At 32.8% G+C, this 141,107-nt stretch overlaps 2 protein-coding genes across 2 annotated transcripts; one reads left to right on the top strand and one right to left on the bottom strand.

Annotated features, from left to right (window-relative positions):
• Positions 1 to 20,710: 20,710 nt before the first annotated feature.
• On the bottom strand, positions 20,711 to 94,326 carry LOC126878507 (N-alpha-acetyltransferase 35, NatC auxiliary subunit-like). Its single transcript, XM_050641257.1, has 11 exons — positions 94,209 to 94,326; positions 94,080 to 94,153; positions 87,683 to 87,831; positions 78,410 to 78,633; positions 70,922 to 71,247; positions 66,828 to 67,009; positions 62,851 to 63,021; positions 55,196 to 55,336; positions 52,044 to 52,222; positions 29,342 to 29,549; positions 20,711 to 21,333 (listed from the first exon to the last, which is right to left on the bottom strand). The coding sequence occupies exons 1-11, from the start codon at positions 94,220 to 94,222 to the stop codon at positions 20,929 to 20,931; spliced, it is 2,073 nt and encodes a 690-aa protein (XP_050497214.1). The 5' UTR covers positions 94,223 to 94,326; the 3' UTR covers positions 20,711 to 20,928.
• A 4,840-nt stretch (positions 94,327 to 99,166) lies between these two features.
• On the top strand, positions 99,167 to 135,730 carry LOC126878509 (transcription elongation factor SPT4-like). The gene is made up of 4 exons (XM_050641261.1): positions 99,167 to 99,363; positions 99,418 to 99,524; positions 127,169 to 127,224; positions 130,481 to 135,730. Exons 1-4 carry the CDS (start codon positions 99,295 to 99,297, stop codon positions 130,597 to 130,599), a joined length of 351 nt encoding a protein of 116 aa, XP_050497218.1. The 5' UTR covers positions 99,167 to 99,294; the 3' UTR covers positions 130,600 to 135,730.
• The last annotated feature ends 5,377 nt before the right edge of the window (positions 135,731 to 141,107 follow it).

The raw sequence follows: 141,107 nt of genomic DNA, 5'->3' as shown, positions 1-141,107 counted from the left end.
AACAAATAAGGGTCAAAAATGAGAGTTTTTTCATTTAAATCGCTACAGGCAAAAATAGGGTAATTAAATGTCTTATTTATAAAAATTTTCTTTTAGTAGATGAGCCAAGGTTTAAAATAGCGTTTTTTGAATTTTGGTCCGATTATTTGTTGCTTCAGATATTGCAAAATAAAACTAAAATTTCGAAAATAAAAAATTTGCTATAACTTTTGCGAAAATGAATTTAGGACTTTCATATTGCACGAAAAGTTGAGTCAAACAGTACATACAATGCACAAAAAAATTTTAAGCCGACGCGTCAATTAGTTTAAAGTTTATTCAATTTGTTTATACCAAAGAGCTTATTTTTCGCAATGTTATTGTTCAGAAAATCATAATGACACAGCAATTCTGTGAAAACAACATGAAAGAAGAATAGTCATGTTTTCAACGCATTTAAAAAAATCATTAAAAAGTCATTTTTATCACCCAGAAAACATTTTACAAAAATAGAGTCATTTTTGGCTTATAAACAATTTGAATAACTTTGTTAATATTGACTGTAGGCTAAAACTACAATGGAATTTAAAAAACTGGTATTTTTATACGAATTTTTAAAGAAAAACTTTTCGCTTAGGTTAATTACGGTCAAAGTTAGCCACTTTTTTATTTAATTGACGGCTACTTTGTTTATAACAATTAAGCAACCTAACTAGAGCCAATTTAAAGTTGAAGATATATAGGTTATGTGTAAAAGTTTAAGTAAACTTTGAACCTCAACAGAGTGGTTAATAAAGCTTTAATAATGGCGTCCGAACGCAATTAATTCGTGGTCGGTGGAGAGGAATTACTAAAATACGTGCACTCAAAAAATGAAACTGATTCTGCAAACATATGCTGCGAATAATATCTCTGGAACTTGTTGATGGAATTTGATCATAATTTTTTTAATTTGTATGTACTCGTAGTCTTATAGAGTACGCTGTACACACAACCCAACCTAACATTACAAAATTTTAGGGGAACTCCCCTTATCACTCAGGGATATGAAAAATAGATTACGACCGATTCTAAGACCTACCGAATATACATATATAATTTCACAAAAATCGGTCAAGCGGTCTCGGAGGAGTATGGAAACTAACACTGTGACAGGAGAATTTTATAGATGTAAATATACAGGGTGTAATAAAAATACAGGTCATAAATTTAATCACATATTCTGGGACCAAAAATAGTTCGATTGAACCTAACTTACCTTAGTACAAATATGCACATAAAAAAAGTTATAGCCCTTTGAAGTTACAAAATGAAAATCGATTTTTTCCAATATATCGAAAACTATTAGAGATATTTTATTGAAAATAGACATGTGGCATTCTTATGGTAGTAGTATCTTAAGAAAAAATTATAGTGAAATTTGGACACCCCATAAAAATTTTATGGGGGTTTTGTTCCTTTAAACCCCCCCCCCCCAAACTTTTGTGTACGTTCCAATTTAATTATTATTGTAGTTCCATTAGTTAAACACAATATTTCGAAAACTTTTTTGCCTCTTAGTACTTTTTCGAAAAGTCAGTTTTTATCGAGATATTTTGAATAATTTTTCAAATCCACCACATATTTGTATATGGTTAAGTACGATTATGGAGACTTGGTAATAATATGAAAATTTATTTATGATTTACATTTTTAGGTATATTTTGAACCATATTAAATAAGAAGTAATATCTCGATAAAAAGTGCCTTCTCGAAAAAATACAAAGAGGCAAAAAAGTTTTAAAAACACTGTGTTTAACTAATGGTACCGCACCGCAGTAAAAGTTTAATTGGAACATACACAAACATTTGGGGGGTATAAAGGAACAAAATCCCCATAAAATTTTTATGTAAACATATTAAAAAAGAAGCCGCAACTCGATAAAAACTGCCTTATCGAAAAAATACTAAGAGGCAAAAAAATTTTAAAAATATTAAATTTAACTAATGGTACCACAATAATAATTTAATTGGAACGTACACAAAAGTTTGGGGGGGTTTAAAGGAACAAAACCCCCATCAAATTTTTATGGGGTGCACCAATTTCACTATAATTATTTTTTAAAATGTTCCTGCCATAAGAATGCCACATGTCTATTTTCAATAAAAAATCTCTAATAGTTTTCGATATATTCGAAAAAATCGATTTTCATTTTGTAACTTCAAAGGGCTGTAACTTTTTTTATGTGCATATTTGTACTAAGGTAAATTAGGTTCATTCGAACTATTTTTGGTCTCAGAATATGTGATTTAATTTATGACCTGTATTTTCGTTACACCCTGTATAGATGGCTATTGACAAATAGGGGTTGGTGATAGAAGAGTTAAAATTAAGGGTTGTATGTATTTTTTAATTCTACATCATATAAAATTAAGGTAGATAATTTTGTCCAAAAAAAAATTTTAAAAAATGTCAGGGGGGCAACCCCCCTTATAACTTATGGGTATAAAAAATAGATTAAAACCTCTTCAACGTTCTACAGGATAAACGTGTAAAATTTTATAAAAATCGGCCAAGCCGTTTCGGAGTAGTACGGTAACTAACACTGTTACATGAGAATTTGATGTATATAGAAGTAACTGCGAATTTAATAATGAAAGTGGCTAACTTTGAACCTAATTAACCTAGGCAAAAAGTTTTTTTCTGAAAATTTGTATAAAAATAACAGCTTTTGAAATCCTAAAGTAGATTTACTCTATAGTCAATATTAACAAAGTTATTCAAATTGTTTAGAAGCCAAAAATGACTCTATTTTACTAAACTTTTTTCGGAGTGATAAAAACGACTTTTTAATGATTTTTTTAATACTTTCAAAACATAACTATTATTCTTGCATGTGGTTTCCACAGAATTGCTATGTCATTATTATTTTCTGAATAATAACATTGTGAAAAAAAGCTCTTTGCGATAAACAAATTGAATAAAATTTAAACTAATTGACGAATCGTCTTAAAATTTTTTATGCATTATATGGAATGTTTGACTTAACTTTTCGTGCAATATGAAAGTCTTAAGGCCATTTTCGCAAAAGTTATAGCACATTTTTTATTATTGAAATTTTAGTCTTATTTTGCACTTTCCGAAACAAAAAAAAATGTATGTGTACTTTGTACGCACGGCACGTAAGAAGTTATACTTCTTTTATATAATTTCAACGAAATAAATATACTTAACAGTTACAATAAAAAAAATTAACAATAATTTCCAAAAATTAACCAAAACCTAACAATGCCAAATATTAAAAAAAAAAGTATGAATCGTCCGGGATTTGAACCCGCAATCTCGCGATTTCTCGATCTCTGGTCCAATGCTCTACCAACCAGGCCATCAAGGCGCATGTTACTGATGTTTCAGATATACATAATTACACATCACGGTGACAAGTGAAATATAAAAATAGATGTTTTATTATTTTACGCCCAAGGAAGACAAATCCAAAGACACAAAATTATAATAAATAATACATTTACTAAAAAACACTAATATATTATTTTAATGGCTTATTTGCGCTGATACATAATTTGAAAGATTAGCAACTAAACGTCATACTGTCTGTGTGCGCATGTGCGCAGATTTATGAAAAATTTTACTCTCAATCGCGCCTAAAGAAGTAGCTATAACTTCAAAAAGGATCGAACCAAAATTCAAAAAGTGCCATTTCAAACCTTGGCTCATCTAAAAAAAGAAGAATATTATAAATAAGATATTTAATTACCCTATTTTTACCTGTAGCGATTTAAACGAAAAAACTGCCATTTTTTAACCTTATTTGTTAATAACTAAGTTTCTCGTCCGAACTGTGACGGGCATTTTTGTATTTATAATGTATTAGGTATATAGTACCCAAAAAATCCATTTGCAACCTGGCTGCTTAAGTGTCACGACAAAAACCTTATTTCTCTGGACTATAAATATAAATAATGCATATATAATAATTAAAAATGTAAAGACTGAAATAGTTTTTGTACACACTTATGACTACTGAAAGACAGGGAAAAGCGTAGGTACTTTTGAAGTGTGTAAAAGAGCCATCTTCAGAGCTATGGTCAATAATTTCAAAATACCACTATGAAGAGAGAGGGATCCCATGTAAGATTTAAAAAACTTCTACTTCTTATGAAGTTTTTTATTTGTAGGAAAAACTTTGTTTGACTTTTGAAAAAAAAATGTCTAATGGTGTTGTCGGTTTTGGTTTAAACATTGAAGACATCTAATACGGGCACAATGGACTCACATAAAAAATATACATTACAGATTACAGAAATTTGATCATATAAGGTCAAATCTCACACAAAAAATATACATTACAGATTACAGAAATTTGATCATGTAAGGTCAAAAAGGTTTTTGACCTTACTATGATCAAATTTCTGTAATCTGTAATGTATATTTTTTGTGTGAGAGTCCATTGTGCCCGTATTATAGATGTCTTCAATGTTTAAACCAAAACCGTCAACACCATTAGACAATTTTTTTCCAAAAGTCAGATAAAGTTTTTTCTACAAATAAAAAACTGCATAAGAAGTAGAAGTTTTTTAAATCTTACATGGGATAAAAGGAAAGGAAAGTAAATAATGTTGTAATACAAGGCTTGCCAATAGATACAATCGATAGAAATGCACTGAAACAAACTGTAGGAAACTTCATGGAAAAAGAAATGAATATCAATGTTCAAATCGAAGAAGTTATCAAACTGGGAGAGAAAACATGTTTGGTCAAACTACAGAACAAGTTTGAAAAAGAAAAGATCATGCAAAATAAAGCTAAACTAAAACACATAAAAGGCAATAAAGTATATATAAATAATGACATAACAAAAGAAAAACTACAAACACAGAAAAAAATAAGACAAGTCGCAAATGAAGAAATTAATAAGGGTAAAAGTGTTACAATAAAATATAATAAATTAATAATAGATGGAAAAACACACAAATGGAATCAATACAGCAACCAGCTAGAAGAAGACCAGGGAAATCCAAAAAACTAACAGAAGATGAAAATACACAAACAAAAGCACAAATCACGACAGACAAGGCACAGAAAAAGGAATTGAGCAAGGACGAAAATAGAAATAGAGCAAAAACGAAAGATAAACATGAAATAGAGAGAGAACATATTTATAGGTGCATGGAATGTAAGAACCCTACACGAAACCGGCAAATTGGAGCAGGTTAGCCAAGAGATTGATAAGTACAAATTAGACATTGTCGGACTAAGCGAAACAAGATGGAATGGTAGTGGATCAACCCGAGTAGGTGACCAACAGCTAATGATATATTCTGGGAACACGGATGTAAATGACAAACACGAAAAGGGAGTGGCAATACTGCTAGCCCAAAAGGGGAGAAAGGCTCTAGTAGAGTGGGAACCAGTGTCAGAAAGGATTATTTGGGCGAGACTGAAGGCAAGATATTATAACATAATAGTAATAAATGCATATGCTCCCACAAATAAAAACGACGAAAATGAGAAGGAAGAATTTTACGAGCAACTACAAACAACGTTTAATAAGATTAATAATAAATATAGAAGAGATATAAAAATAGTAATCGGAGACTTTAATGCAAAAATAGGAAATGATAATAAAGGACATGAACATGTGATGGGAAAGGAGGGAATCGGAGAGAGAAACGACAATAGAAACCGATTAATCGAATTTTGTGAGCAAAATGAACTTTTAATAGGCGGAAGCATCTTTAAACATAAGCGGATACATAAGGAAACATGGAAATCACCGGGAGGGAGATACAAGAATCAAATAGACCACATAATAATTGAATATAAATGGAGAAGCTGGCTGCAAGATGTCAGGAGCTTAAGAGGTGCTGATGTGGGATCAGACCACATGCTAATCAAAGCGAGACTAAAAATGAAATTAGCCAGAGATAAAAACCAAAAAATCAGCAGAAAAATTAAGTACAACGTTGATGCCCAAAAACAAGAATGTATAAGAAATAAATTCAGTGAGAAACTGGCAATTAACCGAACAGTATCACAACAAACTGGAGAGTCAGTCGAAGAAACATGGAAATATTTTAAAGAAGTGATGATGAATACAGCAAAAGAAACAATCGGATTAAAAAGAAGACAAAATAAAAAATGGATTACCAAAGACACTCTACTACTGATAGAAGAAAGAAAAAAAATCAAAGAAGAAATTCTACAAAAGGAAGGATCGGAAGAAGAGAGGGCACTTGAAAGGAAATATAAGGCAAAAAACGCAGAAGTAAAAAAACAAGCCAGAAAAGATAAAAGAAACTATATAAATGAGATGCTAAATATATCAGAAGAAGCAGTGAAAGAAAACGACTTACGAACACAATATACAATCATACGAAACTTAACAGGAAAAGCACAACGAAATATACGAGAAGTAAAGGATAAACAAGGAAATAGAATAACAAATGAGAAAGAAATAATACAAAGATGGAAGGAATACTTCGAAGAGATAGCATGAAATAACTCAAATTATAGAAGATGAAGTAGAATCACCAGAGCTAGAAGTGGATATTGGAGAAATTACAATGGAAGAAATTGGAAACACCCTAAAACTACTAAAAAATGGCAAAGCCGCAGGAATCGACAATATACCCATTGACATAATAAAAGCAGACACCGAGCAGTCAGTAGGGATCTACATACACTTTTGAATAAAATATGAACGGACGAAGAATTGCCAAAGGAGTGGAAAGAGGGATTGATTATAAAAATACCCAAAAAAGGAGACCTGAGCAAATGCAACAATTGGCGTGCAATAACACTACTAAGTGCCACATCCAAAGTGCTGACCAAAATCATTTTGGAAAGATTGAAGCCGGAACTAGATAAAAAACTGAGAAACAACCAAGCAGGCTTCCGTTCCAACCATTCCACTATTGATCACATTTGCACCCTCAGAATTATCTTGGAACAAACAAATGAATGGAATAAAGATATAGATGTGAGTTTTATCGACTTCGAAAAGGCCTTTGACCGTGTAAATAGGGCACAGATGTGGAAAATCCTTAGATTATATGGGATATCACAAAAAATCATAAACTTTATTAAACTCTTCTACGAAGGATACAAAGCCAAACTAGAACATTCAGGTGAAGTAACAGAAGAAATATCCATAGAAAGTGGAGTCAAACAGGGTTGTGTACTATCCCCTACCCTATTTCTTATTATGATAGATTGGGTAATGAGGAAAGTAATCGACGATCGAACAGGCATCAGGTGGAACCTTTTCAAACAGCTAGAAGATCTCGAATTTGCAGATGACATCTGCCTGATAACTGAACACCGAAATCATATGCAAGCAAAAATTGACAAATTGGCACAGTACTCCGACACAATCGGACTTCGAATAAACACAGAAAAAACTAAACTTCTAAAAAATAATAACCATCCAAATAATAAAATAATGATAAACGGTAAAGAAGTAGAAGAGGTAGACAAGTTCACATATCTGGGATCTGTCATGGAAAGGAGCGGGGGTGTAAAAAGGATATACAGACGAGAATAACAAAGGCGCAACACGCATTCAACGCTTTAAATAAAATTTGGCAAACAAACGAAATATCGGAAACAACAAAAATTAAAATCTTTAACAGTTGCATTAAAAGTATACTGCTCTATGGAGCAGAAACATGGAAACAGGACGAAAATACAACTAAAAAACTACAAACATTTGTAAACAAATCTCTAAGAAAAATCCTGAAAATATACTGGCCAAACAAAATAACTAATACAGAACTATGGGAAAGGACAAAGCAAACTAACGTATTTACTACAGTCAAGGAAAAAAAATGGAAATGGATCGGCCACACTTTAAGGAAAGACCAAAGCAGCATAGCAAGACAAGCACTTGAATACCAACCAGAGGGGAAAAGAAAGAGGGGCAGACCAGACAACAGCTGGAAAAGAACAACAACGAGAGAACACGAAAAAATTGGACTAAGATGGGGCGAAGTCAAAAAGAGAGCAAAAGATAGAAGAGAGTGGAGGGAATTAGTTCACAATTTATCCAGAGAATAAAAACAAAAGAAGATGCGCTGTCCCGGCCAGACAGCAATCTTACACTTTTGGCCAAGAAACGCATAAGCGCCCAATACTCCACAAGGAGGGATGGAAAGAGAGAGAGATGTCTTCAATGTTTAAACCAAAACCGTCAACACCATTAGACAATTTTTTTCCAAAAGTCAGACAAAGTTTTTTCTACAAATAAAAAACTGTATAAGAAGTAGAAGTTTTTTAAATCTTACATGGGATCCCTCTCTCTTCATAGTGGTATTTTGAAATTATTGACCATAGCTCTGAAGATGGCTTTATAATCCGAAAGCGCTCAGCTAATTAGGATTTATATATTTTACACACTTCAAAAGTACGCTTCTCCCTGTCTTTCAATATCTAATAATGTTTATTTACATTCAAAAATGATACAAAACTACAATACATATAGTTTCTTCATTCTTAAGAAATCTGATAAAAATTGAGGGGGCCAGACGTAAAAGGGTTTAAGTGCAGTTTTGATAGTTCTGAGATAATCAGCTTCAAAGTTGTTCGAGTTTTATAAATTTTAGGAGTCATTAAACTAAAATATGTCTAGTGTACAATGGTCTATAAAATGATAAAAATATAAGGGTATATTATTACTCTTACTTTATCGTTCTTTTTTTAATTATTAAAAAAATGTACTTGAATCGGTACATGGTGTTGATAAATGTTTCTGGTAAAACGGTTCAAGTGCAGATGTTAACTACATATTACTAATCATTTTTGTCCCAGCTGTTATCCACAGTGTAACTACAACTGGCACGTTGCATAATACTTAATTAGTCTTCAAAATTGGTCACAAATCTAATATTTATTTATATATAATGTTCTTGAACTCCTAAGTGGAGCATAGAGCTTCAGTGAAAACGCGCCATCGGGTTCTATTTTGCGCTAGGGCCTTCACCTCACTCCAAGACTTTCCTTGACTTCTTATCTCATCCATGATGGATCTTCTTTTTGGATTTTGGAGTTAAATCCCGAAACAGGTCGATTTTTATTTTTATATTACGATTTTTTGGCATATACACATCACTAGTGGCGTCATCCATCTGAGCATGATGACGTAGTCGATGAGTTTTTTTAATGAGAATAGGGGTCGTGTGATAGCTCGTTTGAAAGGTTATTTAATTCTCTATTCAGTAATATAAACATTAACAATTATTTATACAGGGTGTCAAAGAAAATTGTTTAATTAAAATAATTGATACAAAAAGAAAAATGAATGTAATTTATTTAATTCAAAATATATTTTACTGCTGTCAGAAAACAGAAAAAAAGTGGTTTTCCGCTTAAATCAAAGTTAAAGCTGCCACCCAGCTATCTCTTGACAGTTTGAACGTTTAATTTATGCGAAAAGCAATGTTTATTTTTCCAATAAACATTTCTTTCTATTTTCTAACAACAGTAAAATGTATTTTGAATTAAATAAATTACATACGTACGTTCTTCTTTTTATATCAATTAATTTAATTAAAAAAAATTTTTTTGGACATCCTGTATAAATAATTGTGTTAATGTTTATATTATTGAATAGAGAACTAAATAATCTTTCAAATGAACTATCACAATACCCCTATTCTTATTTAAAAAATTCATCGATTACGTCACCACGCTCAGATAGATGACGTCACGAGTGTGGTATATATGCTAAAAAAATCCTAATTTAAAAATAAAATCGACCTGTTTAAGGATTTATCTCTAAAATCAGCCATTCTCGAGAAAATAATAAATTTATTCCAACCTCAACGTCCTCACTGTATAGGTTTCGTATATCTCTGGCAAACAATTAAATATTTTGAGAACAAAGTATGTATAGATAATTATTATATTTTTCTACCAGGTTTTATCATAATTAATTCCAAACCCAAAGTCCCCAATTCTTCTTCAAGCTTTTTCATTATGTAGACGATGTCGTCTTTCTCTTCTGTTTAAATTACTTTATTATCGGCAAATAAAAGCCAAGCGTGAATCTAGAAATTCATAATAGGGGGGCTAGACTTCCCGAAAATATTATTATTATTATCCAGATTTATCCATACGGTTATGCTCCCTCTAAAGGCTCTGAGTACTGTGCGGACCCAGTATAGCTTGTAGTTGTCGTTTTCAAGCATTCTACCAGAGAAGTATTGATAACCTTGTTATCGTTTATTATGCTGTGATATTATGACAGAAGCTCGAAACAAATGACTGTGCATGAAAAGCGCTATACAATAATTAATTTAATATTCAAATAAAGTAAAAAAAATGTTTATAATATATTTATTACGTTGAAATTATATTATAGTTACTAAAAAATACCAATATTTATATCCAAGAGACTTCCAGTTTTAAATTTAATATTCTTCAATATTCCTTTTCCTTGTCCAAGGACCTGAGACTGAAGTAGCACAGGGCCTCATCTCCACGGGTTTCTGCTATTCTGATACAAAATCTAGTAGATAGAAGTTGTTGTTAAGATGATTGAAATTTTATTGGATGTACTGAATAACTTCAGAAGTTGTAACAGAAACGATAGGCTTATTATAAAAAATGCCTTAGACAATGTAAAAAGTATATGCTATGTCTATTAAAATTTATTTAAAAAAATTAATTATCTACTTCTTAAAGTGCTCTCTCCCCAATGGAGGTTGTCTCCATACTACAATTGGTCTCCTACTACAATTGCAAACTCTTCTCTGTCTTCAGCTGTTCAAAATTTAGCCCTGTCCATTGTCGGATGTTTCTGAGCCACGATAGGTAGTCTTTTCCTTCGTAGTTTTCTCTTTCCTTTCACTATAATTTGAGCTTGAGCATCTCGGTACTTATTATTTAATTCTCAGTATGTGGCCTTCTCAGTATAGATTGGAAAACGAGAAACCAAATAGACCATGTTCTCATTGAAAGAAAACACAACAGATCTGTGACTGATTGTAGAAGCTACAGAGGAGCAGACGCGGACAGTGATCATATAATTGACAATAGTCAAACTTAGGTAAGCAAGAAATTCCCAAACTACCAAGAAAATGAGCACAACGAAAAAATACCAATTAGAGCGGCTCCAAGATAAAGAGGTAGCAAAAAAACAGTGGAAGAGATAAACAAGAGATTGGAAAGAATGACGACGGGGAACATAGAAGCGGAATGGGAACTAATACAAACAGCTGTGATAGAAGCGGCAGACCTTAGCATTGGGAAAGCAGAAAAAGAAAAGAGAGAACAATGATTTGATGAAGACTGCAAAGAATTCTAGAGCAGAGAAACAACGCAAAAATGGAAAATATTAGAAACAACACAGAAAAAAGTAAAGAGTATTATAAAGACAAAAGAAGAGAAGCTAAACGATTATGCAGGCGAAAGAAGAGAAAATCACTGGAAAGGCAACTAGAAATAATAGAAGAAAACTATGTCCAAAAAGAAGTTAAAAATTTTTATCAATGAGAAAAAAAACACGAGGGACTCAAAGTAAATGCACAATGTTTTGCAGAAATAAAGATGGTATGTTGCTGGGAGACAAGACAGAAAAATTGAATAGATGGGCAGAATACTTCAGAGAATTATTAAACGATAAAGACCAAACAGAAACCGACATGCAACAGCGAGGGCAAGAAATCGAACAACAACAAATATAAGAAGCGGAACCACAACAAACACAATCACCGACAGAAATGGAGGTAATAACAGTAATAAAAGACCTAAAAAATAATAAAAGTGCCGGAGAAAGCGGAGTGCCAGCAGCGATATTAAAGGTAGGAGGAAATATACTGCAGCAAAAAATAGCTCGACTTATAACGAAAATATGGGAAAACGAAAAAATGCCGGAGCAATGGAACACACAGCACTCATCTCCCCAATTCACAAGAAAGGTAATAAATAAGACCATACGTGAAAATTACAGAGGAATCGCACTGTTAGAAGTGGTGTATAAGGTATTAGCAAAAATTATAAGAACTAGATTAAAAACTTATGAATCAGAGATAATAGGAGAATACCAGGCTGGTTTCAGACAGGGAAGAGGAACAACCGATCAAATTTTTTTGCTAAAATTATTACAAAACAATAGTTATGAACAAAATCTAGGCTTGCATAAATGCTGTTTATCGATTTTAAACAGGCTTACGACTCCATCTCACGAAACGGGCTATACGAAGCAATGAGAGCACTAGGAATATCAGAGAAACTGATACGATTAGTTAAAATGACGTTAACCAACAGTCAATAAAGTCATAATAGAAGACAGTTGTTCAAATCAGTTTAACTAGAAAATATAATTAGAGGAGCCAATATCCAGACAAGCGGCACGATTCTTAACAGAAGACAACAGTGTATAGGTTTTGCAGATGACCTGGTGTTTCTGACACGGTCAAGAGTAGAACTTCAAAAAATGTTCAAGCAATTTGAAGAAGAAGCAAAAAAATATGGCCTGACTATTATAAACCAAGGAAAAATAAAGTATATGGGAATGAGAGGAGAAAATGCTGAAGAAAATAAGTGGATTACTCTAAGGGCAAATGACAAAGATTATAAATTTGAGAAGGTAACTGAATGTGAGTACCTTGGAGTAACAGTTACAAATAGAGGAGACGAAGATTTTTTTCTGATTCGGATAAATTGAATAATTTAAGATCTAATGGAGATTGTCGGAGAACTTTCTGTATGAAGTGTACAGGCCTAAACAAGTCGTTCACAAAAGTCTTATTGGAACAAAAATTTTCCCATCTAAAATTTTTTTGTACACTATGTGATTCGCCTAGCTTAAGATATTTAGATGAAAAAATAAATAACCTATCAAGAAATCAAATACCTCTAGAAAACTTTGAGGCCTTAACACAAGTTACTAAAAAGCTTACTGATAATTTGCCAGTTTTTATGGAGACTTACGATTTGTTAACAAAAAATGACGACAAACTGGACTATATTATTAAAAAAATTGACGAGATCCATAGACTGAATAACCTGCTGAATTTTGAAAAGGTTTTAAAATCTGTAAGGCAGATGGAACATGATATTTTCAATTTATCGTCAGTTTTTTTCGGCGGTTCAGATGAGACTATAAAGGTTCGATCAAATCCAAGACTCAACGTCTACTGAAATGAAGGTGGGATTAGAAAGGCTTTCTTCAAATGTCAGTGAAATCTCAAATCAAATTAGCAATATTTCCAAAAATTTACCTACATTACCAACAAAAAAAGAGGTATTGAACAAAAAAACATTTTATGCCACCACAAGTACCCAAACTGAAGAGCCTCAATGTTGCGAAGTAAGTTCAGAGCAAAAGTCAAAAAACACAGAAGATAAATGCCAGTTTGTAATTTAGTAACTTAACCCCAATATACACCCCTATACAAGTGGTACACTACACTAAAGAGAAGCTAGGTATCAAAGAATATATTAGATGTTACGCCCTCGTTAAAAATGCCGACACATCAACTGGTTCTTCATTTAAAATAGGCATTAAATCTAGATCATCTATTAACTTACTATTTAATAAGGAAATTTGGCCACCTGGTGTAATCATTAAATGGTCCATTGAATCTTCATATTCCGAACCATCGGCATCGCCTTCATCCGAGTCACATAAGAATCCGAAGAATATCAGAAGCCCTGTTATCCCGGAAAATCCAGTTACCAGTTTATGCAACAACAAAGATGAAGTACAGAACACAAATATATGTTCAGACAAGCAGGCCATCGAAATTTGTAAATCTAAGAATCCTTTCCATTCGCAAATTAATTTCGTTAAGAAAGATACTTTAGGTTTAGAACCATCTATAAATCTGGATCCTTTGACTCCACCAAGAGTTAGGTTAACCAATAACTCTAATAGTCGGTATATTCTAGCCAGATTAAGGGAACCGGATATCTTAAAAGCCATTAAACTTCATCTTGCTTATCTACACGACCAACCTGCTTCTGTATTTTACGATGGATTTACCAACACAAGCGTCAAACTGTTTTTGGCTTCCGAAGGGCTTCCTACCAACACGGAAGATCTACGAAAAATTCTTCTAGAATTTAACGAAGTCTATGGAATTGGTCCAGATGAGGTGGAAGCTGATCTTGTTGCTTTTAGGTACTTTCTCGCTTCTGAAAGAATTATCCATTTACAAAAATCGAGGGAATGCACCGAAATTACTATTCCGCTGTCTCTCCTAAACGAAATTTTTAAACATCACGACGTGTTCTGAGGGACTAGAATCCTCAAATTATTTTAGTGATAACAACTTTAGCATGGTTCTGATTAATATTCGTTCTATAAGATATAAAACTGATGAATTATTTCTATTTCTAGAGGAATTAGGGTTTCCTCCGATAGTTGCGGTTACTGAGCACTGGCTTGAAGTCAACGAGCCTTTTTTTGTAGAAAAATATTCCACTATTGCTAGGTACGATCGTCAAAGTTCAGCGCATGGAGACACCCTGATTCTTTCTACAAATAATGATTTTTTTTGGTAACAAATTATGATTTTCTATTAAGCGAAGCATTCTTTGAGTTTTCCTTAGTTTACAGTAAGAACCTTAATCTTTATATTATTTGCCTTTATAGATCACCTGACTCTTCCGTGGAACTATTTTTTCAGAACCTGCTTAATTTGTTAGATGACCTGCCCCATAAAAGCAGAAAAATTTTATGCGGGGACTTTAACATTAATTATGCTGCTGCTTGTGCTACACAAATATCCCTTGTCAACATATTTGAATCGTATGGTCTAACAATGCACACTGATTCTCCTACAAGGATCACAAAAACTTCATCTACCATAATTGATTATATTGTCTCAGATTTCTCACCCCGTGATGTCTGCGCTACAACTGTTAATTCGGGACTATCTGATCATGAAGCGGTTTATACGAAGTTTAACATCTTTAGCAAGCCCTCTTCGAAAACTCGACGTTTAGGCAGGATTTTTTCCGCTCGGAATTTTCGTAAATTCCAAAATTTATGCTTAACCTCTGAGTGGCCCTTTCCTTCTATGAACGTCGATAATAATTTCAGTGACTTTTTGAATAAGCTTGTCTGTATCTTCAATAAAGCATTTCCTTTAATCACAATTAAGCCAAAGCATCACAAACCCTGGACTACCAAAGGTGTCCGCATATCAGCCAAAAATATGCGTTCACTACTATACATCAAGAAATTTACTACCAACGTCTCTGTTACTGAATATATGACCAAGTACAGGGCAATCTATTTAAAACTGAGAAGCTCTAAAAGTGTTGCAAAAGAAACTTGGTCCATAATAAACGATCTTCGTAATAAAACTCAAACTGCTCAAACATTTTCCCTTCCAGACCCAGAAAATCTAAATGAATACTTTGTTAATGTGAGTAAAAATATAACATCAACTATTGTGTCACAACAAGATCCCATTTCCTATTTCCCTAATTCAGGAAAGGTCGAATTCATTCTTTATAAGACCGGTTGATAAATCTGAACTGATTCAGACAATAAATAGTATCAAAAGCAAATCTTCCTGTAGTACCGATGGACTATCCATAAAAATTTTCTCAAATCTCCCAGACAGTGTATTGGGAGTCCTCATCTCTCTAATTAATGATTCTTTTGAGAAAGGTAAATTTCCAGAGTGCCTAAAGACGGCCATCATTATTCCTCTTCATAAGGGTGGTGAAAAATCAAATGCCTGCAATTATAGACCTATTGCATTACTACTGGTACTCTCCAAAATTATTGAGAGACTCATAAAAGCCCGACTTATATGTCCTTTCTCGTTGATAACAATATTTTATCACAAAATCAGTTCGGCTTTTTAAATAATAAATGTACCACAGATGCCATGTTTTCTGTACTACATGAGGTTTATCAAGCATTAAACAATAATCTGCACACTGCCACTGTTTTTTGTGATTATGCCAAAACTTTTGATTGTGCGAATCACGACATTTTGATAAAAAAACTAGATTTCTACGGAATTCGAGGTATTTCTTTGAACTGGTTTCAATCTTACTTGGATAATAGGAAACAACTGGTTAGAGCAAATGATACAGATTCTAGTCTCAAAAATGTTGTCTGTGGGGTACCACAAGGTTCAGTATTGGGTCTTCTACTTTTCCTTATCTTTATTAATGACATCACTAGCTTAAAAATCGATGGAAAAGTTTTTCTTTTTGCTGATGATACCAGTATCACTTGGAGCAACTCAAATATCGCAACTCTTCATGCTACTATAACTTCTGATCTACTTACAATAAAATCCTGGTCCGATTCAAATTTACTCTCTTTTAACGTAGATAAAACAGTAGCATTGTCCTATAAAGGAGCTCTTCAACCCTTATCTCTTCATAACAGCCAGATCAGTATCGTTGATTCTGTAAAGTTTCTTGGTATTTTTTTGGATAGCAATCTGAAATGGTCCCTTCATATTGATGTGTTAAGCAAGAAACTATCCTCAGCTTGCTTTGCAATAAGATCTGTTTCGAAGGAAATGAATTTAGCCTCTTCCAAAAAAACATATTTTTCTTTGTTCGAGTCACATCTTCGATATGGTCTCCCTTTTTGGGGTTCTGGTACTCCCAATCTAATGTTATTTTTAAATTACAAAAAAGAGCAATAAGATATGTTTGGCCGCAGAAGAACAACACATTGCAGAAGCTACTTCGAAGATCACAGGATTCTAACACTACCTTCTTTATACAGGGTGCTTCATCTTATTCGCCTCGGTCTCTGTACGGAAAACCACTGGATATTTAAAAAAATTTCTTCACAGAAATATACAGGGCCTTTAATACTACAATCTAAAAATAATGTGAATTATACAGGGTGTTCCAAAAAAGAGTGGTATATCAAAGTTATATTTTTTCTTACGGAATGCCCTATATCTGATGACATTATTAAATTGACCTTAAAAAATAAGCTATACTTTCATAAGGGTTCCCTATACCTAAATACAGGGTGTTTGGATTTATTTCGATATTTATAAAAATGTAAGGTTTTAGAAAAAAATAAATATCTACGAATCTAAGAAGCAGTAACAAATTCTTTATTGGATCTTAATAATAGACTATTTAGCATACTTAAACAGATGATGCTTATTGTAACAAAATTTCTTACAGGGTGGTCAAAATATGAGATTGTTCTATTAACAAATTCAAGCTGTAATAACTTACTTATTTTAAATGGAACACCCTATATCTTACTAGTCTGTCGCGTAGAAAATTTAATTAGCTTTCAATTTGTATTAGGGTTTCCTATACCTATCTTTTTACAGGGTGGTCAAAATATTAGATTGTTCTATTAACAAATTCAAGCTGTAATAACTTACTTATTTCAAATAGAACACCATATATCTTACTAGTCTATCGCGCAGAAAATATACTTAGATTTCAATTCTTATTAGGGTTTCCTATACCTAACTTTTTACAGTGTGGTCAAAATATTAGATTTTTCTATTAACAAATTCAAGCTGTAATAACTTACTTATTTTAAATGGAACACCCTGTATCATACTAGTCTATCGCGTAGAAAATTTACTTAGCTTTCAATTCTTATTAGGGTTTCCTATACCTATCTTTTTACAGGGTGGTCAAAATATCAGATTGTTCTATTAACAGATTGAAGCTGTAATAACTTACTTATTTTAAATGAAACACACTGTATCTTACTAGTCTATCGCGTAGAAAATTTACTTAGCTTTCAATTCTTATTAGGGTTTCCTATACTTATCTCCCTTCATTTTTTAAATATTTAAAGATTTCCTAATTTGTAAGCTTTAAAAATTAGAATTAAGTACCTATGTCGTGTTTATGTACAACACATCACCAACACCGGCCATATACTTAGACAAGATACTGTCATTAATAAAATTGTCATTGTTATCATGTAATCACACAGATTGTTGTATTATTTTAGTTGATTTTGGCCTACATGTGACATTGAATAATATGTTTATATTAAACTGCAAACCCTATATTAGATGCCGTATTCTGGAAGATATTTAAATTATATTTCATTCCGTATAAATATTTTCCATATCTTAACCCAACGGTTATTAAGTAAATTTAAGAACACCACTTTTTGTTTGAATCTTTGAATCGCAATTACAAACAATTAAATGCAATGGCTACTTTGACGAAAACGAGCCTATTGTACAAAAATATGTAAAAATGGGTATTTACAAAATAACATGGAATTTATATTTACAGAATAACATGTGTATTGAGAATATTGACATGGAATTGTAGAGATTTTAAATGTCTTCCATTATAAAGAATAGAATATCGAGTATGTCATTTAAAATAAGAACACTCTGTGTGATTAAATGATAATAATGTGAATTTTATTAATGAAACTATCTTGACTAAGATATTTAAGTATATTGGCGGTGTTGGTGATGTGTTGTACATAACCACGACATAGGTATTTAATTCTAATTTTTAAAGCTTACAAATTAGGAAATCTTTAAATATTTAAAAAATGAAGAGAGATAGGTATAGGAAACCCTAATAAGAATTGAAAGCTAAGTAAATTTTATACGCGATAGACTAGTAAGATACAGGGTGTTCCATTTAAAATAAGTAAGTTATTACAGCTTGAATTTGTTAATAGAACAATCTAATATTTTGACCACCCTGTAAAAAATAGGTATAGGAAACCCTAATACAAATTGAAAGCTAAGAAAATTTTCTACGCGATAGACTAGTAAGATACAGGGTGTTCCATTTAAAATAAGTAAGTTATTACAGCTTGAATTTGTTAATAGAACAATCTCATATTTTGACCACCCTGTAAGAAATTTTGTTGCAATAAGCATCTGTTTAAGTATGCTAAATAGTCTGTTATTAAGATCCAAGAAATAATTTGTTACTGCTTCTTAGATTCGTAAATATTTATTTTTTTCTAAAACCTTACATTTTTATAAAAATCGAAATAAATCAAAACACCCTGTATTTAGGTATAGGGAACCCTGACGAAAGTATAGCTTATTTTTTAAGGTTAATTCAATAATGTCATCAGATATAGGGCATTTCATAAGAAAAAATATAACTTTGATATACCACTCTTTCTTGGAGCACCCTGTATAATTCACATAATTTTTAGATTGTAGTATTAAAGGCCGTGTATATTTCTGTGAAGAAATTTTTTTAAAATATCAATTGGTTTTCCGTACAGAGACCGAGGCGGATAAGATGAACCACCCTGTATATTTTAGAAACTGTTTGCTTAATTCGTAAACATCTACATGTCTTTCCAGCAAGACCTAGACATGACTATTCCACCAGAAATTCTACCTTTGATATCTATTTACCGATCCCGTCCAGTGAGTTAGTAAAGAAATCGATATTATATTCTGTAAAAAAACTTTACAACCATCTCCCTCTACAACTTAAATCTGCAACATCTTTCCCCAAGTTCCGTAAAATGACTAAAGCCTATTTATCTGAAAGACAATATTATTCAACAGCAGAGTTTCTTAACCAATAACTAAGAAAGTACAGTATTCTTATTTATAAGTATAATCTTAATCTATATTTGAGTGTCATATGCAGCAGCCTAACTTAACTTATTAAATTTCTTAAGGTAGATTATGCAATTTGAATTTTTTTTTTAAATTTTGCAATAGATTGTTACTGTTTTTTTTTTGTTTCTCTTCATTATTTTTATTTATATAGACGATTGATATCATTTTAGTAAATTGTATTTGTTATTGTTCTTATTTATGATTCTTGTAAGCTTTGTCTATAAAATTGTTAATTTTTTCATGACAATAAAGCATATTTCTATTCTATTCTATAAGAGAGAGAGATAGATAAACGGTTGTTGAAAGGTAGCAAAGCAGTAGGTTCATTAAACGCACTGTTGAAGGCAAAAAACGTGTCCAGGGCAGCAAAGATCCGAGCGTATGAAACAATAGTGAGACCAACGTTGTTGTATGCATGTGAAACTTGGACAATGAACCAGAAAGAAGAAAAAAGCTAGAGATTTGGGAGAGAACAATTTTTGGTGGTATTAAGGAGGCTAACGGGGAATGACGCAGAAGAAAAACCAGGAGCTAATGGAGATGTATAAGACACCTAAAATAACTCGGAAAATCAAGGCACAGAGAGTTAGATGGTTGGGTCATGTTTTACGAATGCCACAAGAAAGAAACATCTTAAGAGTTTTATCAGCAGGAGAACAAGGGAAGAAAAGAAGAGGGAGACCATGAAGGAAGTGATTTGATGCCGTCCGGACTGACCTGAAGAAATGGGTACAAGAGACTGGAGTGGACAAGTACAGGACCGCAAAAAGTGGAAGAAATTAGTCAAGACTATTGAAGCCAAGGGCCTCTAAGGCCTGTAGTGCTGTTAATATATATGTGGCCTAGGTATGATTTTTTTCTAACTTTCACTATGTTGAAAAGTTCTCTTTCCTTGCCTATTCTATGCAGCACTTCGTTTGAGGTATGCGATGTCCATGAAATTTTGAGGATTCTCCGGTAGATCCACGTTTCAAATGCCTCCAATTTATTTACGGTTAATGTCTCAACTTCATGGAGAAGAGTCGACCAGACATAACATTTCGATAAACGTAGTCGAATTTCGAGTTATATTTATCAGTTTTTTTATTTTTTCGAAACATTTTCTGGCCTGTTCTATTCTCGATCTTATTACTAGCTAGATAATCGAATCCAAAATCAATTAAATCATAACAGGTAGCATTTTTTAAGAAATAAAAGAGCCTCATTTAATTTAAAACGTTTATTTTCATTACAACATTCATAAAAGAAAATACAAAAATATTGAATAATATCATTAATTTGAAAACTTAAACAATTGCTTCCACTGATCCAATACGTTCTATCCACATCAATTGAGATCATTTTATGGATTTGTACATTTTGGTTAACACAAATAAAACTTTGTATATTTCCATGGACTTAAAGTCAACCGCAAAAGGCAACTTAGACGATCTTCATGGTAGCAAAATATTTATTTTTGGTAAAGTCAAATTCGGGGGGTTTGGTGGAGTCCTTTTTGTGTCCACCCGCTAACAATTTTAAAACAATAAAATTTGTTTTACATATTGTCAGTAGATCTGTCAGTTCGCTGTCAGGAACTATGCTTTCAAGCAACTGCCGAGCTTGGTGGAAATGTTTACACCCTGCTATATATAGAAAAACACTGTCCACTGGTTGTTGCTGAAATCTCTCAAATGAAGTCATTTCTCTAAACTCAGAATACACCACAGGTGGTGGAGTTAGGAGGTTTTGAAATGGAGCAAATCTGTGCTCGTATCTTACTTGTTCGCTGTCAAAACGTGGGTTAGGGATGGTCAGCTTCCCTTCTAGTCGGAAACCCATCAAAGCCTGCAACAGAAATCAAAGACATTTACTTTAATCCACAAATAAGCATGTTTAAGATAAAGATAGATAAAAACAAATACAAAGGGGGAACAATGTAAAATGTGTAGGAAGAATAGTAAAAATTATATCAGCTCTTTATTTTTTCATTAACCCTTAATCACTAACATGCGATATGCCATACCCTGCCGAAAATATATTTTGTTGTAAAGCTTGTTTTATAAAATATTCCTAGAGGACCATATGTTGTGTACCTTCAAGTGGTGTGTAATGGTACCTGCTCCCAACTTCTGCAGTTTTAGTATGGTTCAGTCTTTGAGCTACGTTCACCAGTGGTGTACTGAGCATGGTTCCGCGGGTTCCGCGGAACTAGGGCACGGGCCCCGCAGTGGCCCGCTCTAACACGCTCTTTGCTTTTTTTTTCTAATTTGATGGGGACATTTTGCACTACACAAGTACACAATAGGAAATGTAACTTCTTAATAAATTTTTGTGTAGGTACTTATAAATAAAACGAAGAATACCTATTTATCAGAAAATTTGAAAACAAAATTTATTAATAGACACATTGAAAACTTTTGTAAGGTTCTGTACTTGTTTTACTAGCTATCTGCTAAAACCGAAGCCCTGGGTTCAACACATGTAAAGAATTACCGCCTGTAAAGAATTATCTAACTCAAAAACTTATATTTATATCAGCACGTTTCATGGATTAGTTGTAAACTAGAAAGTTGTAAAAATTTGAAAATTGACTGTTATAAAAATAAAAGACAATAAACTACTAACAGACAGAAATATGATACCCGACCACCAATTTGGCTTTAGGAAAGAGCATGGTACCGTCGAACAAGTTCACAGAGTGGTCAACGTTATAAATAAAACATTTGAAGAAAAAAGTTACTGTTCAGCAGCATTCCTCGATGTTAGCCAGGCTTTTGATAAAGTTTGGCATCAAGGACTGTTGTATAAACTGAACAAGAACTTACCAGAGGAACTATATACACTCCTTAAGTCGTATTTATCAGAAAGATACTTTCGAGTGAAGTTTGAGTCAGCCTATACAAAACTATATCCCATCAGATCAGGGGTATCGCAAGGAAGCGTTCTGGGACCACAGCTGTATCTGGTTTAGACAGCTGACTTACCCACAAATCGTGATACAACGACCACCACCTCTGCAGACGATACTGCAATCCTAGCAGTACACAAAAATCCCGTCGAAGCTGCTGCAAAACTCCAGAGAGTATTAAATCAAATAAATACATGGGCACAAAATTGGAGAATTAAATTAAATGAACAAAAATCAAACCATATTGTTTTTACAAAATGTCACAGTGAATCACCTACAGTAACAATAAATAATAAGGTAATTCCCTCAGTTACCTCTGTAAAATATCTGGGCATGCATTTGGACAGAGGATTAACCTGGAGAACCCATATATGGAACAAACGGAAACAACTGGGCATAAAATTTAGTAAGCATTATTGGCTTCTTGGGCGTAAGTCTAAGCTCACGACAAGAAATAAACTGCTAGTCTACAACACAATATTGAAATCAGTCTGGTCATATGGTCTGCAGATCTGGGGAACAGCATCCAAGTCGAATGTATCCATAATTGAGAGATTCCAGTCCAAGGTGTTACGTTCAATAATCGATGCTCCGTGGTTTGTTACTAACAGGGATATTTACAATGATCTGGAAACGAAAACCGTCAGTGAAGTGATAGTGGAGTTAATACATATATGTAATATAGTAATTTAATATTATCTCTATAGAGATGTGTGGCGCTGGCCACAATCTCTCCATGTCATTATTTCTCAGATAAAATGTGCCTATTGTTATATGTTATAACAGATTGCCTAATAAACATAAAAAAAGACAATAAACTCACGACCGACGTTATACGGTAACCACTTTGGATTTGAATACCTTGATAGTAAAACCAAAATTTATTTAAACTTTACTCTGATCATTGATATAATGTTCAATGTTTTAGACGTTTGCTTCCGGCCAGAGATAGTATTTATAGCATTCCACATTTTTTTGTGTTTGCACCAGCATCATTGATTTTATTGTGATATAAGTCGTTTTTGTTTTTTTATCAAACTATTAAGCTTATTTCTATAGTTTTTGTAAATAACATTAAGAGCGTAGGCGCAAGAAGGCGTAAATATTTTAGGAATATCCCTACTTTTTCTTTCTTTACACAGCAAGTTACGTGTAGTAAAATTCTCGCTGGTATGGAGACGTAAACATTGGTTGACAATAACATTGTCATGATTAATTTAGAGATGGCTTTTGAATGTTCTTGGATAACCGTTACTTGTATTACCGCTTAAATTATTAATTCAGTTAATTAATATCATAATTTTTTCACTAACTATGTATTCAGTGGTTACAATAATTTATATACTATACAATAAAAACTTATAATCGAGAAAAGAGTAAAAGTGATTTTTTTAATAATATATTGTTACTATGAAACCCTTAGATAAATTTTGAACATCTTTGACAACAAAATACTTGGATCACGAAATATATCCTGGTGTATTCTCTGATTAGATCTTCCATAAATAATAAACAATAAATAACTATTAATTTCACGTCTTAAATCAATTATGTATCAAATACACTATCAATATTGTTTAATAAACAACTCAAAATATTCCTAAAGCCGTATCAGTGTCAAATATTTAGTACCCTTGTTTGTCACTATCTTGTCACCACATTCTGTTCAACTGAGTGCGTTGTATGACAAAGATAGCGAATGTTCGATTTGGAAAATATCACCACAGACATGGTGTCCATTTATTTCGAATCCTGAAAAAACTAATAAATGTTTTTGAAAAATTTAAACGCAGAATGAAAGACTAAATTATTACCGAGGATCGAAAGTCCCTTAGAATAAATAAAAATTTTGTTTTGAATGAGATATTTGAAATTAAAAATCACACTAAATTTTCTCTTTTTTTCACCCCTGTAACTTATTAAAATAAACATTACAGAAGTTTTCTGGGCTTTCGGCCCTCGGTAATAACGTAATCTTTCATTCTGCGTTTAAATTTTTTTAAAATACTTATTAATTTTTTCAGAATTCGAAAAAAAAATGAATGTCTTTAAAATGCATTGGAGCCCAAATTTGCGCCTATCCAAAGTTTGAATCCAATCCAAGCCTATCCAAAGTATCCACCTTTGGTTAAAAAGGTTTTTTAAAAGGTTTTAACCTTTGTATTTTTGGGTGGCTCATCATATTCTTGTAAGTACATATAACCAAACTTTGCTTTTACCTTGGTCATCATTTTAACTTTAACATTTTGTCTTAATTAATACGGTTAAACTTATTTTAGGTAACACTGGTGATGCTCTTGTTACAGAGCGAAAACGTTTTGTTTTTATATTTGTAGCCCTTCTAGGGGCTTTTTAAATTAATATACCTTTTACCAAGACGAATTTTTCATTAAATTTACTTTATGCATATCATTGTAGTTACACCCGAAAAATAACTTAAAACCATAAAAATTTACAAAAATGTATCTCGCAAATTTCTTCAAATGGAATTTGCGATGCAATGACATAAATATGAGAAATGGCATAATTACACTCCTGGCCAAAAAAATGGGACACCTTAAAAATGGGTCACTTTTGATGTCTCGAATCTCCTAAACCTGTTGCCCGATTTTAGTTATTTTTTAATATGTTATAGCCTTATTCTCTAAGAATATGTATGTAGTAATAGTGTTGCTGAACATGTAAATGTCATTGTATACCGAGTATAACAATAATACTGTGTTTTTCCTGAAAGTTCATAACACCCTGTGGAATATTCTGGCATTTAAAAAATATTGAAATTAAAACTCAATTGTAGCCTTAGCCTTTCTTAACATTCTGCTTTTTGACTCATTCACTTATGTTGGATAATAAAAAAGTTAGGTACTTTGACAACTAGCAATGTTCTTCATAAATACAGGGTGTTTCTAAATAAGTGCAACAAACTTTAAGGGTTAATTCTGCATGAAAAAATAATGACAGTTTGCTTTATAAACATGTCCGCAAATGCTTCGTTTCCGAGATACGGGATATTGATTTTTTCTTGCAAACTGACGATTTATTTATTGCTTTAAAAAAAGTTGAGATATGCAAATGAAATTTGTCAGGTTTTAAGAGATAGTTATTGCAGATTATTTGACATAAAATTAGGAATTTTATTTAAACTATTTAGAATGGGAAATAAGCCACAATATTATTAAAAAATGATTTTTATTAACGTTTCGACGCCCAAATCGGGTGCCGTTGTCAAAATACAAAATACTATTAATATAAACAAAAATGTTGTTGCTTAGTAAAAAAATTCTTCTAATAATTTATTTAATTTGACTCATTTATATCGGCAATTCAGATACATATGATGATACATTTTAAAGTAGAAGACTTTAAAATGATATTGCCAATATTTATGAGTTGCGTTCCTGGGACGACTTTACTGAAAGATAGTTCATTCGATTACATGAAATCAACCCCAACTATATTATCAATCAATTATATTAAAAATAAAGAATTTGATAGATCTCAAATATGTCAACACGCATGGGATAACGAACATAGAGTTCAGTGGAGAGATTCAAGTATAGTCCTGAAAGAAACAGATAGTAAAAAGAGAAAAATCAAAGAAGCGGCTCTAATTATGCTAAACGAAACCAATTGTGTCGCAAATTCCTCGGTGGAATGCAGTAGGATGTGGATACCCATACTGAAAGAGGAAGTCAATAGAAAGAAAATACCACAATTAGTAAGTCAATAGTCGAGTTAGTACATATTTTATATTTTAGTATTACTTATATACCCATCTATTATTGATATTATTTATAATTTAAACAAAATTATAATAAAGTCAGAATTTGGTATTAATTTTGAGAGTAAATTAAATGTAAGACCAAATACTTACGATGTCGGGATAGTATCACGAGGTTTTTCCTGGTTTTCCCTCGTGATTTACTATGAGATCTCTAACGCGAGAATTTTAATGTCACCGTTGCATGTGGTTGTCTTTTTAAAGACAGATCACATGCTATGATTTTTTTGTGACGGATATTCTTGAGTTGGGGTTGATTTCATGTAATCGAATGAACTATCTTTCAGTAAAGTCGTCCCAGGAACGCAACTCATAAATATTGGCAATATCATTTTAAAGTCTTCTACTTTAAAATGTATCATCATATGTATCTGAATTGCCGATATAAATGAGTCAAATTAAATAAATTATTAGAAGAATTTTTTTACTAAGCAACAACATTTTTGTTTATATTAATAGTATTTTGTATTTTGACAACGGCACCCGATTTGGGCGTCGAAACGTTAATAAAAATCATTTTTTAATAATATTGTGGCTTATTTCCCATTCTAAATAGTTAAAGTTGTAAAAATGCCACAAGAAAATAGCTTCAGAACAACATTAGGAATTTTATATTCGCCATTGGCGTGCATACAGGTAATATGACCCATATGCACGCCAATGGTGAATATAAAATACATAATTGTACGTCAAAAAATGCGCAATGACTGCCTCTTAAAACCCACCAAATTTCATTTGCATATCTCAACCGGTTTTAGAGCAATAAATAAATCGTCGGTATGTAAGAAAAAATTTAACACCCGGTATCTCGGAAACGAAGCATTTGCAGACATATCGCACCCTCAGTGCAAGACTGCAGTAAGTCAAAATAAGTAAGTTTCGAGATAAAGACGATTTTGTTTATTTTCTTGCTAATATCGGTGAAATAAGACACAAGTTTTAAGAAATATTAACATTTAATTATGATTTTGCATGCTTTTCAGCCTATATTATATTAACCAAAAATAGAAATTTAAATAAAATAATATTAATGCAAAAAAATTTAGAAATTTCAAAGTTACAACACTTTTGCACGGAAAAAATTGTTAATCACTACACATTTAGTATTAGAATTTCAAAGTTACAACAGTTTTGCACGAGGAAAATTGTAAAAAGTAGACACATTTATTTTACAGTAAAACCTGAACATCGGCCACCTGTACTAACGGCCAGTTTAAAAATTCCCCAAACCAATTATGTATATCTAGACTACAAAAACTGGCAATACCGGCCACCTTTCTATATCAGCCAATAGTTCTTTCATTTTTAGTGGCCGTTGCTGACAGGTTTTACCGTAGTTGTTGTCCTCTTCTCGTACATCATCTTGTGCCAAAATATTTTTATAAAAACTATGGTGGGCTTCTGGTATCATACCCGAATGGCATAAGTATACCAAATCTTTCTTTTTGGCCATTTGAATTTTTGGCTGTTCTTTGGCAAATTTTCTGAGAATAGATATTTTTGACCTCTCAGTATTGTCAATACACAAGTTTTAAGATAACTGTTTTTCCCTTCATGAGAAAAAATACTTTTTGGTCGTAAATAATTAGTCTTAATTTATGTGGTTTTAATCCAATCTAACAAATAAATGGTCAAACGATATCTCACACATCTTATGGAAAATAAATATAATATCACACAAAGGACATAAAATTTACATGAATAGATTGGTCTCGAAAATCTTTGTTTATTGTCTCAGCCGTTAATGGATTACGTAGACAATATATTATTAATAAAATTAAATGCTGTATATTAAAATTAAACACCACAGATATAGATATTAAAATAACAAAAAATATCTTACTTTTTTCATTGCTTGTTATCGAATCCGTTGCAATGTTCCGTGCAAAACTGTTGTAACTCTGTTACATTAGAGTTACAACAGTTTTGCACGGAACTTATGTTCAAAAACGCAAAATAGTTAAACTGTTGTTGTTGTAATATTTAGCCCATTAAGCATTTGAAAGTTACTAAAGTTTTACAGGGGATAGATATGCATGTTTACAATCGAATTCCATGATTACTTCATTTTCATAAAATTTTGAGTTACTGCAGTCTTGCACTGAGCATATGTTTATAAATCAAACGGTCATTATTTTTTCATGCAGAATTACCCCTTAAAGTTTGTCGCACTTATTTAGAAACACCCTATATTGATGAAGAACATGGCTACTTGTCAAAGTACCTAACTTTTTCATTATCCAACATAAGTGAATGAGTCAAAAAGCAGAATGTTAAGAGAGGCTAAGGCTACAATTGAGTTTTAATTTCAATATTTTTTAAATGCTAGAATATTCCATAGGGTGTTATGAACTTTCAGGAAAAAACACAGTATTATTGTTACACCCGGTATACAATGACATTTACATGTTCAGCAACACTATTACTACATGCATATTCTTAGAGAATAAGGCTATAACATATTAAAAAATAACTAAAATCGGGCAACAGGTTTAGGAGATTCGAGACATCAAAAGTGACCCATTTTTAAGGTGTCCCAGTTTTTTTGGGAAGGAGTGTATTATGGTTTCAAGTTTATTTTTCGTGTCTAACTACAGTGATATTATGCAAAAAATTAAGTTGCCTCGCAGATTTAAAATGCGTTTATCTCAAAAACAGTTGAGTTTAGCGAGATGAATCTAGTATTACTTTTTTAAGTAAAAATATTAAGAGAATACAAATTTTGATTTAAAAAGTATGTAGACTGGGGGATAAAAAAACTGAACGTATTAAATGAGCGCAGAAAAACGTATGTGGCGCCCTCTGGGTAATACATCAAATTTCGTGTTGTTATCCCACGACTGTCAGGAAATATTCAAAAATAAATAAAATAAAAGTTTAACTTTGACACCCTGTATTTCGGTTATTATCAACTTTCGAACTAAGTTAAGTTAGCTTAAATCGACCTATTTTAAGCTCAGGAATCGGAGGTTAAGCTATGGCCCATTCTTTACCAAACACCCTGTATAAAGCATATAAACATAATATTTAACTTATAGATGCCACAAGAAGGACCTTTTTAAAAGGGGTTCAGGACCTTTTTAAAAGAAAAAATGTCTTACGAAGGGTTTTTCAAAAGAAAAAACTTGTGCGGGGCAGAAAAAAAATGCACATACTAAAATTACCTTATAATAACCCCCACACATATTCTGCAGAGCTTGAAGATATACAATATCTCTGTTATACTGCCTAGATTTTTTCTTATTCCTCGGCTTCTTTTTGGTAGCTCCTTTGCCTTTGTGAACATCATGAAGAATCTCATTTTCCAACAAAAAACTATCGGCTCTAGATAAAGCTGAGATTAGCCATCCATACAAAAATTCATACAAATACCTAGAAAAGTATACCTTAAATATACACTCACGGACAAAAATATTGCATATTTTGAAATTAACGTGTGAAATAAAACTTTTTGTGCTCACCCCAGTGTCATAGGAATATGATTTCTTTTCCGAATGTGATGTTTTGAAGTATCATATAATAGTATATTGTGCAACAAGTGCAGAAAGGTACTAATTTCTTATTTATTACCTTTCTGCACGTGTTACATTTTTCTATACTTTTTCTACAACCACAGTTTTTGCTAAAAATAAAAATCACAATTTCCAAACGAAGATTTGTTATAATAGAGGAAAGTCGCCAATTATGGAATACCATTTTGTTTTCGGGATATAAAATAATACCTTTATGGAAATGAAAACAATTTAATGTTATGACACATCAGTCATACATTTTTATGTAGTAATTAAAAGCCTTCTTTCTATTAAATATCGTAATTAACAAAAAAAAATCGAACAAAAAACAAAATCCCAAATGAGTAACCAAATATGGAATAGGTACCCATATATGGAATAGAGGCATAAACCAACATATCAATAACAAAAATAGACATAAACATCTGAGATCAAATAAATTTAAATAAGAAAATTGTGAAAAATGAAAGAAGTAGCTTAATTCACTTGCAGACATCACAGATCCATGTATGAAACTCTGGACCAGCACAATCATAATGAGCCCACTTACACTTAATCCACTATTCCATAATTAGGCACCAACGACTGTCCATATTTGGATTTGTCCATTAGTTCAAACTAGTATCAACATTTTTTCAAGTCGTAATGTTTTAATTACAGAAGTTCAAAAAATATCAAAATAAAGGTACTATTGATGTACGCAATAGCATAACAAGTCTGTATTCATGCTTAATAACCAATAATACTCGTTGAATATATTTACCTTTAAAATTTTCTACGAGACGATAAAACAAAACGCACCTGTCAGACACGTATCGTTCGCGCATCTGACACAGAGGTGTGAATACGATAATAAAGAGAGCGACTGAAATAGAGGATGGTCTTGTAGTGCGCTTCCAACTTATATTTTCGAAGAAATCAAGGAATTCCATATTAGGGCACTATTCCATATTTGGTTACTTTCCTCTAATAAATTATAAATTTTAAACTGTATTTAATTAATACTAATCAATTTAAATTTCTTATACCTAAACAAATTACACAGAAATCAGTTAAAAAATTAATGCAATGCCTAAATTTGTTTGAATTTAAACTATTTTAATTAAATAATTACAAAATAATGTCACATTTGATGTTATATTTATGCAGTCACGGATTTCCACCAGACCTACTTCATTCGACGTATCTTGCTGAGGTTGCTAAATCCTTATTGGTTAATTGATAATTATAAAATATTTATTAAGAATAAAATTGTAAAATAAAACAGTTGTAACATCCATAATTTAATTTCTATTCGATAATTAAATATAATAATTGTCTTACAGGTTGTATATTTGTCTCCATTTTAACCACAGATGTAAACAGAATATATGTATAACGTTACTCAGAATGAGGTATTTGTAAGTCATGAATTAGTCATTTGTAAAATACCAAATTTAAAGTTCAAAAATAATGTGTTAAAGTAGCGAGTTTTGTAGATTTCTCGGACATGAGTTAAATCGGTTCTTTTTTGAAAAGCACTATCAAATCTAATATCTTAAATAAAACCATTTCATCTAAAAATCTTATTATTATATTTATGATTTTATTGTGGAATGTAATGGTACTGTGCAGAAAAGAACTTTCCGGCACAGAAACGTCACTTTTCTGCACACTAATGTCATAAATCTTATACTGTGAGAAAATGTCAACTTTGTTACCATAAAACTGTGCAGAAAGTGCACTTTGAATAGTGGTTGTAGAAAAATGGTATTATCGGATTTAAATTTGATATGGGCTATATGGTGGCCAATATAATTTTTAGATTGAATCTCATCAAGATAATCACTATTCTACCGAGATGAAGACCTGCGTCATGGTGCATTAACACGAATTTGTTATCAGATATGGCTGGCAAATAGCAAAACATGATCTTCTACAATGTTTTTAATGTACATATCAGATGTCATTCACCCAATCACCTCCACAAGTTCGGTATCTACTTTCCAAAAAAATACCACTCCATAGCCCTATGCCGCCACTACCAAAATTAACACTCTGTATGAGGTTACATCTGGCATAGCGTTCATCATATGGAAGCAAGATTTACAAAACTTCGTCTACAGAAGAGTTGGCGAACAGTATGTCAGTTGTAATACAAAGCGTTACATACGCAGCGTTTACACACATTTAACATAACAATTTAACATGTAAAATAAGAAAATCTACGGTTTCGTTTTGATTTAAATCTGCCTCCCTCCATCCCCCGATAGTACTATTTCTAGGTCTACCTGTTGTCAAGGAGGCTCTGAGGAAGACAAATCGTTTCATACAGGTTCTCTGAACCGCAAATTGGAATATTTTCCTAACGGTGCCTTTTGGTATTGTCATACCTGGGTTAAACAGAGAACTTGAATCGAGTCGAAATTAATTTCACTTATTCCCCGCTAGAGGGCGTTCTAAATAGTTTTATAGTAAATAGTTTTATTTTTTATAGAGAAACTACGGTCGTGTTGGTGTAAATTTGTCTTCCTCAGAGCCTCCTTGACAACAGGTAGACCTAGAAATAGTATTATCGGGGGATGGAGGGAGACAGATTTAAATCAAAACGAAACCGTAGATTTTCTTATTTTACTAATGACATACTCTGTATTAGAGTACACAGACTCGTTTCATACAGGTTCTCTGAACCGCAAATTGGAATATTTTCCTAACGGTGCCTTTTGGTATTGTCATATCTGGGTTAAACAGAGAACTTGAATCGAGTCAAAATTCAGTTTAATTTAAAATGTAACATTTAAGAATATGATGTTTTGCCATTTGAAAGCCATATTGGAGATGGCATATTGGTGTTAATGCACGTCTTCAATTTAAAAATTATACTGGCCAGCATAAAGAGCAGATCAGATTTAAATCCGATTATAGCATTTACATAGGGTGAGGCAGATAAAGGGCCTATTAGAAATATCTCGAGAACTAAAGGCAACTGAATTATGAAAATTGGAATAAGAGGGTTTTGAAGATTGATCTATTTAATGAAAATATTTTCATCGATTTGGTACTTCCGGTTATACCGGAAGTTGCTTATAACTTCGTTTTTTAAATGGGACACCCTGTATATTTTTACATTTTTGGATTCTCGTCGATTTCTTATTTCTTAAAATATAAGGTTTTGTAACATTATACAGGATAGGTTAAAAGATAATTACGTTTTCTAATTAATTTCGTAGCAATCTTCACACCCTGTAGGATTGTAGTAGTTTGACATAATAAACTCTATTAATGTTCAAATAATTTTTAATATAGTCTACTATTGTTAAGAGTTATTGGTATAGTTAAATTTTTCATTTTAGTATACAGGGTTGGTCGAAACTCGGAATGAGTATTTTCTGAGTTTTCTTAAATGAAACACCCTATATTTTAGTATTGTAATGAAATGATATTTCATGGTACTTTTTTACTTCTTAAGCATTCCCTATACCTAACTGCTTTAATTTGTGCTTAATTGTTAATCGCAGCAACAATCTTAACTTCCATGGTATTTTGATACCTCAACCATTATTGGCAATTTTAAGTATCAGTCTAGATTAATATTTATTTATTTCCAAAAAAATATTTGTGATTGAATATTTTCACGGCCAACCTAATACAATTTCACCTATTTTGTGTTGCAATTAATGTTTGGCTTGAATCATCAATAACTCACAAATTAAAGCAGTTAGGTATAGGGAATGCTTAAGAAATTAAAAAGTACCATAAAATAACATTTCATTACAATACTAAAATACAGGGTGTTCCATTTAGGAAAACTCAGAAAATACTCATTCCGAGTTTCGACCAACCCTGTATACTAAAATGAAAAATTTAACTATACCAATAACTCTTAACAATAGTAGACTATATTAAAAATCATTTGAACATTAATAGAGTTTATTATGTCAAACTACTACAATCCTACAGAGTGTGAATCTTGCTACGAAATTAATAAGAAAACGTTATTATCTTTTAACCTACCCTGTATAATATTACCAAACCTTATATTTTAAGAAAGAAGAAATCGAGGAGAATCCAAAAATGTAAAAATATACAGGGTGTCCTATTTAAAAAAACGAAGTTACAATTAACTTCCGGTATAACCGGAAGTAGCAAAGAGACCAAAATATTTTCATTAAATAGTTTATACCTCAAAACCCTTGTATTCCAATTTTCATTATTCTCTTAGCTTTAGTTCTCGAGATATTTCTAATAGGCTCTTTATCTGCCTCACCCTGTATACATCGTACTCGGAATAGAAATCCTATTCCTATGATACGGGGGGCTAAGGATAACAGCACAATTTCATTCTACATGCATATGCAATATTTTTGTCCGTGAGTATATTATATTTACTGCCTTAAATATGAGAGAAGTACAATCATTTTCTGTTACCTTTTTAGTAAACAATATATGTCTTTCGTTTTTTATTTATGAATTGGTTCCTAAGTTAGATATTAGGTTAGGTTAAATTACAGACGGATAAATCAGTAACTTCAGTATTACAGCCTGTAATACTGAAATAATGGCATCTCCCATGGTAAACATTGCAGAAGTAACATCTTTTTGTTGGGATCTCTAGGTGCAGGGTACTTCAAGGTTGTTACAGGTTAGTAAAATCAGGATGTGGTCTTGGGAAGTCTAAAAGGTAAGAGTATGGGATTATTGAATACATTTAAAAAAAGAGCTCTCATTATTTAACACACGAAGTTAGTGTGATTTATAGAGAAATAAAGGACAAAGTTGTAAGACCTAGTGATAGGTGCAGGACACTGAGTGTGAATGCTGTTTAAGTTGTACTAAATGAGAATACAGCAAGAGCTTTTTACAACCAAAAGAAAAGAAGATATATTTGAATGTTTTAACAGTCTCGTTTTCGAATTTAATATTTTTTCCGTTTCTTAGTCCCTCTTCATGTTTTACTATTTTTCTTCTGAAAATAAATTTACATGCATAGAAATCGGCCCAGTTAAAAATTTGGTCATTGTTGATGTCTCATATCTCCTAAACCTGTTGGCCGATGTAAGTGATTTTTTGAACATGTTATAGCCTGCTTCTTTAACAATACCAGTGTAATAATATTGTTGCTAAACAGGTAAATTTTCATTGTATACCGGGTGTACCAATCAAACTGTGTTTATTTCTCAAAGTTCGCATCACCCTATGGAATATTCTAGGATTTATAAAATACTGAAATTAAAACCTAACTATAGCCTCAGGTTTTCTTAACATTCTGTTTTTTAAACGCTTTTATTTAGTTCAATAGTTTGCATCAAATCTTTAGACGTTAATTTGACTGCCTCAATGCAAATGAATGAAAATTTGCAGACATATGTATTCGCGGGAACAATACACGAATAGTCAATAAATGTTTGATCTTTTTTATCTTTTTTATAATTTTTTTTTTGTTTATTAATTGTTTAAATAAAAAAAAACGATTTTAATGGAAAATGCTTAAATTCTCTTGTTTTATACAATGCAGAAACTTGAAACTTTTACCTTTTGTAGCTAATGATATGAACTATACATAATTTCACTTTTTACGTTAATTGTTTACGTTATGCTTCATAGATAAACAATGAAGTTTCAAATTTTGAACGCTCATGTTTGTTTATATAAAAATCGGCGCTTATTGTAGTGGAGCCCAAGCGGGGATTTTTGCAGTTACTTGAGCGCGCCAGATTATCATATGGAGAGAAACCTGGTACCCTGCAGATGTACCTCTGCCATATATTGGCTCTTAACACAGGGAAGTTCGTTAAGGGGGCCCGAAAAAAAATCTATCCTTAAAAATACTCGAAATTGTCAGATTAAGATAAGGTAAGGTAAGTTAAGTACATACAAAAGAGTGTATATTTCAAAAATCTGACGATTCTAGCGGGGCGTAAGGAAGTGCGTGAATCAAAAAGTTTTACAAAAAAAAGCGAATATTTCGCGAAATGAACGTCAGATCGAAAAACTAAAAAATACGTCTTCAATATTTTTCAAAAATCGACTGAATGGTACCAAACATGACCCCCACTGAGAAGGTTGGGGGGTAAATTTAAAATGTTAAATTCAAAGCCGCGATATTTCGCAGAATAAACATCAGATCGAAAAACTGCAAAATACAATTTCATTATGTTTTTGAAAAATCTATCGAATGGTATCAAACATGACCTCCCACGGAGGTGGGGTTGGAGGTTACTTTAAAATCTTAAATAGAAGTCAAAATTTTTATTAGAAAAATAAAATAATCGTTTTCGTTTTGATTCAATTCGAGTCTCTTGCCATCCTCTGACACGGTGTTTCTGGATCTTTATCCTTTATCAAAGAGGCTATTGCAAGTAGACTGAATTGAATCAACTCGAGACGAAGAAGAACTGCATCTATTAAAATATCTGCAGTATATTGTGGTTAGACTGTCCTCTAACGGGGAATGACAAAATAAATAAAATAAATTTCGACCACGAGTCAGGATTCTGTTAACCGAGATACTATAGTATCAAGCGGCGCCGCTAGGAGGAGCTTCTCCAACAATGCGTCTCAGAATCCTTTAAGAACACTTGGTCATTTTGTACTCTAAACCGAGTAAAGCATGAAAAAGAAAAATAAAATAATCGTTTTCGTTTTGATTCAATTCGAGTCTCTTGCCATCCTCTGACACGGTGTTTCTGGATCTTTATCCTTTATCAAAGAGGCTATTGCAAGTAGACTGAATTGAATCAACTCGAGACGAAGAAGAACTGCATCTATTAAAATATCTGCAGTATATTGTGGTTAGACTGTCCTCTAACGGGGAATGACAAAATAAATAAAATAAATTTCGACCACGAGTCAGGATTCTGTTAACCGAGATACTATAGTATCAAGCGGCGCCGCTAGGAGGAGCTTCTCCAACAATGCGTCTCAGAATCCTTTCTAAACCGAGTAAAGCATGAAAAAGAAAAATAAAATAATCGTTTTCGTTTTGATTCAATTCGAGTCTCTTGCCATCCTCTGACACGGTGTTTCTGGATCTTTATCCTTTATCAAAGAGGCTATTGCAAGTAGACTGAATTGAATCAACTCGAGACGAAGAAGAACTGCATCTATTAAAATATCTGCAGTATATTGTGGTTAGACTGTCCTCTAACGGGGAATGACAAAATAAATAAAATAAATTTCGACCACGAGTCAGGATTCTGTTAACCGAGATACTATAGTATCAAGCGGCGCCGCTAGGAGGAGCTTCTCCAACAATGCGTCTCAGAATCCTTTAAGAACACTTGGTCATTTTGTACTCTAAACCGAGTAAAGCATGAAAAAGAAAAATAAAATAATCGTTTTCGTTTTGATTCAATTCGAGTCTCTTGCCATCCTCTGACACGGTGTTTCTGGATCTTTATCCTTTATCAAAGAGGCTATTGCAAGTAGACTGAATTGAATCAACTCGAGACGAAGAAGAACTGCATCTATTAAAATATCTGCAGTATATTGTGGTTAGACTGTCCTCTAACGGGGAATGACAAAATAAATAAAATAAATTTCGACCACGAGTCAGGATTCTGTTAACCGAGATACTATGGTATCAAGCGGCGCCGCTAGGAGGAGCTTCTCCAACAATGCGTCTCAGAATCCTTTAAGAACACTTGGTCATTTTGTACTCTAAACCGAGTAAAGCATGAAAAAGAAAAATAAAATAATCGTTTTCGTTTTGATTCAATTCGAGTCTCTTGCCATCCTCTGACACGGTGTTTCTGGATCTTTATCCTTTATCAAAGAGGCTATTGCAAGTAGACTGAATTGAATCAACTAGAGACGAAGAAGAACTGCATCTATTAAAATATCTGCAGTATATTGTGGTTAGACTGTCCTCTAACGGGGAATGACAAAATAAATAAAATAAATTTCGACCACGAGTCAGGATTCTGTTAACCGAGATACTATAGTATCAAGCGGCGCCGCTAGGAGGAGCTTCTCCAACAATGCGTCTCAGAATCCTTTCTAAACCGAGTAAAGCATGAAAAAGAAAAATAAAATAATCGTTTTCGTTTTGATTCAATTCGAGTCTCTTGCCATCCTCTGACACGGTGTTTCTGGATCTTTATCCTTTATCAAAGAGGCTATTGCAAGTAGACTGAATTGAATCAACTCGAGACGAAGAAGAACTGCATCTATTAAAATATCTGCAGTATATTGTGGTTAGACTGTCCTCTAACGGGGAATGACAAAATAAATAAAATAAATTTCGACCACGAGTCAGGATTCTGTTAACCGAGATACTATAGTATCAAGCGGCGCCGCTAGGAGGAGCTTCTCCAACAATGCGTCTCAGAATCCTTTAAGAACACTTGGTCATTTTGTACTCTAAACCGAGTAAAGCATGAAAAAGAAAAATAATAATCTTTTTCATGCTTTACTCGGTTTAGAGTACAAAATGACCAAGTGTTCTTAAAGGATTCTGAGACGCATTGTTGGAGAAGCTCCTCCTAGCGGCGCCGCTTGATACTATAGTATCTCGGTTAACAGAATCCTGACTCGTGGTCGAAATTTATTTTATTTATTTTGTCATTCCCCGTTAGAGGACAGTCTAACCACAATATACTGCAGATATTTTAATAGATGCAGTTCTTCTTCGTCTCGAGTTGATTCAATTCAGTCTACTTGCAATAGCCTCTTTGATAAAGGATAAAGATCCAGAAACACCGTGTCAGAGGATGGCAAGAGACTCGAATTGAATCAAAACGAAAACGATTATTTTATTTTTCTTTTTCATGCTTTACTCGGTTTAGAGTACAAAATGACCAAGTGTTCTTAAAGGATTCTGAGACGCATTGTTGGAGAAGCTCCTCCTAGCGGCGCCGCTTGATACTATAGTATCTCGGTTAACAGAATCCTGACTCGTGGTCGAAATTTATTTTATTTATTTTGTCATTCCCCGTTAGAGGACAGTCTAACCACAATATACTGCAGATATTTTAATAGATGCAGTTCTTCTTCGTCTCGAGTTGATTCAATTCAGTCTACTTGCAATAGCCTCTTTGATAAAGGATAAAGATCCAGAAACACCGTGTCAGAGGATGGCAAGAGACTCGAATTGAATCAAAACGAAAACGATTATTTTATTTTTCTTTTTCATGCTTTACTCGGTTTAGAGTACAAAATGACCAAGTGTTCTTAAAGGATTCTGAGACGCATTGTTGGAGAAGCTCCTCCTAGCGGCGCCGCTTGATACTATAGTATCTCGGTTAACAGAATCCTGACTCGTGGTCGAAATTTATTTTATTTATTTTGTCATTCCCCGTTAGAGGACAGTCTAACCACAATATACTGCAGATATTTTAATAGATGCAGTTCTTCTTCGTCTCGAGTTGATTCAATTCAGTCTACTTGCAATAGCCTCTTTGATAAAGGATAAAGATCCAGAAACACCGTGTCAGAGGATGGCAAGAGACTCGAATTGAATCAAAACGAAAACGATTATTTTATTTTTCTTTTTCATGCTTTACTCGGTTTAGAGTACAAAATGACCAAGTGTTCTTAAAGGATTCTGAGACGCATTGTTGGAGAAGCTCCTCCTAGCGGCGCCGCTTGATACTATAGTATCTCGGTTAACAGAATCCTGACTCGTGGTCGAAATTTATTTTATTTATTTTGTCATTCCCCGTTAGAGGACAGTCTAACCACAATATACTGCAGATATTTTAATAGATGCAGTTCTTCTTCGTCTCGAGTTGATTCAATTCAGTCTACTTGCAATAGCCTCTTTGATAAAGGATAAAGATCCAGAAACACCGTGTCAGAGGATGGCAAGAGACTCGAATTGAATCAAAACGAAAACGATTATTTTATTTTTCTTTTTCATGCTTTACTCGGTTTAAAATTTTTATTGCAGATTTGGATTCTTTACGTAAAAATAGGCAACTTTTATTCGAGACATTTTTTCGAGCTATGGATAGATGGCGCTATAATCGGAAAACACGATTGTTGGAAATGGAAAATTAAATTAAAAAGTGGAAAGTTCCCACTAAAATGGAAAATTTTACTTAACTTTTTTTGGTTTTAGGAACTAATAATCACAACCCAATAGGTCCCCATAACGCTCGAGTGACTGCAAATTTAGCATACTTTGCTCCCCTATTATTCGTGTCAAATTTCAATATGATACGAAACAAAACTTCACGATAGCTTAGTGTGAAAACCTCGTATCTCATTTCACAGAAAATTTTACAGGATAGACTTTAAACTTAATTTCTGCATACTATAACTTAAAACAAAAAAACTATGTTTACATATTTTTGATTCTGAATATGTTTAGATCATTACACATGCATTTTTCATATATATTTTGGGTTAGAGTATGCAGAAATTCAGTTTAAAGTCACTCGTCATGTAAAATTTTCTGTACAATAAGATACGAGGTTTTCACACTAAGCCATCGTTCAACCAAACCTTGAATTAAAAAAATTCCTGTTTTTATCGTAGTCTTAGAAAAACCACCGGTAGAGAGGTTTTGTGCTACAATTAACATTAACGCATTCGTTTTGGCGTGTTAATTAAACGCTTTTCTTTAGTTCAATCGTTTGGGTCAAATCTTTGGACGTTAATTTGACTGCCTTTTGCTCAATGCAAATGACTAAAAATTTGCAGACATATGCATTCGCGGAAACAATACTCGAATAGTCAATAAAAAAATTGATTATGTTTATTAATTGTCTAAATAAAAAAACAATTTTAACGGAAAATTATTAAAATCTCTTGTTTTTTACAATGAAGAAACTTGAAACTTTTACAGATTGTAGCTAATTATATGAACTATACATAATTTCACTTTTTACGTTAATTGTTTACGTTATGCAATAGTTTCAAATTTTTTGCCGATTCCGACTACTTTTCATGTTTGTACCTACATCATATGTTTTATACATATTTTAATAAACGTGACGATATATTTTAATGTTTGAAAAGTGTAAGACTAAAAAGTAAAAAATAAAAAAATAAAAAAAAATTTTTAAGAAACGCTTTTCTTTAGTTACGAGTGCCTAAAATTAAAAATATAAAAAATCAACTAAAAAGCTAAAAATAAAAAAAATTGAAAATATCTAACACATTCGTTAAAGAAAAGCGTGGGGCGAAAACGGTTTATTCGATGAAGACGCGCCACGCTTTTCTTTAACGAATGTGTTAGATTTTTTCAATTTTTTTTTTATTTTTAGCTTTTTAGTTGATTTTTTATAATATTTTTAATTTTAGGCACTCGTAACTAAAAAAAGCGTTTCTTAAAAATTTTTTTTTACTTTTTTATTTATTCATTCGTTTATGTTGGATAATAAAAAAGTTATGTACTTTAACAACTACACATGTTCTTCATCAATACACTGTGTTTCTATATAAGTGTGACAAACTTTAAGGGCTAATTATTCTTCATGAAAAATTATGACAGTTGGCTTTATAAACGTATGTCCGCAAAAGGTTCGTTTCCGAGATACGGGATGTTGAATTTTGTCTTACAAACTGACAATTTATTGTATTGCTTTAAAACCGGTTGAGATGTGCTAATGAAATTTGGTGGGTTTTAATAGTTATTGCACATTTTTTGACATACAATTAACAATTTAATATTTACCATTAGCGCGCATACGTGTAATATGACCGATCATATTACCCGTATGCACGCTAATGGTGAATATAAAATTCTTAATTTTATGTCAAAAAATCCGCAATAAGTATCTCTTAAAACCTACCAAATTTCATTTGCATATCTTAACTGGTTTTAAAGCAATACATAAATCGTCAGTTTGTAAGAAAAAATTTAACATCCCGATGTCGGAAACGAAACATTTGCGGACATACGTTTATGAAGCCAACTGTCATAATTTTTTCATGCAGAATTACCCCTTAAAGTTTGTTGCAGTTATTTAAAAACACCGTGTATTGATGAAGAACATGTCTAGGTGTTAAAGTACCCAACTTTTTTATTATCCAACATAAACGAATGAATCAAAAAACAGATTGTTAAGAAAACCTGAGGCTATAGTTGGGTTTCGATTTCAGTATTTTATAAATGCTAGAATATGCCACAGGGTGATGCGAACTTTGAGAAAAAACACAGTTTGATTGGTACACCGGTATACAATGAAAATTTACCTGTTTAGCAGCAATATTATTACGGTGGTATTGTTAAATAATCAGGCTATAACATGTTGAAAAAATCACTTAAATCGGTCAACAGGTTTAGGAAATATAAGACATCAAAAATGTCCAAATTTTTAAGTGGGCCGATTTCTATGCACGTAAGTTTAGTTGGCAATCAATATTTCCTTTCTTATTTAATTAATTCTCTCTCTTTAATTATCTCGAATTCCATATATTTTCATTTTTTTTCTAGAATTTCTCAAAACATAATTATATTCACACCATGGCTCTCCTATGGATCAAGAGATGAGATAAGTTATCACATCAAGAGCAGAGCATTTTTTAAGTAATATGCATATTTAAAGGGTATCATCAAATATTGGGCGCGAACTATTATTAGGAAATTAACCTAAAGAAAACTGAATACCTAACAACGGAGAATACAGAAATAAAACATATGGAAATAGACGAAGGTAAACAAATCAAAGGAAGTGATAAGTACAAGTATTTAGGTTTCATATTTAAAATAAAGAAAGAACTGAAGAAGATATAAAAAATAGACTAGGACAAACAAGAAACTGCATACGAAAATTGAAGCCGGTACTGTGGGATAAGAACATCAGCATAACAACAAAAAGAAGAATATATAACACCATGACAAGAAGTATCCTGACTTATGGGTATGAAAATTGGATAATAAATAAAAATTCTTCTTCTTCTTTTACTTCTTGGAGATCTATCGATCTGTTAATTCTGAAGCTGGCTCTGGTTAATTTCCTGGGAGGTAGATTGCCAACTATCCCTTCATCTTTTAGGTGGTCTTCCGGGGGGGTCTCGAACCGGGCGGGTTGTTTTCTAGGGCAATTTTTGGGAGTCTATTCTCATCCATTCGTCTTACATGGTTGTACCACATCCTCTTGCGCTTGTACAGGACTTATATTATCATTCCAAAATAAAAGCAACTCATATTCATTTAATTTTTAAATATCTTAAAACAAACATTGCCTGTTGTTGTAAATAACTAGGTGACATAGATTTCCCAATATAATGCACTTGTTTCAAGATCACCTTAGTCAGCTATTTTGATATAATTATTTCATTAGGTCGAATCGTGTCAACAATCATAATAAACAATTGGGATTGATTATAGATACGTAACAAGTAAAGAAAGAGATCATTCATTATTCAGCATTCATTATTCAACCATCAAGGTAGTTATAATATAGACTTTCGTCCACCAACTTGTTACTGATAATATGGTATTAGTTTAACCAAATACAGTAGTTATGAGTAAATAGTGTATTCCTAACAACCAACCCTCTTCTCAGAGTAACTACCCCATTACGACACTTATCCTTTTATATGGCGATCCTTTGGAGAGAACCTTTTGACTTCTGATACAGGAACAAGAAAGATGGAAAGAAACTGGAAATGGAGGCGCAGAAAATTTGGGGTAACGTATCCATCCTCACATTAAATGGTACATATTATAAGGTATGCGAGGGAAATATGGAGTTGGAGAGACCTAGCCAGGGTCGCAGTAGCAGACGTCGGCAGGAACAAGGTTAGGAGACATGGGAGCCACGCCCAACGTCAAGAAGACCAGACTTCATGGACAATTAATAGTGGACAATGACAATAGTGTACGCGTGAGTAACTTTTAATCTATTTTTTTTCATGGCATACAGTCTCACATACACGTAAAATTTTCTTTTTTATTAATAATATAGTGAAATGCATAATATATAGTTATTTTGGGATAAATTAGGATTAATTATTTTTAATACAATTAGTAAATTAGGTCTAGTTTTTCGTAATATTCATTTCAAGAATCATTTATTTGACCAGTTACTTGATATTTTAACTACATAAGTGATGTTACATTTTATTTTTTTTTTTTTGAAAATAGACGAACTTTGATTTAAATACCTAGATAGAACTTTTAAAAAGTGTTTACGATTTTTATTTACATAATAACTATTTTTAACTCAATGCGAGTACATATATACATAAATCTATTTTTAACTTGAACGGATCAAAATGCTATATCAGGCTTTTATTTGACATAAAGTATATTATATTGTGGTTACCTGACCCTGAAATTACGAGTCAGAAATACATACATCAGGAATTTGCTGAATAGAGTTTTACGCATTACATAAGACATAAAAAATTACTGAAATTACACACTAGGAAAGGTGAATTAGAATTTAATGGAATTACGATAATGAATTTTGAGAATATATTGAAATAATATTATTGAGAATATAAGAAACGACAAACAAATAAACGTTTTAAAGAAGAAGAAAGGAAAATACAAACATGATGGACAAGAATAAGTTTCACGGAAAATGTGAGTTCCGATATTATGGGACCGATGAATCAAGATTTTAGAGAATTTTTTTACCAAGGACAAGACAAAGAAACATTAAAGAAGAAAAAAATTAAATATATGACTATGGAAAAGAAATTAAATAATTTATATACAAGGATATACAAGAATTTTTATACAATGATTTTAAGAAGAAAAGAAAGTAATGATGTAAGAAGAAAATAAAGGCATACAAGTCATAATGACGCAAGGAAGTTATATATGACAAGGAAACCCCATTGGAGGAAAAAGACAAAGAATATGGACAATTAAGCCTTAAAAATTATCGTAATGAAGGACAAGTTTTAAGGATAATTTAAAGAAGATTTGACTACAAAAGATTAGGAAACCGAATAATTAAAAAGAATTTTATACAGTAAAATGTACTATTTAAGAAGAATACGTTGTATTGCTTCAAGTACATGTAGATATTTAGTATAATATTAAGTTACTTTAATTTTTTTTAAGGTAAACTAACCTTAAATTCTATAATATAAAAATACTTATTTAATTCAAATGAGGTCATGTAAGACTGTATCTCAATTAGAGAAATAGAGACTTTTTTTTGTGACGTAATTAGTGACCATTCGCGAACCGAACCGAACTAAGCTGAACTAAGTGAGAAAAACTATTATTTAGTAAATAGCAAAATCTCACATTATTTATTTAGCGTTTATTCATAAGTTTTTCTCGTTCTTAACTTTTAGGTTAATTTTATAGGTAGTATATGTGCACATAGTATAGGGCCCTAGATAGGAAAATAACCTAGATAGGAAAAATAACCTAGATAAGAAAAATAACCTAGATAGGAAAAATAACCCTAGATAGATAGATGTTATATAGATAAATAGGATTGAAAAAGAATAGTCCTAGCTAGATAGAGTAATGATAGGTAAATAGATTTTTCGTGATTTTTTTTAACAGAATATAGTCTATTTTTATTACCACTTTCTTTCGAATTTTTATTGAATGTTGAAGTTTTGATACCGACAATAAGATTTTTGATTTCAAGTTTTTAGTATCGGTTGAATTTTAATATAAATATGATTTTTTAATGTGTTATGATGAATTAAGTAGAGTAGACAATTGATTTTTTTTAAATTTATTAAAAGCATAATTAATTAAAGACAACTCAGGAAAAAACACACTCTTGTCAACGAAAAAGGTACAAAATGAACATCAGAAGATTTTAGCATGCTCATTTCATGTTTTGAAGCTAACCGACTCTCATCAAGACTGAGCAGTTCGGATCAGACAGGAATTTAGAGATGCAAAATGTAGAAGATTTTTTTTAAGCGCACAACTATCCATTTTGTCTTTTTGGAACAAACCTTCTCACGACTAAGGACGTGCAAAAGGACCGGAAGCAAATTCAAGGGTATAAAGTTGCGAAAAACTACTTATCAAGTAGGTAGGGGTTAGAAAATGAAGAATTATGAAATAATACGAATATAGGAAGGAAGATACATGAAATATAAAGTAAGTGATAAAGAAATCATGAAGAAATATGAAGAAGAAGATTTTTGTTTATTATTACACGACGAAGAAAGTACTAAGTATAAAGAAAATGAAAATATGTATTAGTAAAGTACCAGACAAGAAGAAGAGGAAGAAAACGGAGAAATTTTTTTTAATTGAAAAGTATGTAAAAGGTCAGAAAATCAAATAATTATTTTAAAAGTGAAAGAAGTATAATTAAAAAGTAAGTTCAAATGTAAGAATTAAAGTTATAATTTTATTTTAAGTAGGGAAAAGGTAAAATATACATTACAATTTCTGAGTGTAGAATTTCGCGAGATATAAGGAAGTAATAAGTAAGAATAGACGATGTTTGAGGACTGATTTTTTTTATAGGGTAATAAGTTGTATATTTGTATACATTATATTTGTATTTTATATTTGTATATATTTGGATAAATATTTAACACAGAAATGAGTTGGTGACGTTGTTTAGAAAAATTTTCTTCTTTGTCGGAAAGGCAGAAAAAATAAGGTACATCTCTCAGAAAATTTTTCTTGTAAGGGTAGGGGATGTACAGGACTTATATTATCATTCCAAAATAAAAGCAACTCATATTCATTTAATTTTTAAATATCTTAAAACAAACATTGCCTGTTGTTGTAAATAACTAGGTGACATAGATTTCCCAATATAATGCACTTGTTTCAAGATCACCTTAGTCAGCTATTTTGATATAATTATTTCATTAGGTCGAATCGTGTCAACAATCATAATAAACAATTGGGATTGACTATAGATACGTAACAAGTAAAGAAAGAGATCATTCATTATTCAACCATCAAGGTAGTTATAATATAGACTTTCGTCCACCAACTTGTTACTGATAATATGGTATTAGTTTAACCAAATAAAGTAGTTATGAGTAAATAGTGTATTCCTAACAACCAACCCTCTTCTCAGAGTAACTACCCCATTACGACACTTATCCTTTTATACGCTGCCTCCCCCATCTTACAATATTTTGAATTTTGCATTGCTCTCTAATGTCTGTATTTCTTACTCTGCCTCTTCTTGTTTCCCCCACTATACACAAATAAAAATCCCAAAAACAAAATAAGAGCAACAGAGATGGAATTCCTAAGGAGAAGCTGCAGAGTAATAAGAAGGCATAGAATAAGTAACATAGATATTGATAAAAGAATGGAAATGAACTCAGATATAATAGACTATAAAGGGTGTTTGGTAAAGAATGGGCCATAGCTTAACCTTAGATTCCTGAACTTAAAATAGGTCGATTTAAGCTAACTTACCTTAGTACAAAAGTTGATAATAACCGAAATACAGGGTGTCAAAGTTATACTTTTATTTTATTTATTTTTGAATATTTCCTGACAGGCATGGGACAACACGAAATTTGGTAAGTGGTGCTGGTATTGTACAATATACTAAATTATGTTAAACAAACGTTTCTGGCTACTACCAGAGGCGTACGACGGGGGAACGTGAATGGTTGACCCTTCCCAAATTCTACGCCACTGGCTGAATTGCTATTTTAGTGCAATTTTTTGATTCTACAATACTTTTTAAGTAAAAAACATACTCTTTATTCGTAACGATAAAGCCATTAGTTTTAGAGATATTTGAAGCTAAAAACGAAGGAGCAAAATACATTAATCAAAATAAGTGTGCCTTTTCATTTTTAACTTCAAATATCTCGAAAACTAATGAATTTATCGTTACGAATGAAGAGTATATTATTTGTATAGAAAGTATTGAAGAATCTAAAAAATATGCTAAAATAGCTGTTTCATCAGAGGAGTAGAATTTGGGAAGGGTTAACCAATCACTTTCCCCTGTCGTACGCCTCTGGTAGTAACCAGAAACGATTATTTAACATAATTTAGTAGGGTGTATAGTGCCTACACTTTCTGCCAAGTATCACACGGAAATGTCAAAATATTTTAAAGTATTCTTTTTTTTTAATAATTTATTCTTTATTTAAAACTTTAAGAACTATGTGTGCCCGGTAGGGCAGACCGGGGTTGGTTGTTACAGGGGCAAGTTGTTACAGACGCTTTTATTACTTACGAATAGTCGTTGACTCCATAACAAGTCTGAAGAATTTCGCGCATGTCTGTTACCTATAATATATCCAAACGACACAGCGCCAGTCCATCGTATAATCCCGTAGAGTGTGGTTATGTGTTTTCATGCCTCCGAATAAAATTTAATGTGCCGAAGTAAGTATTAATACCTTTGGTAATACATAATGATATTAAATATTCTTGTGACGTGTAAATGCATTAGTATATTATGTTTCTTTTTTATTATATAGTTGCTCAATAAATATAGTTTTAAAAAAAAAAAAAAAAAAAAAAAAAAAAATGAATAACCATTTTCAATTTCGTTGCAAAACGAAAATACAGCCGAACCATATTCCAGTCCAATCAGAGAGTGCTGCAAGCACCTCTACCGGTTTCGAAACTTATTAGTCTCTCATCAGGAGGCACATATGCTGCTCTCCCTGATCCAACCAAAACAAACCCCAGCGTGCAGTCCCGAATTGCAACGAACGAAATGGCATAGATGCCCTAGCGGCAACTGCTAGCAAAAGACTAAGTTTTCACTCTAATGGCATATAACATATCCCACCAGAATGAAAACAATGGGAACCTTCTCTGGTTACACCTCCGAGGCTTCTACAATTTGCAAGCCATACGGATGCTGAGACTAAGGAAGATGAGGGAATTCTACAATTTACAATTCACGTCACATCTGCTCAGCGCGGTAAAGTTCCAACGAGATTGGTTCCCTTCATACTCCACACAGAGTAAATGTAAATAAAAAAAAAAAAAAAAAAAATGAATAACCATTTTCAATTTCGTTGCAAAACGAAAATACAGCCGAACCATATTCCAGTCCAATCAGAGAGTGCTGCAAGCACCTCTACCGGTTTCGAAACTTATTAGTCTCTCATCAGGAGGCACATATGCTGCTCTCCCTGATCCAACCAAAACAAACCCCAGCGTGCAGTCCCGAATTGCAACGAACGAAATGGCATAGATGCCCTAGCGGCAACTGCTAGCAAAAGACTAAGTTTTCACTCAAAAAGACTAAGTGGAGTATGAAGGGAACCAATCTCGTTGGAACTTTACCGCGCTGAGCAGATGTGACGTGAATTGTAAATTGTAGAATTCCCTCATCTTCCTTAGTCTCAGCATCCGTATGGCTTGCAAATTGTAGAAGCCTCGGAGGTGTAACCAGAGAAGGTTCCCATTGTTTTCATTCTGGTGGGATATGTTATATGCCATTAGAGTGAAAACTTAGTCTTTTGCTAGCAGTTGCCGCTAGGGCATCTATGCCATTTCGTTCGTTGCAATTCGGGACTACACGCTGGGGTTTGTTTTGGTTGGATCAGGGAGAGCAGCATATGTGCCTCCTGATGAGAGACTAATAAGTTTCGAAACCGGTAGAGGTGCTTGCAGCACTCTCTGATTGGACTGGAATATGGTTCGGCTGTATTTTCGTTTTGCAACGAAATTGAAAATGGTTATTCATTTTTTTTTTTTTTTTTTTATTTACATTTACTCTGTGTGGAGTATGAAGGGAACCAATCTCGTTGGAACTTTACCGCGCTGAGCAGATGTGACGTGAATTGTAAATTGTAGAATTCCCTCATCTTCCTTAGTCTCAGCATCCGTATGGCTTGCAAATTGTAGAAGCCTCGGAGGTGTAACCAGAGAAGGTTCCCATTGTTTTCATTCTGGTGGGATATGTTATATGCCATTAGAGTGAAAACTTAGTCTAAATAGTTTTGTTAAAGTTATTCAGCATTTTTTACAAACCATGCTTTTGGGGTTGGTTGTAACAACCAGCCCCATAACGGGGTTGGTTGTTACGTTTGTCGTCAGCATATATTTTACACGTTTTGTCTAACTCAATAGTGTTTAAGTTTTATTTCAGTTATTTAATAAGTAAAAGAAGTGTTTTTGAAGAACTTTTGTTTGATTTATTTAAAATACATTTCTTAAAAATAGTTTTTGTTATGTTATTCTTTTAGCCAAATCTGTAACAACCAACTCCGGTCTCCTCTACTATAAAACTATTTGCCATATCCTTATGGTACTTGGCAGAAAGTGTACGTACTGTACACCCTACTAAATTATGTTAAATACTCGTTTGTGGTTAATACCAGAGGCGTAAGACAGGGGAAAGTGAATGGTTGACCCTTCTAAAATTCTAATATCTAATATCTATTCTAATATCTTCCCTATTTTAGCACAATTTTTAGATTCTCCGATACTTTCTATGCAAATAATATACTCTTCATTCGTAACGATAAAGTCATTAGTTTTCGAGATATTTGAAGTTAAAAATGAAAAGACACTTATTTTGATTAATGTATTATGCTCCTTCGTTTTTAGCTTCAAATATCTCGAAAACCAATGGCTTTATCGTTAAGAATGAAGAGTATGTTTTTTACATAGAAAGTATTGGCGAATAAAAAAATTTCACTAAAATAGCAATTCCGCCATTGGCGAAGAATTTGGGAAGGGTCAACCATTCACGTTCCCCCGTCGTACGCCTCTGGTAGTAGCCAGAAAGGTTTAACATAATTTAGTAGATTGTACAATACCAGCACCACTTACCAAATTTCGTGTTGTTGTCCCATGCCTGTCAGGAAATATTCAAAAATAAATAAAATAAAAGTTTAACTTTGACACCCTGTATTTCGGTTATTATCAACTTTTGTACTAAGGTAAGTTAGCTTAAATCGACCTATTTTAACCTCAGGAATCTGAGGTTAAGCTATGGCCCATTCTTTACCAAACAGCCTGTATAGAACAGAAGAGATTAACCTGGTACGGACATGTCAGAAGAGTAGACCAAAATCGTTGGATAAATAGAATAAAAGAGTGGAGCACGATAGGAAGAAGGAAGAGAGGCAGACCCCGAAAATTTTTCAGAGATGAAGTGGACGAAGCAATGGAAAGGAGAAATCTACAGGAAGGGGACTGGGAAAACCGAAAGAACTGAAGAGAGCGGTTGAGCGCAGGAATACAGTGAAAAGTGTGGAAATATTTAGTATATGTATATAACTATTACTAGAGCAAAAATAGTAAAACATGAAGAGCAACTAAGAAAGAGTAAGGGTATTTAAAAGCAAATTATGATATACCGGGTGTCCACTTATATTTTCCCCCATTTTAACTGCCTATAACTTCTAAACGGCTCAAGATAGAAATATGCGGTTTTCGCTGAAATGTTTTATTTTAGTAAAAATTTTGTCTGAATGGACTGAATTTTTTATATCGCTTTCAAATACGAAAAGAAAAATGGCGGATTTTTGAAAAAAACGTTGACTTTTTTTTAATGGAACATCCAGTATATTTTTTTGTAAATTGAAAGAAAGGTCATTCACCTATCCAGCGATATAAAGTTTTTTAAAATCAGTTGTCAAATCACTGAGTAATTAATTTTTAAAATGAGATGTCCAACGTGGATATCACATACCTAAATAACACAACTAAGCAAATTGATATTATGTTATGTGATTTCCACATTGCATCTCTCATTTTAAAAATTAATTGCTCAGTCATTTGACCACCGGTTTTAAAAAATTTATATCGTTGGATAGGGAAATGACCGTTTTTTTAAAGTTTTTAGGTAAATGATCATTGTTTATGTCGCTTTTAAATAAAAAATGGCGGATTTTTGGAAAAAAAAAACGTTGTTGACTTTTTTTATTGAAACACCCAGTATATTTTTTTGTAGCTTGAAAAAACGGTCATTTGCCTATCCAGCGATATTAAATTTTTTAAAATCAGTTGTCAAATGACTGAGCAAATAATTTTTAAAATGAAAGATGCGATGTGGAAATCACATAACAATATCATTTTGCTTAGTTATGTTATTTAGGTATGTGATATTCACGTTGCACCGCTCATTTTAAAAATTAATTACTCAATGATTTGACAACCGATTTTGAAAAACTTTATATCGCTGGATAGGTAAATGACTTTTCTTTAAATTTACAAAAAAATATACCGGGTGTTCCATTAAAAAAAAGTCAACAGTGTTTTTTTCAAAAATCCGCCATTTTTCTTTTCGTATTTGAAAGCGATATAAAAAACTAAATCCATTCAGACAAAACTTTTACTAAAATAAAACATTTCATCGAAAACCGCATATTTATATTTTAAGCCGTTTAGAAGTTATAGGCAGTTAAAATGGGGGAAAATATAAGTGGACACCCGGTATTAAATTCGAAAAAGAGACCAAAATATGATGTTTACTAAGATACATTTTGAGGCAATGTATTAAAACTTGATGATAGTCTTTAATAATAATATAGATATTTTCTTAACAAATCAACAGTTCAATATATTTAGGTAAAATGTAATGGAACCTACCAATAAATATAGTAAAACTCATGCACACTGTAAAGTTCCAGCTCAAATCCAGCCAACAGATACATAATCATGATCCGTAAAGTGTGATACAAAATCCAGGTTCCAAAGCAGGCTATGTGTGGTCTAGAGATTGGAGAATTCACGGAAAGGGTGTGTAAGTATGCGTCTACTCTTTCCGCCTGAAAAAAATGTATGGTGAGTATATTTTACAACGAACAAAGTATATAAAAACAATTCGTAGTTTTAGACCAGAAAATCTAAAGACTTCTACTGGAACCAAGTTCTGGTGACAAGCCAAATTCGTGCTTCCTAAAATTTGCAAAGCAAACGAACGATACATAAGAAGAAGACTAGGGAGAATCTAAGATTGCATTCCACAAACCTAGCCCGATCAAAGAAAAATCTGACCCAAAAAAATAAAAGATGAAAATTTGGGAATAGGTACATAGTACATAGTTGAAATTGTCTATTATTATACAGGGTGTCTGCGTAACTTGGAACCATATGGGAAACTTTTTTAATATAAATTTTACGAAAAAAAGTCATTCTTTATAAAGTGCTCTGCATAGTCTAAAACCTAAGATGCAATCATCAGATATCAAATTGTGTCAACAGTATACGAGGTATGTCAAAAAATATGAATTTCGCTCAAGAGCAAACTACCTTTATATTTCAAAATATCAAAAAATTTTATTATGAAAAGTTATTTGTAATTAAAAACCATATTCAAATATGCAATAGCAGCCTTCTACTTGAAGAAAAAAATTTCTGAAATTTTCCTAAATTACCGATTTCCAACATCATTTTTATTTATTAGACATGTAAGAACTCTTTTATTAATAATTTTAGGAAAAAAAGTTATTCTTCATAAAAATCTGTGCATGGTCTAAACCTTAAGATGCAACCATCAGTTATCCAAGTTTGTTAATTTTATACGAGGTGTGTCAAATAATATGAATTAAGAAAGAATTTCAAAATCATATTATTTGACATTCATATTATTTGACACACCTCGTATAAAATTAACAAACTTGGATAACTGATGGTTGCATCTTGAGGTTTAGACCATGCACAGATTTTTATGAGGAATAACTTTTTTTCCTAAAATTATTAATAAAATAGTTATTACATGTCTAATAAATAAAAATGATGTTCGGAATCGGTAATTTAGGAAAATTTCAGAATTTTTTTTTTTCAAGTAGAAGGTTGTTATTGCATATTTGAATAAGGTTTTTAATTACAAATAACTTTTCATAATAAAATTTTTTGATATTTTGAAATATAAAGGTAGTTTGCTCTTGAGCGAAATTCATATTTTTTGACATACCTCGTATACTGTTGACAAAATTGGATATCTGATGATTGCATCTTAGGTTTTAGACTATGCAGAGCACTTTATAAAGAATGACTTTTTTTCGTAAAATTGATATTAAAAAAGTTTCCCATATGGTTCCAAGTTACGCAGACACCCTGTATAAGAAAATGTTTACAATTCTACATCCCCTCCATTTTACAAAATGGAGGGGAATATTCCCTTCTCGGAAGTGAAAAAATATACATTCAAAATAAGTCCGGAATTAGATAAAATGACTAATTCTACGCAACTTTTATTCTATAGAGTTTTTTTCATTAAGTCAATACTTTCCGAGTTATTTGCGAGTGAATATGTTCATTTCTAACAAAAAAAACATGTTTTGGGACGGTTTTTCGCAAATAACCCAAAAAGTAAGTATTTTTCGAAAACAATAGTCTAGACAAAAATATAGCTTAGAAAGAAGTGAAAAAATGGTGTACGCATGAAGTCTGTATACCCAGTCGAAGGGGAGTTGTAGCTAATGAAAAGTGGGTTCTTATTCGTCAAATTCCAAATCAAATATTTCAACGTGAAGTAACTAAAAAACGGACCACTTTTCGGGGAAAACTCATTACAACTTTTTTAAAGTGTTTAAAAAAGGTATATTTTTGTTTTTTTAAAAAACTTCTAACATTAAAAGGAACATTAATATTGTTGGTCTCTTTTATATTTTGGTAAAAAGAATCGCGAAAATCACCCCCTAATTAGCATCCCAAATAAAATTAATCGTTATCGCTTCACAAGTTACTTTGTTTATGTATTCTTTATAATGATCTATAAGTTTTATTGGTTCAAACTGTTCAGTTTTGAAAAAAATTGGTTTTAAAATAAAAAAAATTTTCTGATTTTGAAATTTTTTTTTCAAAATATCTTAAAAATTATTAGTGATACCAAAAATCTCAAACAGTAATAAAATGTACGTTTTGCTTTTCTGATTATTTTGGATTTTTTTGTTTTCCTGGTAGACAAAAATTTATTATGCTATGACTGTTCAAAGTTTGCATACTCTCGTGATTAGTGACTTGTTCAAGCCATTTTAACTACAGCCTTTTCAAAAAGAAGCACTTTGAACCGATGAAACTTACAGATCGTATAAGTTTCATTGGTTCAAAGTGTTCATTAAAAAAAAAATGGTTTTAAAATAAAAAAAAATTATAATTTTGAAAAAAATTCCATTTTTTTTTCAAAATAACTTAAAAAATTATTAGTAACACCAAAAATCTCAAACAGTAATAAAATGTACGTTTTGCTTTTCCGAATATTTTGGATTTCTTGTTTTCCTGTTAGACAAAAATTGGTTATGCTGTGGCTGGTCAAAATTTGCATACACTCGTGATTAGTGACTCGTTCAAGCCATTTTTAACTACAGCCTTTTCAAAAACAAGCACTTTGGACCGATGAAACTTACCCATCATATAAAGAATACATAAGCAAAGTAACTTGTGAGGCGGTAACGATTAATTTTATTTAGGATGCTAATTTGGGGGTGATTTTCACGATTCTTTTTAACAAAAAATAAAAGGGACCAACAATATTTTGAGCGTAGCTCACTTACTTTTAATGTTAAAAGTTGATTTAAAAAACAAAAATAAACCTTTTTTTAAACTCTTTAAAAAAGTTGTAATGAGTTTTCCCCGAAAAGTGCTCCGTTTTTTTGGTTATTTCACGTTGAAATATTCGATTTGAAATTTGACGAAGAAGAACCTACTTTATGTAATTTTGCTTAGAGCAAGATGATAGTCACCTCTGAAATGAATTGAAATGTAAACTGCCTTTCATTACCAAAAGATATTCTTACCTCATCTTGCAAAGATGCAAAGTCTTCTAAAATATGAGCCAGTTTATCTCGTTGCCTTGCTCTGTTATGTCCACACAATTGCATAAAGAGTGTAAATGGTCTTGTGCAATGTGATAAAAACGTATCAACGTAATGTTTGGCCTAAAATTTAAAAAAAAATATGGTTTACAACCCAATTCGTTATAGCTTACGCATTCCCTCAAGAGTATTATACACAATACATACATAAACCCTAACTTTTTTTTTTATTAATTAGAGGAACAATGCTCTAACGGGTAGTTCTTCTAAGACGACAGACTCAGTAAAACACAGGTTAAAACAAAAAAAATATTCTCGATGTAATTATTTACAGATCAAAAGGAAATAATTTTTTTTTTATTTTTTTATTATCTCCCTTTATTGACAATCAGATATAAAACAAACATCTATAAGTCAATTTGTTGGTCTTACATTAAATTATATTATTGTAAATGTGGTGACGTGGAGAGGTAAACATCCAGCGATGTTTCCTCAGTTACCTCTTAGGTCGGAGGGCCAGCTTCTTCTGAGGCTTCTATTGTGGACAGGTTGCAGTAGTGGATGAAGTAGTGGATTAGGATGGTCTTCTAGTTTGTTGTGGTGTTTTCTGTTGTTTTCTCGGATGACTTCGGTTACATATGGAATTTTTAGATCTGTGTGTAGAGTTTGGTTTGATACATACCATGGTGCATTAACTATTGCTCGAAGTATCTTGGATTGCGCTCTCTGGATAATCACAGTATTGGATTTGCTAGCACAGCCCCACAGTTCAATGCCATAAGTCCAGATTGGCTTTATCACTGCTTTATACAGGGTGTCCCGGAAAATAGTGCGTTCCTTCAAGGTATGGGCTAAGTGCACCATTTAGAGCAAAAAAGTCTAATAATTTTTTTTTGTTAAGTCAACCGTTTTCAAAAAAATAATTTATTAATTTTAATGCATTTGATTAATGTCCACAGAAAAGTAAATACAGCCGGCAGCGCTGCGTTCCTTCTGTGCTAAAATAATTTTACTGTAACTCAACTATCATGAATCATCGGTAATAGGCATAATATACATTGATAAAATACTGATAACAGTAATAGAAAAACAGCATAATATTTGTTTATTAAATATCCAATAAATAAGGTTTGTATAGTGTTTTAACTTACATAAAAAATTTTTATTACAATAAAGCTACGTCTTCAGGAAGCATCGATAGAACATGTTACAAACATTTGAGTACCTGCATTTCTCCATTCAATCTTCTGGAAAGTTCGAATGGTTCAATTAGATGATTATAAAAAATATTCCCAGCCCACAAATTCATACTTTTGTCAACCACGAAAGTTAAACACACCATTCATAAAAATAAACTTTATCTGCACATAACACTTTACACAGAAATTCGGGTTCTCTGAAGATCTTATTTTACTTGGAGGTAAATAGCCTTGCTGTAAATCTTGCACTAAACGTAATTAACATAATATCATGATACTCGCTATCGAAATCATGACAATATCACAACAATAGGATGTACCTATTCTGGGGTTACAAGTTACAGGTGATTATGATAATATGACTGTTTGTGTTTACAATTTGTATATTTTTATCTAAGCTGTGTCAAAATAAATAAAACTGCCGTGTTGCCAAATGTAAATTTTAGTAAAATACATTATTTTAATTTTTTGGGGCAACAGATGACTTTAGAAAAAAAAATTATAAGAAAGTTTTCTTTTAAATGGTGCATTCTACCCACACCTTTAAGGAACGCACTATTTTCCGGGACACCCTGTATATTAGCAATTTGTTTTCTATTGAAAGGTGAGATTTTCTTCCAATGAGCCAGTAAAGTTCTTTGGTTTTTAGGTCAAGTTGCATTCTTTTCTTTGTTATATGGTGTTTCCAGTTGAGTTTATTGTCAAAGTGTAGCCCTAGATATTTGACTTGATTACTTTGTGGTATTTTTATTTGATTGATGGTTACTGGTGGGCAGGCTCCAGTCCGGAGAGTTAATGTTATATGGGATGATTTTGTTTCGTTTACCTTAAACTTTCACTTCTTCAGCCATATTTCAAGTGAGTTTAGATGCTCTTGGAGATTTTGTGTTGCTGCAATAGGATCGTCATGCTTGGCAAAAATAGCAGTGTCGTCTGCAAATGTCCCGATGATTGTTTTATCATTTGTAGGCAAGTCATATGTATATAGTATGTACAATAATGGCCCTAGTATGCTCCCTTGTGGTACGCCAGAGTGAATAGGCTTGTATTCCGAGACTTCTTCATTAACTTTTACTTTAAACTGCCGTTCGTGTAGGTAGGCTTTCAGTAGGTTGTAGTAACTTGCTGGGAGAATTCTTTTTATTTTGCATAACAAGCCTGGATGCCAAACTTTGTCAAAAGCCTGACTGATGTCTATAAAGGCTGCTGTGCAGTACTGCTGATTTTCAAGTGACTGGTTGATGGCGTTGACTATGCGATGGCATTGTTGTATCGTTGAATGGCTTTGTCGAAATCCGAACTGATGATCTGGGATCCAATTTTGTGGATTTATTTCTGCATTTATTCTGTTTAGGATAATTCTTTCAAGCAACTTGGAGATTGTTGGTAATAAGCTGATAGGCCTATATGATGAGACATCTAGAGGGTTTTTGCCAGGCTTTGGTATCATAATTATTTGTCCAATTTTGAGTGCTTTGGGCCAGTAGTCACATCTAAGTATTGCATTGAATATGTGCAGTAGTTTAACTATGCTCTTTTTGGGTATTTCTTTTAACATTTTTTGCGGTTATCAGATCTTCGCCTGGTGCCTTCTTTGGGTTTAGGGTGGCAATTACGTCTCTAATTTCTTTTGGAGTAAATAGTTTTATTCGGTCCTGTATCTGTAGTGGTTCTTCTAATATTTGGTTCGCTTCTGGTACTTGGTCGTCATTTAGTGGAGTAAAAACTTCTGCTAAATACTCGGCAAATAGGTCAGCCTTTTCTTTATCACTTTTTGCCCATGGTCCTGGTGGTGTTGAATTTTTACGTATTGGAGGTAATGCTGTTATTGGCTTTCTCTTACTTTTTATGGGCTTCCATATAGAGTTGTCTTGTCTTGATAGATTGGTGATGTAATTCGTAAATGACTCATTTTTGACTTCTCGCAGCTTTGATTTTAATTTGTTGCTGATGCGATTGTATCTTGTTCTGCCGTCTGGTGTGTGTGTGTGTTCGTTGCCATGCAGATCTGGCCTTTCTTTTTTCAGCTACCAGTTTTTTTTATTTCTAATGGTATATTACTTATGTTTCTGTTGGGACTACTTTGTGGGGTAGCTGATTTAGCTGCATACTGTAGTATGTTTATAAATTTGTTATAGTCCTCTTCTATTTCTTCCGGTTTTTTCAGCCTCATTGTTATTTCGATAGTATCGTGAATTATTTGTCGGTAAGTGTCCCAGTTTGTTTTATTGTTGTGCAGGTGGAGTTTTGGTTTTTTAGTGATAACTGTTGTACTTACCGTTGCTATTATTGGGCTATGGTCAGTAGTTAGGTCGTAGCTTGGTGTTATATCTGTATAAGTTATACCAATACCGTTTGTTATGAAGAAGTCCAATAAATCTTGTTTTTTGTTGGGATCGGTCGGCCAGTATGTTGGTGTTCCCGTTGAGATAAATGAGTAATTCTTATTTTGTATAACATGTGCCAGTTCTCTGCCTTTTGTTGTTATAAGTCGTGACCCCCACAAGGTATGCTTGCTGTTGTAATCTCCCCCAGCAATGAATTTTGGTCCTAAAGTTTGGAAAAATTCTTCATAGCGTTCTCGTTTTAGATTATGGCGAGGAGGGCAGTACACAGCTGTTACGTTGACATTATGTCAAGTGAGTTATATGCGAAGTGAGCTCGCTCAATTCGCTTGCTGCCGTTTAATTATGAGCTGCAAATTACCTCACCACGGTACACCTTGCTGCTCAAGTTGGCCTGCCTCAGCTTGCGAGATCACGTCACCACGGTGCCTCGGTACTCAGGTCGGCCTGCCTAGCTCACCTCGCTTGGCTGGTAGTGGACCCCAGAGCTGTCGCTTCAAGACTGGAGAATCCCTGCTTGTGGCCTCCTTAAATATCCCTCTGCCTGTGTTGTTTCGGAGAAGTGGAAATGAGTGGGGCATCGGCGCGGATTGTGAAACTCGCACGGTTCTAGTATCGATGCGTGTTCGAGGCGTATCATTACTATGTAATCCTATGATAAACCAGCATTTTATATTAAACCTAATCTGCTACTTTACTCTCCTAGCTATTCTCAATATCCCTTTGTTTTTTATTGTAGTTGTGAGCTTCTACCTAATAACCAATATAACTTCTTGTATTTCAGTTCTTCAGTTTTCTTTCTATGTTCCTGCCACTTTAATTTCCTATCCAAATGTAGTCATAGTTTTCTTGTATGGAACGATTTTATTTTTTAGTCTAACTGGGTGATTATTTATTTCTTTGTAAATGAAATCGATATGAGCAGGTTTCCCTTCATTAATTATTATGCGCCATTTATTATTCCTAATGCTTATTTTGTCCACTGCATTTGGGAAGTGTCTAGTTGTTTCTTCGACTGTTAGTACTGTAGTGACGTCTGCAAATGTGGCCAATTTATTATTTTCTGCAACAGGGATGTCACAGGTAATATGGTTCCAAGAACACTGCCCCGTGGGATTCCTCCTTTTATTGGTTATAGTTCTGAATATTCGCCTTTCTGTTTAACTCTTAAAGTTCTGTCTTCCAAATATGACTGTGTTAGTGGATATAGTGGATGGAAATATATCTTTTGAGTTTTAGTAACAAGCTATTGTGACACACTTTATCAAATGCTTTTGCTATGTCTAGGAAAATAGCTAAGCATATTTTATTTTCTTCTAAGAGATCTCATCATTATCATCTTGGTGCTACAGCCCTTAGAGGGCCTCGACCTTCTCAAGCTTTCTACGGCACTCTGTTCTGTCCCTTGCTTGCATTTTCCATTTGCCGACTCCGATATTCTCGGCATCTTGTGTTACCCCGTCCATCCACCTCAGCTTTGGTCTACCCCGTCTTCTCATTCCCAAGGGTTGCGCTGTTAGAATCTTTTTTATCATGTTCGATTCAGGGGCCCGGGCTACATGTCCTGTCCACTGCAGAATTATAGTGATATCTTTTCCACCAAACGTATGCTTGTAGATATTCTGCAGTTCAACGTTATATCTACGCCTCCATATTCCGTTCTCACAGACCGCTCCGAATATCTTGCGTAGCACCTTTCTTTCAAAAATCGATAGAGCGGATTCATCTGTTTTAGTTAGCGTCCATGCCTCTCATCCATATGTGAGAACGGCGACTATCAATGTTCTATACAGCCTTATACTTGAGACAGACGTTTGTTAGTTAAGTATTTTGATAGACCATGATAACACCTGTTTACAATTATTATTCGCCTTTTTATTTCCCCTGATGTGTTATTATTGGGGTTAACCGATGTCCCTAGATATATGAACTCTTTGACCACTTCGAAGTTTTGGTCATTGATGATTTGATCTGCGTCAACATTTTCAGCTCTTGTGTTTGTGTTAGTCGCCATGATTTTGGTTTTATTTGGATTTATATGTAACCCCATTCGTTCTGCTGCTGCTACTAGCTCGGTTAGGATTTCCGCAGTTCTCGCCCTGGTTCTTGTTATAATGTCCACGTTGTCTGCGTATGCTAGAATTTGGACTGATCTATTAAATGTTGATCCCCTGCTATCTAAATTAGCGTCTCGTACGACTTTTCTAAGGCTACATTAAAAAGCTGACACGCCAGCGCATCTCACTGCCTTAACCCCCTATGTATTTCAAATGAGGTTGACGAGTGGTTTTGAATTTTTACTGCTGATATGCTATGTCTATGGTTTGCCTGGTTTGGTAATCATGGTTAGTTAAGCTGTTTTTCACGTTATTGATACTGTTATATAATTTTTATGGGGAAAATTTAGCGAATTCATCTTATATCCAAGACCACAAGATCGTAACTTTTCATCGCACTGTATATGGCCAAAATTTGTAAATAATATGTTTTAGTCGTAAGCAGTGTTTCGTGGAAAGTGAAAAACGTTAGTGGTTAAGATTCTACGAACGGACTTAACAATTCAAGGACAATAGAACTAAATTACGATCGGTTTTAGAAAGTGGATGTATTTGCGATTGACGTGAACAATAGAACATTTTTAAATGCTTCCTAGAAAATAACGATGGTAAACAAAATTGTTTAGTTTTAGAATATAGGGTTTTTCTAGCATGTAAGAAAAAAAATAATTTTGGTATCTCCTGGAATTTGACAAGACGGAAAATTTGTATACAACACTATTTGTTTTTAAGAAAGAAAAGTAGGGATGCAATGTGTAGAGAGAATGCTTGTGATTGGCGAGGAGACTGATGGAGGGGAGTAGAGTGTTTGAGTCTCAGATGGATGAAGGAAAAAGATTTACTGTGTAATTAAGATCTGAAGAGAGCAGTCCAGTTCGGAAAGTAGTGATTTTGTGTGAAGTGGTTAATTTGGTGGCCGTGTAAGCAGATTTCTGTTGAGACGAAATCGTGATCGAGTCGAGAAATAAAATCTCCTCGTGTCCGAATAGATTCCAGTTTCTGTCTGGAACGAGTAGCCGGTTTGTATCAATTTTGCACAAGATATCGAGCTGAGAAAAAATCTTGGAATTATAAAGATTGATATTGTTTCTATCGAGTCAGAGACTAAATTGAGCGAGTGCGGTTTGTTGGTGAAGCAGTTGGAAGAGAAGGACCGTCGCAGCATCCGAAGGAGTACGTGTGGGGGAACCGAGGACAACACAATCCATGATAAGAAGTATAGAAGACAAAAAAGGTTAGTCAGATTATGTGTGAAAAGGAGAGTTGTTTTATATTACATACCATGTTTGTTTTAATTTAACAGTTTTACAGCATAATTCATTCATTCATAAATTCATAAGATATAAGTAATCTTTTTACAAGGTGAAAATTAAATTTTGTTTTTTTTATAATAATAAGAACAGTCTACCGAATCTTTTAAATGAAAATTTGTTGAAAAAAGGAGATAGTAGAATTAAAGAATAATTTTATTAGATAAGAAATTTTTTATAACAAAATTGAGTTTTAGCATACATTTTGAATCGTATATTTATGGTATAGTATATAAATAAATAATATTTATAGAATTTATATAATTTTGAGTACATTTATTTTCCTTGTTTTGTCCTGGATGAAGTGAGCAACGAGAAATACTAGAAGCCACAAAATAAAGGTAATACATTAAAATCAATTAGCCCTGAGAATAAATTTTATTGGAAACTTTTATTAAATTTTGGTTTTCTTTCCATGAGTAGTAATTAAAATAATTAATTAATTAATCTAATTAATAAGATGCTGATCAATCTCATAACAGAGAGAAAATATAGAGCATAATCATACATATTGTGTATATTGCATTTATGAACCAGGTTATTTCTTTAGAGGTAATATAATTAGTTAACCTCTCGTGGTTGGTTCTTATAGGATTTTCTATACCTGCTCCCTTGTTTTCTGGTGTAGTTGTAGGTTTCTGTTTGTTCCATAACTTTTGTCTTAACCTGTTTAATCAACCCTAAATGATGATATTTTATAAATCTAAGCTGACTAAAACTTATTACCTGTGAATTATTTAAAAGAGTCTTGGAAATCAGGGCTGGTGGTGAAATAAATGTTTTGACAGACTCTTTAAGAATGTCTTTTAAATTTCCAGTTGAACCAGGGTACATCATCTGTAGAGCTGAGCGAGATAATATACAAGGACTAGTTTTACTAAAGTCGATGAAAAAATCCTAAAAAATATTTATATTAGTGTAAAGTCACATAATTACATATTTTTGCAATGAGTATAATTCTTGTTTTTTAAACAAAAAATTTGAAAAAGCGGATTTAGATATATTAATAATAACGGAAACAAAGAAAAAGAATAAAGGAATAGTAGAAACCGACAATGACCACATTTTCATATGGAGTGGAGTAGAAAAGAATGCACGGGCAGCAGCAGGAGCGGGATGTTTAATAAAGAAAGAACACAAAAATACACTTAACAAATGGGAAGCAATAAGTGAAAGAATACTGATGATATAATTAAAATGCAAGACACAAATCAAGACAATAATAGCAACTTATGGACCAGATGAAAATGAAAAAACGGAAGAGAAAGATAAATACTGGAATGAACTGCAAGAGACTATAGAAGAGTGTAGAGAAAAAATATATATTACTGGAGACTTTAATGGACGAGTAGGAATAAAGGATGATATATCGCCGCCGCCTACGAAAAGTATAACTCCGAAAAACGCCGTTAAGAGGAGAACTTTCAATGAACGCCGCGAAAAATATTATTTTCGATTATATGATTGTGAAAATTATAATCCCTAATAAAGTGTTAGCGAAAAAATTATTTTTTGAGGAGTATCAGCAGAAAACATCATTTCTGTTTGTGGGTCCACGAAAATTATAATTACTAAAAAGTTCTCAGAAATAATTGTTTTTGTCAGCAGAAACAGAAAGAGAAAGGGAAATAATTGTTTTCGTCGGCATCTATTATGAACTAAATCTTTTCGTTATAAATATTTTGGGAGTTATAATCTTCGCGGACACGCATATAAAAAGAATTGTATCGCCAACACTTATCAAAGAGTTATTATTTTCAGTGGAAATGTATTAGGAATCACATTAATCATAGGTACCAGCGATATATGGAGTAGTAATCGGAAAACATGGTGAAATTACAAGAAATAATAATGGAAAAAGACTACTGAAGACTACAAGAAGAATTTTGTGTTAACAATGACTTAATAATAACAAATACTTATTTTGAACATAAAGAGATTCATAAGATTACTAGAGAAGAACCGAACAGAGGAGAAAAGTCAATAATAGACTATATATTGGCAGAAAGAAGTAATAGAAACTCAGTAAGGGATGCTAGAGTTAAGAGAAGTTATGAGATAAACAGTGATCATTATTTCCTAACAGTTAAATTCAGAAGCGAAGAAAATATGTCAGAGACATGCAAAGAAAAGAAAAAAAGGACATATAAAAATAAGGACTTACAAACTGAAAAATAAAAAAATACAGAAGAAAAATATCAACAGATAGTATCGCGAGAAATAAATAAATATCAAGAAAAAACGATACAGAGGCCGCTAGAAACAAAATGGGAAACCTTTAAAAATATTGTAATACAAGCAGCAAAGGACGCCTGTGGTACTTACAATAAAGACAACAATAAGAAACAAACATCTTAGTGGACGAATGAAATTAAAAAACAAGTAAGAAAAAGAAGAAAATATGGAAAGAATATTTAAATAATAGAACAGAAGCAAATTATACAAGTTACAAAGAACAGAGAAACATAGTAAAACAAATTGTAATAAAGGAGAAACAGAGAAGTTGGACAGAATTTGGAGAAAAAATGGAAAGAGATAATAAAGGAAATTAGAAGCTATTCTACAAAGTTCTCAAAAATCTTAAAAAAGAAAAAGTAGATATAAATACAACCGCAATAAAAAACGAAATTGGGGAGATACTGATAGAGGAGGAAGAGATAATTGAAAGATGGAAAGAATACTTCAAGAATCTACTAAACACAGAACAGAAAACAGACAATCAAGATAACGAAATGGAAGAGGAATAATGGAATATACAAGAAGAGGTACTAAATGAAGAGATAACTAGAGAAGAGTTAGAAGAAGCAATAAGGAGTCTAAAGAACGGCAAAGCACCAGGAAGAGATAATATAACATCGGAAATGATAAAATATATGGGAAACAGTGGAAAACTAGTATTATTGGATATATATAGACAAGCATGGAGGGAAGAAATAACACCTGAAGATTGGAGAATGGGCCTAATAATGCCAATACACAAGAAAGGAAATAACAAAGATTGTAACAATTATAGAGGACTAACATTATTAAGCACAATAACAAAAATATACGAGAAAATAATAGAGAAAAGATTGAGATTGATCACAGAAAAACACTAACATAATCTCAAAGGTAGAAGGTAGAAGTACCCACCAGTTTCAAAGGTATTTACTTTGAAAGAAGTTATTAACAGGAAGTGGATGGCGGAGAAACCCATATATTTAGCCTTTATGGATATGGAAAAGGTATTTGATAAAGTAAATAGAGCAACGATTTGGAAATGTTTAAAAAAGAAAAATGTAAATCAGAAACTAATAAGGGTAATACAAAGTTTATATAAAGAAACAAATAACTGTGTGATAAGAAATACTATGATATCAGAAAAATTTGCTACAAATGTAGGAGTTAGACAGGGAGGGGGATTGAGTCCACTCCTGTTTATAATATTTATGGATGAAATAATAAGAGAAAGTAAACAAAGAACTAAACCAATATACATAAAATATAGGAAATTAGAACAAATAGTGGTTATGATGTGGTTATTACAGCAGGAAACGAGAAAGATCTACGAGAAAGTTTGATAGTATGGAATGAGGTATTAACAAAATACGGTATGAAATTGAACAAGAGTAAAACAAAGACAATGGTAATAGATAGAAATAGGAAAAGGATAAATATGCAAATACATGGGGTAGAAATAGAGCAAGTCAGTAAATATCAATACCTAGGTGTAATATTTGAAGAAAACGGAAAACAAGAAATGGATATAAACTATAGGATACAAAAAACAAATAGACTAGGAATAGACGAGAAATATCAAGAAAAATGAAAATGAGTGTATACAAAACTGTGTATAGACCTGTACTCACATATGGATGCGAATCGTGGATATTGTCAAAAGGGGATAAAAGTAAACTACAGGCAATAGAAATGAAATATCTAAGAAGAGTAATGGGAGTGACAAGAAGGGATAGAGTTAAGAATATAAAAATAAGAGAAGAATTAGAAATAGAACCATTACAATCTTATATAGAAGAAAGATAGCTGGGTTGGTGGGGACACCTGCAAAGAAGGAGTGATAATATGCCTGTTAAAAGAATCTGGGAAAGTAGAAATATAGAAAGGAAAAAACGAGGTAGACCAAGAAGACAGCGGAATGCAGTAATAATAGATATTTTAGAAAAGAGGGGAACATGGAACGATGCCAAAAAATTAACAGAGAATAGAAAGATATGGAAGAAATTTGCGAAGAACGAAAAATAATGAAAAAATCAGAAACAGATCCCTACACCTCAGGGTAGAAGGGATAAAGATTATATATTATATATATATATATATATATATATATATATATATATATATATATATATATATATATATATAATTCTTGTTTTTAAACAGATGTGTAAATAATAAAGTATAAAATTATATAAATGTTGAGTCTTCTTAAAATGGTAATGAATAAATCTTCTTCTTTGAGTACCGTGCCCAAATTTTAGGCGTGGGTATTTTCCATGAAAATTTGCCAATATTGTCCTTGATCTTGCACGACATGTAATAATTCATCTGCTGATAAGCCAGTCCATTGACGAACGTTTCGGAGCCATGAATATTTCTTCCTATCAATTCCTCTTTTTCCGTCGATCTTTCCGTTGAATATTAACTGCATTATCCAGTGATGAATGAATAAACACTGGTATGAAGTCTACATCAGAAATACTTACCATAGCATGATGCAGTGATGTAATTGTTGTGATTTTTGTGACAATTTTGAATCTTTCAGCTACATCAATGAAGTAACCAATGGCCCCAAACCTTGATTTGATTTTGGTATATCTTGGAAATGTGGGAGGTAACAGTCTTTGGTTAATTGAAGGTTCAAATCCTAATATATACTCAGAATCAGCTAAAATATATGAATTTTAAAATATCTACGTCATAGAAGACAATGAATATTAATATTTTTGAAAAAATATCAAAGTATCCACTACTTTATTGTTATTTAACATTTTCTTACATATAAAACATATATATTGTTTGAAATTCCATAAATTGGTTCGGTCGTTTGAATAGTTCGAAATCATATCCCTTTTACCCATGTCGACACCCGTGTTCCTTTCTATGACCGTATCGAAAACACCACATATCGCGTTGGCGACGTTCGGGGTATTACCACTTGAAGCCAGAAATTCTTTCCCCCTGCGATAAGGAATGAGATGCATCGAGACCAGAAAAGTGTGTGCACACATCGACATCGCTCGTTCGTTCCCTAATGTTTCGAATGCGACAAGTTATCGGTAAGTAGTTTTAATTACCTATATTATTTATCCTTTATTTCCATTGTTTCGTTTTTGAATTATTTAGCAACAAACCAATTTGAATTTGTGTATTATTGTATTGCGCTTATAAAGAAATTTCACTTTCTCTCGATATTTATTGGCTATCAGAAGGCATTAGCAGGTGTTGTAATTAGTGTTTATTGCTTGTTTTTGATTTTATTACTTGTTTCGTTCAATACCTGCTAGTAATCAAGCATATATCTATTCAAGATTCAAATACCTATATGTGTAATATGTACTAAAAATATACAGGGTGATGAATCGTAAAACGGACTATAGGAAACTCAATGTAAAATTCTAAACTGTTGAATTCCTGCTTCCCTAATTATTTTACATCAAAAGTCATGAGAAGCTATTTGTAGAGGATTGAAATCTGTATTAAAAACAAAAGTTACAATTGGTCTACGATTTAAATACATTCCAAAATTTTGAAAAATATAACGTATTTGTACATTAGTTATGTGTGTGCAAGTTTGTCCACACGTTACTATTTAACTGACAGTACGCACACTATTGACTGAAGAAAACATCTTTATTATTAATACTTTCTCCTTAACTGAGGGTATCTTATCAAGTTTATTGTGTTTTAAACAATAAATGATAAAATAAATAAAAAAATGACAGTTCAAATTGTTAATATTATAATAACTTCATTGTCTCCAAATGCAACTTTATACACATTATTGCACTGTGTGTGGCCTAACTTTGGCGTGATACTGTTTAAAATGTATTATATTTTTAACAAAATTTTGAATAATTATTGTCTGTAGAACAATTTTAACAGTTGTTTTCAATGTAGATTTCAATCCCCTACAAATAGTTTCTTATGACTTTTGATGTAAAATAATTAGGGAAACAGGAATTCAACAGTTTAGAATTTTACATTGAGTTTCCTATGGCCCCTTTTCCAATTGACCATCCGGTATGTATAAGGAATGAACAAATAATAGCATTTAAAAAAAACGTAAGAGAAAGAAAAAACCCACGAAAAAAATCTCTCTCAGGATCCGCCTCCAAGTATCTCAGTCCCTGGCTGCTCTCCTCCAATTTTCCACCTTCAGTATCTCTTTAGTATCGGCTCTCACTTCGTCTATCCACCTCTTCTTTGGTCTCCTACTGGCCTACGTACCACAATAGTTCTGCTAAGCGTTCCACTAGGTGTTCTGTCGTTATCCATTCTTATAGATAAGGTGATCAGCTCAGCGCAATCTTTGTATTTTTGCATAATTTGGACAAGGCCCCATAAAAGATGGATAGACGACGTAGAACAAGATCTTAAAACCATGAACATCAGGTAGTGGCGAAAAAAAGTATTTGACAGGGCAGAATGGAAGAACATTGTTTAACAAGTCAAGACTCAAAAATGGTTGTAGCACCATTAGAAGAAGGTATAACTCGAAAAAGAAAAAAAAAAATGAAAAGAAACCAACAAATATGAAAAAGGTGAAAATAATTTTATACAAAAGAGAAATAGGAGAAGAAATTCCAAGGAAACAAGAATACATATCACCTCAAACCTCAAGTGCAGTGATCCTATAAAAGATAAGAGTAAAATAACCAATAATATCAAATATCACATAAAATTTACGACTTTTACGGAACACAAAAACAAATATGGGGGTTCATAAGAAACCAACGGAAAGAAATGGCAGAACTGAAGTAATACAATAACAGACCAGCAAACGAATGGGAAAGATACTTGACGGAACTGTTTAGAGGAAAGGAAAAATAATCAAAACAATAACCTACCTGAATTAAGACACGAAATAGAAATCAGTTTTCAGGAAGTAGAGATAGTCATAAATTCACTTAAAAATAGAAAGTCACCAGGACCAGACGGAATAACCACGAGCTTCTAAAATACGGAAGAGAAAGTATAACGCTAGAGATGACAAAACTTAATACAAAAATTAATATTGCACTGCAAGATACTAGACGCATGGAGAAACAGCATATTGCATAATGATACCAATGTTCAGGAAACGAGACAAAGAAGACCCCAACAATTATAGAGGTATAAATCTACTGAACACCACACTTAAGCTAACCACAAAAGTCCTAACCAACAAAATCAATAAACTAACAACTTTATCAAATAAACAACAAGGATTCAGCTAAGGAAGATCCTGCGTAGACGCCGTATTTGTACTAAGACAAATCACAGAAAAGGTCATAGAGTACAATAAACCAGCATATCTATGTTTTATAGACCTGATAAAGGCTTTCGATCGCATCCAAGTCGAAGACGTCTTACATTTACTGTATAGAAGAAACATACCAATCAATATTATACAAACCATCGAAAACATCTACTTTCATAATCGAATACAGGCAAAGATAAATGAAAAACTAACGCAGTTTATACCAGTGCAAAGCGGAGTCAGACAAGGTGACTTGTTAAGCGCCCACTGCTCTTTAATATAATAATGGACGAAATAATAGAAGCCGTACGTAAAGGTGATGGTTATAGAATGGGGAACAAAGAAATCCAAATATTATGTTATGCAGACGACGACAAAGTCCAGGAGCGACAGAAATAACAGCTGAAATGTTAACGGCAGGAGGAGAATAACTGTACGAGCAACTATATTGGCTGGTGAAAAAGTTATGGGAAGAGGAAAAAATGCCAAATGACTGGATGCTGGCTAGAATCTGCCTCATACATAAAAAAGGAGATAAACAAACATGTAAAAATTATAGGAGAATAGCACTCCTAGAGACAGGGTATAAGATGGACAGGATATAAGAGACAATGCATACGTGGAAGACTGAACGAATACATAGAGGATACTGTGGGAGAGTATCAGGCAGGCTTTCGATCCAGCCGTTCGGTAACAGACCAGATTTTCACGCTAAAAGAATTGCAAGCAAATTGTTATGAGTACAAAACGACCCTTTATGCGCTGTTCGTAGATTTCAAGCAGGCATATGATCGTATAAATAGAAAAGAAATGTACCGTGCTCTGAAACAATTAAAAATCCCCAAAAAATTGATTAGCTTGATTGAAATGACGTTGGCAAAAACGAAAAGCGAAGTAGTGTGGAAAGACATCTCAGAGGACTTCGAAATCAAACAAGGACTCAGGCAAGGTGACCAGATGTCAACCACGTTGTTCAATCTTGTTCTTGAAGTAATAATGAGGAATTGCAGCATAAAAATGGAAGAAACCATATTTAAAAATGAACATCAATGTATTGTTTTTGCGGATGATCTAACAATATTAGCAAAATCAAAGAAAGAATTGAAAAGAATGGTGAAAATGATAGAAAAAGAAGCAAATAGGTTTGGTCAACGAATAGCACGAGATAAGTCACCAAATGGACGAAGAAGTATTGGCAGACCAAGAAAAAGATGGTGCGATAACAACAATTTAGGAGGCTAATATTGAAGAACAGACAGGCTTACATACAAGAAGGAAGAAGAATAAGACATAAAATTTAACAATATACTATAGAACAAATGTTAAAATAATACTTACAATCCTTACTTATTATACCCATATGCATAGTCTTTTGCATAATATGTAGCATGTCCAAACAATTAGCTAAAAGTCTATTGCAATCGGAAATCACAGGTTGTTCATCTTTTTTAAACATAGAAATCAGTACTTGTAAAAATAGTCTCAAAAATTTAATTCTTGCAAATAAAGCATGAGTTTCAGGATCAGGATTACTCCTATTTTTTCTATATAAATCCTCTTCAACTTCACGGAGCATTCCAATCATACGTTGTTGAGAAATGTCTGGGTTTAGATGGTAACCATACTGCATTGGTTGAAAATCTTCTTCCTCGTATACCATACCACTAAAACCAGTAGAATAATTATCAAATACTAGTGCTAGTTTATTCAATATAGCTCTGGAAAAAATTGTGAGGGGTAGTGGGATAAATAGGTCCGGAACTCTTTTCTACAAGGAATACCAATGCCTGACGTATGCTGATGATGTGGTTCTCATTGCAAGAAGTGGAGAACTAGCAAGTACCGGGTGTCCCAATAAGAATGGCTCTCGGCCATATCTCAGGAACCGTTTATAGTACAACTTATAGTTTGAGAAAAAAATATTTATAACACAAGTTGCCTCGGGAAAAGCCTGGAAATTATTTTCATAATTGTAAGTTCACCGCTAGAGGGCGTAATTGAATATCAAAAATTAAAAAATCAAAATTTTACAAAATTTGCCCAATGAAAGGGCACTGGACATCCGATCATCGTATTCTTCATAAAATTCTGCGCATATTTGATTTCACAAGTTTAAGTCTACCATTGCAAATAAGAGGTGGGGGTGAGTGGGAACCTTGTTATGAAAAATTGGCTATAAGTCCGGTTCTGCTAAATCGAATTTTGCAAGCTTGGTCTTGTTGAAAACAGCTCTTTTTCGTCAATGTAAGAGTTATAATTTCGAAACAGCCTATTAAGTAATATGCCAGCTAGGAGGCGTTTTTTAATTATTTTCAGAAATCTAGTTTTCTTTGGAAAATATTAAATACAAGTATGCATATTATTTAATCCTGCATTACAAAATTAGATCAAATTAGCAACAGAATAGCGAAAACCGCATGTCGATACCTTTTTTGTCTCGAGAACTAGAGATATCTTAAAAAAACGTGTAAATCTTAAACCTAACCGTTACTGTCACCGGTAAACGAAGGGTAAACTGAAAGGTAGTGTGCTGTGGAAAAAACAAGAAACATTTTCTTATCTCAACGTATATAATTAATTAAAACAAGAATAAGACAAACAACACTATAAAATATAACAAAGAAATAAAAACAACTACTTAGTGACGACTTAAATGTTCAAATTATTGCCCATCATTTTTGATTCAAGCATTTACTCTTTCAAGAGTAGATTGAACAGCAGTCTTAATTTCTGCTCTAGAAATGATTTGAATGGGGTTTCGTATTCTCTGGATCATTTTTTCTCGAGTACGCCTAGCTGCAAAAACAAGGTTTTTAATCCGTCCCCATACCTAAATAAAAGTGAAATACCAAACCTTCCCCACACCAAACAGTTAAATCTGGTGACAGTCAGATAATTATTGGACCCTTTCTTTTCGATAATGCTATTATTGGTGAACTTTATCTAATTTTTTTAAGGAATGAATTGCCTCTTCTTCTGGAAGATGTACTGCTAGCAGTTCGTAGGTCTATGTTGTTTCAGCACGATGGTTGTCCCGCGCATTTTTCCAGAGTAGTAAGAGATTTTTTAGATGAGTAATTCGCTGATAGAGGGATAGGACGTGGAAGCCTATTTTTTGGCTGGCCAGATCACCAGATTTAACTATTTTAGACGTTTACTTATGGGCGCGGATTAAAGACCTTGTTTTTGCCGCTAGGCCCACTACTCGAGATAACATGATCCAGAGAGTAGGAAACGCCATGCAAAGCATTGCGGGAGCAGAAATTGAGACTGCTATTCAATCTTCTCTTAAAGAGTAAATACTTGCATCGAAAATTATGGGCCATAATTTGAACATTTAAGTCGTCACTAAGTAGTTGTTTTTATTTCTTTGTTATATTTTATAGTGTTCTTTGTCCTATTGTTGTTTTAAGTAATACACGTTGACATCTAATAAATGTTTTTTTGTTTTTTCCACAGCACACTACCTTTCCTTAACTTCGTTTACCGGTGACAGTAACGGTTAGGTTTAAAATTTACACGTTTATTAAGATATCTCGAGACAGAAAAAAGGTATCGACATGCGGTTTTCGCTATTCTGTTGCTAATTTGATCTAATTTAGTAATACAGGATTAAAAATGCATACTTGTATTTAATATTTTCCAAAGAAAACTAGATTTCTGAAAATAATTAAAAAACGCCTCCTAGCTGGCATATTACTTAATAGGCTGTTTTGAGATTATAACTCTTACATTGACGAAAAAGAGCTGTTTTCAACAAGACCAAGTTTGCAAAATTCGATTTAACAGAACCAGACTTAGTCATTTTTTCATAACAAGGTTCCCACTCACCCCCACCTCTTATTTGCAAAGGTAGACTTAAACTTGTGAAATCAAATATGCGCAGAATTTTATGAAGAATACAATGATCGGATTTCCAGTGTCCTTTCGTTAGGCAAATTTTGTAAAATTTTGATTTTTTAATGTTTGATATTCCATTACGCCCTCTAGCGGCGAACCTACACTTATGAAAATAATTTCCAGGCTTTTCCCGAGGCAACTTTTGTTATAAATATTTTTTTCTCAAACTATAAGTTGTACTATAAACGGTTCCTGAGTTATGGCCGAGAGCCATTCTTATTGGAACACCCGGTACAGCAAAAAGACTGTTTCGGGCTAGCGCTAAGATTAAGTGGAAAATATATGGACGAATGGAAATAGTGGACGAATATATGTATTTGGGTACACTTTTTGATCAGACACGTAAGGAGGAATCAGAAATCCATTTAAGACTGACCAAGAGTAATAGACGCGCTGGGGATATGAACAAAATAATTAAGGCTAAAAAATATTGCTTAATACAAAAATAAGAGGATATAAAACCATAAATTAGATGCACAATACTATACGGGGCCAAGACATGGACTATGAATAAAACCATACAGAATGGATTGGAAGCCTGGTAAAGAAAGATACTTCACAGAACATTTGGCGGAAAAATAGTTGGGGGAGAATGGAGAAGAGGAAAGAACAAAGAAGTGTACCAACTGTATGCCAATCTGCCAATATCAAAAATAGTGAGAAAACGCATACTAGAATGGCTCGGTCATTTAGAAAGAATGCGGGAGGATAGACAAGTCAAGTTGGCGAGCACCTGAGGGCAAAAAAATAGAAGAAGACTAAGAAGGAAATGGAGAGATGCTGTAATGGAAGATTTCAGTCAGTTTGGAATCAGAGATTGGAAGTTGACAGTTAAGAACAAAAAATGATGGAAATTATCCATTCAGCAATGGGCCTAAAAGGTTATATGTTAACGCTATACATACATACTAGTGCTCATTCAAATCAATGGAATAATTTTATTAATACCTACTGCATAACCTTTAGGCTCTGGTACAAAAACTTGAATATATATAATTTTATGGTGCAATTTTGTTGTGGTTTAAAGGCTATTTATCAAATCAAATTTTGGTCTGGTGGCCAAAGGTGCAGCAGAGAAATGCTATAGAGAAGTTAGGCAAGATACAAAGGCTTGTCTGTCTCAGCATAGCAGGTGCAATGAGAGGCACACCAACTGGAGCAACGGAAGCCTTACTAGATCTTCCTCCCTTACACATCATAGTGAAGGGCGAGGCAAGGATGGGGTTACATAGACTGCAGGGAAATCAAAGCAAAATTGCAGTGGGCAAAGGACGCTGCAGCATCAAAGATATACAGGGTGTTTCATTAATAATTGTCCATATAGTAATTGGAGAAACCTTAGCACAAAATACGAAGATTTAACCTAAAACACTTAAATAAAATGTTGTTCCTTACTGAGTTACAGGGTATTTTGTCTACAAATTTAAAAACTATTTTTGCTCAGAATTTTAAAACTATTCGACGTATCTTTTTCATACTTGGCAGAAAGAGCGACTACTGGACACTCTACTAAATTGTGATAAACAAACGTTTCTAGCTACTACCAGAGGCGTACGACAGGGGATGGTGAATGGTTGGCCCTTCTCAAATTCTACGCCACTGGAGGAATTACTATTTTAGTGCCATTTTTAGATTCTACAATACTTTCTACGTAAATAATATACTCTTCATTGGTAACGATAAAGTCATTAGTTTTCGAGATATTTGAAGTTAAATTATGAAACGGCACAGTTATTTTGATTAATTTATGATACGATTCATATGATTAAAATTTAAAAATTATTTGTACCCAGTACTTTAAAGCTATTTGGAGTATCCTTATAATACTTGGCAGACAGTGTAGGTACTTTACACCTTACTAAATTAAAATAAATAAACGTTTCTAGCTACTACCAGAGGCGTACGACAGGGGATAGTGACTGGTTGACCCTTCCCAAATTCTACGCCACTGACGAAATTTCTATTTTAGTGTAATTTTTTGATTTTTCAATACTTGTTATGTAAATAATATACTCTTCATTCGTAACGATAAAATTATTAGTTTTCGAGATATTTGAAATTAAATATGAAGCGACACAATACACTGATCAAAATAACCGTGTCGTTTCATTTTTAACTTCAAATATCTCGAAAACTAATAACTTTATCGTTACGAATGAAAAGTATATTATTTTCGTAGAAAGTATTGGAGAATCCAAAAATTGAACTAAAATAGCAATTTCGCCAGTGGCGTAGAATTTGGAAAGGGTTAACCATTCACTTTCCCCCGTCGTACGCCTCTGGTAATAGCCATAAACGTTTGTTTAACATAGTTTAGTAGTTTGTATAGTATCTATACTTTCTGCCAAGTATGAAAAGGATATGTCGAATAGTTTTAAAATGCTGAGCAAAAATAGTTTTTAAATTTTTAGATAAAACACCTTGTAACTCAGTAAGGAACCACATTTTATTTAAGTGTTTTAGGTTAAATCTTCGTATTTTGTGCTAAGGTTTCTCCAGTTACTATATGGACAATTATTAATGAAACACCCTGTATATGCGGGGATCCGATATGGGAGATGATAACATGACCATTCCATCCCCAAATATAAAATGGTAATACCTTTCCAGGTGGAAATACACTCCAGAGAGGTATGGGAAGATCCTGGTAGACATTTGAAGTATGAGGGTCACACCTGGTATACAGATGAGTCCAAGACAGAAGATGGTTCGGGATCAGGAGTATATGTACAGGGTGTTTCATTAATAATTGTCCATATAGTAACTTGAGAAACCTTAGCACAAAATACGAAGATTTAACCTAAAACACTTAAATAAAATGTGGTTCCTTACTGAGTTACAGGGTGTTTTATCTAAAAATTTAAAAAGTATTTTTGCTCATCATTTTTAAACTATTCAACGTATCCTTTCCATACTTGGCAGAAAGTGCGACTACTATATACCCTACTAAATTTTGATAAACAAAGTTTCTAGCTACTACCAGAGGCGTACGACAGGGGATAGTGAATGGTTGACCCTTCTCAAATTCTACGCCACTGGAGGAATTACTATTTTAGTGCCGTTTTTAGATTCTCCAATACCTTCTACGTAAATAATATACTCTTCATTGGTAACGATAAAGTCATTAGTTTTCGAGATATTTGAAGTTAAATATGAAACGGCACAGTTATTTTGATTAATTTATGATATATTGATTCATATGATTAAAATTTAAAAATTATTAGTACCCAGTACTTTAAAACTATTTGGCGTATCCTTATCATACTTGGCAGAAAGTGTAGGTACTGTATACCCTACTAAATTAAGATAAATAAACGTTTCTAGCTAATACCAGAGGCGTACGACAGGGGATAGTGGCTGGTTGACCCTTCCCAAATTCTACGCCACTGACGAAATTGCTATTTTAGTGTAATTTTTTGATTTTCCAGTACTTTTTATGTAAATAATAGACTCTTCATTCGGAACGATAAAATGATTAGTTTTCGAGATATTTGAAATTAAAAATGAAGCGACACAATACATTAATCAAAATAACCGTGTCGTTTCATTTTTAACTTCAAAGATCTCGAAAACTAATCACTTTATCGTTACGAATGAAGAGTATATTATTTTCATAGAAAGTATTGGAGAATCCAATAATTGAAATAAAATAGTAATTCCGCCAGTGGCGTAGAATTTGGAAAGGGTCAACCATTCACTTTCCCCAGTCGTACGCCTCTGGTAATAGCAAGAAACGTTTGTTTAACATAATTTAGTAGTTTGTACAGTACCTATACCTCCTGCCAAGTATGAAAAGGATACGTCGAATATTTGTAAAATGCTGAGCAAAAATAGTTTTTAAATTTTTAGATAAAACACCCTGTAACTCAGTAAGGAACCACATTTTATTTAAGAGTTTTAGGTTAAATCTTCGTATTTAGTGTTAAGGTTTCTCCAGTTACTATATGGACAATTATTAATGAAACACCCTGTATAGTGAGGATAGGAACTATAACGGTTCCATCCCACTAGAAGAATATACCTACCTCTGTATTTCAGGCAGAGGTATATGCAATCCTGCACTGTGCACGGATAAACAGTGAGGACTTATACTAATAAAATAAGAGAATCAATATCTGTCCAGACAGCCAAGCGGCCTTAAGGGCTTTAAAGAAGAACTTGACACCCTGGAGGAACATAAATAGGTAAAACTCATTTGGGTGCCTATACATCAAGGGATCGCTGGCAATGAGAAAGCTGACGAACTTGCTAGACGAGGATCAGCAACAAGATACTTCGATCCAGAACCGGCACTGGGAGTGGCCAAAAGCACAATCAGAGACCGATTAAGAGACTGGATACGAAGACAGCACAAAGAAAACTGGGAAAAAATTCCCACACAAAAGCATGCGAAGAGATTTATATCTCAGACATGCGTAAAAAGAGCTGAAGAACTGTTCAAAATGAACAGGAATCAGCTCAAAATCACTACACGTTTCCTAACTGGACACTTTCCAGTAAAAGGACACCTACACACGATAGGACTATATAATGGAGATCTCAGTTACAGACTATGCAATAGAGAGACCGAGACAGTCAGACATTTATTGTGAGATTGCGAGGCTCTGAACCGCAAGAGACAAGCAGTATATGGAGACTGCAGACCAAGTCCGACAGTATATGGCACTAACCCAATGAACCTTTACAGGCTAGTGAAGGGCACTACTATATTGGATTGGGTGTCATGAGAACAAATGGAAGAAGACACAATAAGCTGAAAATCTGCAGTGCGACCGGGTGTATGCACGAACGGCTTCTAGGGAAAAAAATCAAATTTCAAATTGTTGAAATAAAACATAATAGTTTATCTGAGACTATGGAAATCACCAATTTTTAATATTGTAAGTCTGTTAATAAAGAATTATAATTATATTATTATTAACTTACTTATGAACAAGATCCTTGATCTCTTCTAATAGTTTGTACGTTGCTAAACAAAACACTCTGAGAGCTCTGTCTTCAATCATGTAGGGTTTGTGCAAATATAGGTTAATAAATAACGTTTGAGCTAGAGAATGGCCTTCTAACCAAGAAACCAAACATGCGAATGTGCTATCTATAATTCCAATCAATTCTGCATTACTGAATCCATCTAATTTTAGCATCTTGTCCTAAAAATACAATAGTTATAACCATACACATTTTTAAAGTAATAAAATCAATATAAAAATAAGACATGTAACAAGAATTTTTGTGTGATTGATCTCCTTCTTTAACCCATTACCGCCTAGAAAAAAGTTTTTTGTTATTGACAAAATTTATTTAAAATCTTTAAATGTAACAGTATTATGTACAAAACGTAAGAAGAAAATTGTTTGTAAATGAAATAATAATTAAGAAAAAAACGGTTTTCATAATATGGGACCATTAGGCGCGAACCCAATAGATGTTCATTAACAGTTATTGGTATGAACATTGCGAAAACAGTCAATACAATATATTTTATTGGGTTTTATATATGTTACAATTCAAGTTGATTATCCAGTTGGAGTTGACTCCAACTAGTTGGAGTCAACTCTAACGGCTGGCTTCAGTAAAAGTTGATTATAAATATAAAATGAAGATTTATATTCAACATTTACTAGTAAAAGTAGACTCCAACTAGGAAAAGTATACTCTTCCCAATGCCATTTAGTAAAAGTTGATTCTGATTCACACAAACAGCCGATTCTAGAAATTAAATGTTACTGAATATGTTCAAATTAGTCTACGCTGTATCGTCGCCCCCGTTAGGTAAATTATTCCAGTTCGATTTTTTTGCACAAACTTACTCAAAAAGAGGTCCTTATAACGAATCCACAGGGTGTCAGATGGTACTGTGGTCGAAAAATTGTTTAAATAATTTTTTTAAACAAACTCACAAAAAAATCATTTAGGACAATTTTCTTTATATCATTTGGGTCATTCGGAACAAAAGAGGTCTTTTGTGATTTTTCTGTAAAATTTATTGTTCTCGAGCTATACGCGATTTAAAATTTGCAAAATACGAAAATGACCATTTTCAAGGCTTAATAACTGAGTTAAAAATTATTATTATGAAAGTCCTAAAGTCACCAAATAAAATTTTAACGACCCCCCTACAAGATACTGAAGAAATTTTTGTTATTATTTTATTACTAAGCGGTTATTTTTAATTATTAACAATGAGCGCTAGGAGCGTATTGACGCAGCTATCAATGTGAGTGCGAGTGAGATGCACCATTGCACCATTTTGACATTTAAAAATTCAAACTTCTGTCACACCACAAAACTGTTAAAAATTTTTTGTAATTTATTGCTCACATGTCACATGTCATCACCATGACAAGGCGAAAGTTCTTCTTCTTGTGGTGCTTTCTCCTTTAGTAGAGGTTAGCGACTACACTGGCAAATCTGTCTCTGTCCAATGCGGCTCTAAACAAAGATGTTGAATCAAGGCCGGTCCAGTCTCTGATATTTCTAAGCCATGAAATCTGGCGCCTACCGGGACCCCGTTTTCCTTCAATCTTACCCTGGATGATCAGTTACGTGAGGCGGTACTTTTCGTTTCTCATTATGTGTCCCAGGTAGCTAACTTTTCTGACTTTAATGATTTTTAGCAGTTCCCTATCTGTACCTATGCTCCTCAGAACATATTCGTTGGTGGTGTGGGTTGTCCAAGGTATTTTTAAGTCTCTTCTATAAAGCCAGAGTTCAAAGGCGTCCAACTTGTTCATCAGTGTTGTGTTGTGTCCAGGCCTCCGTTCCATACAAAAGTATTGACCACACATAGCAATGCAGAAAACGACATCTAAGGCTGATATTAACGCTACTGTTACAAAATAAGCTTTTCATTTTGATAAACCCCTATCGAGCTTCCTCTATTCTCGCTCTTGACTTCTTGTTTATAATCAAGTTGATTGTTGAACCAGCAACCAAGATATTTGTACTGGCTTACGTATTCAAGCTGTTGGTGTTTCACATATATATTGGAAGAGGTAAATTTTTGTTCCTTGATATTCTTATAACTTTGGTTTTCGCAGTATTGATCTTCATCCCCATTTTTTCACAACTCTCAGTAACCCTATCCAACAGTATCTGCAGACTATGGTCCGAATCAGTCCTTAATACTGTGTCATCTGCATAGCGGATGTTATTTACTATCTGACCGTTTATCCTGATTCCTTCTGAAGAGTGCGATAAAGAGTTCGCAAATATTACCTCAGAGTAGACGTTAAAAGTATGGGTGATAGCACACAACCCTGTCTAACACCTCGTTGTATTTCAATTGGCCTTGACGTATTACCATTGGTCTTTATGATTGCTGTCTGATTCCAATAAATAGCCTCTATAATTTTAGAATCTCTTTTGTCGACTCCGATGTCGTTCAATCTTTCTATCAAGGTCTTGTGCTTCACCCTATCGAACGCTTTCTCAAAATCTATGAAACAGATAAAAAGGTCTGCTTGCTGATCTTTGTATCTTTGTGCCAGAGTTTGAAGACAGAATATTGCTTCTCGTGTCCTAATACCTTTCCTGAAGCCAAATTGTTCTTGACCGGTGAGCTCATCACATTTTTTATAATATATTCTGTTCTGTATAATACGCAAGAAAAGCTTCAGAATATTATTTAATAGACTTGTAAGGCGGAAGTCCTTGCATAATTTGGCGTTCTTCTTTTTAGACAGTGGTATGAAGACTGATTCAAGCCATATTTTAGGGATAGTCCCTGTATTGTAAACATTATTAAATAGTCCAAGAAGAAGGTCTAAGTTTTCCTCGTTGATTAACTTAAATAGCTCAGCTGGTATTTCATCTTTTCCTACAGATTTGTTGTTTTTTAGTTGACGTAGAGCATATTCCAGTTCGGACTTCAGTATTGGAAGACCTTCGTCGTTTTCGGTATTTAATGTAGAAGGTTCTCTGATGTCATAGAAGAGTTCCTTTATATAGTCTTCCCACATGTTTATTTGTTCTTCAGGGCTTGAACTCAGTTTGACTTCTGCGTTGATTAGATTATTTGGTCCTTGTGAATATGTCGTGCCTGTGAATTCCTTGAGTTTCTTATACAGATCGAAGTCATCATGTTTTTTATATATGTTTTCGATTTCTTCACATTGTTATGTTATCCATTTTTCTTTTGCAATTTTTATTTTTTGTTTAATGGTTCTATTTAATGCTTTGTATATTGCTTTGTGCTGTTTGCATTTTCTTCTTTCATCCATTAAATCCAATATTTCCTCTGTCATCCATCTTTGCTTCCGTGGTCGCTGTTTTGTGAGCATTTCAGTTGCCGTTGCAAGGGCGTGTCTGATTTCCTCCCGAAGGCGAAAGTTAAGGATGTTTAATTATATGAAAGTGTGCTAAAAAACAGTGCGAAAAAGTAAAACCCATTTAAAATACATTGCTACTTCAGACACACTTTAAACCCTTCATGTTTTCAATTTTCACACAATAAAACCTTTACATCAGCGGTTCTCAATCTTTTTGAGTCATGTACCATCTAAAGTTTCTTTTATTATATTTCTATATTTTTAGATTGTGTAATCAAGACTTACTATGTACTACTATTTTAAGTTTTTGTGTGTTTACACAGATTAAGAACCGCTGCTTTACATAATATGAGATAGAGTAGATAAAAATTATTTTTGTGAATTTGGTTAACAAAAATTGGTTAAACAATTTTTCGCGGTACCGCGGATGTATTTCTTTGAGTAAGTTTGTGCAAAAAATCGAATCAGAATAATTTACATAACGGGGGTGACGTTACAGACTATACTAATAAGTAGTTGAAACGGTCAAAACAAAGAAAAGCACACTCATCAAAAATACACCTGAGATTCTCGTATAATCCACATTTACTGAATCGATCCAGGAAGAGTCAACTCCAACTAGTAAAAGTTTATTTAAATTTTTAAAATCAACTTTAACTGCTCGTTTCAGTTGGAGTTGACTCCAACTAGTTGGAGTCAACTCTAACTGAGAATCAACTTGAACTGTAACATATACATATATAGATATGTTTGGATAATAGCCCATGTAAATCTCAATTGGCTAATGTTACGACCAGATTTTCTATATAACGTCCATGCATTTTTAATGTTTTCGTCCACTAGGTATGTAAAAATAGGCAATTGCCATTTTTTGGAACGGATTCCAATTCGATAACAAGATACATTGCTATCCATCAAATTAGTGCCACCCATATTATTATATTGTGAAACAATATTTTTGGCCTCGAAACAACAATGTTTTTTTTCTGTCTTGAGATCTTGTTAACAAGTGTAGTTGGTGTAATCCAAAAAGTTCTGTAGGGCTTGAACCAGCATACTTTGAGTAATCAGACTCTGGAAAATCATACATTGTAGGAACCAAATCCCTTTCTTCGCAAAAATCTGCATTTTGCTGCCGCGTGAACATAATTAGACCTACACCAGTTGAAATTGGCACAGATGGAATTGCTCTGCTAGTACGGGGAGGATCTAAGCGGTTGCTTATAAGATCATGTCTCCAGCAGTGCCTCCGATTCTAGTTTCATCCAAAAATACAATTTCGGCGCCTGAAGATAGCTGGTTACGATTTAGATTATCAATAAAATCCTCATCATCTTTATCAACCAAATCTTTGTCTGTCAAAATGTTACTATCTGGAGATTCTATGTAAATGGCAGAAACATTGTTATTACTTTCGTTTTCCCCGAAAGCTATATCGAGATATTCTTTCTAAGAGATTCCTCTAAAAATAAGAAAAGTAAAAAAAGAACAGTGAAAACGACATATCCAGCAAACCGCCTAGCGGTTCCATTTGGGAACACAATTATTTTTGCCGTAATTACGAAAAAACCAAAAGATGAAATATTATTAAAACTTGTACAATTTATTTGTTGAAGTTTGTAGAAAATCTTTTGAAAACAAAAACAAGAATAGTAGTGCAAAAAGTAATAAATAAAACACTTACACGAAACGAATGTCCATATTTTGGCACAAACAAAAACCAACCATAAATTCAAAAAGTTATTACTCTGGAACATAGGTATAAAACTAAATTTGAGTTGTTCATTCAAGAAGGGGTAACCTTGAACTACAAATAGGCCGAATCTCTCTGCGAAATTTTACCTAACAATATGGTAAATAGCCTTCTATGGGTACAAAGTTTGGTGGCTCCATATGGTACCGGTAGGCATTAATGGGTTAAGTACAGTCTCCCAATTGGAGGTTGGCTACCATCACTGTTATCTTTATCTACATCTGCTCTGAAAAGTTCTATGCAACCGCATTTAAACCATTCCCTTAAACTTTTCAACCATGACACTCTTCTTCTTCCTATACTCATTCTTCCTCTTATTTTTCCCTGTATTATTTCTTTCTTATTTTTATTGTATTGATGATTTCATATTCTTTACCCATTTCGTGTAATACTTCTGTGTTTGTTTTTTCTGTGTCCATGCTATCCTAAGCATCCTTCTATAACACCACATTTCAAACGACTGTAGCTTATTTATGTGTTCTTGCTTTAGTGTCCAGCTTTCAAGTCCATATTGTAGTACAGAATTTTTTTTATTTAAATGTTGAATGGGTATTTTTATTTATTTATTCATTGCTAATTTACAATCTACTTCAATAAATTAATAAGTAAATAAAGTAATAAGTAAGTTCTTGGCTTGTGGCAGGTGTTGTCCATTGACAACTCTCTGGAATTCACCTAGCCGCTAGGTCTTCTCGCCAAAGCCTTTTTAGGCCATCTGTCAATCAGTGGAGGGTTGAATAACTCGTCTATGAGATGGTTTGCTCTGCGATTCATGTATCTTCTGGAGTGGTCAGAAAGGAATGTTGAATGTCTGTAGTATTTTGGTGCTGGATGGTTTGCTACAGCCCCACAGCTTGATTCCGTATGTCCACACTGGTTTGAGTATTGTTTTATAGATGTCAGTTTGTTTTCTAATGGAAGTTGCGATCTTTTGTTGATTAGCCAGCTCATATTTTCAACTTTTAGGTCCAGGTGTCGTAGTTTGTCTACAATAAGTGATTTCCAAGTAAGTTTTTCGTCTAGATGAATTCCTATGTCTATGAATATTGTGACTAACTAGCCGAAAAATCCGGGACATGGCCCGAATTACGAAGTCGTGTCCCGGCTTCCCAGACAAGGCTTCTGGGCCATCCGAATTTTCAACGTTTTGGTAAACTTCTATTTTGAAATTTTGAATACATAAGGTTTGTTCCAACACAACGAGAAACCGTCCATGTAACGATCACCGTCCTGCGCAGTAAACAAAATAAAATAACCCATGGAACGCACGAAATACAGACACAGAACGCATGGAACATATTATTTTATAGTAACGTGATCGTTACATTATGGTTCTCGTTATGTTGGAACAAACCTATTATTCTTCTACGAATCCACATCAAATTGAATTGGTGAGATGAAAAAATTAGACAATTTCTAGAGTGTGATACTAATACCACATCCAAAACACATGCAACATCAACTGATTTTCTAATGTTTCCTTTTTTTAAGAACGATTTCCGGAGTGGAAGTCGAAAAGTCAAAAACTAACGAAAATGTAATTTTCAATATTGTAATATCATTGTCAACATTTTTTTTTTTATTAAACACAAGCTGTGTTTAGACTACTGAAATCTGGTCATCAGTTGACCAATTAACAGTTCTTCTTTAACTTATATTACTAAATGATAGATAATCTAAGATATTAACCCTATGGTGTCCTCTTATTTTTTTTAACAAGTATGCATTTTAAAACTAAAACTAACACACAATACAACACTATGCTCTGCTTTTACACTAACACTTTACACTAACTCAAATGGTTTTCTTCGTTTGAGTCTTCTTTCTAGCCCAGTATTATCGAGGAGCTGGATGGCCTCGATGTTTACATGACTATGGAGCCGTTGTTCGTGACTACCTGCCATCTTCTTGATAACTTTGTCTACATCTTCCATGTCAAGATCCTTGTGGAGGTCGACATTTCGGATATACCAAGGAGTATCAACGATGTTCCGTAATACTTTATTCTGGAATCTCTGGATAATCTGAATATTACTTGAATTGGCACAGCCCCAGAGTTGGCAACCATACATCCATACTGGTCTAAGTATTTGTTTGTATAGAAGTATTTTGTTATATGTGGACAATGCAGAGTTTCTTCCCATCAGCCAATACATTTTTTTTGTAACGGATACCTAATTCTTCCCTTTTCTTTTTAATGTGGACTTTCCAGCGAAGCCTTGCATCAAGTGTGATACCTAAATATTTTGCAGAAGATGCATATGGTATTTGGGCATCATTTATTCTAATTGGAATGTTTTCGATTTTTTTATTTGTAAAATTGACATGAATAGATTTAGATTCATTTAATTTGATTTTCCATTTTTTAGTCCAAGTTGTGTATTTTATTTATTGCCAACTATAATTTTTCTGCTGCTTCTTCGCTGGTATCACCTACTGCTAAGATAGCGGTGTCATCTGCAAATGTGGCTATAGTATCATTTTCCATTTCAGGTATATCGTATGTGTATAACAGGTAGAGAACAGGACCTAATACGCTTCCTTGAGGGACTCCTGCTCTGATTTCTTTTAGATCAGTGTACACGTCTTCTTGCTTAATTCTGAAATATCTGTCAGATATATATGATTGTAAAATTTCTGAGTATTGTTTAGGCATAAGAATTTTGAGTTTGTAGATTAAACCTTCATGCCATACTTTGTCGAAGGCCTTAGCTACGTCTAAAAAGATTGTAGAACATACTTTCTTTTCTTCTAATGATTTCTCAATTATGTTAGTAATTCTGTGTACCTGATCAATCGTAGAATGTTTATTTCTGAAGCCAAATTGGTGGTTTGGAATCATTTTTTTCTCTTCTATTATTGGTTTTATTCTTTTTAGCAGAAGTTTCTCAAAAAGCTTCGACATCACTGGTAAAAGTGATAATGGTCTATAAGTCTATATGAAGACACTTCATTTGGTGATTTTCCTGGTTTTGGTATCATTATAACCTCAGCTATTTTCCATAAATTTGGAACATATCGCAATCTAAATGCAGCATTGATGATGTTGGTCAATTTGACTATGGCTTTACGAGGCAGGTTTTTTAGTAATTCTCCAGTAATTAGATCATATCCTGGTGCCTTCTTAGGATTTATATTGTCTTTTATTTCATCAGCTACTTCCTTCGGGGATATTGGTCTGATTCTCTCCTCTGTCTGATTAGGCTATGTCGATATTTGATCATTATTTTGGTCATCATGCGGTTTTAATGTATTTTCTAAATATGTGGCAAATCTCTCTGCCTTTTGCTCATTACTTCTAGCCCAGCTACCGTCTTCTAGTTTAATGGGTGGAGAATGGGTTACTGGTCTTTTTAGCCTTTTTGTTGCTTTCCATAGAGAGTACTCCGTGCTACTATCATCCATCAACTCTCTCAGGTAATAACTGATTGACTCATTTTTATATTTTGAATCTCTCTTTAAAGTTTTTGGCTAGCATTGTTTAAATTTGTTTTATCTTGGGGTGCTCTGGTTTGTTGCCACTTCCTTCTAAGTTTTCTTTTCTCTTTAATTAATTTAATTATTCTTCTACGAATCCACATCAATTGAATTGGTGAGATGAAAAAATTAGACAATTTCTAGAGTGTGATACTAATACCACATCCAAAACACATGCAACATCAACTGATTTTCTAATGTTTCCTTTTTTGAGAACGATTTCCGGACTGGGAGTCGAAAAGTCAAAAACTAACGAAAATGTAATTTTCAATATTGTAATATCATTGTCAACATAAAAATGATAAATAGTTAATAAAATGATATTAAAGTTCTATATTGGAAAAAATGGCCCGATTTTCATTGAAAAGTCCTGGATTTCAGGTATTTTTTCAACCTTGTCCCGGATTCAACTGAATTGGAGTTGGTCACACTATCTATGAAGAATAGAAAATAAATAGTATTTTAGAGCTCTTACTCTCATTTCTAATTTAAGGTCTTTACTGCAGAGAATTGCTGTTAAATTGTAAAAATTTAATGTCACATTAAGCTGTAAGAAGTACTGGTGAAACTGCTTGAGGTACAATCAACAAAAAATTAAAAACAAGAGATTTCAACAACTACAGGGTTTGAGCAAAACAAGAAATAAAATAAAAAAAGTGTTTAAGTCCTATTTTACACTAGATAAGAAATGGCACTTACTTGGACAGCTTGGTCAAATGAAATAATTTTTCTTGACCCTCTATTGCACAGCATCCCAGCATCCATTTTTGGATCCATCATCTCAATTGCGGACATAGCTTCAAAAAGGCCAAATAAGTCATCATGGAGCAATTCTCCTAATTTCAAATCTAAAAAACATTCAAAAGTGTTAATAGATATTTCATTTCCACCCTTAAACACTGTAAGGTTTGATGACAAATGAAAAGCTTTGCTTTTTTATATACGGTATTGTTTTATAAGGCCAGTAGAATTAAAAGAGCTATAGTCCACTCTTCAACACAAATAGTAGCATACTTATGCAGATGACATAGTTCTTATGGGAAGAGACGAGGAAAGATTAAAAAAAAGCAGTAACAACCCTGGCAAATAAAGCATGGAAAAGAGGTCTAAAAATTAACCAAGGTAAACGAAATATCTACTCTGCTATAGAGGAGAAGGTAACAAGACGAGAGAAATCAATATAGAAATCTACAGTTTTGAAAGAGTTCAACAATTTAAATATTTGGGAGTAATTGTGTATGGCAAAAATAAGAGAAGTGAAGAAGTAAAGGAGCGAACACTAGCAGGCAACAAAACATACTGGAGATATCATAGGCTAATAAAGGACAATGATTCGTCCAGAAATACAAAACTGAAAATATACAGAGATTTATTTATTTATTTATCATATGGCATAGATACAATAAGAACACATAATTTAAAAAAAGTATATAAAACATTACATGAAGTATCACAAACGAACATCTAATGTATTAATACCTATAATGTAAAACATTTCCGGTCGCATTCAGGAACTCATCGAAAACTCCAGGGTACCGCCTTCGGGGGCATTCCTCAATAATGTGGCGGACGGTCTGCCGTTGCGCACCACAGTCACACTCAGGAGTAAGGGCCTTTTCCCATCTATGCAAGCTGTCAGCACATCTACCGGTACCTGTTCTTATTCTGTTCAGCGCCGTCCATGTATTGCGGGGCAGTTCAAAGCCTGGCGGTTTCTGATCGATACAGGCCATTTGGTGTGATTCCTGTGGTGAGTCGCTCTCACACTGTCTTCTTTAAGTGTTGGTGAGGTCGAAATGTTCCTGATGTAGGGAGGTGGCCCTTAACAATGGGGGATATCTGTAGTGCAGTCTGTTCATTTCAATATCAAGCTTATCATGGTGGATGGGTAGTTGATGGTTAGCCTCGATTTTTCGATATTCTCTGAGAAGAGAATGACTTCTTCTTAGTTTCGGCGGTGGAATGTGACTCAGAATGGGAAGCCAATAGTTCGGTGTTGGTCGAATTGTACCTGAGATCATTCGCATTGTCTGGTTTAATTGGGTGTCAATGATCTTCGTGTGTTTGCTATTGAGCTATACCGGCGAAGCATATTCAGCCGCCGAGTATACGAGTCCGAGAGCGGATGATCTGAGTACGGAGGCTGAGGACCCCCATGTGGTGCCACATAGTTTTTGGATTATATTATTTCACGTCTTCAGTTTTTCTGCCGTTCTTTGTAGGTGTTCCTTAAAACTTAAAGTTCTGTCAAGAATCACTCCAAGATATTTTGGTGTTGAGTTATGAGTGAGTAGTCTGTTTTCAAAGTGAACGGAGAGTTTTTTGTTGGCTTGGGCATTATTCAGATGGAAACAGCACACTTCAGTTTTCGTTGCATTGGGCCGTAGCCTCCATTTGCGAAAATATTCACCCATAACGTCAAGGTCATCCGTCAGTATTGTTTCTGTAACATTCATGTTATTATGTCTTGCTGCAATTGTCCAATCGTCAGCGTAGCCAAATTTCTCCGAAGTTGTCCTAGGTAGGTCCGCGATGTATAAATTAAAGAGTAAGGGTGCCAAAACAGATCCCTGTGGCAGTCCATTGCTGAGCTTCATTTGGACACTTCTTAAGTTGCCCATTGTGACGTGAAAAGGTCTGTCGGCGAGCATGCTATCAATGAGTTTGGTTACCTTTTGGCATGGGATGGCACGGATCAGTTTGCAGATTAGTCCTTGTCTCCAGACAGTGTCGTATGCAGCTGATAGGTCAATGAAAGCAACGGATGTTTTTTGCTTTCTTTGAAAACCTGCTTCAATATGTGTTGTTAGGGATAGGATCTGATCTGTGCAGCTGCGGTTAGGTCTGAACCCTGCTTGCTCAATACTCTGAACCCTGCTTGCTCAATAGGTATCACCCCAAATATGTTGTTACTAATTCTGTTGTGGATTAAGCGTTCCAACAGATTATAGACACAGCTCAGCAGTGCAATCGGTCGGTAGTTTTGGGGTTGATCATTTGCTTTTCCTGGTTTCAATATGGCTATAATGGAGGCCTTTTTAAGGGAATTGGGGATTTCTCCTGATTTTAATATATCTGTGTAGAAATCAGCCAGCCATTTCCTAGCATATTTGCCACAATGGAGTAAAAATTCTGGATGTATTTTATCGGAGCCGTGTGCCTTTCCAGACTTACTTTCTGATATTGCTGAGGTAATTTCTTCTGGAGTAATAATACTCGTCAGAGTATTCAGATGTAGGCGGGCATGCAGACTTTAGTATTTTTAGTTCTTGTTTTACTTTGGTGGTGTGGTCACGATCTCTAGGTGCCCTTGAGTTTGCTACAATGTGGGAGGCCACTCTGTTGGGAACTATTGGTACTTTGTCTCTAGTTGAGTGTGCTACTACCAAGTTTTCTAAGTAAGGACCACGCTTTTCTGCTTGATTTACTAAAGTATAGTTTTTCCAGTTTCCATCCATTTTTGCTGTCTGGCTGCATCCAAACTGTGCAGCAGTTCATCCGCAATTTCTCAGTCTTGGCTTTCGTTGTATTCTTGATACAATTTTTCGCATTTTTCATCCCATCCTGGGACATAATCTCTACGATATCCTCTGGGTATAGTTTTATTTATTTATCTATTTACGGGCAAGCCCAATTCAGAAAATATTATTACAAAAAAAATATTACAAAGACAAAAGCAAAACCATAAACAGTGTCAACACAAAGAACAAACATTATAATATGTATTGGATAACAAAGCTAATAAGTTAAAGGAAAAAAAGAACATTACGATATAAAAAACAAAGTTTAAGCTTAAAAAATTGCTGATAGAAATTATATCACTAACATTGTATGTTCAACAAATGGTTTTTAAATCTATCCAAGGAATTGCAGAATATATTTAAGTCATTTAGAGAATTCGCAAGTCTAAGGGCTGGTTGTTCGAACGCTAATCAACATTGATCACTATCAAATATTTAATTACTGTCACAACTGTCAATGTCAACTTTGGTTGGGTTGCTGAAAACATAGTTAATTATAATTATGAGATTAGTTAATCAATTAACATAACAATTATTAACATAATTGATTAACTAATTTCATAATTGTCATCAATAATTATGTTTTCGGCAACCCAACGAAAGTTGACATCAACAATTGTGACAGTAATTAAGTATTTGATAGTGATCAATGTTGATTAGCGTTCGAACAACCGGCCCTCAGTGTTCATGGTAAAAAATTGTTGTAAGTATAGTTATATCTATGAAAGCTTATGTGAAAAGTTTGAGTTTGTCTTGTTGACCGAGTAGGTACAAAAAGACCAATTTTTGACAGAAGATCGGGACAGCTACTATTACCATTAATAATGTTGAATAAGATTGTCAGATCTTTTCTTTTTCTATGGGTTTCTAATGAAGTAATATTCAATAATAATTCAATATCTGTGTAGATACGATATATATGTTGTTTAAAAGCTACGTATCTGAGAAAGGTATGCTGAACTCTATCAAGTTTATTTTTACGAACTAGATAATATGGAGACCACACAGAGGAACAAAAATCAAGATGAGATCTAACAAGTGAGCAATATAAAATTTTCATTGAATTTATATCTGTGAAATCACGAGATGTTCTTTTAATGAAACCAAGCATTTTCATAGACTTTTGGACAACGGTACTAATGTGGTGTTTAAAGCTGAGTGAAGAGTCTAATATTATGCCTAGGTCTCTGATTTGTGTGCATGATTGCAATGCTTGATCGTTAATAGTATAGTCATGTGTTAGTAAATGGATATTCCTACAGAAACGCATAATATAACACTTACCAACATTTAATTCCATGCCATTAAGAGCGCACCACTGGGATAATTTATTTATATCTGATTGTAGTCCAAGAATATCATGAGATCTTAGTATTGTAAAGCACATAAGGTCATCAGCGAAAAGGAAAGCTTTTGTTTGGGAAAAACAAGTGGTAATATCATTAATGAATAGATTAAATAGTAGCGGTCCCAGGTGTGAACCTTGAGGAACACCTGAAGTTACAGGAAAAATGTTAGAATAACAGTGATTTACTCTAACCATTTGAGTTCTGTTTTCTAAATAACTACATAACCACCTAAATACCAGACCATCAATACCATAAGAACGTAATTTATGTAATAGAAGGTCATGGTTTATCTTATCAAAGGCTTTAGAGAAGTCAGTGTACACTGAATCAACCTGCAAGCCTTCCTCCAGGGCTTCAGATAGGTAGTCAGTATAACTGAGTAGACTTAGCTCAGCAAATTTACCGGAAGAAAACCCAATAGGGATAGTGCTTAGAATAGATATGGGGCGATAGTTCTTAATATCAGATTTAACACCTGATTTATAAATAGGAGTTACATAAGATTGTTTCCAGAAGTCGGGGAATTCACCAGAATCGAGAGAGGCATTGAAAATATGTTAAAGTGGTGTAGATAGTATAAAGCTGCATTCTTTTAGAATAATAGGAGGAATCCCATCGGGTTTTCTTCACTGTAGATATAACTGCGCCAACAAATCTCATATAGTTTGTACGTGTTGGGGTTATCCATCTGAGAAATTTGTCCAATCTCGCAGTAAAAGTCGCCCAATCTGCTTTTTTAAAGTTCCACCTAGGTCGAGGGAAAGATGTTATTATTGGTATTTTGATGCCAACTTCTATTACAACTGGTCTATGTTGGCTATGTGGAAAATCTGGGAGCACTGTACGTGAAGCTGCCAGGGGTTGATTGTTTTTGTTTGCGGAGACAAAGCATAGGTCTGGATTGTATTCTCGCCTCCAGGCTGCAGATTGAAAAGTTCCCCTATCTTTAGTGTCAAAGACTAAATACGTGCCAGCCCCTTCGCTCCAGTTTATCAAAGCCTCGCCGTTTTGATCACTTTGTCTATACTTCCAGAGTTCATGATGGCTGTTGAAATCTCCAACATACACTGAGGGGTGTGGGTGGGCGTGAATAACATGCGGAGGCCACAGGTTTGCCGGGGGTTTATAAATATTGCTGACAGTAATGATAATTTGTATGGTAACCGTATGAATGTTATTTATGTCTGATGTAGAACATATGTGTGCATTTTCTATTTTGTTTCGGACATAGGTTGCTACTCCATAAGCTGGATGGTAAGTTGCACCCAGTAAATCGTAGCCATGAATTCTTCCTCTAGGGAGAATTTGTTCCTCGTTTTCTAAATGGGTTTCCTGAATTGCGACTATGTCGATATTATTTTCCTTTTGAAGGTACTCACATTTACTTCTACTAATACCTTCTATATTTAAATTGCAATTCAGACGCTTGGTCTGAGCCGTTTTGTTGCTTGGTCCTGAAAAGGTCCCTTTAAGTTGTTGTTGGAGGCATATCTTATTATTGTAATGTGTTCTTGCCACGAGATCTAGAGATTCTAGATTGTCTGGCTGCCTATTGTGCTAGTTCATTTAGCATTACCCAAGGTGCACATGTAGTATTCTACTACGGACGCGAACTAGCTTTACACCCCTATATAGAGATCAGACCAGTAGTTACATACACAGCTAAGACAATGTGCCTCACAGATAAAGATGAAAGAAAATTAAGAATATTAGAAAGAAAAATCCTCATAAGAATTATGGACCCTATAAGAATAGAAAATGGAGAAATGAGAAGAAGAATGAACCATGAACTAAGAGACATAATGAAGGGAGAATATAGTTAGATTTATTAAAGCGCAGAGACTGAGATGGCTAGGACACATAGAGAGAAGAAAAAACAACCTACTGATTAAGAAGGTCACGAGATTGAAGCCAGAAATTAAAAGAACAAGAGGAAGCCCCAGGGAGAGATGAGAGGGACATCAAAATCCTGAAAGAACTGGAGCTAACTATGCACATATCGAAATGAGTGGAAGAAAATTCTAATGAAAGCCAAGTCATACAACAAACTTTGTCACTACACAAGAAGAATACCCAAGTCAATAAGAGAATCAGAGAGCTCTAAGTAAGAAGAGCAAACATTCCATCCAGAATGAAAAGCCTTGATGATGATTGTTTTATAAAGTGATCATTAATAAATCAGGAATTAACCAATGCTAAAAAGAATATAATAAAACAGCATCCTACCTTTAACTGCCTCTTGAAATTTCAATGTAATATTTTCTGATACTTTTCGAGGACATGGTTGGGAAGACTTGGCACTGCAAGCATAAGTTACATTAAAGTTTGTACTTTTTTGCCGTTTATTCTACTTACCATTCTTTTTCCATGTTCAATTTTAAAATATAACAGTTTTATTACTTTTATCGTTTTATTAGGCCATAACCCTACTTTTAATACAAAATCTTCTTCTTATTTTATTTCCTTTGGTTGGTGTGTTTCAGACAAGGATCTACAGTTCGAGCGAGTCTCGTAAATTGCACGACTTCGAGCCACGCTTCACGCAACCGTATTTGCGTACTTGTGTTTCGAGTTGCGTGGTCGTGCGGAGTTTAATTTACCAAATTTAAATATAATCGTTTCTACTGATTCATAATATGTATACTATAATATATTATATTAAAGTTTTTAAATAATTGTTAAAGTTTTTAACATTGTATTTTAATATGTTTTGAGTTGTGTGGTCGTGCTCTGGTCGAGTGGAGTTATAATAATTTACCAAATTTAAATATACCTAATCGTTTCTACTGATTCATAAAATGTATACTATAATATAATATATTAAAGTTTTTAACATTGTATTTTAATATACTTTGTTTTATTAATAATAATATTACCTAAGTATTGCACCTTGTTCAAAAAAAGTTCAAGATAAATACCGCGGTTTTTCCATATGAAAATGCAAAGCAAAATAATACAATTTGCAGAGTTTGTAAATGCTTGTTTTTTGATAAAATAATACAAATTGTATGTAGGTAGGTAGAGTCAGAGCCTATTTTACTTCAAATCAGTCCCGAGGCACTACACAATTTTCGGGCCCCTCCATCATCCAGCCTCAAAAGTCCACTGCTGAACATAGGCCTCCTCCCCTCGTTTCCAACCCCATCTATCCTGCGCCGCCCTCATCCAGTTTTTATTTACCTTTCTTAAGTCGTCAGTCCATCTTGTAGGCGGTCGACCGACGCTTCTCTTGTCTTCTCTTGGCCTCCATTCCAATAACCTCTTCGTCCATCGCCCATCTGTCATTCTGGCTACGTGTCCTGCCCATCTCCACTTCAACCTGGCTATCCTCTCGATGACGTCAGTCACCTTTGTTCTTCTCCTGATTTCTTCGTTTCTGATTTTGTCTCGCAGAGTTATTCCTAACATTGACCGCTCCATTCTTCTCTGCGTGACTCTTAGTTTGGTAGCCGAGGCTTTAGTTAAGGTAAGTGTTTCTGATCCGTACGTCAAGACTGGGAGGACGCACTGATCGAATACCTTTCTTTTTAGACATGTGGGTAACTCACTTTTAAAAGTTTCTCTCAGTTTTCCAAATGCTGCCCACCCAAGACCGATTCTTATTCTCTTCAGCTCATGAGTCTGGTTATCCCTGCCAATCGTAATTTCATGTCCCAGGTATTTATATCTATCTACGAGTTCTATTTCCTTCCCACCAATACTGATGTTCTGGTTGGGTACCAAATTTGTCATTATTTTTGTTTTTGAGATGTTTATATTTAAACCAACATTTTCTGTAGCTACAACGAGTTCTTGTACCATCTCTCTTGCCATACCTAGATCCTCAGCTACTATGACTATATCATCGGCGAAACGTAAGTTGTTTAGGTATTCTCCATCTATTTTTATTCCCTTTGTCATCCAATCCAAACTCTTGAAAGCATGTTCTAAGACCGTATTAAAAAGTTTAGGTGACATTGGGTCTCCTTGTCTAACCCCCCGTTCTATTTTTATGCGATTACTGTTAGTATGTAATTTGACAGTGGTTGTTGCCTGTAAGTATATTTTGTGTAATAATTTTGTATACTTATAATCTAGCCTGCATTCTTTAAGCGCCTGTAATATTTTGCTAAGTTCAACTGTATCAAAGGCTTTATGAAAATCGATAAAAACTAGAACTAGGGGTTTATTGTATTCCACTACTTTCTCTATCAGGGTTTTTATACTTTGTAGATGGTCATTTGTTCCGTAATTTTTTCGGAATCCTGCCTGTTCTCTTGGTTGATAAGTCTCTAACTTTCTTTCCATTCTCTTAACTATTATTCGGGCCCCTAAATATGATTTAATAATAATAATAACTTTTTTAAACGAATTATTATTATTTAATAGAGATATAGTTGCATCAGAAAGTTAAATTTTCATTAACAATAAATTGTTTAAATACAGTGTGGCATTTAAGATGAAGACAGCTCTATATTTTGGCTATCAAAATAAATACAGATTTGAAGTTTTATACAGTCAAACAGGTTGAGAGTTCATTATTTTTTAAGGTACTCAACTGAAATTTAAATTTTAATCGCGGCCTACTGCGAATCCACAAACAGTTTAAATTTTCTATATTTTGCTTCGCGTTAGAGACATCGGAAAAAGTTATTTGAAAAAGTACTTCCAAACGTTATTCTAACCTCACATACCAAATTTCATAACAAAATTCGCACTTTTAGTTTTTTCAGTATTTGTAGTCAGGACCCTAAAATTCTGTCCAGAGATTCGTCTCGGGATTTTATATGTGGGGTTAGAATAATATTTGGAACATCGTTTTCAAATAAGTTTTTGCGATATCTCTAACGCGAGGCAAAATATCGAAAATTTACCCAGTTTGTGGAGTCGCATACGCTGGGTTAAAAATCTAAATTTCAGCTGAGTATCGTAAAAAAAATGTGAACATTCAGCCTGTATGACTATGCAATACTTCAAATCTGTATTTATTTTGATAGCCAAAATATAGGGCTGTACTCATCTTAAATGCGGCACACTGTATCTTTATGCCATTTTCTTTTTTTTTTTTTTTTTGAATAATTTGGTTGTTGAACCATAAAAGGATAGACCGTTTTTGGACATAAATTTAGTAGTTGCTTTCTTCGTTCAAGAACGTTTCTCCAATGTTCCTTTTCTTCTAAATAACGTTTTTACAATTTGTCGTGATGTACTACTTCTCTTGACTAACGTACCAATTGATGAAATATGTTCAGGTGATCGCTCATATTAAATAAATGTCCTATTGATATTATATATCCAGTCATTATACCCATCGAAAGTTAGAAAAAACAATAATTTTCGTGAAAATCAGTTTACAAACGTAACAATAAACATGGATACATTTAGGATTGTACACTAACCACTCGCGAAGAATTTTTCCCCGCATTAGCTTTCATTTTATAAAAGATTGCACTTTGCAAATGTCTGGTTTTATTATTATCCAGTTGTGTAACACATTCACTAATTTTATCAATATATTGATTCGGTCGATTATCTAAGATATTGTTGAAATTCCAGATTCAAATGTTTTGGCCAATACCCTATATATCGCTAGGAAAATAGTTATTGACATTGTTATGTTCCATAGCAGATGACGGAGGTGTACTAATTGTGACAGGTGAAGTCGCTTGAAGATCAACAGTGAAGTCATTATTTATCATTTCCTGTTCGTAAAATGAAAAAAAGTTTGAAAATTTATTTTGTTATTGCAATAAAAATTTTTTTGGTGATCTTTACGGGCCCCATTAAAATGCGGGCCCGAGGCAGGTGCCTCACGGGCCTAGTGGTAAAATAGGCCCTGGGTAGAGTAATTGACAAACTGTATTTCGGTTATTATCAACTTTGGTACTAAGGTAAGTTAGCTTAAATCGACCTATTTTAAGCTCAGAAATCTACGGTTAAGCTATGGCCGCATTCTTTACCAAACACCCTGTATAAAATATGATATTACCTGGATGTTTTCTTTTTACATGTGCCCTCAAGTTACAAGATTTCGTAAAGTTTATGTTACACTTAGTACAACGATTCATTTTCTACTTACAACAAAAAAAAACACTGAAAATAAAACAAAAGTTTAACCACACTTAAAAGTTTTAGAACTTCACACCACAGAATCAAGTTACTCAAATTTTTCAAACACCTCACCTGACACAGTGTCTCAAGTACGATTGCGCGAATACGAGACGCGCCCGGTCTGTAGATCTAAGTGTGTTTCAGTCAGGGTTACCATGTCTAGGGATTTTCCCCGAATCTAGGGATTTTTTGAAGCTTTTGGAGCTCTGGAGGGATTTTTTTTGAAATCTAGGGATTTATTAAACTGTGCTGGCGCCATTTTTTGTTGTTATTAAATATCTTTTTGTTCAAATATTATTATTATTGTCATTATTTATTGTTCCCTGACATAAATATTCCTAAGTAAACATTAAAACATTACCTAATCAATGATTAAAGTGGATTAAACATAGTGTTTAATAGGTTATAAATTAAATTGACAGCTGTCGTCTGTCAACTTCTTCTTTTTTTAGGTCAAATTGATACGATTTAGGGATTTCTAGGGGAAATTGAAGCTCCCGTCTAGGGATATTCTGAAATTTCATCTGGCAACCCTGGTTTCAGTGTGTTTACTACACCGTGAACAAACAGGAGATATTAGCAAATGTAAAATAAAACAACTTTTATGGAACCACAAATTATTTAAAAAACAAGAAAAGAAAAGTCCAAATGGCACAATAAGGAATAAATTAGATTGAATCTTATGCCATCACAGGAACATAGTATTAAACATGATACTATAAATAAAGTACATACTATTATTATTTATAGTATCATGGTATTAAAGACAGGCTCTAAACTTGAAATCTAGAATACCTTAAGAAATACATAGAATAAAAAGATAATATCCAAAACCTCAGAAAAAACAAACATCTAATAAACAAAAAATATCAGTGAATTATTCAAAATAAAGTGAATATATCAAAAGTTTATTCTCAACAGTTCAGGGTTTATTTATAAATTAGTTGCTTCTACTGAAATATACATAGAACATTCATTCACGTGGGTAAAAACAGTAAAAACCTAGGACTTACGAAGTCCACTCCCTTGTTTTATAAGGACTTTTTTATGCTGTAATTATAAGTTAAACAAGTTTATAATTAAAAATATTTTTGTGCACATTTTTTCTATTTTTATTAATTTTCTACCCGCCTATGGTTTGAGGAATAATTAAAAATTTCTAGTGACTATCTTCACAACGGTTGGCTAAAATGCAAAAAATCAACTTGTCAAAATTTAAATAATTGTGAGGTTATGGTTATACAATAAAACTGTGGTTAACTACTAAACAAGTACTAAACAATAACTTTATTGTTGTTAAAACAAGAATTTGAAGAAATCTTGCAGATATTTTTTTAAGTAAAGGTCTAAAATGAGTTTAGACTCCATACCAAGAGACCTGAGAGGTCTAAGAGCTTGTTTAGTGTGCTCTCTTATAAAAGTAAGTGTTGGTTTCTAGTTTTTTTTTCTATTAAAACATATTTTTGTGTTGTAGAGTTTTGATCAATTCGAAAAGGAGGGATGCGACAATTGTGAAGAATTCTTGAGAATGAAAAACAGCCACGATAACGTTTATGATTGTACTAGCAATAATTTTGATGGGTAAGTTGATAAGACATATTTTATATTGACAATTAACTAAAAACTGCTCTCTCCCCTTATGGCACTGCAGCCCAAGTTGGGCTCTGGCCTCTCCCAAGTATCTCTCCCTGGTTGCTCTCCTCCAGTTATCCACCCTCAACATCTCTTTAGCATCGGTTTGCACTTCGTCTATTCACCTCTTCCTTGGTCTTCCTACTGGCTGACCTCCCACCCAGTGTTGCCAATCGGCGGATAATTATCCGATTTGCGTACCTTTTTGAGAGTTGTCGTATCTTCTTCGTATCTTTAAATAAATCGAATATTTGCGGATATTTTTCAGTGTATCTACCATCGACTAAAACTTTCTCATCCATCCAAGCACCAACAACACATTAACTTTGTTCGGTTCCACCCTAATTTTTATAAATAGCCTATACTGGATGAATGTTAATGACATCCGATACTTTTCATCTTTTGACAAAAGGGACATGTGCCGATTCTTTTGTTTAGAATTTAAATGCACAAGTGCATCCACTTAAGGCATACTAATCCAATTCAAATTTCAAAAACCGTCTGCCCTCCAATGTTATTTATGAATTTTTAGTTTTTAGTCTTTAAACTTATGAAAGCTAATTCATGCACGATTTAGTTTTATTTTCATTTTATGTAGTGCAGTGCTTAAGTCAACGTCTCATCTGTTGAAATAAGTTTTGGTTTGTGAAAATACTTTTTTATAATGCATAAATGGTTAATAAAAAACGTTAAGGTGGGTAAGGTACTATGCAGAAAAGAACTTTCCGGCACAGAAACGTCACTTTTCTGCACACTACTGTCTACTAAAATATTAAGTTTGTTAACATAAAATTGTGCAGAAAAATGCATTTGGAATAGTGGTTGTAGAAAAATCTACTTATTTGAAACTAGTAATATCTAGATATCTACTAATTAACTCAAAAATCCTTCAAATCTTTTGCCTATAAAAATTATTTAGTCAGGCATTAACGTTGAATGCACCACGGGTATTATAGTAATAACTTTGATACCTTAATAACTACAAGGCTGTCAAATACATTTCTATTGTTTTAGTTGTAATAAATCTTTAGTTGTTAAAAGAGCGTAGGCGCAAAATTTCGGACCAATAATCTTTAAACGTATTCATTTTTTTCGAATCCTGAGAAAACTAATAAATATTTTTAAAAAATTTGAACGCTGAATGAAAGATTAAATTATTACCGAGGGCTGAAAGTACCTTAGAATAAACAAAATGTTTCTTTTGAATGAGATATTTGAAATTAAAAATCACACTCAATATTCTCTTTTCCTTTTACCTCTGTAATATATTAGAATAAAAATTATAGAAGTCTTCAGGGACTTTCGGCCCTCGGTAATAATGTAATCTTTCATTCTGCGTTTAAATTTTTAAATAATACTTATTAGCTTTCTCAGGACTCGAAAAAAATAATGCATTTTAAAAGCATTGACCAGAAATTTTGCGCCTATGCTATTAATGTAGCTGTAGTTTATTTTGTATTGATTTATTTATTATTTATTTTTCCAGTACCTAGTTTTAGGTAGTTATTACGTTTTAATAAAATATTATTTAAAAGTGTTTTTTTACTTAAATAATTATAATAAATTAATATAACGATCCAAATAATGAAATATTTAGATTTATTTATTTATTTAGAATTTAACACTTACGATAATACAAAATACGAATAATAAAATAATAGTAAGTAAATAGTATTTACATACATGAATTAGGTAATATTCAGCTAGGATACGAGATTTTCATCTATATACGAAAACTTTTAAACTGTGAAACAGAGAATCCAGTAGATTAAAGGGGCGGTTGTTTGAACGCGAATCAGAAATGGAATCAACTGATCATTATCAAATATTTAATTACTGTGAATGTCAACTTTGATTGGGTTGCTGAAAACATAATTGATTACAATTATGAGATTAGATTAATTAATCAATTATCTTAATAATTGTTACGTTAATTGATAATTAATAATTAATTAATCAATCAATTATGGTAATTATCATAATGATAATTGATTACAATCAACTGATTGGCGTACGAACAACGGATTTTGTTATTTGATGGTTGTTAAGGGGACTAAAACAATAACATTGGCAACATTCATTTTAATAACAGAATAATTTTTGACCTAGCGTACCTTTTCGTGACAAATCGGATATTTTTCGAGCGATTATCGGATAATCTTGAGAAATGCGATTGGCAACACTGATCCCACCATAGTTCCAATAAACATTCTACTAGGTCAGGGGCAGTGGCGTAGCTGACAGACCCGCAAGGTAGGAGGGGCCCCTTAAAGCCTTCAAGCGTAATACTTCTACTTTTTTTAAAGGAGATCAAAATATGTTTCCCTAATAAGCATCAAAATAGGGAATTCGGAAGGAAGTAATGAAGCAGGTAATTGACGTAACTCTTACTCTTTACGGGTGCAATTTATGTTTAGTGGACTAAACGAATGAAAGTGGACACGAAAGTGAATCCCAAAAAGGGAATTTTTTTGTCTGTGGTTCTTTTATTAGCTAAATATGATCCTGTTTTAGATAAATTAATCGATAAAAACAATAACTTAAAACAAATTAATTGAGCCCCCAAATACAAAACAAAGTTATAGATTTGCTGGCTCAAGAAACTGATACCACTCAAACTTGATACCACTCAAAATATTTCAAAACATGATCAGCTTATGGTAGGGGAGCCCAAGAGGGATTTTTGCAGTTACTCAAGCGCCTCAGAATATGACATGGGGAGAAACCTTGTTCCCTGTAAATGTACCACTTCCATATATTAGATCATAATACAGGAGAGTTCGTTAAGGGGGGCCCGAAAAAATAAATTGAATCCTTAGAAAAACTCTAAATCGTCAGATTAAGATAAGGTAAGTTAAGTACATGCAGAACAGTGTATATTTCAAAAATCTGACGGTTTGAGCGGGGCGTAAGGAAATGGGTGAGCCACAAAGTTTCACAAGAAAAAAGCGAATATTTCGAGAAATAAACGTCACATCGAAAAACTAAAAAATACGTTTTCAATATTTTTTAAAAATCTATCGAATGATACCAAACTCGACCCGACACAGAGAGGGGTGGGGGTAAATTAAAAATCCCCACAGCGGTGGGATGGGAGGTTACTTTAAAATATTAAATAGGAGCCCCCATTTTTTATTGTAGATTTTGGATTCCTTACGTAAAAATAAGTAAGTAACTCTTATTCAAGACATTTAATCGGAAAAAACGATTGTTGGAAATGGAAAATTGAATTACAAAATGGAAAGTTCCCACTTAAATGCAAAACTTTACTTAACTTTTTTTGGTTTTAGGTTTTCTTCACAACCCAGTAAGTCCCCACAACGCTCGAGTAACTGCAAATTTAGCATACTTTCCTCCCCTACTATTAGTTTTATTTTCCGGTAATAATCTTTGAGAAATGAGAAATTCGTTTTCCGAAACTTTAGCAAAAGCACCAGGAATAGCAGCAAAAGTATTATACCGGAATTTAAAAATAAACCAATAAAACATATAAAAAATTTTACAATGGGCTCAGCTGCAACAAAAAAATAACTTGTATGTAGCAAAAATAGTTTTGAAGCTCATGTTTTCAATGTAAATTTAGTATATAGTTATAATATTGCAACAACTTACTAATACGTTTGTCGTATTAAGAGACATGTATATAATAGGTTTTCATGTATATTCCCAAAAATCTATTAACACTAACTGATGAAGACTTATTAAAGAACGGACAAACATTGTCATTTCTACATATTTTAGTAGCTACACTATTACTAGTTGTCGTTATGTTTATAATACGAGGGCCCACAAAAATTGTCGCGGGGGCCCCCAATCTTCAGCTATGCCACTGGTCAGGGGTTGGCAACCTGCGGCTCGCGAGCCGCATGCGGCTCTTTGGATGTGAGGCTGTGGCTCTTTAGTTCCACAGGCAAATATTATTTATTTTACCAAAATAAATAAATACTAATATATCCCGATAAAACCAGTGCAACTGTTGACACGAATTACTTCAGCACAGTTACAAAAAAAAAAAAGATGAATTTGCTGGCAGATTTGAACAATTCAAAGCCAACAAAACCACTCTATCAATTATAGTAAATCCTCTCAACACAAATAGTAACGAAATCCACGTTGAGCCATTTGGAAAAATGGATACTGGATCTTTAGAAATGCAATCGCATCGATTAAAAAAGTAAAGCTTTGTGGAGTGGAAAATTTACAGAATTGAAAAGCAAGTTGGAAGAGTTGGAGGTCCAAAAATGTATGTACATAACGCAACAAAAGTGGACAGCTTTGAAATAAATGCCGCGAATTGAGGGACTTATATTCGACGCATAGAATAGCATTCCATATTACTAGTTCTACAGTGAGGTAAAGAAGTTGGCATTTGGAGTGATAACTATCTTTGGATCGACATATTCTTGCGAGAAAGCGTTCTCTTGCATGAATATAATTAAAAGTAAACTAAAAAACCAACTAACAAATGAACATTTAGAGTCGTGTTTGAAACTTAAAAAGTTATGAGCCAGATTTATCCAAACTTTCTAAAACCATGCAAAGCCACCGCTCCCATTGAGATTATTGGTTCAACTGTTTGTCATTGAAGTACAAGTTAGTGTTGTAAGTGAATATTTGTTTTAATTTTTTACTTGAATAAATGAAATGTAAGAAAATATATACATTTGTGAAAAACACTATACCGTGAGGACGTTTGAGGTGGAATAAATTCATTTTTTCGAGAATGAGCGACTCTGGAGGTCGGTTTTTATTTTTAAATTAGAATTTTTTTTCATATATATCGTACTAGTGACGTCATCCATTTGGGCGTGATGACATAATCAATGATTTTTTTTAATGAGAATATTGGTCGTGTGATAGCTCATTCGAAAGGTTATTCGATGCTTTATTCGCTAATATAAACATTAACATAATTATTTATATGAGGTGCCCAAAAAAAATCTTTTGAATTAAATTACTTAAGACAAAAAGAAGAATGTATATAATTTATTTAATTCGAAATACATTTTACTGTTGTCTGAAACCAGGAAAAAATGTTTATTTGGTAAATAAATATTGTTTTTCGCTTAAATTCAATATTAAAGCTGCCACCCACGTGCCTCTTAGCAGTTTGAACATTTAATTTAAGCGAAAAGCAATGTTTATTTTTCAAATTAACATTTTTTTCTGTTTTCTGACAGCAGTAAAATGTATTTGCATTAAATAAATTAGATACATTCTTCTTATTGTCTCAATTAATTTAATTAAAAAAAATTTTTTTGGACACCCTGTATAAATAATTATGTTACTGTTTAAATTATTGAATAGAGAATTGAATAGAATTTCGAATAAGCTATCATACGACCCCTATACTGCCGTACAACGGAAAAACACCGTATGTTACCAATTTTCCAAAAATGAGTTTTTGGCACTTTCAGGTAAAAACGACCGTTGTCTTCTCATTATTTTCAAAAAACAACATTTTTTCAGAAAAATTACAAAAAAAACTTGAATGAAATTTGCGGAATTGTACGCATTGACGAAAAACAGGTAAATTACATCGCATAAACACCGTAAGTATTAAAATATACCTCATTTGCCAAGTTTTTATAAAATTTACTAGATAAAAATGCCGTTAACGGAATTCATCACATGCGTTGTTTATGCCTAGTAAAGGTCAATTAATATTAGGCCCGCCCAATTTTGTCACCGTACGTTATTACTTACGGCGTTTTTGCCTAGTAACTAATGTGTGAAATAATCGATCCCGCGCATTTTCGCGGACGTATGTCTCAACATAAGGTAATAAGGTGTTCTTGCTCAGCAGGGTTGTTAACTCTACGGATTTTTCCGTAGATCTACGGATTTTCGAAATTATTTCGGATTTTCAGATATCGACCATATTTCTACCGATTTTTCAGCTTCAGCCATCAAGAAGCTAAAATGAGGATTTTTTACTCTTAAGGTGTCATTCTTCTTCTTTTTTGGTCTATCAAGTACCATTCTTCTTCTTTATTGGTCTGTCAAGTGCCATTCTTCTTCTTATTTGGCCTATCAAGTGTCATTCTTCTTCTTTTTGGTCTGTCAAGTGTCATTCTTCTTCTTTTTTTGGTCTGTCAAGTGCCATTCTTCTTTTTTGGCCTATCAAGTGTCATTCTTCTTCTTTTTGGTCTGTCAAGTGTCATTATTCTTCTTTTTTTGGTCTGTCAAGTGTCATTTCTTCTTTTTTGTCTGTCAAGTGTCATTCTTCTTCATTTTTTGGTCTGCCAAGTGTCATTTTCTGTCAGATTTTTGCACTACGGATTTCTACGGATTTTTGAAGCGCCCTCTACGGAAATATTCAGTTGCGTTGTTAACAACCCTGTTGCTCAGTAACAGTAATCTTTCATTTGTTATCCGTAGCGTTTGAAACGTGAAACAACAAGACGTGAGATTCTTTGTTTTTATGTATTCTGTTTTCTTGAGTTTAATATCATTTATTAGTTGGATTTCTAGTGTTTTTTTCTTGAATCGCGATGGAGTCGAGGGGTAAACGCATGATTCTTCAGGTTTTGAATGAAGTCCAGAATGACTCAAGAAGGATTTTGAACACCAGCATAGAAAAAGATTCCTCTCTAATAATACTTAATGAAAACGATGTTTCTGTTAGTGATATTATTTTATTGGACGAAAACATGCAACCCCTTATAACACAAAGTTTCATTGAAGAAAATTCCATGGATATAAGTTCAACAGAATTGTGTCAAATATTGCATGCTGAAGAAGCTTCGCCAAAGAATAATATAGGTAATGAATGAGTTATTAATTATTATTTTCTTCTAACATTAATAAATACTAATAATGAAAATACCAACTTTTTTTTTCAATAAAATAACTTAAATTTAATTTTTTCATATTCCAGAGCTTACAGAACATAAGCTTAAATTATTTTATTTCTATTAAAGACAAGTTATAATGGAATACCTATCATTCTATTTAATATTATAGATTAATAAAAAATCTAATCGAGAAAAATCTAATCTAATCTATCGAGAAAAACCAAAATGACAGTATATAAAACCGTATATATGCCAATTACAATATATTGGACAGAAAACTGGGTACTCAATGACAGACAAAGAAAAATATTACACTACAGAAATGAGATACTTAAGAAAAGTGGTGGGAGCAAGAAGATTAGAAAAAGAAGAAACGAAGATATAAGACATGAATTACAGGTAAAATCGCTCAACGAAAAAGTTGAAGAAAGGAAGTTAAAATGGGCTGGACACATGATAAGAATGAGTGGCGACAGACAAGTGAAAATGACATGGGAGGCCAAAGCACGAGGGGCAGACCAAGGAAAAGCTGGAACACTAGTGTAAACGAAATACTTAAGAAAAGAGGAACATCGCGACAAGAAGCAAAAGTTTTAGCAGCAGATAGGAAGAAGTGGCGTAAATTTGCAGAGAGTATTATATAAAGGAGGGATCCTCGACACCTAATGGTATAAGAGGCGATCGATTATGTATGTATGTATGTAAAAAATCTAATCTGAGATTAATCATTTTTCAACTTATTTCTTACATTTCAGGATTTGCAGTTCAAAATCCCATTGCCGATGTACAGGATAAGATTGGAAAAGGTGTGTGGTTACAACTTTATATTTTAGTTTTGGTATTTTTTAACTAACCAACAAAACTATCACAAACTAAACTAAACTCTATTTTAGATAATATTATAAACTGCGCGTCATAGAAAACGGGCACCCTAAAAAATAGGTAATTTTTGAAGTCGCGTATCTCCTAAACTTGTTGTCCGATTTAAGTGATTTTTTGTATATGTTATACCCTTGTCCTTTGTCAATATATCTGTAATAATATTTTTGCTAAAAAGGTAAATTTTCATTGTATACCGGGTGTACGAATCAAACTGTGTTTTTTTCTCAAAGTTCGCAACACCCTGTGGAATATTCTAGCATTTATAAAATACTGAAATTAAAACCCAACTATAGCCTCAGGTTTTCTAAACATTCCGTTTTTTGATTCATTCGCTTATGTTGGATAGTACAAAAGTTAGGTACTTTAACAACTATCCATGTTCTTTTTCAGTACATGGTGTTTCTAAACAAGTGCGACAAACTTTAAGGGGTAGTTCTGCATTAAAAAATAATGACAGTTTGCTTTATAAACTTCCGCAAATGCTTCGTTTCCGAGATACGGGATGTTGATTTTTTTCTTACAAACTGACGATTTATTTATTGCTTTAAAACCGGTTGAGATATGCAAATGAAATTTGGTGGGTTTTAAGACGTAGTTATTGCACATTTTTTGACATACAATTAAGAATTTTATATTCACCATTGGCGTGCATACGGGTAATATGATCGGTCATATTACCCGTATGCACGCCAATAGTGAATATAAAATTCTTAGTTGCAAGTCAAAAAATTCGCAATAACTATCTCTTAAAACCTAGCAAATTTTATTTGCATATCTAAACCGGTTTTGGGGCAATAAAATAAATCATCAGTTTCTAAAAAAAATTCAACATCCCGTATCTCGTAAACGAAGCATTTGCGGACATAAGTTTATAAAGCAAACGGTCATTATTTTTTCATGCAGAATTGCCCCTTAAAGTTTGTCGCACTTATTTACAAATAACCTATACTGATGAAGAACATGACTAGTTGTTAAAGTACATAACTTTTGTATTATCCAACAAAAGCGAATTAATCAAAAAACAGAATGTTAAGAAAACCTGAGGCTACAGTTGGGTTTTAATTTCAGTATTTTATAAATGCTAGAATATTCCACAGGGTGTTGCGAACTTTGAGAAAAAAACACAGTTTGATTCGTACACCCGGTATACAATGAAAATTTACATGCTTAGCAAAAATATTATTACAGTGATATTGACAAAGAATAAGGCTATAACATATTCAAAAAATCACTTAAATCGGACAACAGGTTTAGGAGATACGCGACATCAAAAATTACCCATTTTTTAGGGTGCCCGTTTTCTATGACGCGCAGTGTAATAGAAAACGGAAATCCCAGTCAAGAAAACGAATCAGCCGGTAGGCCATCAAAGGAGATTAACGAAGGTATTTTTGCATTTCCTACATTTTGAACAATTACCTTTAGAAACCTTTCCGTGTTTTAGATTTTATGATAGAAGATAAAAGTCCCTATCAAGAAAACCACAAGTCAGACGAAATCAACATGCCAAAGAAAATTAGCGAAGGTATTTTTATATTTTCTACAACTAAAAAATAATAAGTTAACAAATTTTTTTTTAGAAAATCTGATGGAACTGGATACAGTATTCACCAAAAAAGGCGAATTAAGAAAAAGAAAGAAGTACTTGTTATCAAAAAAGCAGAGAACAAGTTTTTTTGTGTCAAAAGAGAATAAAAAGTCACGAGGTAAACCTAATTGTAATTGCCAAAAAAAAAATGGGGAGAACAATTTAGGGAAGAATGGCGCTTTGAAATTAATAAGAAATATTGGAGCAAAACATTTTTGGAGCAAAAGCAATTCCTTAGTCATTTTGTTGAGACGTCCGACATTAAAATCAGACGCTTGAACGTAGATACTTCTAAGAAAAACTCATCAAAAAGTTATCTTAAAAAAGAAGATGGAGTACGTGCCAAAGTTTGTAAGTTTTTTTTTTAACAACGTTAGGATATTCAGGTAACAATGATTCCATATTGAGAAATATAACCAGCCCGCTTAAGGATAGACGTGGCTCCTATCCAAGGAAGAAAATTGACCGGGAAACAATTAAGAATCATATCAATAAATTCTCTCCATGCGTTTCGCATTACAGACGAGAGCATGCACCCCATAAATTATATCTGCCAAGTGATATTACCATAGTTAACATGTACTCTGATTTTCAAGAATGTCATCCTGAATTGAAAATTTCTTACTATTTATATAGAAGCGTTGTCAAAGACATGAACATCTCCTTCGTCAAGTTAGGGCATGAAGAATGCGAAAAATGGGAGGCTTTTTGTTACACGATAAAGGTCATACCAAAGTTAATGCCAACCAAAATACTGAATGTATTAATTGCTGCCAGTGGTTGCAACACATTAAAAAGGCAGGATTATCCAGAGAAGAATACAAAGCTGACAAAAAAAAATTAACGAAGAGACTTTGTATTATTCGACGGATATGCAAAAAGTAATTATGATACCAAGAATCAATATGTTCAAGCAAGTAGTTTTTACTCCTAGAATTATAGCTTTTATTCAATCGTTTGTACCTTTGGGTTCCTTTTCACAAAAAATAAGGCTGTAGCTATTATATGGCATGAAGCCATATCGGGCCGAAAAAAGGAGGACATAATTAGTACCTACTTGCTTTTCTGGCCGGTTTTGCCAGGGATAAAAAAACATATGCTTATGGGCTGATAATTGCAGTGGCCAGAACAAAAATTGGTCTCTTTTAAGCTTCTTAATCTATGTAATTAATTCTGATCATGTTGTGGCAGAAAAAATTACAATAAAATATTTCGAAACGGGACATACCTTATGTCGGCTGATAGTTTCCATTATTTGGTCGAAAAAGGTATGAAAGAAAATCCAAAAATTTATTATTTTCAAGACTGCGCATGTTGTTCAAAACAGTTGCACAAAAAACAACATAACAAAAGAAATGCATTTTTTAGATTTTAAGAATTGGCCCAGCCTTACCCAAACTATCAAGTACAAAAGTTAAATAAAAATCGCCCATTTTTAAAAAACATTGCCCTTTTGGAAGCAAGGAGAATCTTTAACAATTTATTTTATAAGACTTCTTTCGAGGAGAAAGACTATCAGGAATTAAACTTACTCTCAAAAAAGAAGATGGTATTCAAAGAACCTGAGAGTCATAAAAGCGATCGCGGTATATCTTCTGAGAGAAAAAACAAAATTCTCAGTAACCTGTCCTCCATAATTCCAAAACATAAATTGTTATTTTGGCAAAACCTACATGAAAGCAGTGCATCAAATCTTATTAATACCGTCGAAGATGATTGAATAACTATAGAGTACTGATTGTATAATTTTTATTAAATTTTGTTTATTTGTTCAGTTAGTCTTATAGTCAGTCAGTCTTATTGAATATTTGTTAATGTATCCACTACCTTTAGTAACTTTATTGTCCAATTTGTCATTATTCATTAATAATAATGGAAACAATAAAAATTCTTGCAGAAAACGTACTCGTTATTTTAACCGATTATAAATTATATAGCTATCCTAAACAAAAATACCGTATGTTATTAAGTTTTATAACTTGCGGTGTTCATGCCTAATATTTTGGAACTTTTCTTTTCAATGGCTTAACCGTAAGTGATAATTTAGTACATACGGTCTTTATGCTTAGGAATAAAACATATCGTCACTAATAAGATTTAACGTATGTACCAAAAATTGGCAATTTTTTGCAGAATTACTTTTTATTGATGTGCAAATCCAGCATTAGTTAAGTTATAACATATATCACTAATCCTTCACGCTCAAATTTCGCGAAAAGAAATACTTTCATTAGAAATATCAGGGTTTTTGTCCATTAAATTTTTAACCGCCATTTTCTCCAGAAGTAAAAATTCTAACATACGGTGTTTTTCAGTTGTACGGCAGTATTCTCATTTAAAAAAATCATCGATTACTTCATTACGCCCAGATGGATGATGTCACTAGTATGATATATTATATGCCATACAATTATAATTTAAAAATAAAAATCGACCTGTTTCGGGATTTATCTCCAGATTCGCCCATTCTCGAGAAAATGAATTTATTCCAACTCAAACGTCCTCACTGTATACATAATATGTAATATTATTATGAATAAATAGATTAATTTTTTTTATCAAAGAACTTTATTTATGCGAGTACTATTTATTGTTGACAAAAAAAAATTGTGGCTCTTTAAAAACTTTGAAATTTTGTAAATTGTAATTTTTGGCTCTTCCGACTCAAAAAGTTGCCGACCCCTGTACTAGGTGGGTGTTATGTCATTATCGATTCTTATAAAGTGACCTGCCTAGCGCAATCTTTGTATTTTTGCATAATTTGCTATAGAGCAGCGTTTCCCAAACTTATTTTTCTGTGGCCCGGTTATTTTTGTGCTTATTCTTCGTGACCCACAAATTTTTTTTGTATATCCTGGTATGTGTGTACAAGAAAACATATATTTAAATATTTATTATAGTTTTATATATTTTAATAAAGAATCATTAGCCCAAACAAAAATGTAATAAAACAAAATAAAAATCAAATAATTTATTAATGGGAAGTATGCAGTTGTTTCTGGTTAACTACAAAAATCACGTTTGGAGGAAAAAATATTAATATTATCTCCAGGTCCTTCCAAACGATTTCTATATGTATTTATTTTTGAGGAAAATCAGTATTGAAAACCCTGCGTCACACCTATAGGTCGTAACAAAAGAAATTAGAAATTTTATCGCTTTTCCTGCTAAAACTGTGTACTCCTGGCGGCAAGGCAGTCAATAATCTATCAGTGGTAATCATCTAAATCAGGAAGGACTGACTCGGATTCTCTGTCCATTGTAAACGGATTCCTTATCCATACTTTGTTGCTGTGGATGGGGGAATATTCCTTCAGATTTGCTTCCAGAACAGGTGTTCCTTGAAAGCTACTGAAATCTCATCCTACAATGAATTCACGTTATACTCTTTTTGTAGTTCTGTTACCTTTTTAAAATCTTTGTAATTTCCTGCTCGCGCGACGTGTCCTCAAATTAAGTTTTGTTGTTGCAGCTTTCACCTTCTCTTGTACTCTAAATACATTTACATTGCTACCTTGTAATGTCATATTTACATTGTTCAAGAAGTCAAAAATATCACAAAGATAGCGGTGGCGTCAGTCAGAGCGCGGCCTTAAAATGCAAGATGTGAGATGGCGAGACGACGCGACCCGGCATTTTTCTTTTGTGGACTGGTACCGGGTCGCGACCCACCATAAACGCTGCTATAGAGGGTTCTTTGTAATATTGGTATAACTTGTGGTTGAACCTTATTCTCCATATACTATTGTTGCAAATGGGTCCCAATATCCTTCTTGATATCTTTCTTTCAAAAGTATTAATAAGGCTTATTGTCTTTTCTGTCATAATCCATGTTGCTATTGGACACAACTTTACTTCCCTATGGATGTTTTTGGAGCCAAACACCTGCGACATAGAGAAGTATGCTTTGTTAGCAAGTATTATCCGTTTCCGTATTTTCTCCTCCTCGCTGCCGTCCTCAGTTATGTGTACACCCAGATATGTGAGCTGTTTTACTACTTCTATGTTAGCGTCGTCTATTGTTAAATTCTGCAAGTTTCGTTATTTGTATTAGGGCTTTAGTTTTATCTACATTGATGGCTAGCCCTGTTTTTTTCGCATTTTCTTCAAGCTCCATATAAAGTGAAAATTTATTTATTTATTTACGGGCAAGCCCAATTCAGAAAATATTATTACAAAAATTCATATATTACAAAAATTCATATATTCATATATTAGTACATTCATGGTTGGTTCTGAATAGTCGCTAATTGTTTGAGCTCCCGATAAATTTAAAAATAAAGTGGTAACCGCAGCAAATTAATTATTTAAAATTTGAAAGACTAAGTAACACATCGTATATTATTAGTGAGTGAAAGATTTAAACAAAAACAATGGTGATTACCAGAGAAATCCGAGAAGAAATAGAACAAGCTGTAAATTCAGCTATTAGTAAGTGTATAAAAAGCGATACTCTTATCAGTGATATTTCAGAGCAAGTTTCTCAGTCAGTTATAAACACAATTGAACAGAAACTAAAAACGATTGAGGAATCAGTGGCGGAGTTGAAGCGAATATATGAATTGAAAATTGAAAACTTTGAAAACAAAATGCTGAAATTGGAAGATACATTTACCAACGCCGATTTAGTAGAAAGCAAAATGGAAATGAAAATGGACCAGATAGACCAATCCATGCGAGCAACTAGCCTGAGAATATTTGGTATGAAAGAGAAACCTCAAGAAAATACGTCCCAAGAAATTATAAATATACTCAGCAAAAAAATGTCTATTACCCTGTCAGATAACGACATTGTGTCGTGCTATAGAATTGGTAAGATGCAACAGAATAAAGTTAGAGGCATTTTCTTAAAATTAAACTATTTTACTACTAAAAAACTTATTTATGGAAAAAAAAAGTTATTGAAAGGCACTGGTATAGTTATACGTGAAGATTTAACCCCCTTAAGAGTCAAGATGCTGAACCACGCTATAGAAAAATTTGGTTTAACAAATGTTTGGTCTGATAATGGTAAACTTCATATTACTAAGGACGGTAAAGTGATGATTGCAAGAAATAAAGACGAATTTGAAAAATTAGTTAATTAGTTATCTCTGCATATTGTTCAGGTATTTATTTTGATTCAATTAGTTATACAATATTTGATTTACAAATTTGATTCAATTAGTTGATTCAATTAAGTATACAAAAAAATTTTCAGGAATTTCTAGTGTACATTGAAATGTCCAAAAACATGTTCGATGTTATAATTTTGTCAGAAACTAGAGAAATAACTGATCTTAGTAACTTTATAATACCAGGTTTTACTATTCATTATAATGAATCATTAGCTAATAAATGTGATGGTGTTGTTGTTTATATTAGGAATAATTTAGGTGCCTCGGTAAATATATTACCCATCAACGAAAGTACATTTTTAAGGATACCTTCTTTAGTAAAAAATTATCTAATACAATTTGCAAAATAGGTATAACGGCTTTTTATAGGCTTCCATCAACAGATATTAAACAATTTTTAGGGGATTTGGGTGAATATTTTGGAACAATACAAAAACAAAATATTGAAATATTTGCAGGTGATATTAATATTGATTTAAAAAAAAAATATATTCAATTCTAATGATTTTGTTTCCTATATAAACAAGCCAACGAGAGTAACAATAAATACAAAATCAATCATTGATCATATATTTATAAAAACACAAGCTAATCTAAAACAGCAAATTAGTATTGATCCGTTCGTTTTTCACACTGACATGACTGATCACTTCACTCCAGCCGTTTTTTTTTTATTTACACACATAAACCCGCATCAACCACTAAGGGTTATTAGCGGGGGGACATACACAAACAGTAAGATACATATTATTATATAAACATGCTTTACAATCTGTTGTATTGTTTAGTCATTTTGAGATAATTTAATAAGGAGTTTAGGTTTGAAGTCAGTACACTTTTAATATTGTCACTAAGAGCACACGCGATCCTTTCTTTCTGGTACACTGGACACTCGATAATTATATGTTTCACTGTCAGTTGCGTGTTGCAATTGGTACACATCGGAGCGGCCTCCTTGTTGAAGATATGCTTGTGTGTTAGTAACGTATGTCCTATTCGGAGTCGGTTGATGATGACTTGGTCTTTTCTATTTCTTGGTAACATGAGTTTAGTTCCTACTTGACTTAGGCATTCTTTTAGTTTGTTGTTAGTCTGATCCCAAGTAGTTTGCCACGTTCTGTGGACATGACCTTTGATATTTACTTTGTGATCAGTCCAAGGTATTTGATCTGTGATAGAAATACTTTGGTCGGTAGTTGCATTGCTTGCTAGAGAGTCCACTTCCTCGTTGCCAATTATTCCCATATGGGAAGGTACCCAGATGAAGAGAATATCTTTCTGTTGATTCTGTAGATAAGATAATTCTTCTTTGATTTTGAGAAGAATAGCGTGAGTTGTATATAGCTGTTTTATCCCAAGTAATGCGCTCATTGAATCGGTGATAATCACAAATTTGCTTTCATGGATAGAACCACATTTTTTCATTGCCTGGTGAATTGCTGTAAGTTCTCCGGTATATATACAACAATTTGTTGGGATTCGTACGGTAGACTTGATGTTTCCGCAGATATAAGCTGCAGCATGTCCTTCATCACATTTGGAAGCATCAGTGAAGATTCGATGAGTTGTTGGGTATTTGGAAATTAAATTTTTAAAAGCTTGCTGGATAAGGAAAGGATGTGTGGAATGTTTAGGGAGATCTTTTAGAGACATATCTATTTTTGGAGGATTGATCATCCAGGGAGGAAAATTTACATGAATGGGTATAGTGAGACTGAACTGTTCTAAATTAAAACCAATACGTTTTGTTCGCTCAGGAAATGGTAGCATATTTCTTGCAATGTTTTCGTAATGATCAGAAGATATATTTGTTCTGTAGAATATTGTTGAGTAGGTTACGTTGCTTTTGTTTGCTGAAATTCTGGCAACGTAATTCAGTGATAGAAGTTGCCTTCGTTGACTTAAAGGGAGTTCATTAGCCAGAACTTGTAAACTACTTACTGGACTAGTTCGTGTGGCACCTAAAACCAATCTCAAGCACGTATTTTGAATGTAGTTAAGTTTTTTTAAAGATGTTTTGTTAGCAGTATCGTAGCATAAACAGCCGTAATCTAATTTACTTCTTATTAATGATCTATATAGATTAAGTAAAGTTGTTGTATCAGCCCCCCAAGAGGTATTTGACAGCATTTTTAGTAGGTTAATTCTGGATTGGCAAGAACGTTGCAGATTCGTTACGTGGTTTTTCCATTTTAAGTCACGTTCAAAAGAAAGTCCTAAGAAATTTATTTCTTCTGACTGCTTCAGCATAACTCCGTTAAGTGTTAATTGAATATTAGGATAGTCTTTCCTTTTGCTAAAAATTAAATAACGTGTCTTTTCGCCAGAAAATATAAAACCCGTGTTTTGCGACCAGTTTTCAATTGTATGTAAGGCCGTTTGCAATATATGTGATCCCAGAGTTACATTATTTGTTTTTAGATAAATGACTAAGTCGTCTGCATATAGGCTAGTAAATACAGGCAGCTTTATTTGATGTATAATACTATTTATTGCAATCAGAAAGAGTGTAGGACTTAGAGTAGATCCTTGTGGAGTGCCATTTTGCAGTACTCGTCTGGAAGATGTGAATCCATTGGCTCTAACTCGAAAAGTTCGTGTTTCTAGAAAATTTTTAATAAACGACAACATATGCCCTTGGACATTCCATTCTTGAAGGGTTTTTAGTATAAGATGTCTCCATGTTGTGTCAAAAGCTTTTCTTATGTCAAAAAATACGGCAATAAGTTTTTGATTGTGCAGAAAAGATTCATGTACAGCTGATTCAAGGGTTATTAGATTGTCTGTTGTGGATCTACCCGTACGAAATCCACTTTGTCTGATACTTATTAGGTTATTGTTTTCGAGATACCATTTAAGACGATAATTAAGGATTTTTTCTAAAAGTTTGCAGGTACAGCAAGTAAGTGAGATTGGACGATAGGAATTTGGATCGTCTTTTGGTTTATTATATTTAAGGATTGGAATTATAGTTGCTTGCGACCATAGATCAGGAAAGTCGTGCTGAATGAAAATATTATTAAAAATATCAACTAATATTAGTTTTGCATTTAGAGGAAGATTTCGTAAGAAAAGAGGGTGGATATCATCAGGTCCTGGCGTCGAATTTTTTGCGCTTAAACAAAATTCTAATTCTTGAAGACTTATGGGTTTGTTTATTGGATTGTCGCTCTCGGTGATTTGTATATTTGACGATTCCATTAGATTTTTATATTCTAAAAAAGATATGCTATAGTTGGAATCACTAGAATTAAGTTCATATATATCTGCTAGTATTTCTGGAATAGCTACCTTGTTTGAATGCATTTGGTTATTGTATGATAGCGTATCTATGCCTCGGAAGTATTTTGTTCCTTTTATTCTGCGTACTTTGTTCCATATGTCGCCTATGGGAGTGGAAGGATTTATTGAAGCCACATACTTTTTCCAACTGTCTCGTTTTCCTTTCTTGATCAATTGTCTGCTTTTTGCTCTGAGATTTTTAAAAATTATAAGGTTATCGATAGTTTTATGTTTCTTATAAACGTTGAAAGCGTGTTTAGACAAAGTAAGTGCTTGCGCAATTTCGTTATTCCACCAAGGAACTGGCTGCCTTTTACTTGATTTTGTTTTCCCCACTGCGATTGTTGCTGCAGAAATAATAATATTATTAAATAGTTCCAGATTTTCGTTTGCGGTATTGGTTAAATTAAAGTTGTTTGTTTGTCCTTCTATAAGTGTTCGATGCAAATCCCAGTCAGCTGACTTTATTTTCCATGTTTGGTGAATTGGAAAAGTCAATATATCATTAGTATCTATGTTTATTGTGATAGGGAAATGATCACTATCATATAAATACCCCAGTGTCTATGTATGTGTCCCAGTATAATAAAGTAGCTAGCGACGGACTGCATAAAGAGAGATCTATAGCTGAAAATGTACCATTGTATGAATTGAACCTAGTAGATTTGCCAGTGTTCAGTAACACTAAATTTAAATTGTCGATGAGATTGTTTAAGAGATTACCACATTTGTCGGTTTTGTTACTTCCCCAGGTACTGTTGTGACAGTTAAAATCGCCTAATATTATTTTTGGGTGTGGAATTTGGTTTAAAACATTGCTTAGTTCAGTTATATCTAAATCAGTAGGATGAGGTAAGTATACGTTGCAAATATTGATTTTCAGTTTGCAGTTGTATTTCGGTTGACTCTATGTCATCCCTTACGAAAATTGCTGTTCCGCCGCTTGAATGATCTGTAACTCGGTTTCTTAGAAAAGGAACATAATTTTTTAATGTTACATTTTGATGTTTGAAATGGGTTTCTTCTATGCATATGACTAAAGGAAGATAATCGTTTATAAGAAGCTTGATGGATTCTATATGGGTAAAATAACCATTGAGGTTCCACTGTAATATGAATGTATTATTGGCCATTTTAACTATTTACTTGAGAACTTGATTCGTAGTCAGTTTCGTCAGTAGAAGAAAGACTGCTTAGAAGTAGTTTCTTCTTCAATCTGGTAATATTGTTTTTTAAACTTTTATTTTGTGTTTGAGAATATATAAAGTTTAGAAGTTCTTTGATTTCATCGCTTTCATTTGAATAATTTTTAGCAATAAGTTCAGGATGTTTTGAGTGAAGGGAATTTGACAGAAAATCACATATTTCATGAAAAGAAAGTGTGAAGGAAGGGATTCTATTTTCAATTTTTTCTTTAATTTCATTGAGAATATCTGGAATAGAATCTTGAGTTTTAGGCTTTTTATTTTTTTGTTTTTCAGTAGTGGGAGGAGGTAGGTCATTTTCAAGGATTTCGGGAGAAGTGGAAATTTGTCTTTTAGTAACATGAATAGCTTCAGAGATTTTTCTATCGCTTTCAATTACTGAATCTTGGGATATTTGTGGTTGTGACGAAATCTGTAGTTCTTTGTTTGTTTGTATGGAAGTGGTTTGGTCGTTTGTGGCTGATGTTAATTCGTGATTTTTTGTAATGTTAAGTTTCGGTTCCTTTAATGTCTGGGTACCTTCTTCGTGTTCTTTCCGTGGTTGTTCTTCTGGCTGGCTATATTCTTTATTGGCAGAGTTGAGTACGTTCACTTGATGGTCAGTTTCCGTTTGATTAATTGGACTACTTAATGATGATAAAGAAGGACAGTCAGAATCTTGATGTCCGACCGTCTTGCATCTGGAGCAGTTTAAACCGTCTATGGAAATGTATATTCTATATGATGTATTGTCGAATGAAATTAGGAATGAGTCAGGAATCGATGCATTTTCTAAAGGACTTATGAAGATTTGCCTTCTAAAGCTAAGCACGTGGCTATATTCCGGGTCTTGCATGCCTACTCGTAGAAACGTCATGTTGGAGACGGATTTTATACCCATAGTTTTTAGATGGTCTTCAATTATGCTATTAGGTATAGTAGGACATACACTTGATATGATTAATCTCTGGGCAGGAGTTATTAATCTTCTTACTTCAATTTGGTTGCCGTCAATAATTACATGTTTGTGGGAGCTAAGAAATTGGTCAACTATATATTTAGACGAGAGGTAGATGCAGATGCGGTTGTTTGCGATTCTGGATGCCCAAATAACGTTTTTGGGCTGTACTATTGATCCAACAGCTTTTACATATTCGAAAACTTGTATTCCTTGTATGGTTGAAAGTATGATACCTTGGTCTTTTGAAGGATGTTTAAAACTGTTTAATGCATGAGAGTAAGAGATATGTGACGTAGTCGGTGTATTTCGTGAAGTAGTAGCTAATTCCGGTTCAGCCATCGTCCCGTTGAAAATTTACATGCATTGGAACAGCGGATCTGAAGCCGGACCTGGCCTCTTAACAAAATTAGACGGCAGCCTAATTACTTGAATCAGCAAAAAGTTGTTGTCGATAATCGATAATTTGGATTGAAATCGATAAAATATTGCCTTTTAACTTCTGATTTTATGGTTAGATATAAATAATGCAATTTTATACTCACAGAATCGTTGGTTTTTTAACACACTGTCACATTTAAACTTTATCTTGCAAACAATGTAAAAATTAAATTATATTTCAACTTTTAACTACTTGAATTTATAAATTTGTCAGGAGTGATATAAAGCTGTAAGATTTGCTTGCTATCAGGACCGGACTCATGATATCCAGCCGTTTTGGTAAATAATCAAACTAAAAAAAACCCTACACCTGAATCTCCAGTCATAATTAAAAACCTTAATATCGGAAAATTACAACAGCTTCTAAAAAATGAACATTGGAATGATATTTATATAAACAAAATAGATTCTCAAGTTGCATATGATACATTTATAAATAACTTAAATAATTACATACAAACCTCTACGGAGGTAAAAAGTATGAATAAAAAAATATCAAAAATAAAACCCTGGATAACGGTGGGGCTGGTATCGTCAATCAAACGACGAGATTTTCTTAAAAAGAAATTATTAAAACAATTTTCACCAGCACTTAATGCTGAATATAAAAATTATAGAAACAAACTTAATAGTCTACTAAAAAAAACCAAGAATGACTTTTATCAAAATAAAATTCATGAAGTTGGTGGAAACACAAAAAAAATGTGGAATATTATAAATGATATCTCTGGTCGGAATCAAAAATCTAAAAACATTGAACACATATCAATTGTTAATGACAATATAACTGTAAGTAATAACAAAGAAAAAGCAGATATGTTTAATAATTTCTTTTCTAATATTGGTGCTGATATGGCAAATAGAATACCGGTGACAAGTATACCTGATAATTTTATTGCTAATGATAAGGTTGAATCTAGCTTATTCTTAAAACCAGTAACTAAAAATGAAGTAACAATACTAATATCAAAGTTAAAAAATAACTGTGCTCCTGGACCAGATAAATTGTATGCTAAAACAATAAAAAATATCAATGATCTAATCTCACAGCCTTTAACTCATATTATAAATTTGTGTTTTCAAAGTGGTAAAATACCACTACAATGGAAAGAATCTACAGTCACCCCCATTTTTAAATCCGAAAATTCGAGTAAACTGAACAACTATAGGCCCATTTCTTTAATAAATAATTTTGCTAAAATATTTGAAATGGCCCTAAAAGAAAGGTTGCTTGAATTTTTTCATATAAATAAGGTTATTTCAGATAAGCAATTTGGTTTTGTAAAAAAATCAAGTACAGAAAGGGCTGTAGTTGACCTACTGGAGAAAGTGATAGGAGCTGTGGATGAATCATTGAAATGCGTAGTGGTTTTCCTTGATTTAGCTAAGGCGTTTGACACGGTCTCTCATAAAATTCTCTTAGATAAACTAAGTAATTATGGGGTTAGGGGAATTGCACTAAATCTAATAGCAGATTATTTGTCGGAAAGAGCTCAACGAGTAAAAATTGGCCCAGAATTGAGTTCTGAAACTACAATAAAATTCGGAGTACCACAGGGAACAGTATTAGGACCACTTTTATTTAATATTTATCTGAACAATATCACAAGAATTAATAGTTTCAACGGCCACATTGTTTGATATGCCGATGACACAGCAATATTATTTATGGGGAAAACATGGGAGGAGGTTAAAACCAGCTCTGAAATGAACCTAAAACAGCTAAACTTATGGCTAAAATTTAACAAACTGACATTAAATATTAATAAAACAAAATATATCGCCTTTAGCCCAACAATTGTTGACCAACCTACAAATTTTCATATAAAATTGCATAACGCAAAATGTCAAGGACAAAATTGTGACTGTTCTTCAATAGAAAAAGTTTTCTCTATAAAGTATTTAGGTGTCTTCATAGATCAACATTTACGTTGGTCAGACCATATCACTCATGTCAGTAAACGAATAAGGGCTCTAATGCATAAATTTTATATCTTAAGAGATATTCTACCCAGGAAAAAATTAATCATGGTTTATACCTCGCTTGCAGAATCAGTCTTAAGATATTGTATTGTAGCATGGGGTGGCGCGTTTAACAAAACTCTTAACATTTTAGAAACAGTTCAAAATACTCTATTAAAAATAATTTTAAAAAAAAAGAAAACTGCATCCAACAAAAAAATTATATGATGAATCCGAGATATTTAGTGTTAAATCCCTCTACATCTACAACTGTGTTTTAAATGTTTATATAAACTCAAAAAAATTTAAATTTCAAAGCAACCGATTAACTCGATCAGTAACAAATATGGATATTAGTATTCAGCAGTTCAAAAAATCAGTAACACAAAGATACCTAATGTTCTTTGGACCTAAATTTTATAACATAATTCCTATACACATCAAACAAGAACCTAAATTATTTAAATTTAAAAAATACATAAAAACCTATCTAAAAACCCACTTACAATTATTTTTGGACGCAATGTCTTAATGTATGAACGACAGCATAATCAGAGTAGAATTTGGGTGTATATTGGTATTATAATTAACAAAGTATTCAGCAGCTAGAGAGGTTTACCGTCCGTCTTGTTCTGTTGCATTATCTCTTCGATAGTTAGGTATGTTACTTCTTAGTTCCAACCTTAATACTACTTTTATGTACAATTGATACAGTTTCGATTGACATAGTACAGTGCAAAACAGGCAACTCTTGCCTAGGCATGGTGCTGAGTCAGTCGATACTAATAATAATATAAGATCTAAATGTAAAATGTTGTACACACATATTTTTGAATAAATTTGAATTTGAAATTTTGAAAAAAGAAATATTACAAAGACAAAAGCAAAACCATAAACAGTGTCAACACAAAGAACAAATATTATAATATGTATTGGATAACAAAGCTAATAAGTTAAAGGAAAGAAAGAACATTACAATATAAAAAACAAACAAAGTTTAAGATTAAAAAATTGGTGATAGAAATTATATCACTAACATTGTATGTTCAACAAATGGTTTTTAAATCTATCCAAGGAATTGCAGAATATATTTAAGTCATTTAGAGAATTCGCAAGTCTAAGTGTTCGTGGTAAAAAATTGTTGTAAGTATAGTTATATCTATGAAAGCTTATGTGAAATGTTTGAGTTTGTCTTGTTGACTGAGTAGGTACAAAAAGACCAATTTTTGACAGAAGGTCAGGACAGCTACTATTACCATTAATAATGTTGAATAAGATTGTCAGATCTTTTCTTTTTCTACGGGTTTTTAATGAAGTAATATTCAATAATAATTCAATATCTGTGTAGCTACGATATATATGTTGTTTAAAAGCTAAGTATCTGAGAAAGGTATGCTGAACTCGTATCAATTTTATTTTTATGAACTAGATAATATGGAGACCACACAGAGGAACAAAAGATGAGATCTAACAAGTGAGCAATATAAAATTTTCATTGTATTTATATCTGTGAAATCACGAGATGTTCTTTTAATGAAACCAAGCATTTTCATAGACTTTTGGGCAACGGTACTAATGTGGTGTTTAAAGCTGAGTGAAGAGTCTAATATTATGCCTAGGTCTCTGATTTGTGTGCATGATTGCAATGTTTGATCGTTAATAGTATAGTCATGTGTTAGTAAATGGTGATTCCTACAGAAACGCATAATATAACACTTACCAACATTTAATTCCATGCCATTAAGAGAGCACCACTGGGATAATTTATTAATATCTGATTGTAGTCCAAGAGTATCATCATGAGATCTTATTATTGTAAAGCACTTAAGGTCATCAGCGAAAAGGAGAGCTTTTGTACAGGGCGCGAGGATATATATCCACTGATATATATCACGATATATATCGTGATATATATCATGATATTTATATAATATATATCGTGATTTATATCAGTACTTTATTTCGTACTAATTTTTACATAAGAAAGTTAAAATCAAGGACAATTGCTGTCGCCGTAGAAATTTGGATTCAACTGGACAAATATCTTGAGTGATCAACCAATTCAAATTAAGAACTTTTATTACAAAAGGAGGAATATGGCTCTAGGTTTGCCTCATTTTTTGGCAAACTTACTGAGACCATCGCTTTTTGGGAGAAAGACTTCTGCCGAACAAAAAGAACAGGTTTATGAATATTTTAATTCCACCAACACAGATTTTGTTCCGTTTGTAATGGCTCTAACTTCTAAGTCTAAACCTTTTCCGTCTTTCATGTATGGTCCAAATTTAAAAAAAAAACATCTCCATTATTACGGCGGAAGTCTCTTCCAATCGCTGAATCTGCTTGGCCTGATAAAAACATATTTATCGAACGAATTAATCAATTACTTACAGCAGTAGCCTCAACGGCAGGCATTGAGAAAGGTGCTTTTCAAGCTTTGGACTTACGGTGCATTCCAAATTACGAAATAATTTAGAAACCGAAAAGGCTGCTAAACTTGTATTCATATTTAAATATTTAAACAGTTCTTCATACCAAAAACATAACAATTTGGAATGGATTTGGCCTGAACAAGAAACTGAAAGAATGGAAAATGAAGAGGCAGAATTAATTCTTGGGTGCTTTACTAATCATTTTAATTAATTTTCTAAATTTTGATTTTATTTTTTAAACGTTCAGAATTTTAAGTTATTTTGGAAAAATAAAAATACCTATATGTTTAAATTAATGTTTTAAATATTTTTACTTAATTTAGTTGTTACTTGGATACTCGTATCATTTTGTTTTCCGTTTATGTAACATACTACCATACGTACGTTTATATTTTTGTATTTTTTTAAAGTATAAATATATCTTTTATACTGTTACATTCTACATTTAGAGTCTTATTTTGGTCAATTTAGTTTCTCTATTGAAATATTTTCCAAAATATATAAATATCACATTTTGGATATATATCGGATATATATCATATATATCCGAATTTTGATATTTATATAAATATCATGGATATTTTGTGCCCTGCTTTTGTATGGGAAAAACAAGTGGTAATATCATTAATGAATAGATTAAATAGTAGCGGTCCCAGGTGTGAACCTTGAGGAACACCTGAAGTTACAGGAAAATTGTTAGAATAATTGTGATTTACTCTAACCATTTGAGTTCTGTTTTCTAAATAACTACATAACCACCTAAATACCAGACCATCAATACCATAAGAACGTAATTTATGTAATAGAAGGTCATGGTTTATCTTATCAAAGGCTTTAGAGAAGTCAGTGTACACTGAATCAACCTGCAAACCCTCCTCCAGGGCTTCAGATAGGCAGTCAGTATAATTAAGTAGACTTAGCTCAGCAGATTTACCGGAAGAAAACCCAAACTGTGAGTTAGTAATAACACTAGAGCAGTCGTAAGTAAGAAATTCAGTTATAACGCTTTCAAATACTTTAGGGATAGTGCGTAGAATAGATATGGGGCGATAGTTCTTAATATCAGATTTAACACCTGATTTATAAATAGGAGTTACATAAGATTGTTTCCAGAAGTCGGGGAATTCACCAGAATCGAGAGAGGCATTGAAAATATGATAAAGTGGTCTAGATAGTATAAAGCTGCATTCTTTTAGAATAATAGGAGGAATCCCATCGGGTCCAGGTCCCTTATTAATATTCAGTTGTGACAATCTCTCATATATTTTTGATATTTGAATGTGGTAGGAAGATACACTAACGTTGAAGTGGATTTGGTTATGGTAATAATTTAGTCTTTGGTTGGTATACACAGATGAAAAATGATTGGCAAATAAATTGGATATATCATTTCCATGAGAGGCAATAGAATCGTTTAGTTTCATTGTGTCAGGTATTATATTGTTTTCTCTTTTGCTATTAACGAATTTCCAAAATGACTTAACGTTAAGTTTAATGGAGTTTTCAGTCTCATTAATATAATTAGTATAGCAATCCCTTGTTAAAAGTTTACATTGGGCTGTAAGTCGACTAAATTCTACATAGCTTTCTGGTGATCTGGTAGCTTTAAACATTTTATGAGCAATTTCTTTGTTATGTATTAATTCTTTAAGATTAGGTGTAAACCAGCAAGGAAATTTTTTATAACTTACTTTTTTTAGTGGAACATACAGGTTAATAATATAGTACAGAGAGTCATACAATATAGAAATCATTTCATTAAGTTGTTTATTATGTAAGAGATTGTCCCAGTCAATAGATTCAAAACTTTGGCGAATGGCTGTGTAATTTGCACTGCGAAACTCGTAGTAGTATTCCAAATTCCAAGAAACTGTTCTACTCCTGAAAAATATGATAAAAAAATTTTGTACTTAATATTATTGCTGTTCTGCCATATTCAAATAAAACGCGGTATGTGCAGCCAACTTAAAACCGAGAAATCGGCTCTCAAAGTTTTTTCTCAGGACTCTATTTATGTTGCAACTTTTTAAAGCAAAACATGTTCTAATGATAGTTGAACATTATTTAAAAATATATTCTTAAAAAAATCATGTTTTTATCAAAGCTGTAAATAAAAAGTCAGATACCGCGTTTTAATTGAGCAGCAGACATATTACTGGATCAGAAATAGTGCCATATCTGCGTTTTATTTACAAATAGGATTTTTTACAAGGAATAATAGTTACCAGAAAAGAAAACTAAATAGCTTATAATTGTCTATTATATATCAAAATACCTACATGTCATAAATGTTCAAAATACAAAGAATACGCAGTACAAATACGACTGAACGAATATTAGATTTTTGCAACACGAGTCTCGATAAAAACACGGTAAATGCGCTGTGCTCAATTAAAAAACGGCACATGATACTCGCTAGCACATACCGCTTTTTAGTTGAGTACTCTGTAGATACCGCATTTTAATTAAGCAACTGTTGAAATTTAGCACATACAGCATATTCCAATTAGTTTATTTTGGTAGTAAATAAAATGATACGGCTTTCAGACATTGCAGAAGCATAAATAAGGTCACAAGGAAATCACATATAGCAAAAACTCGATTTTTAACTTTTTTGCAGATACCGCGTTTTAATTGAGGATGGAAGTGTTGCTGTAATGAATTAAAGCAGCTGTAGATACCGCATTTTAATTAAGCAACTGTTGAAATTTAGCACATACAGCATATTCCAATTAGTTTATTTTGGTAGTAAATAAAATGATACGGCTTTCAGACATTGCAGAAGCAAAATAAGGTCACAAGGAAATCACATATAGCAAAAACTCGATTTTTAACTTTTTTGCAGATACCGCATTTTGATTGAGGATGGAAGTGTTGCTGTAATGAATTAAAACAGATAACATATAACATGGTTAACAAAATTGATGACTAATTCGTTATTGTTTTTTAGAATGATCTCTGTGATGTGTCCCGATGATAGTTGGGTGGCTAAATGGCAAAGAATTAGTGAGTATTTAAACACTATACAATTTTAAATTTGCACCAATTTTTTTATATATCGATGGCTTAAAGCACACTTATTGTATGTATGTGCATGTACTTTTTGAGAAAATCGAGTTTAAATGTTTTTGCGCGTGTAGTACACAGTTTTGAAATGTCATTTATACTACATCAAACGCGTTAGGACATGCAATGTCTGTGCAGGATGATAGACTGTTAGGAGGTCATCAAGGTACAGTGCATAACTCAATAATAGAAAAAAATGGACATAAAATAAGTGTGTTTTAAGCCATCTATATATTAGCACAGAGCCAAGCAGGCTCAGGGCTTGGTTTACAATTCCTCCATTCCTGTTTGTTACTTGCTTTTTCTTTTTAATTGCTTACATTGAGATATCTCAGGTCATCATTAACTTCATGACTCCATCTGGTCCTAGGTCTCCCTTTTCTCTTTTTACCACCTATTACACACACCCAAACTTATATGGAATCATCGGATATTTCTTACTATTTCGTGCGAATTTAAAAAAACGAACACACAAGTCAAACAATATTTATTTTAAAGCAATTTAATAACAAATACATAACAATTAAATAAAACAATAAAGTATTTAACAAACAAATTGAAAGTAGTTGTTTTAAAGTCAATAGCATACAAAATTTTAATGTAAAACGAATAATGTTAAAATTGTTTTTATTTTTTTTTTGTATTTTGTGGTAGTCAGTGTTATCACCTCTAGTCCTTATGCAAGCTTCAGTTTGCGTGGGCACGCTCATAATCAAATTATCAACATTTTGTTGTGGTAGGTTGCTCCATCCTTTAAGAGCAGCTTGTACTAGCCGTTCGGTGTTTTGTGGACTATTCCGGCGAGCTCTAATTTTTCTTTTAAGCATATCCTACAAATACTCTATAGGATTGAGCTCGGGTGAGCAAGCAGGCCACTCCAAACAAGGGATACCTTCTGCTTCAATGATGTCTGTAGTCACTCTAATGCTAATGGTATGTGGAGGTCCATTGTCATGCAATAAAATTAAATTTTCTCCTGTTGCACCTCTCCAGAGCCTGACTACAGGTTATCAACATACCAGTGAGCAGTTAAAGTTGATTGGATAAAAATTAAAGGAGTTTTTTTACGGATCATAATTCCTCTGATCTGACAGATCTGACAGTTTTCGTTCTTGCTGGTCTTCCTCGACCTCTAAGTACACGATTTCGTGGGTCATCTGTTTTTACACAAATCCTGACTTTTTTTAAAATGGCACATTTTGTCAATTCCCAATGTTCCAGTTTTGGTGGTGAAGACACCAATTTAGGCGATCAATTTTGTGCTGCCTGGAAAACTCGGGAACCCATAACTGTCTCCTGCTGTATACTTCTTGGTACGAACTCTTCTTCTTTACACCTGTAGCTTCCAAAAGCTGCCTTTGGAGCTGCAGGTGAGAAATGGTTAGGTGTCTTCCAGGTTATTGGACAATTAAACGATCGTAGAGAGCCGTTATTACTTTTGGCGACTTTTCCTTGCTTTATTTTTGAGCTTTCCTAGTTCCTCTTATCTAGCATAGGTTTTGGACAGAACGCCCCGTATTACGCCTAGCTCTACAGCTATGTCTCTCTGAGAACATTACTTTCTCCACAAGACCAACAATATTTCCTCGTTGTAAGTTTGATAACCCCACCTGAGGCATATTTTCGTTTTTGGACGCAAAAGTTAGTTTATTTATTTTTGTTCAGTTTGCAACTAAAGCAAATAACCTACACCGTACCGAGCTGTACTATCCGATTGTCTTATATATTTGTTTATTTTCAATAAAAACCTTTATTTTTTGCAACAATAATAAGTTTTTTCAAAAGAAATAAATATTACCTTGAAATACATGGTGACTCCATATAAGTTTGGGTGTGTGTTTAGCGCTTAACAAGATTTTTAGCATTCTATCTTGGATCATTCTGTGGATATGTCCTGAACATCTAAGTCTTTGTGCTCTTACTACTGCAATTATATTAGGTTCCTTATATAATTCTTCTAACTCTTTGTTTGCTCTTCATGTCCACTGATTGTTTATCATTTCCCCCCAAAATATCCTTCGAAGTATTTTTCTTTCCCATACTTGTAACATTGATCGCTCAGTTTTTGCCATAGTCTAGGTTTCTGAGGCATACGTAACTATTGGTCTTCTTCTTCTTCTACGGCACTACAGCCCAAATTGAGCCTTGGCCTCCTTTATTTTTTGCCTCCACCCTTGCTTGTCTGTGGCTGCTCTTCTCCATACACGGACTCCTAAAATGGCTTGTGCGTCGCTGTTTACTGTGTCTTCCCAGCGCTTTCCAACCGGTCTCTTTCCCTGCATTCTAGCATTCAGTGCTCTTTTTGGTAGCCTATCCTCTCCCATTTTTATCACATGTCCGGCCCATTGCAATCTTTGTATTCTAATGAAGTCTGACAGGGGGGTTTTCTTATAAAGTTGATAAAGTTCGTTGTTGTATCGACTTCTGAAGATTCCGTTTTCCCTCACAGGTCCTAGTATTCTCCTCAGTACTTTCCTTTCGAATGTGTCGAGTTTGTTTTTGGATGTTTGTTTCAGGACCCAGGCTTCACTGCCATAGCATGTTATTGGTCGAATTAAAGTTTTATAGATTCTCATCTTTGTATTTCGGTGGACACTTTTAGACCGAAATATATGGGAGAGGGCAAAATAAGCTCTGTTTGCCTGCGTTATTCTCTTCCGCATTTCTCCATCTTCTGATCCATCAGCATATATTTCTACTCCCAGGTATGTAAACTTTCCAACCGTTTCAATATCATCTTCATGTATAATGTTTTGTGGGACTATATTTCTTCTCGTGTGAGTCATTATTTTTGTTTTTTTCTGTGTTAATTTCCAGACCTAGCATTTTTGTTTGTGTTTTAACTCTGCGTATGTTTCCTGTGCTCCTGTTGATGTTCTACTCTAACTACTTAACTACTCTACTCTACTTAACTATTGGTCTTATTACAGTTTTATACATTCTTAAATTAGCTGCTTTGGGCATCTTTTAGCTTCTGAGTATTCTATTGAGTGCATACATGCAACAATTTCCTGACATTTGTCTTGTGTTTCTTTCTCACAGATACTTAGTCTACTAGAAAATAAAGTCCCTAAATATTCAAATCTCTCTACTTCTTCAAATTTATACATTTTTCCTTCATTTCATCCGTTGTTATTATTAAATAATATCCCTGTTCAAATACTAATATTTTCAATTAATTATAAATGGTTTGTAGGTCGCTTAAGCAGAGGTGTGTATGCCATTTCTGTATCTGGTACCTTACCCAAGAGTATAATAAAGGATTTGAAAAGCAGGGGCATTACATATAAGAGTAGAGATACAAGTCAAAGATAAGGAACATAAATACTTTAGAGTAATATAATTTAGAATATAATGTAAACTTAACTTAATTAGTTATTTATTATATCTATAACTGGATGGTGTCATGCAAAAAAAATCAACCCACACCCCACACAAGTCTGATTTTGAGATAAAAAGCTTCAAAGTCTATAATGTGTTGCAAATCACATGTTTAAACAAAAGTAAAAGCCTTAATAATAAATACCATATTTTGTAACTTAAAAATATATATAAATAAAATGAACATTTTATCTTTTTTGCTATTAGAACTATGGCACTTCTAGTTGTAAAGATTCATCAACTTACAACTACGAAACGAAACTTACAACAACAATGAAAAATCAACAACTATATATGAGTACTTATCCTTTTATACAGGGATGTGCCAAAATATATAGTGAGAACCTAAATTTAAAGTCTTGAGGTTACATTTGCATATTTTATCATATTCTAAGCAAAGTAATGTCACCTTTATATTAATTTACACTTAAAATTTTCGTCACTGTTTCTTTATGGTAATACATAAGTATCAGGTCCTTCAAGTAGGTCCTACATAGCTCTCAGATAGAGAAATTCGTTTAAAATTTATCTTGGTTTAAGAAATATTAAGTAACTTTTAAAATGAAGTAAAACACCCCCTGGTGTAGTTGGTATAAAATTTAATTAAGAATTAAAATTTTAAAAATCCAAAAGGATTACATTCATTCTTCAGAACGAACGTTTTCGGAATTATCAGTCCATCATCAGTGAACTCAGTGTCCTTGCAAAATAGCCACAATGCCAAACACTGGTTGGATTAAATGTTTAATCTACATTATAAATACAAGAAAATGATGCGACTTAAAGTCGATGGCAATGAATTGCCTCCAGAAAAGGTGAGTACTTTACTTTTACATAGTTTTTACATCTGCTTTGGACCACTCTTACTTTTACACAGTTTTTACATCTGTTATGGACCACAGCAGACTAGCGTGGCCCAAAGCAGATGTAAAAACTATTTAAAGTAGAGTACTCGCATGTTTCTCGAGGAAATCCATTGTCATTGACTTTAAGTCGCATTATTTTCTATAATGTAGATTGAACATTTAATCGAATCAATGTTTGGAATTGTGGCTATTTTGCAAGGACATTGAAGTTCACTGATGATGGACTTAGAAGTCCGAAAACGTTTGTTCTAAACAATGAATGTACTTTTGGATTTTTAAAATTTTAATTTTTAATTAAATTTTATACAAACTACGCGTATCTGTTTTGAGATCCAGGGCGCATCTGTTTTGAGATGGACGTTGAGAGGTGACTCAAGTTTTTTTGCAGAAATTGCTTGAAAATAGCTCAAATAATAATATTTGAGTTATCCTCCCACTCAAAATGGTCCGGAACATTGTTTAAATAATCAAAATGTCAAAATATGAACGAAAAATTCGATTTTTTTATTGGTTTTTTGATTATAACTTTAAAACTATTCATTTCTGAGAAAAGTAGTACTAACATAAAAGTGGCGTAATTAAATTTCCTACAATACAAAATTGGTTAAAAAATTAAAAAATAGTCACCCTTGTTGCAAAATAGCAATAATTGCGAAAAACACCATACAAAAACAACTATTCGCATTTTACGGTTTTCAACCATTTACGCTACACTTAGGACCTTCATATTTTACCCAGAAAAACTTTGATATAGTAAAACAACACCGTAAATTTCATTAAGATCGGTTTAATAGATTTTGCAAAATAAATTTTGCAATCCAGCTTTCGCAAAAGAAATTCATTTTTTTTTAATGTTGCAGGACTGAAAATAAAGCAGGTAGCAAGTTGAATTTTTTTTTGCTTGTAGAAGTGTACTGTATCTTTCATTTGCAATTTGCAAAATTAAAATCGATTAATTACCACGGCGTCAGGAAATTTTTTAAATAAACAGTAATTTTTGGTGCTACGCGCAGGACAGCGGTGTTCGATTCACACAAGTTGATTTCCATCAAAATTTCTTCCAATCTTTATCTAATATATTATTTTCTTACTCTTTATTTTGTTGTATTTTAATATTTTAATTCCACAAAAATCAAACTAATTTTATTATTGTTTGTGAAATATTGTTTAAACAATTGCATATGTTTAAAAATAATAAACTTTTATTCTCTCAAGTTAAAATATATGAACAAAGAAAGTTTTTGCTAAAAAAAGTGTTATTTCAAAAGTAATAAACAAATTTATTTATTTATTTATATCGAAATGTAATAAAAATTAAAATGCATTATCAAAGGTCATTGGAATGCCCAATCAGAGCAAACTGTCCGCTGTCCTGCACGTAGCACCAATAATTAATGTTTATTTAAAAAAATAAAAAGATTTTAATTTTGCAAATTGCAAATGAAAGGTACATTACACTTCTATACGCAAAAAAATTCAACTTGCTATCTGCTTTATTTTCAATACTGTAACATTTTGAAAAAATGAATTTTTTTGCGAAAGCTGGATTGCAAAATCTATTAAACCGATTTTAATAAAATTTACAGTGCTGTTTTACTGTATCATAAAGTTTTTTTGGGTGAAATATGAAGGTCCTAAGCGTAGCATAAATGGTTGAAAAACGTAAAATGCGAATACTTGTTTTTGTATGGTTTTTTTGGCAATTATTGCTATTTTGCAACAAGGGTGACTATTTCTTAAATTTTTAACCAATTCTATATTGTAGGAAATTTAATTACGCAACTTTTATGTCAATACAACTTTTCTCGGAAATGAATACTTTTAAAGTTATAATCAAAAAACGAAGAAAAAAATCGAATTTTTCCTTCATTTTTTGAAATTTTGATTATTTAAACAATGTTCCGGACCTTTTTGAGAATGAGGATAACTCAAATATTATTATTTGAGTTATTTTCAAGCAATTTCTGTAAGAAAATTTTAGTCACCTCTCAACGTCCAAATGTACTAATATTTTTACAGATGCGCCCTGGTCTATAGTGAGTTTTTTACTTCACGTTAAAAGTTACTTAACTAGATGGTATACAGCCCACTTTTGGGAACTATCTCGTTTTATTGAAATATTAAATAATTAAAATTAAAATATGGCTTTTGAAGCATAAAAAAGTTTATGAACGCCAATGTGGGTTGATACAGGATGTTGAGTGTTTATTGCCTAATGAACTCAAAATAGCTTTGAATATTCGATTGTGTGTTAAAATTTTAACTGTTAAGGTACTAGTACACTTTAGAAGACCAAAAATAAGCATTTTTTCAATATGTTTTTCCTCAGAACCTTTATTAAAAATGAACATAAAACTTTTTACACATTAATGTCTAACTCTTGGAAAATACAAAAAATATCTTTTTTTCATTTATCCACGTACACTAATATTGTAGAGGGCGCCAAAGTCGAGGCTTAAAAAAAAGTAGTTCCGATGGTTAATCTCAGGAATGGGATCTCTGAAACAAAAAAATCGTACGGCATTTGAAAAAGGAAGGTTTCTTACGTGACAATTTACCACCGTTAATGAAAATTTCCGAAAAAAAAGGTTTTCCGGAAATTTGAAAAAAAATTGTAAAAAAATCGCCCGTTCTTCTTCATTTTTTCATGGTTAAAAAATTTTTATTTTTTATTTTTTGGTCAAATTGTGGTAAATTGTCACGTAAGAAACCTTCCTTTTTCAAATGCAGTACGATTTTTTTTGTTTCAGATATCCCAATCCTGAGATTAACTGTCCGCCATCATTTTTCGAGGCCTAGACTTTTGCGCCCTCTACAATATTAGTGTACATGCATAAATGAAAAAAGATATATTTTTTGTACTCTCTAAGAGTATAGATATTAATATGTATAAAAAAATATGAAAAAAAATTTTTTAAGAAACGTTTTTCTTTAGTTACGAGTGACTAAAATTAAAAATATAAAAAAATCAACCAAAAAGCAAAAAATAAAAAAAATTGAAAAAATCATTGAAAACACATTCGTCAAAGAAAATCGTGGTGCGTCTTCATCGAATAAACGGTTTTCGCCCCACGCTTTTCTTTAACGAATGTGTTTTCAATGATTTTTAAATTTTTTTATTTTTTGCTTTTTGGTTGATTTTTTATAATATTTTTAATTTTAGTCACTCGTAACTAAAGAAAAGCGTTTCTTAAAAATTTTTTTTTCATATTTTCTTATTTTTTACTTTTTACTCTTACCCTTTTCAAACATTAAAATATATCGTCATGTTTATTAAAATATGTATAAAATATATGATGTGCTAACATGAAAAGTGGTCGGAATCGGCAAAAAATTTGAAACTTTATTGTTTATTTATGAAGCATAACGTAAACAATTAATGTAAAAAGTGAAATTATGTATAGTACATATCACTAGCTACAATCCGTAAAAGTTTCAAGTTTTTACATTGCAAAAAACAAGAGAATCTAAGCATTTTCCATTAAAATCGTTTTTTTTTTATTTAAACAATTAATAAACATAGAGAGAGATTTACTTTATTGATACAATGTACCAAAAGGCCATCGACCGAAGTCTTTCAGCCACTAATAAACATAAAAAAAATTGTTTTATTGACTATTCGTGTATTGTTCCCGCGAATGCCTATGTCTGCAAATTTTCATTCATTTGCATTGGGGAAAAGCAGTCAAATTAACGTCCAAAGATTTGACGCAAACTATTGAACTAAATAAAAGCGTTTAAAAAAGTTTTATTGAAAAAAAAAAAGATTATTTTTGGTCTTCTAAAGTGTACTAGTACCTTATCATTTTTGCATAATTTAAATAACAATATACTCTTCCATATGATTAGGATAACTCAATTTTTAATGTTTTGAGTAATTACTTTTTGTCGAGGATATACGATCAAAGTTCGAGCCCCGGCCGGTGAATAAAAACATAAAAAGGCTAACATCGTAGTCTAAAATTCTAAAGAATCAATGGCTTGGTCTGGAATAAGCTGGTGTCTGATCGGCCTATGGGGGAGTGGTACGGCAAGGAATAAGGGCTTATGGCTCGGTTGTACTCCTCCATAGATTTCTATGTAACTACTTTTTGCATAACACCATCCAACTGATGTAGGTAGTTTTATTTTTAAGACTTGTGATCATTTTCATTTCATAAAAATGGTGTACATTATTGTAATATATCCATTATACCATTTATACTGTCTTTTGAATTAGTAATTTGAAAACAGATAAAATAAAATAAGTTCTTCTGATGATATTTCTAAATTAAACAAATAAATTGTGAGTATATCATACATCAAGATTTGGAAGGAAAAAATTGCTCTTTCAAAGGAAGAATCATTGATTATAATAAAACGTGAATTATAAATAAGTTAAGGAATAGTAACACTATGAGATAAAGAGCTCTCAAATACTGAAATAGCCTTTGATTTTCTGCTGCTGTATTTTGGTCAAATCTTAAAAGCATTAAAAAGAAATAAAAATTTGAGTCCAATTCTTTAATTTTTTTAACGGTAACCTCCCCACAATTACTTTTCTCTTGTAGCCCGATCAGGGAACACAAAATTTGACGAAAACCTCCAAAAAGATAAATGAAGGATGAAAATTTGGGAATAGGTAGTTGAAATTGTCTATTATTATATAAGAAAAGATTTACAATTCTACATCCCCTCCATTTTACAAAAATTGGGAAATACGGGGTGAAAAATATTTTCTCGGGAATGAAAAAATATACGTTCAAAATAGGCCCGGAATTGGATAAAATGACTAATTCTAAGCAACTTTTGTTCTACAGAGTTTTTTCACTAAGTCGATACTTTTCGAGTTATTTGCGAGTGAATATGTTCATTTTTAACAAAAAAAAAACATGTTTTTGGACGGTCTTTCGCAGATAACTCAAAAAGTAAGTATTCTAGCGAAAAAATATTCCTAGTAAAAATATAGCTTATAAAAAAATGAAAAAAATTGTGTACGTGTGAGGTCTGCAGACCCAATAGAAGCAGAGTTGTAGCTAATGAAAAGTAGGTTCTTCTTCGTCAAATTCCAAATCGAATATTTCAATGTGAAATAACCAAAAAACAGCACTTTTCGGGGAAAATTCATTACAACTTTTTTAAAGTGTTTAAAAAAAGGTTTATTTTTGTTTTTTAAAAAGACTTTTAACATTAAAAAAAGTAATAAAATGTATGTTTTGCTTCTCTGAATATTTTTGCTTTTTTGTTTTCTTGTTAGACAAAAATTGGTTATGCTATGGCTGTTCAAAATTTGCCTAAACTCGTGATTAGTTACTCGCTCAAGCCATTATTTTAACTACAGCTTTTTCAAAAATAAGCACTTTGAACCGATGAAACTTACAGATCATCTAAATAATACATAAGCAAAGTAACTTGTGAAGTGGTAATGATAAAATGTATTTGTGATGCTAATTAGGGGGTGATTTTCGCGATTTTTTTGCCAAAAAATAAAAGGGACCAACAATATTTTGAGCGTAACTCACTTACTTTTAATGTTACAAGTTTTTTAAACAAACAAAAATAAACCTTTTTTTAAACACTTTAAAAAAGTTGAAAAGTTGAATGAATTTTCCCCGAAAAGTGCTTCGTTTTTGGGTTACTTCACATTGAAATATTCTATTTGGAATTTGATGAAGAAGAACCTATTTCATTAGCTACAACTCTACTTCTACTGGGTCTACAGACCTCAAGCATACACCATTTTTTTTCAGTTTTTTATAAGCTATATTTTTGCTAAGAATATTTTTTTCGCTGTAATACTTACTTTTTGAGTTATCTCCGAAAAACCGTCCAAAAACTTTTTTTTCTGTTAAAAATGAACATGCAAATAACTCGAAAAGTATTGACTTAGGGAAAAAACTCTATAGAACAAAAGTTGCTTAGAACTAGTCATTTTATCCAATTCCGGACTTATTTTGAATGTATATTTTTTACCTTTGAGAGGGGGGTATTCCCCTCCATTTTTGTAAAATGGAGGGATAAAATTTTGTAAAATAGAATTGAAAACTTTTTCTTATACAGGGTGTTTCATTGGGAAACGGAAATACTTTAACGGTAAATAGAGGTCACCGAGCCGCTTCTAGATATACTACATTTTTTGCCCTACCGACTTTATAACCGAGTTACAGGGTGTTTTATCGATTTTGCCCATTTTTTTTCTTAAGCCATAACCTTAGAACCACCCTGTATATTTTTTTGATATTTGGTACACATATGTCTCATTCAAAACCCAAACGACCGACATACTAACCATAAGAAAAATCCAGGTCCGGATTAACAAAAAATTATAAAGTAATTGTGACCTTAAAATAACACCCTGTATATTTAAATTTCGAAAGTCTGTTTGCATATTTGAAAAGAGCACAAAAAAGTAAGTTTGACGGTTCGCTTCAATTTTTCTGCCAGACAATTTTATGACTTTAATTTTCAGATTATATTGAATTTTTTAAGAACTCTGACATAAAAAAGCAGGTATTATTAACTTTTAGATATAAATTATTAAAGTTAATGAATAAATACTCATTTTAAAAATAATCAATACTTATTTGCCACATTGGAACGACCCAATTACTAATGACAAGAAAAATCCAGGTCCGGATTAACAAATGCAACCATTGTGACCTTGAACCAACACCCTGTATATTGAAATTTTGAAAATTTGTCTGCGCATTTTAAAAGAGCATAAAAACTGTGATTAAAGGTTCGTTTTAATTTTTTCGCCGTTGATTTAATTACATCAATTTTGAAATTATATTGAAATTTTAAAGAACTCTGAGATTAAAACCAGGTATAACTTTTAATAATTTAATGTTAATGAATCAATACTTAAATACTTAATACTTATTTACTACGCTGGCTTCATGGATTCTCTGGATTTATAGCTGTATGCATATGCACATCATTAAAAATTAGAATTTCGAGAATTGGGATATTTTAATGATTTAGTAAAGTAAAGAATTAAAAAAACAGCTATACTTATCTAATAAAAAAAATTCGTTTAAACAATTCAAAAATTTAACATAAATTAAAAATATTTGAACTATAACAGTTGCTCAAATTAAAAAATGCATTTCCTTGCTCGTTTTAAAAGATTTCGAATCGATTTTCTAATTACATTGGGATTATTCATCATTTTTCTGGCAGCTTCTTGTGATCTTGACAGAATTAATCAATATGATTTCAAAATTGCCGTAATTAAAGTATTTGCGCAAAAATTTGACATGCACCGTTTAACGCAGTTTTTTATGCTCTTTTAAAATACGCAAACAAATTTTCAAAATTTCAATATACAGGCTGTTGTTTCAAGGTCACAATTACCTACTTTATATTTTTTTGTTAATCCGGACCTGGATTTTTCTTGTCAATAGTAATTGGGTCATTCCAATGTGGTAAGTAAGTATTGATTATTTTTAGAATGAGTATTTATTAATTAACTTTAATAATTTATAACTAAAAGATAATATCTGCTATTTAATGCCAGAATTCTTAAAAAATTCAATATAATTTGAATTTATATTTGAAATATATTTTAAATATAAAAATATAATTTGAAAATTAAAGTCATACAATTGTCTGGCCGAAAAATTGCAGCGAAGAATTAAACTTAATTTTTTGTGCTCTTTTCAGATATGCAAACAGATTTTGAAAATTTGAATATACAGGGTGTTGTTTTAAGGTCACAATTACTTTATAATTTGGTGTTAATATGGACCTAGATTTTTCTTATGGTTAGTATGTCGGTCGTTTGGGTTTTGAATGAGACATATGTGTACCAAATATCAAAAAAATATACAGGGTGGTTCTAAAGTTATGGCTTAGGAAAGAAATGGGCAAAATCGATAAAACACCCTGTAACTCGGTTATAAAAGTCGCTAGGGAAAAAATGTAGTATATCTAGAACCGGCTCGGTGACCACTCATTCACCATTAAATTATTTCCGTTTCCCAATGAAACACCCTGTATAATAATAGACAATTTCAACTACCTATTCCCAAATTTTCATCCTTCCTTTATTTTTTTTTTGGGGTCAGATTGTTCTTCAATCGGGCTATTGAGGATTCGTATAAACTGTAAAAAACGAGGATTTTCTACAAAGAATTTATACCATAATTTTTTCATGAACTATATATAGCCTTTGATTTTCTGCTGCTATATTATGGTCAAATTTTAAAAGTATTAAAAATGAGTAAACTGTAGCCCTTTTCTTACATAAAATATGCCGCTCGTTCTTCTGTGTTCAGATTTTTTCTACGGCTTACGGTTTGTGAGAAAATAATTTGTTTATAGATTTGTAAATTTCGTAAAATTAGAAAATTCATATTTTGTCCAATTTAAGTCCAAGAGTTACACTGTATTCCTTTTCTTGCATAAAATATGTCGCTCGTTCTTCTGTGCTCAGAATTTTTCCACAGCTTACGATTCGTGAGAAAAATTCCGTTTACAGATTTTTGTAAATTTCGTATAATTAAAAAAAATTATATTTTGTCCAATTTGAGTCCATAATTTTTTGATGAACTGTATTTTTTTACTAACAATTTTATTTCATTATTTTTTATGGACTACTGCTTTTCGATTTTCTGCTGTATTTTCGCCAAATTTTAAAAACATTTAAATGGTAAACTCTAAGTAAATAATGTTAATCAGCTAAAAAACGTAGATTTTCTACAAAAATATTAATTTCACTATTTTCCATGGGCCTTTCGATTTTCTGCTGTATTTTTGCCAAATTTTAAAACCATTCTTCTTCTTCAAATGCCATCTCCGCGACGGAGCTCGATAATCATTATAGCTATTTGGACTTTAGATGCGGTTGCTCCTAATAGTTCATTGGATTTACATCCGTACCAATCTCCCAGGTTGCGCAGCCACGATATTCTGCGTCTCCCTATGCTTCTTTTTCCTTTGATCTTTCTCTGCATAGTCTATTGGAGCAAGTTGTATCTCTCTCCACGTGTAATATGTCCGAGATATTCTAATTTTCTTGTTTTGATTGTATTTAAGACTTCCATTTCTTTATTCATCTTTCTCAGAACCTCTTTATTTGTGACGTTCTGTCCACGATATTTTCAGAATTCTTATGTACACCCCCAGCTCGAATGATTCTAGTTTTTTCATTGATGTTGCATTCAAGGTCCAAGCTTCCATTCCATAAAACAGAGTCGAGAAAACGTGTAGCACCTAGCCAACTTAACTCTTAGCCCCAAATTCAAATCTCGTGAACAGAGAACTTTTATCATTTCGTTAAAATTGGCTCCAGCCTTTTGTATTCTGATTTTGATTTCCTAAAAGTAATCACCTGTGGAGTTAATCATTGTTCCAAGATATGCGTATTGGTCTACTCGTTCGACATTGGTTCCAGGGGCGGCTCGTGATAGTAAAGGTGGTGAGGCACACTACACCTGGGGAATTTTATTATTATGGTTAGCTTCTCTTTAATGGCCAGAAGGTAGATTTTGTGACGTCATAACGCTAGGACGAATCTAGGACCAATATCCCCGGACAAAAAATCCTCACAAATTATCCCTGGACAAGAAATCCCCAGACAAATAATCCCCGGAC

This window comes from Diabrotica virgifera, chromosome 10 (genome assembly GCF_917563875.1).
Source record: "Diabrotica virgifera virgifera chromosome 10, PGI_DIABVI_V3a".
Classification (NCBI taxonomy): Eukaryota; Metazoa; Arthropoda; class Insecta; order Coleoptera; family Chrysomelidae; genus Diabrotica; species Diabrotica virgifera.
The sequence above is the reverse complement of the archived record's forward strand: the minus strand, read 5'-3'. Positions and strand labels throughout refer to the sequence as shown.

What these genes read in the sequence shown, in the direction of transcription:
- LOC126878507 (XM_050641257.1), bottom strand. An exon ending in ATTTCAAGAGGCAGTTAAAG is followed by an intron (nt 87,832 to 94,079) that starts GTAGGATGCTGT and finishes AATGTTTTTTAG; the next exon opens with ATTTGAAATTAGGAGAATTG. An exon ending in CATCACTGCATCATGCTATG is followed by an intron (nt 63,022 to 66,827) that starts GTAAGTATTTCT and finishes AATATTTTTTAG; the next exon opens with GATTTTTTCATCGACTTTAG.
- LOC126878509 (XM_050641261.1), top strand. Translation starts at nt 99,295, where the DNA reads ATGAGTTTAGACTCCATACCAAGAGACCTGAGAGGTCTAAGAGCTTGT. An exon ending in ACTAGCAATAATTTTGATGG is followed by an intron (nt 99,525 to 127,168) that starts GTAAGTTGATAA and finishes ATTGTTTTTTAG; the next exon opens with AATGATCTCTGTGATGTGTC. An exon ending in GGCTAAATGGCAAAGAATTA is followed by an intron (nt 127,225 to 130,480) that starts GTGAGTATTTAA and finishes AATGGTTTGTAG; the next exon opens with GTCGCTTAAGCAGAGGTGTG.